This window comes from Musa acuminata, unplaced genomic scaffold, assembly GCF_036884655.1.
Source record: "Musa acuminata AAA Group cultivar baxijiao unplaced genomic scaffold, Cavendish_Baxijiao_AAA HiC_scaffold_1137, whole genome shotgun sequence".
Classification (NCBI taxonomy): Eukaryota; Viridiplantae; Streptophyta; class Magnoliopsida; order Zingiberales; family Musaceae; genus Musa; species Musa acuminata.
In genome coordinates this window covers 2473238-2617416 of record NW_027021349.1, presented here as the reverse complement: position 1 = coordinate 2617416, position 144179 = coordinate 2473238, and the positions used below count along the sequence as shown (strand labels likewise).

Sequence of the window (144179 nt, the reverse complement as noted above, 5' to 3'; positions counted from 1 at the left end):
TTATTACAACAAAGATCAATAAGGCACTTCCATTATAGTAAAAATCAATAATCCATAAATCGCAAGATTCATCATGTATAATTTTAAAATTTATTAAGCATGATCATTATGCATGACAATAAAACATGGTTTCAAAATGTTTAATATTTTCATTGCACAATTTAATCATTATGCATCATCATATTTTCAAATTCGAACATGCAAAATTTCAAAACTATATCTTCCATTTTTCATACATAACTCAATCATCATTATGAGCATATTGTACATGATATTCAAGTCATAAATTATCAAAATGTCAAGTAGAGTAGGTTAATTTGAATGTATCATTTTTAGTGAATGCCAAGAAGAATCACATCATGAAAGAATTTTGATTTATGGCAAAATTTCATGTATCGAATATCGAGAAATCAAGATGATAATATATATATAAAACTATTACAAGTTGTATTCAAGAGGAAAATCATCATTTGTTTTCAACTCATTCAATTTGTCAAATCAATATCATGATTTTGATATAACTCATTTCTAATTCAAATCATCAAACCAAAATCATTTTCAAGGGATTCATATAAATCAACAAGATAGAGAAAAATAATTTTCAAGAACAATTCTTTTCTCTTTTTAGTTATTTAAATTCATGTCATTTATGCTAGATAAAAATGTGCGTCAACATTTAGGATCGAAAAATGAATTTTGTCATAAAAACCATCAAGACCAATAAATCATAAAAATCATCATGTATAACTTTACAATCTCATGCATAAAATCATCAAATCATAGCATCAAAACTTTCAATAATTTCATTACAACATTAAGTAAGGTTTTATTGAACATAATTTTGAATGATTCTTATAGATATTTAAAAATTTCTTTAGTTTTACTTTATATGATTGACTTTATATTAGTATGCTTCAAATTTTTGTTCTTATGTCAAAACTATACATCATGTTTGAAAACCAAAGATAAGGTTCATAAAAAAAATCATCAAACCTTCCATTCAAAAGTCATACATCGTCATTGAAATTCAATATGGAAATCGTCAAAATACAAATTCTTACTTCTCAAGCACATATATAAGATTCATCTTACTAGGTGTATAAGCATTATATTTATATCTAACATTTTATTGTATTAACATAACACAAGCAATTTTCAAGAAAGATAATTATTCAAAAGAAAAGAGAAAATGCATCATGGAAAACATCAAGTAATTTCAAAATAATTAAAGAGAGTTGAGTTACTTACCTTGTAGTCGAAACCCGTCAAAGCCCAATTCGCCGTTTCACCTTTGGAAGTTCTTGATTCATCCTTGGGTGCCTTCCTTTTCTTTGGCCTCTTCATCCATTCAAGTTCATTGTTTATTTTAGATTTTTGTTTAATGAACTTATTAAGAGTTGGTGTTCGAAGTTCAAGTTCATCATTGTCCTCATCACTTGAGTCATCGCTCAAGTGGTATTCATTTGTCCAAGGTTCCAAATCCTTCCTGTTCTTTGGAAGGTGGTTCAAGTGTTCATTGTGTTCATCATGTGCATTGCACACCATTTCATATGTCATTAATGAGCCGATAAGTTCTTTAAGTGGAAAAGTATTTAAATCTTTTGTTTCTTGTATTGCCGTTACTTTTGATTCCCAAGCTTTAGAAAGTGATCGTAAAACTTTACTAACAAGTTCAAAATTCGAGAAACATTTGCCAAGAGCTTGTAAACCATTGACGACATCCGTGAAACGGGTGTACATGTCAACAATGGTTTCGCTCGGCTTCATTTGAAAAAGCTCGAAATTATGCATTAAAATGTTGATTTTCGAATCTTTAACTCTAGAAGTGCCTTCGTGTGTGATTTCAAGAGTGTGCCATATGTCGAAAGCCGTTTCGCACAAAGAAACCCGATTGAACTCATTTTTGTCCAAAGCGCAAAATAAGGCATTCATAGCCTTTGCGTTTAAAGAAAACATCTTCTTCTCCAAATCATTCCAATGGTTCATTGGAAGAGAAGGCATTTCAAATCCATTTTCAACTATGTGCCATAAATTCAAATCCAAAGAAAGTAAGAAAACTCTCATTCGAGTTTTCCAATAAGTGTAGTCCGTCCCATTGAAAAAGGGAGGACGAATGAGAGAATGACCCTCTTGAAAGCCATAAAGAGCCATTTCTATTTGGGTGTTAAACCAAAGTAGAAAACCGTGGCTCTGATACCAATTGTTAGGATCGGAGCGGCACTAAGAGGGGGGGGTGAATTAGTGCAGCGGATTAAAACTTCGATTTTAATAAAATCTTTCGTACGTTAAGAACGAAACTTGAGAAATTTAATTTGAAGGTGTATTCTTAAAGTTGCGCAGCAAGAGTAATAAGGAACTAAAGCAGTAAGAAGATTTACAGTAATGTAAATGACAATAATAAAAAGCAAACCAGAGATTACGCCGATTTTTAGAGTGGTTCGGTCAAATGACCTACTCCACTTGCGAGGCCCCTCTTCGATGAGGCTCCCACCTTCCACTAGCAAGTCTCTTGAAATGGAAGGGTAAACACCCCTCTTACAACTCTTTACAAGCAGTTCACTCTCTTACAAATTTTTAGCAAGAATGAAGGAGGTGAACACTAGCAAATTGAAAACAAGACAAGCTAACACTTTTCTAAGGCCTTTCTCTCAAACACTTGCTGCTCCAAAAAGTTGTAACCTCAGCTGAGATTAGAGGGGTATTTATAGGCCTCAAGAGGATTCAAATTTTGGGCTCCAAAATTTGAATTTTCTTAGGGTTTCCGGTGCTGGAGGTGCCACCGCCCAACCAGGCGGTGCCACCGCCCAGCGCTCGGGTGCTGGGCGGTGCCACCGCCCAGCCAGGAGGTGTCACCGCCCAGCACTCGGGTGCTAGGCGGTGCCACCGCCCATCCAGGCGGTGCCACCGCCTACAGTGTTTTCAGCCTAACTACAGTGTTTTCAGCCACTAGTTGGGCTTCAATCTTGGCTCTCTAGTTCGCTGGTTTAGCTTAATTTTTAGCCTAAACCAACTCTGACTTTGGGCCCAGTTGGCCCCTAACCAGGATATAGGATTATCTCTTAATCCTAATCCTAATTACAAGTGGACTACATAACCAAAACACATCCTAAGCAAATTTTCAACCGCGAACGTCGAGTCTTGTTCCGGCGAGCTTTCCGACGAACTTCTTCCGACGGACTCCCTGCAAGCTCCCAATCTTTGTGATGACTTTTAACGAGTAGCCGAGCCTTCTCGGTGATCTCCGCGAGCCTCCGACGATTTCTTCGGCGAACTTCCGACACGTTCCCGATTTCTTCTCGGATGGTTCCGGCAGCATCTCCGATGATTCTTCGGTCTCTTAAACGTCCATCGAGCTCGACTCCGGTATTCTCGCTTTGTGTTTTCTGGTTATCATAGTTAATCCTGCACACACAAGCAAACACTCTACTCCGATCTAGACAATTATTATAACGCAAATTGACATTCTGTTGCCCGGCACGTCATTGGTTGGCGCTTCGTCCGATTCTTCGGTGCATCGTCCTCACTTGCGGCTTGTTGCCCAATCGGCGGTTGACCTCCGCAACCCCGATATCCTTGGCGCAATTTCGCTCTCCTTGGCCCGATGCCCGACGCCCGAAGCCTTCTGCCATCCAATATCCTGACGTGATCTCCTCCGACGCAACGTCAATTCCTCCTGCGTTAATTGTCTAATCCTGATCGAGTAGACCTGCATCACTCAAAATACAGTTAAACATCTAAACACAATCAATTAGTTTTCATCATCAAAATCTGAGATTCAACAGATTTATGCTTAGTAATAATTGTCTAGATCGAAGTGTGTTTTTGTGTGTGTAGGATTAACTACGATAGCAAGGCATAAAGCAAAATGAAGTCCCGGAGTCAAGAACGTGATTTCATTGGGAGTTTGAGAGTTCGTCAGAAGTTCGGACGTTCATCGGAAGTTTTACCGGAACCAATCGAGAAGTCCAAGAGCTTGCCAAAGAAGCTCATCAAAACTTGCCAAGAAGATCGTCGTGAAGTCCAAGAGCTTGCTGGGAGTCCGCCGGAACATTACCGAGAGATCATCGGAAGTTCGTCGGAAGAAACCAGACTTATCTTACTTAGATTATGTCTTAGGAATTGTAGTTAGCACATAATTAGAGTTGGGATTATGAGATAATCCCATCAACTCTATTAGGGGCCAACTGGGCCCAAAGTTAGGCTAGTTTGGGCCAGACTCAAAGCCAAATCAGGGTGCTAAAAGCCTGGCCGACGGTGGCACCGCTTGGGGAACATCACCCCAGGAAATCTGGGCAGTGGTACCACCGGCAACAATGCTGCCAGCGGTGGTACCACCCAATAGCAGATCCTGCGACGGTAGTATCGCCCAGGAACAGCGGTGGTACCACCAGTACCCAGGAAACCTGGGATGAGACTATTTTAGGCTCCAAGTTTGAATCAACTTGAAGCCTATAAATACCCCTCTCATCCCTGGTTAACTTGCACAAGTGTTGAGAGTAAAAAGGAAAGAAACTTTGTTGTAATCTTATGTGAAACTCCTCTCAAAGTTCTAAGTGTTAGAATAGTTTGAGAGAGGAGTGAGTGGGGGTGTAAGGGTTATCTCCTAAACCTAGTAAAAGGAGAAAGAGCTATAAGAAGGAGGTTGATCTTCATCTATAAAGAAAGATCGATAGTGGATGCCGGTGGCCTCGACGAAAGAGGAATCGGTGGAGTGGATGTAGGTCACGATGACCGAACCACTATAAAATCGGCGTGTTCTTCTCTGGTTTACATTTCTATATTTGAGCAATTTACTTTACTACAAATCTGTTAACTTTCTTTACATCCACTATGCATCTTTCATACGCTTTCAAGCTATCTTTATGAAAATACTTTCAAGTTAACCTCTCTCCGAAATGATTTTCGTCAAAATCGATTTTTATCGTACGAAGGTTTTTTGAACCGACGTAATTTTACCGCTACACTAATTCACCCTCCCCTTTTAGTGCCAACTCTTTTCCTAACATATATTGTGCCTCCTCCACTCGCAGAGAGTAACCAATTTCTCACTCATCATGTTCATTGCCAGGATCCTCCAAAGCAGCTCCAACGACATGAGAGCGAGTTTGCACTTGTAGCCCACCTACGGTTGCTTGGGGCAAAGGTTCGGCTTGCCCCACCTTGCTTGATTCGCCATGATGCTTTCTTATAGCAAAATTATGAAGTTCTTTTACTGCTTGCTCAAATTTCTTGCCCGCTCTGAGACCACAATGTCACGGACTTAGCTAGAATTGTCTAAGTCATGAGACATCCTTACGGCCAAGACGCAAACTTAGCTTGAGTTGTCTAAGTCGCGAAGCACCCTTGCGCCAACTTCTTAGACTTAGCTAGGATTGCCTAAGTCTTGACGCGCCCTTACGATATATATCCGCAAAGGTCAGCCAGTTTGCAACCTCACTCAGGTCTCGAAGGACCTGTAAAAGAGAAAGCTGATTAGTTCGAAGAACGAGCGACGAACAAGTCTCCACGTCTCGCGAAGAGGGAAGCTTTATAAGTAATTCAGTGAACACCTTGTGTGCATTAGAGAAAAGAGAGAAATGAGAAAAACAAGGACTTTAGAAGGTAGAACGAACAATTGCAAGTCCACAAACAACTGCTCACCGGGTGCTGGGCGCGAAGGCAAGTTCCCGTCAAGTCAATGTGCAAACTTGTGAAGATTTTTTAACGCCCGATAATATACCAAAGCCCCATCTAGCCCTGTGCCACTCAGGGGTTTCTAGAATGCTGAAATGGCTAACATTTCGTACGCTATAGCGGGCTATAGAAAACAGCCCGCAGCACACGAAAATAGAGCCATTTTAAGGCTTTTTAACCCGACGCGGTGAGCAGTCGCACTATGCACTGCAACTTGTTCAAACATATATTTTTACAAGTAAAAACACATAAAACCAAGGAAAAACAAGCTGCCATGTCTCTATTCAAGCATGCAAAAGCGACGAACAATTCGTTGAATAAAGTTGTTACGAGTGCGCAACGACCGTTCATGACAGTGCTGTGTGAAAGTGTATGCATATATTATGACTTACGGTGTGAGACGGTGTGAGAGTGCACTTATGTATTATAATGTGCGGTGTGATAATGTACATATATATTATGACGTACAATTTAGGAGTGCATATATATATTACGATGACGTATGGTGTAGGAGTGCACGTATGTTATGATATGTGGTATAGAAGTCTTTAAATTTGCTATGTTTCCTACATGTGCATATCCATTTGACTTACTTCGATATAATTTTTTTCTTTTCATTTTGCATATACTATATAGTATGATTATGCTTGCTAAAGAAGTCATAAGATGAGAGGTTTATTATTAAATATCTTATGTCAATGATTTTGAAACATTATATATATGACATGATGCATGCTCACCAGAATAAGGCTATAAATGCATATACTTACTAAATGATTACTCACTATAGACATTATTTTATAGGTAAGGATATTAGCATCATATCCAAGTGATTAGATAGGGAAGAGAGTCGATGCAAGCTTATACCAGCGCAAATATGAACGATGGCTAGTGGGCATTTTATATATATATATTTTGGACATGATATGTATGTGTGTGTGTGTGTTTTTAAGAGATTAAGGTTATGCATAGGTTTAAAAAAACAATATAAAGGGGAAATCCTATTATTTTGTTTAGTAAATTAGCATGTTTTAATTTTAAGATTATCTACTTTTCATTTTACTTCTATTAATAGTAGTAAGGAAAATTGAAATATAGTATTCTACTTTAGTCATGCATGTAGGGTGAGAATAGAACTATGAGTAGGGTATTGTAGTACTAAAGCTTAGAATATGAGTTTTGTAGACTATCTCTATACGCAAAAGTATAGGAAGCACTACTAACTATGCTATAAGTTTTAATTATTGAATTGTATTGATATTTTTATTATTATTTAATGCTCTTATATTTGATAGTTATGTTATGAATAGCTTAGGATTAATCAAGAACATATCATGATAACCAAAGGACAAGCAAGCTAGTAGTTCTAATAATATTCACGAGGAGACTCCCAATAGTAAGAGGTATTCACATAAAGATACCAAAGAGATGTGATAATTAATAGACTAATAGAGTTGGTGGAGAGATAATCTAGACAACTGAAGCATTTATTAGCCTGAGGACAAGAGGCCGTGTCAGTAACAACTTAAGGACATAATGTTGTAGAATGACAAGTGAGAGGTTTTAAAAGAATAATCCACTAATCTTTGAAGGTGATACAGAGCTGAGAAGTGGATGAGAAATATTAAGGGAATATTTGGGTATATAAGGATTCTAGATAAATATAAGGTTATTTGTGCAATCTATATATTGTGAAAAGATATTCGTCACTAGTGGGATGCAAGAAGGGAGACTATAAATGCTGAACAAATGACCTAAGAAAGATCCAAAGAGATTTTTTTACCAAAAGTATTTCAATGTGACCCATCGATAAGTCAAAATAATAAAATTTATTAACTTCAAACAAGAAGACCAATCGATGATGAATTACATTAGAAAGTTTGAAGGGATATCCTGATTTATATCCCATATGATTATCACTAATACTTTTGAGTATGGATCAATTTCTTTAAGGATTTAGATTAAAATTTTATTGAGATATAAAGATGATAATAAATGCCCTAGATATTACATATTCCTTAGTTGCAGAAAAGACCTTCGAGGTAGAGGAGGCTGAGTAAAGAATTTTTGAAGCTCAACATATGTATCATAGCCATAATATACTAAGGAAGAATATTATTTTAAGCAATATACCCCCATAAGTAACAAAAGAAAATTCTCACATCCCGAATTTATAAAAAGAATAATAAATCAGTAATTTATTATCCATAATTTACATAATAAACTCTCTCATTTTCTTTTTATTCGTCTTTGAATGCAAATCATTGTCTTTATAGTAGTAAATATTCTATTAGCTAGAAAAATGACATCTTCTTCATAGGGTCACAAGTCTCTTCCACCCAAGTTTCAGATCTATTATACAATAGTAGATTACTCTGAAAATAAATATAAAATAAAAATATATTAGCAACCACACATGCTGGTAGGAACCTTAGAAAAATCATAAAAACAATCTTCAATATTCATGAAATATAAATAAATATCAATAATTCAATATGAAAATATATCTATTCATCATAAAACTTATGCATCAGAAAAATGATGATAATTTCTTACATAATAAACAAAATCATGCATCAGTCACATGCAACACATACATAATAACAAAGGCGTACATCACCCAATGGTGCACTCTCCCAATAGCGGATGGAGAGGCATATTCCACGGGATGGATTCCTCCCAACAGCGGATGGAAGAACCGTCTAACCATTACGTCTGATGGCCCGCTAATCCCCGAAGGGAATCGCCATACCTGCCCTCGGTAGAGATACATAAACATCCATGATCATTTATTTACACTCATTCAATCACTCATGCATACATTAAGAAATCAATATGATTAAATATTATGAGAGACCATACTTGATGTAAATCTACTAGACTATGTTCATTGGTGGCTTCGTACTATGATGTGCCCGTAACTCCTTTCACAAGTTGCACTCCCAATGTGAACTACTAGTCTAGTCACATCTACTATATGATACTTATCATATCAATATCATAAACATAGAAAACCAATAATTATTTTTAAACGATGCCTTCAAATAAAACCTTTAAATTCATCAAATCATAAAAGAATTAAATATCAATATCTTAATAGTTCTCAATCAATCAAAACCCTAATTGGAATAGCTCAATTGACGTAAACCAAACTCAATTCGATTATGATCTAATAGAACCAACATCAAATCTTTATAGAACCAGTCTAGAATCACCCTAGACTAGTCTAATTTAGATTTGATTGATCTCGATTAGGTCAAATAGGTTTGAACAAGTCGAGTTAGTCTAGAATCACCCTAAACCGGTTTTAACTGATCAAACCTGTTTGATTTAGTCAATTAATGAGCTCAAACCAATTGAGAGGGAGGAAATTGGACTATGTCATACAATGCTAACCCAAACCTAACCAACCCACCTGAGTCTTGGATGGGTCATATACACTGCATATACCTATTCCAAATACTAGGTTGAGTTGAGGTACGACGGCCTATATAAAAGGAGCGACGATATGTCTAATGCCAATCGCGTAGCTGGGCAGGCTTAACTTCATGGACTAGGCTAAGCCTCACTTATAAGTTGGGCTGGACCTTACCATTGAACTAGGCCATGCTTGGCTTACGAATTGATTCTAGACACATAAGTTGGGGTCGTATCTGACCACCTAGACTAAGTTGTACCTAGCCGCATAAGCTGGTCCATGCTTAGCCATATAGTTGGGTCGTACCTTACCATATGAGTTGGGTTATACATGACCACATGGACTAGATTGTACCTAATCACATGAGCTGGCCCATGCCTAACCACATGATTGGGTCGTACCTTACCGCATGGCCTAGGTCATACATGGCCATATGAATTAGATCGTACCTAGCCACATGGGTTGGGTCATACTTGACCACATGGGCTAGGTTGTACTTAGTCACATAAGCTAGGTTGTACATGACCACATGGTCTGAGTCGATTCGATCTGATCGATCAACTTGACTCAAGTCAGACCCCAATTAGACTCCTCTTATCGAATTAGATTTCAATATTTAAAATTATTAAAAAATTACTCAAATATATTAATTAAAATTTTAAATTCATGATCTAAAATTTAAAACTAATTACATTACAGAAATTTACACATAATTCTTGAAACATAGATATAACTAATTAAATAAATTAGAACTATTATACTAAATAAGAATTTTAATAATTAAATCAATATTAAAATTTACTTAAGCTTAAAAGATCAATACAAATCAAATAATCAGTCTAACATCACAAATCAATTATTATTATTTATAAATCATGAAATTTCAAAATTAAAACATCATCTTTCATTATAAAATTATCCCTTCCTTGATATCATCTCCCTTGAAAGTCATTTCCTCAATCCTCCTATTGTTAGGCTTAGTAGAGAATGAGGGATGAGTAGTCCCTTTATATAGGAGAAGATGAGATCTCCCCAAAAGGTAAGTAATAATTTAATTTTTATTTTTAATTTATTTTACATTTACTTTCACACACAAAAAGGTAATATAATATTATTTTTTTATAGTTCATACACAAAAATGGAATTTAAACTATTTACTTCCTAAATATCAAATCACTTATTAGGAAATAAATCAATTAATAATTTAATTGATTAGTAGAATTCCTAACTTATTCATGTGATTAAGGAAACCAAATTTAATTATTTCCTTAATTATAATACACAAATATAGAAGTTAATAATAAAGTAATATATCATTTATAGTAATTAATTTATGTTAATAGAGAAATTATCGGTGATTATAAAAATTGTGCCCAGGTTAAGGACAATCACCTCAAGCGAAATGATCCACTTGCCTCGAATGTGAAAAATATTATATATGTGAATATTTTAAAGCAAATAGTTATGTTTTCGGTATAAAAAATTATGACATTTGGCAAGGAACTACATAACAATCGTGGTCAAACTTTGCCTTGAGGTCTAGGACTCAATCTCATTATGTCTCATTTCAAGCTTTTTTGTCTAAACTCATCTTTTAAGCTTAATTATATATCTCAATACTTAATATAACACTTCATCCGAGCCTAAGTAGCTTATGATCCTTCACATACATAATGTTTAAAACTTAAACTTTCTTATGTTAATCGTGGTCAAACTCATTCAAGCCTTGAGATTCACTTAAGGCTGATTAAAATTCAACTATCACTTCTAGTTATTATATATATGCTTATTATTATAACTTTATCTCATATTCAAGTTTGCTAACATACTTTAGCTTTTTATACTATATTTAAAGTAAATATTAATGCTTATACATACTCAATAAATATTTCTTATAACACTAAGAATAATATTTTTGAAACTAATTTCCATTTGAAAATTACATTGTGTGATTAGGATTTTGTTTAACACATAATTCATCATTATCTTTTACCAAAATAAAATAATTTAAATAAAAATTTAAATTACCATAAATTTATACATAAACACCACTCAACAAGATTCATAAGTATCGAACACCACCCAATGAGATTGGTAAGTATCAAATGAAAGAAGATATTCTAATGATTAAGATATTTAGATTAAAATTACTAAAGTTGTAATAGCTAATATCTTAAAATTTATTTTATGATGAGCTAATAATTTAAAATGCCTAAATGTAATTAAACATTCAATTATTATGACTAAAAAATATTTTTTAGGAAGAGAATATCATAAGGTTAGAGGTGCTTAAACTAATTCAAATTGAACTATAATTCAAAATGAACTATAATATGCCAATAGAAGGATAAATAATATGTATATATTACCCTCACTTAGTAATATGATTTATGATGTCTTTACTTCATAAATATGATAATGACATACTCATATTTTTTGTCTTTAAAGTTGAAGTATGAACTTTCAAAAATATTATTCTCAATATTCTATGACATATTTGTTGAGCATGCATAAGAATCAATATTTATTTTAAGTATATTTTATTATGAAAAAAGTTTTATCTTTCAACGCAACAAGCTTAAGCATAATAGTGGATGTGAGTGAGGTTAAGTTATAATAATAAGTATGTATATAGTGACTAGAATTAACAAATGAATTGCAATCGATCTTAAGTGAATCTCAAGGCTTAAATGAGTTTGAACATGATTAAAGTAAGGAAGTTTAAATTTTATACATTATATATATAGAGGATAATAAGCAACTTAGGCATAGATGGAGTAATAAAAAATTAAATAGAAATACAAATCAAAGATGAGTGTTATACTAAAAATATTAAGATATTAAACCAAATTAGATTTAAATAAAATTATTAAAATCTTATAATTATATTAGTAAAAAAAATTGAAATAAGGTCTAATGGGATTGGACCTTAGACCTTGGGGGTTGCTTCATAAGGACTTCTATTTTATTTTAGCCTCATCTTCTTGACAAACCTGATAATTCATGATTATTTCTCTTCTTCAATTATTCTCTTAGTTTTTCTCATGGGAGATTGGAAACCCTAACTCTAACAAAATTGAGGTAAGGAAAACCTAATTTTTGTGTACATAAAGTTAATTTGAGATTGATGCATAACATTATGAGTGTCCCAATATGAGATATTTAGAATCTCTTATTTTCTTATAAGGGATTCTATTCAAGATAAATTGACCTAGGATTCGGTTCTATTCTTTTGATATACTTTAAAAAATTCTCTGAAGATTATGTAAAATTTAAAATTGAACGAATATAACTTTTGTGTACAGATTTATAAGTTTAGATAGTCTTAACTCTATTTTAGCATAATAAAAATTATATTTGTAATTGAATTATGAGGATAGTATAGCCTCTTAATGATTCCTAAAAATTAGTGTATATTTAGTTTTATATGTCTCTTAGTTTTCTATAAAATTTCATGATAATTCAAGATCATTTAGTTAGCTAAAATAATGAAGTAAATTTTTTTCATAAAATTGTGTAATGGTTTGAGTGATATGAACTAGTTTATTTGATTATAGAGTGAATTGTTAAAAAAAGTGATGACAGAATTTTGATGAATTTTTAGGTTGAGTATAGTCTATTTTATTAAAAATAATAATATTTTTTTATAAATTTTATTATAAATTATTATAAATCAATAATTCAAGAGGTAAATTTTTAATCAAGGCATCTCATCACTTTATACTCTCAATTTGATAGATATACCACTCTTTAACACACTTGATCATTAAATAATATAATTTTTCATTGATATATTTATTTTTTAGTTAAATTAATAAGTATAAGTTTAACTCGTTACAAAGTAGGAACATTTAAATTATCATATACATAATGCATCTTGTAAAGTATGTTTCAAATGATATGATTATCAAGAGCTAGGCATGAGCTAAATATGAATGTATATATTTTGTAAGCAGAAAAATATATGAATCATGATAAAGATGTCTTGTATGCATACATATATGATGACGTACAATGTGGGAGTACATGAATATGTTACAACATACAATGCATATATATGTTATGACGTGCGATGTGAGAGTGCATAAATATGTTACAACATGCAATGTATATATATGCTATAATGTACGATATGGAAATGCATATATATTACAATGATGTCTTATGTGGAATGCACGTATATGTTATGATATGGGGTATAGAAGTCTATGAATTTATTATATTTTCTACATGTGCATATAAATATTTTAAATTATTTTGACATAAAATTTTATCTTTTTATTCTGCATATGCTATGTTTTAGGATTATGCTTGTTAAATAAGTTATAGAATGATGTATTTACCATTAAATAGCTTATACTAATGATTTTAAAATTTTATACATATGATATGATATATGCTTACTTAAATAAAACTATAAAGACTTATACTTACTAGTCAAATGATATGATATATGCTTACTTAAATAACTCTATTTTACATGTAAATATATTAGTACCCTACCCAAGTGATTGAATAGTGAGCACGTGCGAGCCCACGTTAGTCCAAATATAAATGATGACCTATGAGCATTTGTATATACTTATGGATATATTGAGTGTGATTATTTTTCTTTTGGTTAGAGGTTATAATTATGTACAAGTATCAAAATCACTATATATAAAGGGAACCTTATCATTTTGATTAATAAATTATTATATTTTACTTTTAAGATTATCTATTTTTTTTGGGTCGAATTAAATTGAACTATTTTTTTTTATTAAGTTTGAATAAAATAAGATATCCTAAATCCTAAACGATTTAGACCTACCTAATTGAACCAATTTAAAATGGATTAATCTAATTCAATTAATCGATTAATTGATTTATAATTTTAAAAATATATTTTTTTATGAATCATTTCAGTTCAATTTGAATCCAATCGGATCGAACTATAAGCTTATTCTGATTCGGTGATAGAAACTTCTTATTAGAAGAGAGAAATACTCTCTTTTCATTATAGAAGGTCAGGAAGAAAAGACGTCCGTTGATTTAAATGAGATGGGCACGCGTCTGGTACATAGGAAGCCGATCTTTCAATTGTTCATGCTCTCTTGCAGCAGATCAGCAAGGTAATGGTTCTTCCTCACACGGAATCACAACGCAGCACGCGCGTAATTTCCCGCCATCTCATTGGTGGAGATATGCCACGTCGTACCATTGGGGTCACTTTTCTGGGTCACAAATTCTTACCATAATTACTATCTTAACGTTATTTCTAATTTCATGATCAATAGTTGTATTTTGATTTGGGATTTCATTTCGTTGCGGAAAAGGTCGCAAAGATATGGCGACTCGCAATGAGTCGCCCAATCCCAACTCCACCGAAGCGTGGACCGTCGTCTCCCGCCGCCGTCGCCGCTCTCTCAAGCAGCAGCAACCGAAGCGCTCCGTTCTCCCCGGACCCGAAACCCTAATCGCGCCTCCGTCCCCATGGATTCCGATCGATTCCTTCGTCGACCTTGAGCGTCGATCCAAGCTGCTCCAAAGGATGGAATCCGCGATCCGGAGGCTCGAGTGTTCCTCGTTCTACCGGAGGTTCCTCCTCCGTCTGCGCGGCCATCTGGTCCAGCACGGTCTGGCCAGGGCGTTGTCCTCCGCCTTGGAGATTCGTATGGTGGTCTACGGCGTCGGGAGCATTGAATCCTACGACCCCTCCCGCCTCCAGCTTGCCCTCGCCATCCTCCTCCGTCGGGACCTCGGCCTCGCAGTGCCGTATCTTGAAGTGTTTGACCCAATCCTTTCCGCCACGGAGTGTGCCGTAATGACGGCGTTCGATTGCGCCTTGGTGCCAGTGGATGAGAGGGGGCGGAGAGAGGTGAGAGCCCCGACGCTGTTCTACATGCCGCACTGTGAGGCGGCACTTTACGACGGGCTATTGGAGGCCAATTGGAGGCCGTCGAGCCTGAACCGGATGGTGGTGCTTGGAAATAGCTTTTCGGCGTATGAGCAGTTCGTGGAGTTAGGGAGTTGCTCTGGGTCCGCATCCGTGGAGGCGGCCGTGAAGCATCTTCTATTGGTGAGAAGGCATGTGACGGAAGTGGAGATGGAGGAGGAGGAGGCTGGAGCAGGATCGCAGGGGAAGCAGGACGACGAAGATGGGATTTTCAAGGCCTTTCATGATACAAGTTGGCATTTTTTCGACTTGGACGATGATAAGCCGATGGATCTCGTGAAGAGATGAGTTTATGGTTAGCTTTTCTCTTCTCCCAAATTCTAACTTTGATTCAATCACATGAGAGAAATGAGAATTAGATTCTCATACTATTGCCTGAATGGACTATTTGCTTCTCTATATCATTTTAGTAGCTGAAGTTCTTTCATCAAACTACTTAAAAGAAAAGGATCTCTAGAGCCTTTACTGTTATTAAGGGTAATTATGTATTGTATTGGATGGATACCCTTCTACAAAGAAGAATAGTTCAAGTAAATAGACCTTAATCCCATTTCTTCCTAATGGACCTTAATCTGGTGTCTGAGGAACTCTTTTTACTTGATTTTATTTCAGGTTTAAACTATTTCCCATGACTACCAAAGAGTACTGTCATTGTTACATACACCACAATCTCATACTATTTTCTCAGACAGTCAATATCACGTTAAACTCTTCAATTCTTTCTCCTTCTTGCTTACTACTTTCATATTCCCCATAAATTCCATGAAAAATGTGTAGTTCTTTATCAAGTCAAGCCCACACTGTGGACAATTCGAATTCTAGATGGTCAACACGCTCTATGGGTGAAATTACAAACATGATGCCTTTGTTAAGTGTACCACCATATGACTTTGGGAGATTGGGTGTTACTAATTTATTGCTTGAAAGATGGTATATTTATCAATAGTGTAAAATTGGGTGTGGAATGGCTATACATCTAGTGTGTTTCCTTTAATGATCTTTAAAAAATATAAGAAAACTAGATGCATAAAATTATAAAGGCTTAATGATCTTTAAAGTTATATAAAGGCTTTAAAAGATATGGAAGGGCATAGAGAAAGAATAAGCAGTGAGTGCACACAAAAACTAGCCGCATAAAATTAAGCTCTGGAAGAAATGAAATCTGAATTCATTGTGTAATTTGCTAGTTTATTTAAAATCCCAAAATGAAGGGTTCTACAAATCCCTGAAACTAAGAAAACAGCATCCCAAATGCCACCTGAGTTGCCATCGAAGCAAGGGGTTTACATTTAGACTATGGTTGGTTTTAGAAACAGATGACATAGTTCTCTTTAGTTGCAGCAGGTTACTATGAAGCCCTAAATATGCTGTTCTTCGTTAACAACAAGATCTGACAGCCCATAAAGGATTTTTTTTCATTTAAACCTCTAAAATGCTACTTCTTGTTGTAATGTTGTGTTATACAAATTTTATTGTTGTCTCCAATGATACAAAACTCCTCACTATATGCAGAAATTCTTCTTTCCCTTCTTATTCAACTGCAAAGTTTTTCAAAACGTAGTGGCTGTTGAACCGCAGGAAAGGGTTGATTGGCTGTTCAATACCTGATATCCAGCCAAGTGTCAGGCCAAGCAGCATAGTGAGGTCTCTCTTTTTCTTGGTCTCACACTTTCCTGATGGTCTACTTTTCTGTTTCACATACAGTTACTTTTGCCCCTTCAACCTTTTGCTACCATGTTGTGCTTTGTCACACCATTGCTTGAAAATCCAGCCAATGGGAGATGTTTCACTCAAAGCATAAGCCATTTCTTGCCATGAGGGCAGCATATATCCTTCGAAAACTATACTGTTCAAGGGGAATTCTACATTATGTCCGCTATTCTCTGTTATTTCAAGGTGTGAGTTCTCTTATAGGAGTTGAGTTGCCTTTTATTTGCTTATTGATTTCTGTTTTGTTTCTTACCCAAGATTAGTCACTTTCTTTTCTTTATATTTGCAATTCCTGGTAGTAAGGTTTTCCTTGAAACTTGATTAAGATGTTTCTTTGATCCTTATTTTGAATTTATAATGGGAAGAATGTGCTGGAGAAGAACAATTAATGATTTAATGATTGGTTTTGGACTGGGAGGTCAGAGCTGTTTTGAGTCGACTAGAGTGAGCTCCATGTGTATTTAGTGTATGCAGTTTACTAATCAAGCCAATTTTGGTCCCATTTTTAGTTTGGACTGTTCTATTTAACTTGGACTTTTCCTTCTTGCACTCATGTAGCTCATTGTCTGAACTAAATTTTGAAGTTTCACTCCAAGCCAGATTGCTTGTGGCATTCGGTGAAAATCAACCACAGCTTCAACATCCGAGTGTTTTTAAGGATTCTAGTCTCTATTTTATCCAGAACTCAGTTGAGTTCTATATTTAACAATCTGTTAGATGTAAACGTCGTCATTGTCATTATTGTCATTATCATCATCAAAACTCACAGTAGATAAGGTTCTACACTTTTGCTAAATTAAAAAAAGAAATTCTAAAATTGGTGGTTAGCATGATATTGATCCTTTCACATTACCATCAAAGCTAAATATAACTGCTGGACCACTTGTCTGCTTTTCCCAAAAAAAACATGATAAATTGTGCTAATGAAGACATCTTTTCTGGTTACTGATTAAGCAAGATCATTCATCGAGAAAGAGCCTGAGAACCCTTAAACTTGAAAAAATGGAAAGTATGCTCAATTAGCCAATGAGAAAACGAGTGACATTCATTGAAAATGCTCAATTAGCCAAAGATCCAATCATCATGACCCAAAATATCTGGTGGGCCTTTGAAGCTTCTAATTTCACTTTCAACTTTTTTCTGTAGCATGTAGTCCTTATTTCATTCAAGAGTATCCTTTGCATTTGTTTGAATTTAGCAAATACAGTAATCATTGTATTTGAAACATTCTTCTTTCTCATTTGAGATGCTATTGTTGATTAATTATCAACAGTTAGAACTATAGGTTTTGGTTCATTTGCTAATTAAGAACAGCTTGGGTGCAATTTGCAAAGCACATTGTTGAATGTATAATATATTACAGCTATTAAACCCTTTAGCTCAAGCTGTTCTATTTAAACAATAAATGTCTCCTTTAGTTTTAATTAATGCTTAATGCAATACATATCAATTGAATTTCTCCAACACAGGTGGTTGATCAAGTTGCTTTTACAATTAATTGTAGTTAGAAACTAGCTAAGAGTCATCCTGTGCACTGTAATTTTGGGTGTCATAGTTGGATGATTTGCTTTCCAAAAAATTGGAACCTGAATTTGTGTATGTTAAGTCCTCCATTACCTGCATGTGTTTTAAAAAATAATAGTTGTCTAATTTTACGTACATTTTCTGTTAATTATGACAATCTTTGTCCTTCTTAGTTGCATTATCTTTCACATCCATCAATGATGTGTTCAAAATATTCAAGAGCTCTGAGAATAGACTGTTAATATTTGTTGCAGATGCATTTTGAAAACTTCTAAAGAAAGTGACAACTTGTGAAGCTATTATGCTAGCAAGATAATTTGTATTTCCCCTTTATATACATTTCTTGTTCTTGTGGATTTTTGTTTTGAGTGACAATATCAATTGGGACAGTCTTGCAACTCACAAGCTCTCTTAGGATCTTACAAATATGTTATTATTTCTAGAGATGAACTGTCCTTTTATAGTGTAAACATTTCAGGTAAAGTTGGAAATCATTGTACTTTTTTTTCACTTTATGAATATTCTTTTCTAGTTTAAGTGCTTGACATTAACAGATGGAATTTATTTTTGCAGGTTAAATTGATGCATGATGACTAAAACCTGGATTCCATAATACTTAGATGCTCTCTGCAGGAAAGAGACATGCAATTTGAATCTTTTTTTTATTATTGGTCAATTTGATGGGGATAAGAATTCACCATTTAGCATCTCAATTAGGATTACTTCAATACCTTCTTTATGCTTAATTATAATACTCATTACTTTCAAAATCATATTCATTTCAAAAGATTTTAGCTTTTATTTTGTTGTTCTAGACATTGATGTGGGTTCTTTTGTTCTCATAGGCTACAACCATTTGATCATGTCAATCAAATTCATATTTGATTGAGGTATAAGTAAATGCATAAAAATCATAATAATTAAACTTATTTTTTAATGAGTAAATTCTCAAAAAAGACTATAGTTTTATTTATTTTTCTAGTAGAGCACACTTTTAGTTTTTCACAAGCATCCAATTTTTAAAATGTATAAAAATAAATATTTTTAATAATTTTTTTATAAGGTTTTAGGTAATATTAGATGTATTAAAGACGAAAGTCAAAAAATATTTATTAATGATAATGAGATTAAGGTAAAATAAAAATATTTTTATAAATTATTTAATGAATATTTTATATAGAATTTAGATTTAATGATAAATAATGATGATAGATTAATATCTATAAAATTAGAATAACAAAATAAAAGATGTATTAAAAAAGATAAAAATAATTAAAAATGTGAGAGCTAGTGGTATTCTTATTAAGGCCTGAAAAAGTTTAGGAGACAAGGGAGTATCTTGATTAATTAACTTAATAAAATTTTGAGATTCAAAAGAATGTCTAATAAATGAAGAGAGTTTTTTAGTGTTAATTTTTAAGAATAAGGGTGACATACAATTTTTTTAAATTATAAAAAAAATAAAATCATGAGTCATATTATGAAATCTTAGAAAAAAATTATCAAAAGTAGGATACACCTTAAAATAAGGATTTTTCAAAACCAATTTGGTTTTATGTTTGGAAAATCAATCATAGAAACTAATGATTTATTAAAATAATTAATAAAAAAATATAGGGAGAAAAAAAAAAGATTTGCATATGATTTTTATTTACTTATATAAAACCCATGATAAGATTTCTAGAGATTTATTATGGTAAGTTTTAGATGAAAAAAGTGTTGATTAATTATATTGATGTTATTAAAGATATATATGGGTAATACAACTATTAATATTAGACCAAAGGAGTGTATCTGTGTAGTTTTCTATTAGCATATGATTATATTGATGATTCATATTAAGTCTCTATCTTTTCACATTGATAATGAATGAACTTACTAATTACCTATATGATATGATAGACATCCATAATATATGTTATTTGCTGATAATGTTATATGAGAGTTTGAGAAAAATTAGTTTTAAACTTGAGTTATAAAGATAAGCTTTAGAAATTAAAAGTTTTAGATTAAGTAGGACTAAAGACTCAATATATAAAATATAATCTTAGTGATTCTAGTAATAGACAAGAGAATATAGATAAGTTGAATGGACAAGAAGTCCTTTTAAGTAAAAACTTTAGATATTTTAGAATAATATTTTAATTAAATAGAAAGATCGATAAATATATTATTTATAAAATAAAAATAAGATGATTAAAATGATAAGAGACATGAGCTATGTGTGATCATCAATTATCTTTATGGATTCACAATTCTTTATGGATCTAAGTGTTAGACAGTTAAGAAAAAAAATATACAATAAGTTTATGTTATTGAGATGAGATTGTTGAAATAGATGTGTGAAATTATTAAGAAATATTAACAAAATATTTTTATTCGTAAATAACTACTTATCGTTTGGATGGAGGATAAGATAAGATAAAATTATTTAGATATAGGATAAGATAAGATAAAATTATTTAAGATAGTATGAGTATATATTGAGGAAATTTTTGGATATGATAGTTAGAAAATATAAAATAATTAATGTTAGTGATACGAGAAGAGAAAAAGGAAAACATAAAAAACTTTAATAGAAACTATAAATAAAAATTAAAGTACTCTAAACTTAACTAAATATATGATTCTTTACCAATCATATATTTAAACACTCAACATTAAACATTCATATAGCTGAATAAACATTCATATAGCTGAATAAAAATAATTAAAATTTATAATCTTATTATTATTGTTATTATAATAACTCTTTATAATTTTTTTTCTCCTTGACATGTTTTAGCAATGTGTAGATGCATGGCTCAACACTCAACATGTACGGAAGTAAGGGCCCACTGATTCTCTTTCCTAATAGCCAACAAAGTATCACTGAAAATTTAAAGGTAAAATACAAGTTACACTATTTTTAAATTAATTATAATATTTTTTTAATAGGACTCAATAATAGTATAATTTTCTCATATCCCATTTTAAAATAGTGCAACTCAAGTCTTTAAGTAATTTATTATTTTCTCAAACTTTAAAAATATTTTATAATAATATTCAAGTGGCATTTGTCCCAAATGGTATAACACTTTTTGCATGATGAAAGTTTGGATGTTACATTTTAATTTTTATTATTACTATTGACAGGAGTGCAACGTAAAGTAGATAATCTTTAAATTAAAACATGCTAACTAACTAAAGAAAATAACATAATATTTTTTATACATAGTATTTTGAACACCTATACATAATTATAACATCTAACCAAAAGAAAACATAAATATAATAAATCTAAAATTTATATACATAAAATGCTCACAAGTCATCGTCTATATCTGCAACTCGCACATGCTCACATTGCCCAATTACTTGGGTACGGTATTGATATATTTAATTACAAAATAAGTATTATGTCATGTTATAATATTTTAAAATTATTGACAAAAGATATTTAACGATAAACTCCTCGTTATATGACTTCTTCAGCATCCTACAATATAGTATATACAAAATAAAAAGATAAAATTATACATTAAAATAATTTAAAATACTTATATGCACTCTTACATCATAATATTTATGTGCACTCTCATATCTCATTGTCATGAATGGTCATTGCATACTTGCAATATATTTGCTTAACAAATTATTCGTCATTTTTGCATGCTTGTACAGATGCTTGGCAGTATATTTTATTTTAGTTTTGTATGTTTTTGCTTGAAAAATATAAGTAAGAACAGTTCATAACACTATAGTGCGATCACTTACCATATCGAACAAAACTATCACAAAATGGTTTTATTTTCGCGTATCATGACCTGTTTTCTGTATACCACAATGCGGTATGAAATGTTAGCCAACTAACACAGGGATGAATGGGATTTCGGGATAGTGTCAAATGTTGATCGTTTTACACAAGTTCACACGTTAAGTTGACAAGAACTTGCCATCGTGCATGACACATGGTGAGCAGTTGTTTGTGAATAGGAAACACCTATATTAAAGGCTTAAAAATAAGAAAATGATTATTTAGATTTGTTATTTATAAAATTTTCTAAAAACTTAAGATTTTTTAAAATTAATAATTAAACATTTTGATTTATTTAATGGCTTTAGTTGTATTCATCTAAAGTATACATATAATATCACCATATTATGTTTTTCTTAATTTTAATAATATAATATAATTTCATTTTTTTTCATAATTTTATGATTTTATAAAACTTCATTTTAAATTTTAAGATTATTATTTAATGTTTATTAATATAAAATAAAAACATTTTAATATAGTTTGATTTTGTTGACTATTATTCATTTATAACCAGTCTAATGTTGAATTAAACTGGTTCAATGAGAATAAAATATGGGCTCTCTTTATGAAAAAAATAAAATAAGGACACTGCAAAAAATAAAAATAAGGATTTTTGTAGGAAATTTGCCCTTTCTTATTCTCAATTGAATGTGGAAAACCATGTACAATCATGTTAATAGAACCTAAATTCAAATAATTCTAGCAAAAAAATAAAATCCTATGTTATATATACACACATCAAAATTGATTAAACCTTAAAAAAATTAGGAAATAATAAATGACAATGTTCAATTGTTGATTTCTTCCAAACAATACAAACTCAGAAAAATTCGGTTTACTCCCCAGTCAATTGAGATGACATGGCGTCCGGTAAGTGACTACTCGACCGAGACCCACCAATCCAGAAGTTGGCCCCACATAATCCAATTTGGGCCCACCAAAGCTCAGTAGTGTCCCTCATATTTGTCCTACTCCGACCTCACTTAGGCCTCCCGGCCGTTACGTTCGTTAAGTCTTTCCGGATCGTAGGAATCGACGGTCAAGATACATTTATCACCAGTCTCCAACGGGCTATCTCTCGATCCAACGTATGGAGTTACACTCCCTTATACCGGTACGAAAAGATACGAGATTATATCCGTTTCCGTGTCCTTCTCCGTATCCCTGTCCGTGTCCCTGTTCGTGTCCGTGTCCGTATCCCTGTCCGTGACGATGTTCGTGTCCGTGTCCATATACGTATCCGGTCTCACGGCACAACACGGCGCCACACTTCCCCACTTCTCCCCTTCTCTTCCTCGATACAACCACCATCGCCTTCCCACCTCCTTATTGTAACCGCCCCACACCTCTCTCTCTCTCTCTCTCTTTCTCTCTCTCTCCGCTCTCGCTTTCTTTCTTTCTAGGGTTTCCTCTCTCCCAAGAAAGAAGGATCCAAGGTGTTCGAGCGCGGAATTCAATCACTCGTCTCGCTTCTTCTCTCCTGGTACGACGGTCTCTTCTCTTCTCCCCGCTTTTCGCCCTCTCTCGTGGGCGCTGAACTGGCTCCATTGTTTTCTTCTCATCTGTTCCGGTCATGATTCGTATTTTTTGGTGGTTTCTTGGTTTTCTTTGAATCTTTCGTGGGTTTAGGTGGTGTTGCGGGAAGGTTCAAGACTGAATCTTGGGAGGGGGATCACCATGGCGATATTGGATGATGGAGTTAGGGTTTCCAGGATGGACGACGCTTCTTCTCCTGGGAGCCGGAGGGGCGCCTCGAGTCAGGAGGACGAGGAGGTGCCCTGTGCGAAGAGTGCCAAGGTGGAGTCCGATGCTTCGCTGGCTTCGGGTGTGGACTCTGGCACAGGATCAGACGAGTTCGATTCTTCGGAGCTCGGCGAGCCTGGGACTCTGTTGTGCCAGGTGGGGAACCAGAGATGTGGCATTTCCCTCGAGCTCTTTCATCTTCCCGACTTGGGGTCGGTCTTGTCGTTGGAGACATGGAACGACTGCCTCTCTGAGCAGGAGCGTTTCATGCTGGCAGAGTACCTTCCGGACATGGACCAGGAGACGTTTTGGCGCACCCTAAAAGAGTTGTTTTCAGCTCATAATTTCCATTTTGGGAGCCCACTTGAAACTCTTTTCAGTCAGTTGAAAGGTGGGCTACTCGATCCCGATATTGTGCTTTATCGGCATGGCTTGATTTTCTTGAACCGGCGGGAGCACTACCATTGCCTGTGCAAATATCACAATTCTATGGTGAGGAATCTTGCCGGCATAAAGGATGCGTGGCAGAATTATGCAGTATATGGTATAGAAGAAAGGCTGCAGCTTTTGAATGTTATGAGGAACCAGAGGCCTTTGAGATACGAGAGGAATGGTAATTTTGGGTCTGACACAGATATAGAGAGCGCAGAAACCTGGAAATTAAATAAACAGTTTAAGATGGGTCAGCAGTTTGCTAAGCCTTCATTTGATGGCATGCCTCGTGGGATTGACATGGGTCAGGATATGGTGAAGTTTGGTAAAGAATACTCGAAGGGGGTTTTGAAGGGTGCTGCCTCTAAGGTTTTGGCACAGGAGAATGGTGGAGCATCCAGTCGGTATTCTTCAGCCTCAAAGTATGGAACGGACTCAAAAGCTAGTGTAGCAATGCAACACTTAGCTCTTCCTCATCAGAGTGAATTTGCAGGTTATGATGTGAGAGCTGCCAAAAGGAGTAGACATAATGTTAGTGGTGACAATGACAATCTGGATGAATGGTATGTGGGTTCACAAGGTTGGGTTGCAGGACACAGAAGTGCAGGTGGCATGAATAGTTTGTTGAAGTTAGGTAAGAAACAGAAGCTTAAAAAAAGATATGATATAGGCTTGTATAGTGATGAAGATGTCAAAGTCTACAGTGGTTTCACTCGCGCTCATGGGAAAATTACGAATGCAGATCAGGTGGTAACTATAGCTTCTAATGGCCGTGAATCTTCTGGACACATAAAAAAGGCTAAATATTTTGAGAGAGACTGGGTGTATCCTACAGCAGGCCAAGCTCAAGATAGCATGCTGACTCAATCCATGCAGCAAAGTAAGATGCATGAGGAAGCCATTTCCTCTGGCCATCTGGTTAAACCAGATGATTGGACCAGCAGGGCCAAGAGATCGAAAGTCAGTATCATGTATAAAGCTGGTAAAAGTGGTGCTGCTTATGATTTGGAAAATAAATATTATCAACCTGTTTCGACACAGATGGGTGACACGTCTCTGCACAATGAACCTAGAGCCAGAATATTACAAGGGCAGAGGAAAAATAATTTGACTCGGTATGAGGGATTGGGTGTGGAACACTCAAGAGGCACTACTAAGATTTCTCAGAACGATGAGACAGAATCTGATTCATCTGATCAGGCTGAAGATGATGGAGATTGCAGTCCATCCAGGAATTGGAGGCATCAAAGCGATGGTGTTGGAGGTAAATATTCTGGAGTTGTTAGATCAAGATATGATTCTAAGGAACCAAACAAGCTCATGAAAGTAGATATAGAAGGTTGTTCTGATTTTTCGGATGTCGGTAGAAGCAGACATTCTCCAGATGTTGAATCATACTCTGCCACAGAGAAGCATGGCCGATTGGTAAAGAAGGGTCTGGTACCTCACCAAGGTGTGAAGTTGGTGTGTACAGAGAAGAAACATAAACGGATGGTTGACCATTCACCACAGCACTCATTTTATTCTCATGATTATGGCTGTGGCTTGATGGGTGAATACATGGAGAATTTAGATGGCAATTCCAGGTTAAGGGGCAGCAAACATCTCACCAACAGACCAGGGAATATGATGGAAGACTCTAATGTACAGACTGTTGGTTCCACTCATGAAAAATCAAGTATGCCCCTACTAGAATGCAATTCTGCTGCGAAGAAACCTAAACGGAAGATCAATAGTCATTACCCAAATGTGGCAGATGAATTCCCCCATCTAGAGTCTAGACCAAATCAGCAGATGGATGACGCCAATGCAATAAGTAAACATAAAAAGAAAGAAGACGATGAAATTGATACTTCAACTGTAATAGCTCTGGATATGGTAATATCAGAACAGGATATAAGAGATGTAGAGCCCAAGGAAAAGCCACAGAGAAAACCATCTGTGCTTATCACTCCTGCCATCCACACTGGCTTTTCATTTTCCATCATACATCTCCTTTCAGCTGTCCGAAAGGCGATGATCACTCCTCATATGGAAGATGTTACAATGATCGTCAATAATCTTGAGAAGGATGAAAGTAGGCCTCAACAAATGCCAAAAGAGCAGAACAAATTGCATCAAGCAGCCAATGGCACACATGTTTCACATTCACTTGAGCATTTAGACAAGCATACATCGAAGTTTGCAGGACATAAGGATCTGCCTTCTCTCACTGTTCAACAGATTGTCAATCGAGTTAGATTGAACCCAGGAGATCCATGCATTCTTGAAACTCGGGAACCACTTCAGGATCTAGTCCGGGGAGTTTTGAAGATTTTTTCATCTAAGACAGCACCTTTAGGGGCAAAGAGTTGGAAGCCCCTAGTTTTATATGAGAAGTCAGATAGAAGTTGGTACTGGGTTGGTCCTGTTGCTCCTAGTTCATTTGACAACAATAATGCAGAAGAGGAAAGTTCTTCAGAAGCATGGGGAATTCCTCACAAGATGCTTGTGAAGTTGGTAGATGCTTTTGTTAATTGGCTTATAATTGGTCAAGAGACCCTCCAGCAGATTGGAAACCTGCCTCCACCTCCTACATCATTCCATTTGAACTTGGATGAGAAGGACAGGTTTAAAGGCCTAAGAGCCCAGAAGAGTCTAAACACTATCAGCCCTAGCTCAGTTGAAGTGAGAGAATACTTCCGTAGAGAGGAATTTTTAAGGTACTCAGTTCCAGATAGGGCTTTTTTCTACACAGCAGCCGATGGGAAAAAATCTATTGTTGCTCCACTAAGAAGGGGTGGTGGAAAGCCAACATCAAAAGCTCGGGACCATTTTATGCTTAAACATAATCGACCACCGCATATTACTATTCTTTGTCTTGTTCGAGATGCAGCTGCTAGGTTGCCTGGCAGTATTGGAACTAGATCAGATGTTTGTACTTTGTTAAGGGACTCACAATACATTGTTGATCAAGTCTCTCATGTACAAATGAACCAAGTAGTGAGTGGGGCTCTTGATCGGTTGCACTATGAGCGTGATCCTTGTGTACAGTTTGATACTGAAAGAAAATTGTGGGTTTATCTGCATAGAGACAGGGAAGAAGAAGATTTTGAGGATGATGGTACCTCATCCACTAAAAAGTGGAAAAGGCAGAAGAAAGATTCTATAGATCAGTCTGGTACTGGAACAGTGAATGATGTTGACACTGGAGCATCGGCTGTTGGTGGTTCTTCTGCACTCCCATATCATGATTATGACCTGAATGTTGACATATCATCCATGAAAACAGGGGGAAACGCTGAACTTGTTAACTATCGGCATGGGGGGAAACATGGAGAATATCCATTCTCATATGGCCTCGGTCACTGCTAGCGAGCACCAAGGTAACTGGGGGCTTCTGAGGTTGAATCAATCTAGGGAAAACAGATTATTATGTCAAGAGAACTCTACAGATGATGTTTTTGATGGTGAAACATTTAATCACTTAATGCCAGTTCAGCTTCAATACGACCTTGTTATGCGGGATGGATTATGCTAGACCCTTATCGACATGATTATGTTGCAGGACCACAGAGGTAACGTTTGTCAGATTTAAGCAAATTCTTAAATGATTTTTTATTTTCATAGATTAGTTAATTTTTGTTTCTATCAGTTATTGTACGTGTTATAGGTTGAATCTTCTGGTTATTGTTTTGCTGCATCTTGATTTTTGTTTCATTTAAAGAAATATATTTTGTCCAATTGTAGTTTCTGTTGGTCACATTCTTATGAGTGGGAGTTCTGAAAGTTGATGCTTATCCTGGTATAGCTTTTCTACAACTTTTTTTGTCTCGCTTTTATCATTGTCTCTTGTTTTGTCTTGAGATTGGCCTTTTGGTTCTCAACAAAATAGTGAACTCATATTTGATTTTGAAGAATAATTAACCACTTGGAGTCTGATTAATAGTTTTTCTAGGAATCTGAAAATTGTTGTCATTTTCCTTGAGATTTGGATCCATTTTAAGTTTTAGGCATAATACTGAATTCTTCTCAAATTTCGAGCTGAGTGCAGCAGCATTTAATAATCACCATTGATGGGTTAATTCTAACAGATTTCTAGATGGTTCAAAGTTCAAACAGTTCTAGACAGCTTAGCGTGATTACTGTTTGAGAGTCTTCTTGTTAGATTTAAAACATTTGCCAGTGTCTTTTACTTGAGGAATGCCACCATATCTGGATCAACAAGCAATATGCATGCTTGCAATATAGACAAATGTTATCTTTTCCGAGGATCGCTGGACTCTGTTTTTTCCCTCTTTGACCAGCACAGTACATCACTATGTTGGAAAATTACCCATCTTTGAGCTCTCAAAGTTAGCGATGTATCTTCAGACTTATTGCTAGGTTTCTTGCTTGATCCGATGATCTTCTTGTGTACAACTGTATGCAGCATTTGGGCTTCTCTTTTCTTTAATGACTAATTTGATCCTTAACAAAGTTTTGTTCTTCTGTATACTTGACCATTCGCATAGTTCTTGAATTAGTTAGTCCTGTGCCTTTACAACTTTTATTATATTTGCTTCATTAGGTTTCAAATTTCTCGTCTAATTTATCCACTCTGAAGAACATTGCCTTCCTTCAGGATTTGCTTAATTTGTTTCTCTTCTTCTTTCCCATATAAGCTTTCCCACTTCCTCTGTCAATTGAGGCATTGTTCCAGTTAATCATCATATTATACCTGAGTGAAACTTTGGAAGTTTAATGAAACTTTGGAGAAGGGATCCTGAGTGAAACTTTGGAGAAGGAATCCTGTTATTGGTCCACTTTTATTTAGACCTTGTTGTCAAGAGGTTCATGAACAGGTGAGTTCTGATCCCAATCAATATTTTTAAAGTCTGGAAAAAAGACGTCAAATGGATGACCTGCTAGTTAATCATTCTTAAAACAGCAACGATGAAAGAGAAAGGAAGGGCAGATGAAAGGGCAAGGGTCTGCAACCAAGGAAAACTTTGTTTAATCACAAAGTTTCATTTTATATTCTTTTTTAGAATTACCTTGTGTATTAGTTTAAACTGTAGTGGGTTTACAATAAAAAAATCCATACATTACTCTCCTTATCCGATCTATCTATGATTCTTAGTCACTTGATGAGTAAAATAATAGTGGAATGCAACTCTTATCCAACCTTCTCAGACAAGTGTATTGTCGATAAAAATTTTGAGTTCTAAAGTTCTTTCGGATCTACGGAGGTTGTGTTGTTACTTGTGTGTATGCAGTAGAGGATGGTCTTTGGACTTCAGACAATTGGAGTTTGATGGACTGGTTCTGAAGTTGATACCACTTTTCTAGTGTGTGGAAGAGACTGACAACATATTTACGTTTAAGGAAATTAGAGATGATAATTGAACATGTACAAGATACTTGGGATGAATTTTCATGGTGATGGCTCTAGCAGCCAAGACCATCTTTGATGGTTAAGGTTGGTTGTCCAAGAGGGGACAACACTATGTTCAGATTTTTCTAATATCTAATTTTGGACAAGTAATTTGAGGATAATTAATTAACATTAATTAGAGCTTATGGAAGTAAGAGACTAAATCAGTACTGGTGATGGTTTAGCCTCCATGGAAGTTTATCACTGATCTGTTCCATTTTTTAACTCTCTTGGGCTGAGGTTTCCTGGTCAAGTCATCTGATGCTGTGGTATTTCTTTCTTGTTTGCACAATTTGGGGTGGGTGATAGTTTATATCTTATACATTTGAATTTTTGTTTGTCCGTCTTACCTTAAGTTACAGATTAGTAGTTCACATTGATGGACTGTGACCTTGCTTGTTTGCAAAGATCTGACACATTAGTTGTCCTACAACAACAACAACAACAACAAAGTCGCAAGTCCCAAGTATTTGGGGTCGGCTACATGAATCTTTTACTGCCATTGAGATTTAAAAAAAGGCATATGTTTAGTTAAGTATAGAATACTTAAATATTTATTTATAATTTTTATTAAAAGTTTTTTAGGTCTTCCTCTATCTCTCCTCGTACCATAGCATTAATCGTTTAATCTCTTCTCATACTATAGCATTAAATCTTTCAATGCTGACCATTCATTTGTTTTTATTCGGTAAGACAACTAATGTGTGACAACTGATGACACATTTGTTGTCCTACCGAATAAAAATACATGAATGGTCAGCATTGAAAAAGTTTGTGCCACACATAAGGCAATTCTCACAAGAACAATAAGTTCATTTCTTTTTTACTGAAATCATATTTCAGCTAGTTTGAATGTACCAGTTGCAATGGTCCCGTGATGACCGAACTTTCTCAAAGTAGTGAAAATGCAGATCTCACTTGTGATCCCCTCGATTTGTTTGCCAATGTTATTCTGGTGCATGTTACAAGTTCTGTTAGATTCCTAACATTCTGGTCATTATTTTTTTCAGGGTACAAATAACATTATCAGTGAGTCATAAGTTCTGGTTGAAGTGTCAAAGGCACCTTTTGGATGCATTCCGACTCCAGTTGTGGTCTTGTACCAGTAGAGTTTCTCTTGCAGCTGTGATTAGTTAGTTCATTTGGTGAGTCGGGTAATTACTTGATACGCCATCTTGTAAATCTCTCAACAGTTTTCGATGCTTCAAAAGCATGTGTAGTGAACAGATAAGATATATATAGTTTCCATAATAATATAATCGTTATTTCATTCTTTTCATTAAGAGGAATCACTCTGTTAAATCTTGCTTGTGTGCTCCTCTTGTTGCTTTCTTTATAGTTTAGCCCACAAAATGATACAGAACATTGGAATTCTCATTTCTTCCAAGTTCATGTTGGAAGTGGATTGGATTGTATTCATTCATTATCTGCCTTTTAACCGTCTCTTCTGAGTTCTCTCTGGTGAAGCTTCATATTTACACAATGTTAAAATCTTTATTTTGGTATACTTATCCTAAATAAATGTTTATTCCATTACTTTCATTTGGAGAGGAATCACACTGTTACTGCTGCTTGTGTGCTCCTTCGGTTAGCTTAAAGAGTTTAGCTCACAAATTGATACAGAACTTTGGGATTTATTCTGCTACCGGTTTCTTGTAGGAAGTCGATTATATTCATTATATGCTTCTAATATGTTACTACAATTAAATAATATGATTGCCATCATCCTTCAATTTGATCCGTAAACATTTGGTATTAGATTCATTTATATTCATTTATCACTTTACATAATATTAGATTCGCGTTGGTAACATTTGGTATAATCTGGTCTGATTGGATGATTCGATTCATTAATTTGAGAGGCTTTTTTTTTTTATTAGACATTCGATGGATTAACTAGAGAAGTAACAATTTGTAGTTTGGATTCTCTCTGGTGAAGCTTTTCATAATTCACAACCGGGGAATTTTAGACCTTTTTTCTTTTGCAGGGTATTCAATTAATTATTGGTTTGATGTTCTCTGAAGTAGTCGATATCTTTCTTTGTCTGAATAGTATATATAGTGTTTCATATCATTTGTGTTAAAGCAAATATTAGGGTATATAGATTTCAATTAAGAAAAGTAATAAATTATTAGAATAGCATATTAAATGATAAATTTTAAGAAATAATTGTAGTAATCGTTATTTTTTTAAAAAAACACTTATATTATTATTATTATTATTATTATTATTATGCCTGGGATTTATCGAGATTTTCACATAAGATTCAATCGGTATTATCTCTTCGATGATTATGGAGAGATTTAAATTAGACACTTTCAGTAGAATGAAGAAATAAAATAAAATAAAAAAATATAATTGAAAAAAAAAAGACACAAGAATTATTATTGTTTTTATTCATAAGGGTCATTTAGGACTCTATTTATTATTGTACTTCAAAAATATCACAAGGTTGCGCAATTTCCCATAAGTTCTTCCCTCATATAATTATTACATCTGCCCGATTAATTAAATAAAAATAATAAGTTTCTTACAAAATAATTCCCAATAGTATGTTTATCATCAGCATGGCATCACTCACTAAAGATTAGGGCTCGTTAAAGATCGAGAATGTAATTAAGTTTTTTTTTTTTTCATATTAACCAAACGAATTTAGCAACTTCAATTTTGTGAGAACAGATGACATTATGCAGAATCAAAACGAATCCATAAAAAAGAGAACATTCTGTGTCAACAAATTCATTTGCCTCCGTAGTTGCTCGGAATAGCTTTCCAAATTCTATTTTGAGAAATGTCAACCTTCGAAATTGGATTCTTTTCTTTGGTTTAGACAAACGAGCTTTGACATCAAATATTTGCAACACCGATATTAATATTGTCATTGTCATCAATAAACTCAAATATGTATAAATATATATATATATATATATATATATTTGAGTTTCTTAGATTTTATGTCTAAATTGTTGCAAATATCGGGAGTGGTCGTAAGTCGTGATGATCGAACCATTATAAATTCGATGTACGTTTCTTTTTATGCTCTTTATTGCTATTCCTTTTATGATGTGTGGTGTGGGAGTGTATATATTTTCTATAACGCACGATGTAGAAGTGCATGAATATATTACTATTAGGATCGTAATGTTATTGGGGTGAATTAGCACTTTTGAAAAGTTACGATTTAAAAATTCGTTCGATGAAAATCAATATCGAAAGTGTGCTTGACTTAAAGTACGAGTAAGTGTAATAAACAATTAAATCAGAAAGCAACAACAATGAAGAGCATAAAAGGAAACGTACATCGAATTTATAGTGGTTCGATCATCGAATTTGTATATTTGAGTTTCTTAGATTTTATGTCTAAATCATTGCAAATATCGGGAGTGGTCGGAGGTCACGATGATCGAACCACTATAAAGCTCTTCATTGCTATTGCTTTCTGATTTAATTACTTATTACACTTACTCATACTTTAAGTCAAGCACACTTTCGATATCGATTTTCATCAAACGAATTTTTAAATCGTAAATTTTTGAAAGTACTAATTCATCAGCAGTGTCGTTACGATCCTAATAGTAACATATCCATGCACTTCTACAACGTGAGTTATAGAAAATATGTATACTCCCACACCACACACCATCATATATATATGTATAAAATATATTATTATCATAATTCTTAGATTTTATGTATAATATATATATATATATATATATATATATATATATATATATATATATATATATATATATATATATATATATTCATATTTAGCTCATACTTAGCTCGTGACAATCATCTCATTCAATGCATTTTTTCTAAACTATATTATGCATATGATAATTTATTCAACTACTATTTTATAAAACTTATCCTTACCTGATTGAACTAAAAAATGAATATGTCAAAGAAATATCATATTCCTTAAATCGAGTACCGTTAGTAAGCGATACACCTATCAAATTAGGAAATTAGGAATATAAAGTCATGAGATGCATTAATTAAGAACCATACCTCTTAAATTATCGATTTATAATAATTTATTACAATAATCTATAGAAAAAATCTCTCATAAAATAAACTATAATTAACTTGAAGGTTTATCTAGATTCCACCATCAAATATTTTAATAATTTACTCTATAAGCAAATGACTAACTAGCATAAATCAAACCATCATACAAAATTCTATGAAAAAAATTTACTTCATTATTCTGACCAAACGATCTTAAATTATCATAAAATTTTATAATAACTAAAAAACATTTAAAACTAAGTACACACCAAAATTCAGCTTAAGATTGAATCATTTGGAGACTAAACTATTCTCCTAATTCAACTATAAACACCTATTCTCTTTTGTTGAAATTGGGTTGGGATTGTCTGAACATATGAACCTCATATCTTGGAGGACAAATGTAGTATTCACTCAATTCAAAATCTCACAAAACCTTAAGAAATTTTTTTAAAACATATCAAAAGGCTAGAGCCTAATTATATCACTAAGTGGGTCAATTCAGCTCAAATAGACCCCCTTCTCAAAAATAGAGGATTTTGAGTATCTTAGATTAAGACAATCACAACTCTATACACCGATCTCATATTAAGATAATAATAAATGTCTTAGAACCATAAGAGAATTATACAAAACATATCCAAAAATAAAAAATAAATCCGAAGTCTAGGTTACTCTAAGGTAGCTAAAAAGATCAACCTATAATCTATAAAATTGAAACCCTAGGTATAAGGTTTTTCTTATCTCAATATTCCTTAAGAGTTGGGGTTTCCTAGCCCCCATAAGAAAAGCTCAGAAAATGATCGAAGAAGAAGAGAAAAGATTGATTTATTAGGTTGATAAAAAGGATGAGACCAAAATAATATAAAGATTCTTAAGAGGTTGCCTTGAGGTATATAAGGTTCAATTACATTAGACCTCATTTCAAGTTTTTTTTTTTTTTTACTAATATAATTCTAATATCACAGTAACTTTCATTAAGTTTAATTTTGTTTAATAAAATTGATATCTTTATATAAACTCAAAATTAAATCTCACTTACGTACCTCAACATTTAGTATAATACTACTCTTTTATTTGCATCTCTATTTAATTTTTAATTACTCTATCCAAACTTAGGTAACTTACTATCCTCTATATACATAAGGTTTAAAACTTAATTTTTTTTTTAGTCATGTTTAAACTTATTCAAACCTTGAGATTTACTTAAGGTCAATTAAAATTCAATTGTTACTTCTAGTCGCTATATGCATGTTTATTATCATAACCCAACCTTATATTCAAATATGTTAACACATTTTGGCTTATTGTACTATGCTTAAAATAAACATTAATGCTTATGTATGCTCAACTAACATTTCGTAGATAATTAAGAATGATATTTTTGAAAAATATATATTTTAATCTTAAAAATTAAAAATAATGATATTTTTGAAAAATATATATTTTAATCTTAAAAATTAAAAATATAAGCATATCATTTATTATATTTATGGAACATGGACATCCAGATTATATCACTAAGTGAGGGTAACATATACATATTATTTGTGCTTTTATTGGTATGCTAGTTATAGTTCAAAATGTGTGAGGCTCAGGCATTGTAATCCTTTCCTCCTAATAAAAATTTCAATCTCAAAATTCCTTACCTGAATAGCTCCGGAGATTTTTCTCGCATCTCTTGTTCTTTTTCCCAAGATGCTTCTTTTATTGCCTGATTCCTCTATAGCACTTTAACTAAAACAATCTTCTTATTAGGAAATTCTTTTTCCTTTCTATTAAGAATCTATATAGCCCGTTCGTCATACATCAAAATTTTATCCAATTTTATTAGTTGTTCTTCTAGGACATGCGAAGGATATGAAATGTACTTCTTCAATATTGATACATAGAATCCATTATACACCTTTTCTAATGTATAAGGTAAGGTTAGTTTTAAGCCACATCACCAATTTGATCAAGAATTTCATATAGTCCTATATATCAAGGGTTTAGCTTGCTTGTCTTCCCAAACCTCATAACGTCTTTCATTGGTATCACATTTAAGAATACTTTATTGTCTATTTTAAATTTTAAAGGTCTTTTCCTGTTATCGGCATAATATTTTTGCTTGCTTTGTGTTACATTCGAATCTTTTCTACTACTTCTATCATTTCTCTTATCAAATCTGGCTCCAAATATTTTCTTTCACTCATCTCATCCCAATGAACAGGTAATTTGCACTTTTTACTATATAGTACATCAAATGATGTCATTCTAATGATTGTCTGGTAACTATCATTGTAAGCAAATTCTATCGAAAGTAAATATTTACTCCATGACCCCTTAAAGTCTATGACACAAGCTTTTAGCATATCCTATAATATCTGAATGATTATTTCTAATTGACCATCTATTTAAGGATGAAAAGAAATACTAAAAACTAACTTTGTCCCTAGTGCCTTATGTAGACTCATTCAAAATCCTAATATGAATCTAGAGTCTCTAACATAATAGACACCAACATGCCATGAAGTCTAATTATCTCTTGGGCGTATAATTGAGCATATTGATTAATGAAATATTTAACACGAATAGATAGGAAGTGAGCTATCTTAGTCAATCTATCCACGATGGCTCAAATTTCATCATATCCTTTGTTGGTCTTAGGCAAACCTATAAGAAAATTCATTATGACCTCTTCTCATTTTCATTGGGGTATTTGCAATAGTCTCAAGGTATCTATTGGCCTCTTATGTTTGATTTTGATTTGTTGACATGTGAGACACTTCTTCAAATTAGAACATATCTCTCTTTATTCCTAGCTACAAGTAGTGCTTTTCATATCCTTATACATCTATGTTGTTCCAAGATAAATTGAGTATAGAGATGAGCATGCTTATGTTAAAATTTCTTACTTTATGCTAGGCTCCTCTAGTACACAATCTACCCCAAAATCTGATTACCCCTTCATCAATATAAAAATTATTTCTTTTTTATACCTCCTTCAATTGGATCAAATAAGGGTCGTTAACTTATAACTCTTTAATTTTTTCTAAAAGGATTAGTTGTAGTGAGAGTATTGTCAATCTCACAATTAAATTTTTAAGGATCATCTCATATTCAAATTGGTTGACTTTTTACTTAATGCATCAACAACTATATTTGCTTTCCAAGATGGTAATTGATCATATAATCATAATCTTTTTGTTGAATCTCAGATTTTGACGATGAAATTAATTGATGAATTTATGATCCAATCCATGTTTTGAGAAAAGTGATGTAGGACTAACTACAATCATGAAAAGAAAAAACAATTAAAGTAGAAGAATCGAACATTGGCCAGAGTCAAAGATCGAACATCTAGTTGAAAGAATCGAACGTTACACCAAGATTGGATGTTGCGGGAGTCAACATGTCGATAGATCGGGCGAAACGCCGAAGGTTCGGACGATGTGCTAGAAGTTCATTGGGAGTTCGGATGAATAAATGACATGCTAGACAATTGAGATTGCTTGTATTGTAATTGTTTAAGTCTTAATTATTATAGTTAGGTCTTAATTTGAGTTAGTTTTAGAAGTAATCCTACTAACTCAAATAGAGGCCAATTGGGCTTGAATCGGGGCTGAATTGGGCCTATTAGTTGGCCCATTCAGTGACCTAGAGCCAGATCAAGTAGTGGCACCACTAGCGTTGGTGGCGGAATCGCTTAAGGCTCGATCTCCTAGGTAGTGTTTGGGTGGTGGTACCACCAGACTAGCGATAGTATCGCCTAGCGCCGGGCGGTGGTACTACCCAGACACAATCTTCTAAGCTATGTCATGCGATCGTACTACTCAGGCTAGCGAAAGTGCTGCCAGAGCAAGGTTGTCAAGCGATAGTACCACCCAATATAGGCGGTGGTAACGCCAGTACCCCAAAAACACGGGATGAGACCATTTTTAGCTCTAATTTTGAAACCATTTGGGGCCTATAAATATCTCACTCATCCTTGCTCAGTTAACATAAGAACTGAGAACGAAAAATTATGAAAATGTTATTGTAATCTTATGAGAGTTCCACTCCTCTTCTCCTAAGTTAGATTTTTGTTTAAGGGAGGGGTGAGTGATTTGTAAAGATTATCTCCTAAACCTGTAAAAAGGAGAAATGGGTTGTAAGAGAGTAGCTGATCTTCGCTCGTTGAAAGAAGATCAATAGTGGAAGTTGGTGGCCTTGACGGAAAAGGAATCGAGAATGAACGTAGTGACACGGACTTAGCTGGTTTTGCCTAAGTCGTGCGGCACCCTTGCGTGTCCGTCCGCAAGGGTCAGCCTCCCCGAAGACTCCCATTGTCCCTTAGGACCAACAAAAGAGAGAACAGGCAAAAGAGAACGCCTCAATTGGGATCCACAAGCAAACATGTCCGAAAAACACTTCATAGACAATGCAAATTACAAACAGACTTTACAAGCTCTGAACAGTGGCACAACAAAGGGTAAAATGGTCCATTACAGATCGAAAAGCTCTCGCACGTGTCCACATGACACAACCTTTATTTACAAGCCTAAAGAGGCCACCAACCCAACTAAAATGGGACTTATAAGCCTTCGGCCGCCCCTTTACATTCTGTACAGGGCATGAACATGCCAAAAGACACGGACACACATAAGCATTACATCCAACGTCTTGTTGAGAAGTTTGTTCGTGACATTCTCCCCCACTTATCCCTTCGACGTCCTCGTCGAAGCCTTTGTGAACACTGCAACTCTTCGCCTTTGCTGAGTCTTCAATATTCTGCTCCAGCTGCAATGCGCCTCCTGACTCCCAGCTGCTCTCCGCTGCTGTTTTTGAGTAGTTGAACCTTTGATCCGCCATGCTGCTTCAACTCACCAATGACTCTGACTCTGGTGTGGGGTTGGCTGAGTTGTGTTGATCCTCGTTGATTCCTGCGGATCCACCAAATGAAGGAAAAGACCAATTCTTACTGCGCCAGTTTCTCAAAATTTCCACATGCTGCTTGAACTGGGTGGATGCTTGTTGGAGCTTTAACGAGCATCGCCTCGCAAACTTCTAAAGTTTTGGGTCCTTCCTCCACAAAATCTGCTCATTGACTCTTCTTTCAGTTAGTTGTCGCATCCAAGTAGGTTCGCATCACTTCCGCTTTCGATTGGCATTTCGTTGGGAAATGAAGCGGACAATCTACTCTCAGTAGCACTGATCACCGTTGGTGAGGATTTGACAACTATTGTCTTCCATTATCTTCAAAGGGTCTTTGAACTTATGCAGAGCTCCTCTGCTGGATAGATAAGAGAATTGGGGTACTCGGTTTCGCCCATTCTCTTAAGAGTTGAGAAGGCAAAGGTTACTTAACTTCGCCCGCCTCCTCGAGGTTGTACTTCATGCATCGAGCTGGTTATTGGTCTTCGCCCGCTCTTTGCTCACACTTCTGAAGCACTTGAAGTGTTTGCACTCCTTGCATTGAGTTAGTTACTGTGATTTCACCTTCTCAATGCCATCGAACTTCTGGAATGCGGGAAGTTTTCACCCCAACTTGGAGTAATTCTCTGATAGATGAGGTCGCCTCTGGGATTGTACCGTCTTCTCCATCAACCCTGCCGCCTACTCCACTGAGTAGCAAAGGTACAGCACCGCGTACTGCCTGCTTCGTTCCTTGGTCATGCACTCTTGCATGACCCGAAGTCCTTCACTTACGGCTATCTTGATGAGAAACTGTTGACACCGGTCTTACGAAGTTTCTTGGCCTCTGCCCTTCAGCCTTGTCTCGGTACTTGGAGATTGCCTTTGCATGCTCCACCTCCTCGGCCCCTTTCATGACCAAACGCTCTCCCTCCGTGAGAGCAAGGGATCAATGACTTTCACGGAAGTCCCGCCTCTGCGGTACCATGGCGCTGCAATGCCCATGGCCCTACTATCCGTCGCCTCGCATCTGCATCCCTTTTCTTCACGATCAGTAGACATGTCTCCGTGGCACTCCTCTGAGTCCACCTCCATTCTAACTGATGCTTGATTTTGGGTAGCTAAGTCCCTCTGGACTCGTCGTCGCTTCCTCGCCCCTTTCGACCCCCTGCTTCAACACCTCTGTGTTCTCCAAGCAGCTCCTTCTGGTCGATGGAAAGACAGACTGCACTCCCATGCATGGCCTCTGCCATCGCATTGTAGGGTTTGCACCGATTATGTTCTCCATAGCTTCCTTGGTAGCAACGTTCGCTTACTCGGCCTTGTCCTCTGACTTGCCGGGCTCCCTTAAGCGAATATGAGCTCTGGAGCAGTCCAACTCTTCAGCTGCTTCGATCATACCTCTGCATGATCAAGTCCCTCCCATGGAACTCACTGGTACTTGCATTCGAACTTTTTCCTTGGTGGAACCCAGCCCCCATATGCCGATGACCAAGGTTTTCATCCGATGCAAAATTCGATGCACGCCCGGAAGACCCGCCTCTGCGGTACCATGGCCTTCACTCCTTGAATCCATAGCCCTTCTTGCCGTCGTGTTGTTCACCGAAGTGGAGCTCCCAGTAGCTCCCGATCATACCTCCATATGATCTCATCCCTCACGGGACGAGTTGTGTGTATCGCATTGCCACGAACTGTTCCACCACGATCCGCTGCACCATGTCGCCTCCTGGTGACATCTCCATTGCATTCTGATCCTTGGGGAATAAACTCGAATTGTGAACCCTCCATGTGTGGCCTCTGCCAATACATCGCCGGGTCTCTTCCACCTTCGATTTTGTTCGCTCCTTCGGCAATCGATCTTCATCCACCCACTCTTGGGTCACACCTAGATGAAGCACCGCTCTAGGACAGTCCGTCGCCTAGTAGCTCCCGAAGTCCGCCGACTTCGCTATAATTTGTGCACCATTGCCTGGATCCTGGGCCTCTGCCCCTACCAGCACAATCTCTGCTGCGCACCGCTTCCTTCCTAGCAACTCGAATGGCAACACTGTGGCATATTCTTCAAGAGTACCCGCCTCTGCGTCCTCTTGCCCCGTGCTAAGGCCTTCTGAACTCAACTTCGCCTCCGCAAATTGAGTCGCCTTAGTTCCTTCATCAAATGCTCCACCGAGATAAGGTGCATGTGTCCCGAAGCTCCCTTCGTCTTTGGCACCATGCAAGATGAGTCCGCTCCGTCAGAATGAAAGACCCATGGAACAACATGATCCCACTCTTGCCTCTGCAAGAGTTCATGTCCTTGACCTCTGTCTAAGGAAAGCACTGTGCCTCTGCTCCATGTTCCAACTTCTATGCTGGCTTCCTCCATGCGGCTTGGGTACTTCGCCAAGTTACACCCAAGTTGCTCCGCTCCTCGTTTCTACATTGAGTCGATGGTGGCCCTCGCGCCCACCATTCCACGGGTCAGCCCTCCCTTGAGTCCGATCTCCACATCGACTCCAAGTGTGCCTTCATTTAAGTTGCTTAAGGTCGCTCCCCCACTTGATCTCGCAATGCATCCACCAATGCATTCTCTCGAGCGAGATCATGCGACAACTCCTTGCCGCTTGCTCAGTCCATCGAGCTTCGTGGAGTTGTTGTTTGTTGAGGTACTCCTCCTCAACTTGTGAGGTCCGTCTCACAGGATTCTCCCTCTGGAGAGCCGGAACTTATCCCTCCTGGATAACTGTCCCATTGGAGAAACATCTCTCTTCGTTTCGGAGACCCCCATCCCCTTGGACTACTCCGATCTGCTGAACAAACTGTGCATTGTTCTGCCTCCTGCAAACGCACTTGCTAGATTGCGACTCCCCGTCAATACAGCCCCCACTGCACCCCTCAAGGTCTAGCAACATGCTGAACTCGTTGCACACTTCAGCCTCCTCCGGACGTATCCTTCGCATGCCGAAGAGAAAGTTTCAATGCTCCATGGCGCCGAGTCTCGGCCGCCTTGGGATGGCCACGGACATTCCATCGTCCGCATACAAGCCCATGCATGAGTACCAAATTCTTCGAGTTAGCAATTCCCCTCCCCTCTGTGAGCTTTGCATAACTCTTTTGGTCGTTGAGCAACTCATTCCACCTTGGATGGTCTCATTCTTGCCAAGCGCCTCGCTTGCCTAGAGCACCATCAAGTATAGTTGTCAACGTTGAGCCGTAGCTCAAACTCAGCCACCCCAACCTTTGTGTGCTCCAAATTCTTCCAAGCTTGCCTGTTCTCGTGGTGCCTCTTGCGCGAAGGGTTGGCCATTCCTCTGAATGCCAATGTCAGATGCCCGCTCCTTTGAGCGACTCTTTTCCCTACATCTCCATGCCCGTTTTCCCCCAAACGGTCGCGCGTGTGCTGACTGCCCTCAACGCAGCCCCGCTAGGTCCCCCACGTTTGCATGCTAAGTGTTTCTATGAGTGCTTGTCCCGCTCTGATACCATATGACACGGACTTAGCTGGTTTTGCCTAAGTCGTGCGGCACCCTTGCGTGTCCGTCCGCAAGGGTCAGCCTCCCCGAAGACTCCCATTGTCCCTTAGGACCAACAAAAGAGAGAACAGGCAAAAGAGAACGCCTCAATTGGGATCCACAAGCAAACATGTCCGAAAAACACTTCATAGACAATACAAATTACAAACAGACTTTACAAGCTCTGAACAGTGGCACAACAAAGGGTAAAATGGTCCATTACAGACCGAAAAGCTCTCGCACGTGTCCACATGACACAACCTTTATTTACAAGCCTAAAGAGGCCACCAACCCAACTAAAATGGGACTTATAAGCCTTCGGCCGCCCCTTTACATTCTGTACAGGGCATGAACATGCCAAAAGACACGGACACACATAAGCATTACATCCAACGTCTTGTTGAGAAGTTTGTCCGTGACAGTAGGTCACGATGATCGAACAACTATAAATCCGGTGTGCTCTCTTCTTTGCTGTTTATCTTTATTGCTTACTAATTTTGTTACTCACTCCACCTTGCACTTACTTTAAGTCAAGCACACTCGATATTGGTTTTCACCGAACAAGATTTTGAATCAATGAAAGTTTCCCAAAAGCACTAATTCACCCCCTCCTCTTAGTATCGATTTTAATCCTAATAGTTGGTATCAGAGCTACGTTACTCTCGGTTGATTTAATACCCAAGAGAATGGCCTTTACTAGTAATCTAGAGGGTCACTCTATTACTCGTCCTCCTATGCTCAATGGGACGTACTACACGTATTGGAAAACTCGTATGAGGATTTTTCTGATTTCTATGAACCTTGATTAATGGAATATTATCAAATATGATTTTCAAACACCCTATAAATCTATGAATGAATGGAATGACTTTGAGAAAAAATCATTTTCCTTAAATGCTAAAGCTTTGAATGCTTTATTTTACGCTTTAGATAAAAATAAGTTTAATCGTGTTTCTATATGCAAAACTGCATATGTCATTTAGCATACACTTGATATTACACATAAAGGCACAAGTAGGGTTAAAGAGTCTAAAATCAATCTTTTGATATATAGTTTTAAATTTTTTCGAATGAAACCAAGTGAAACCATTGGAGACATATACACCCGTTTTACGGATGTCGTGAATGGTTTGAAAGCTCTTGGCAAATGTTTTTCTAATCTTGAACTTGTAAATAAGATTCTAAGATTTCTTCCAAAAAGTTGGGATCCGAAAATAACTGCAATACAAGAGGCAAAGGACTTAAATGATTTTCCACTAGAAGAACTCATCGGTTCATTGATGACATATGAAATGACTTATTTGACATATAACAAACATGAGGACAACCTTCCAAAGAACAAGAAGGTTATTGCACTTAGAACCAAAAAGATCATTCGAGCAAGAGCTCAAGATGACATAAAACTTCTTACAAAAAAAAAAATTCAAAAAGTTCATAAAAAAGAACAAGATTAAATTAAAACAAGAATCTAAAAATGAACCAAAAAAGGACACAACCACTTGCTATTAATACAAGAAGCCGGGGCACTCCAAGGATGGGTATACAAAACTAAAGAAGAAGTTTCCAAATAAGAAGAAAACATTCAAGGTGACATAGGATGAATTAAGTGCATCCAAAGACGAGGAGTAAACTAATGAAGGAGAGGTAGCGAATTATGCTATAATGGCCCTCGACAACGAGATAAGCAACTCAATCGAAATCCATTTACCTTATAATGAATTACTTAATACTTTTTATGATTTGTTTGATAATTTTAAATTATTTAGTAAGAAATATAAAATGATAAAAAAGGATCATGCTTCTCTTTGTAGTGAATTTAAAAAATTAGAAAATGAGCATGACAATTGCATGTTAACTCTTTGCACTAAGTGTGGAGAGTTAGATTCACTTAAGAAGGAAAATATATTACTATAACAAAAATTTTAAAAAATTAAAATTGGTAACAAATCCTTAAGAAAATTTAAAATTGGTAACAAATCCTTAATATATTTTAAAAAAATTAAAATTGGTAACAAATCCTTAATATATTTAAAAAAAATTTCCTTGCTAACAATGGTCATGTTCATAGAAAAGTCAAAATCAATTTGGTGAATAGCAACACTCAAGAAAAACTAACTATATTTGTTAAAAGACCAATATTACATGTTTTTTCTAAAAATAAATGTAATTTTTAAGTAGAAGTAGACATTATGCTTACAAATATTTATTTAAAAAATATAATTCGTATAAATTAGTTTGAGTTCCTAAAGGAATCATAAATAACTCAATGCCAATAATCAAGATAGGTAGATCTATTCATGAGGGACCCAAAATTAAATGGGTACCTAAAAGCAAATCACCTTTCATGTAAAAATAACTACAATCGAAAGCTAAGCAAAAATGATATCTTGATAATGGATGCTCAAGGCATATGACCGGAGATCCAAAACATTTCACAAATCTCACTAGCCAAAATAATAAAAGAAAGATCATTGGAATTAAAATGATTATTAACAAATAAAATCTTTTGATGAAGATGTTTTATTTTTTAATGTGTTATTGATCTTTGTCATGACAAAACTTGTTTTTCGATTTTAAACAATGACGCATGGATTTGACATAAAAGAAAGGCATGCTTGTATAAAATCAATCATATAAAATTAAACAAAAAAGGGGAATGCATTTTTATTGAAAATTTCTCTATCTCTAAAGCTTTTTAATTTTTCAACAAGAAATCCTTAGTGATTGATGAATCTATTTATGATATTTTTAAATCTCTTGAACTGAGAAAGTGATTTTAATAATTTGACAAAATAAATTTAAATGAGTTTTATTCAAATCATGATTTTGATTTCTCGATATTTATAACTTGAGATTGTATGAATCAAGATCTCTTACTATTAATTCTCATATGATTCTTTTTATCAAGAATATTTATCCAAATGAATCATGACTTTTCTATTGATTTCTTGGTATTCATGATTTTTTTGGAATCAATATCTCTTATTATTTGATCTCTTATGTTTCTTTTTTTACTAAAGAGGAAATTTATCCAAATAAACCATGATATGTCACTTAACTTCTTGATGATTACAACTTGATTTTTATTATGTACAATTCATTTGTATCTATGGTTGTATACCTTATGTTATGATTAGAGCATTGATGTAAAAAAAAAAAAATTGTATCAATGTATTCTTCCCTTCTTTTTGACAATAGCAAAGGTGGAGAAAGTCTTGCACATCTCAAGAAAACCAAGAGTGCTAGCTTATCCATATCAAGAAAACAAAAAGTGTTAGCTTGTACATCTAAAAAAGAAAAAATTACTATCTTGTACATCTCAATAGAAACAAAAAATTTGCTAAACTTCACATCTCAAAAACTTACTAGCTTGCATGTTTTAAAGTGATGTAAAACTTGCATGTTTCTCAAACTTGCTAGTTGCACTTTTCTCACTATTGTTGATGACAAAGGGGGAGAACTAATGATGAATGATTTGAAAATTTTAATGTTTTGACATCATGCATGTTATAACCAAAGTGATGATGACTTGTTTTGGTATTATGGATGTTATGCCTAAAGTGATAATGGTATCATGAATGTTATGCCTAAAGTGATGATGATTTGTAATGTTTTGAAATTGTGCATGTTATACCTTGATGATTTGAAACTATGATGATGCACAATGTATGAAATTTTGATATGACATGATCACTATGATCAAAGTTGTTTCACCTGAATTCAAATGTTATTATTCTTTTTGAATTTAAGTTTGCTTTATTTAGATATGACATATAAATAAGGGGAGTTAAGGTTAACTCCATTATCAATTTGTTGTCATCATAAAAAATGGAGAGATTGTTGAATGTCGGATTTTGATAATGAAACCAATTGATGAATTTATGATATAATCCATATTTTGAGAAAAGTGATGCAAGACTAACTACGATCATGAAAAGACAAAACAATTAAAGCAGAAGAATTAGAAGTTAGGTCGGAGTCAACGATCGAGCATCGGGTCAAAAGAATCGAACATTGCGCTAAGATCGAATGTTGCGGGAGTCAACATGCCGATAGATCGAGCGATACACCGAAGATTCGGATGATGTACCAAAATTTGATTGAAAGTTCATCAGGAGTTCAGATAAACAAATGACATACTAGACAACTGAGTTGCTTTAATTGTTTAAGCCTTAATTATTGTAGTTAGATCTTAATTTGAGTTAGTTTTGGGAATAATCCTACTAACTCAAATAGGGGCTGGCGGTGGCACTGCCATGGCTAGCGGTGGAACCGCTTGAGGCTCGGCCTCCTAGGTAGTGTTTGGGTAGTGGTACTATCCAAACTAGTGATAGTACCGCCCAGTTCTGAGCGATGGTACCACCCAGATAGGCAATGGTACCGCTCAGACACAGTCTTCTAGGCTGTGTTAGACAGTCATACCACTTAGACTAGCGAAAGTATCACCGGAGCAGGGTTGTCAAGAAGTAGTACCGCCCAGTATTAGTGATGGTAGCAACCAATATTCCGAAAACCCAAGATGAGACCGTTTTTTGCTCCAATTTTGAAATCATTTAGGGCCTATAAATGCCCCACTCATCCTTGCTTAGTTAACACAAGAACTGAGAATAAAAACTTGTGAAAACACTATTGTAATTTTATGAGAGTTCCCCACCTCTTCTCCTAGGTTAGATTTTTGTTTAAAGGAGGGGTGAGTAAGTAAATAAGTAAGTAAATATGAATAAGGATAGTGAGTAAGTGAATCAATAAATAATGACAATGAAAAGCAAGAAAAGTATACAAACTGATTTATAGTGATTCAGTCATCCCGACCTACGTCTACTCTTGATTCCTCTTCCCTCGAGGCCATTGGCTTTCACTATCGATCTTCTTTTCAACAAATGAAGATCAACTACCCTTTTTATAACTCTTTCTTCTTTTCAAGGGCTTAGGAGAGAACCTTCACATCTCTCTTTTACAAAAGACCTCACACCTCCTTAGTATAACCTATAAACTCAATGAGAAAGAAACTCAATAATTTTCAAAAGAGTTTACATACTTCAAATCATAAGTTTTCGTTCATGCACCAAACAAGTATGAGTGGGGTATTTATAGACCCCAAATGGCTTCAAAAATAGAGCCAAAAATTCAAATCCTCGAGTTTTCGAGGTATTAGCAATAGTACAACGTAGGGCGACATTACTATCGAACAAAGCCCAAGAATCTAGGCTTTGGCGGTACCACCGTCAGCCTAGGAGGTACTATTGCTACCCTAGGTGATCCCACTGCCAGCACTGATGGTACTATCGTTGAAACTCCCGGAAAAGCACAACCCATGCTTTCCGGCTCTCAAGTGATACCATTGCTTGGGCCAACCTTAGGTCACCGAATTGGCCTTCCAACAAGCCCAATTTAGCCATGGTTCAAGTCTAATGAGCTTCTAATTAAGTTGGAATGATTATGACCCAAAATCAACTCAATTAGACTCCAAACGACTTCGATCAAGACTTAACAACTCTAATTACAATCATGAAGCCTTCAACATATTGTCCGACATATCATTTGCTTATCCGGCACTTCGTATGAACCTCCGACGCATTGCCCTTTCCTTTGGCATATTGCTTGATCTATCGGCATGTTGACCTCCCATAACATTCAATCTTCTTGGCGCAATACACGATCCTTCCGGCCTGATACTTGAACTCATGACACGAAGTCCATCTTTCGACACGTCAACCAATCCTTTGACTCAATGTCCAGTCTCTAACATGATGCTTTCTGGCCCAATGTCTAATTGTTTTGTTTCGACAATTTGCCCTTCGATAGTTCGAGTCCATGATTGAAGTTTTTCTGCATTACTTATCTTAAAAACATATTAGTTATAAATTTATTAATTAATTTTATCATCAAAATCCGGAATTAAGCAATAATTATTTTTCCTTCAAGAAACTCAATGTTTTTCTTAAATGTTATATATGTTCTTCTTTAGAGTGTGAGTATATTAAAATATCATTAATAAAAGTTATCACATATCCTTGAGTGTGAGTATTTGTTTTTAGTAATCACAATATTAAACTCTATTAACCCTAAAGATTAAAATCCTACCCTCTTCTTATTATGGTCAATAAAAATATGGTGTTTAGACAACTAGTTCATGCCTAGTATAACATTAAAATCTTATACGTTCAATATTATTATATCTATAATTAATTCTTTGTCGATAATTTAAATTTGACAAGATCTCAATCCTTGACCTAGATACATTATATCCCTTAATGGAACAACTATGCAATACATTACATTTAGTGCTTTAGATGGGTTGCCTAGTTCTTCCACGCAAGCTAGTAATGCAAAAGAATACATGATGTTAGAATCAATTAATGCATACAAGGAAATATCATAAATAAATATATAACCTAAAATTACTGATGGGCTAGGCTATAATTCTTTCTTAATCATCACAAAGACTTTGGTACTATTCTCTATTCGAATGAGATTATTATGTATTTGCTTGCTAAATGTCTTGACTTTTCACATTGAAAACAAAACATTTTACCTTTAAGATATTCTCCTATATAATTCTTTCCATATTCAGGACAAGTGGGTCTTTGCACCTAAGCTAACTAAGAAGACTAGGATGTCTAACCCACTCTTCCTTTTGTGGACGTTTGGGTTGCCCCTATTACTATCCTTGACCTATGTGCTAGTTTCTTTTATTGCCCAGAATATGTTATGGGCCTTATTGTCAAAAATAATATTCTTCCTTGGCATATCATGGCTGCGGCACTTTTGTTGGACTTAAAAAATTGACCTACTCTACCTCCAAGATCTTTTCTACTACTAGGGAATAGGAAATATCTTGGATATTCATTGTCATCTTTACATCTTGATAATTTTTTACTTTAAGTCATTATAAAAATTAATCAACATTCAAGATATTAGTGCTCACCATATAGGTGCAAATTGGAATAACTTCTCAAACCTTATGATGTAATCCATCATAGATTGGCCTTCTTATTTGAGATTAATAAATTCTGTCATTTTAATTGATCGATAGATTATACTAAAATACTTTTGGTAAAAGATCACCTTAAATTTTTCTTAGGTCATTTGTTTAGCATATGTAGTCCCCTTTCTTGCATCCCACCAAATTCAATCTTCCTATCTGGTGGCAATCTAGGAAGGTCATTTGGAAATACTTGAAGGAATTCGCTCATAACCTGCACATCCCTTGATTTGACTTTCGGTTCTACTCTAATATCAATCATATTTGTCAAATATCCTATGCATCTACCATTGAAAAGTCTTCTTCCTTTTATCGTTGAGATATAAGAGATTACCGTCTTTTTTTAAAACTCTACTAACCTTGGAGGTTAAAATACTACCCTCTTTGTATTGTAATCAATGAAAGCATGATATTTAAACAACCAATCCATACCCAATATAACATCAAAATCTTATATATTCAATATTATTATATCTGTAATTAATTTTTTATCAACAATCTGAATTGGATAAGATCTCATGATGGAACAACTATATAATACATCACATCCAGTGCTTAAGATGATTTGCTTAGTTTTTCTACATAAGCTAGTGATGTAAAAGAATATGTGATATTGAAATCAATTAATGTACGCAAGGAAATATCACAAATAAATCTCACTTGAGATTATTGATGAGCGAGCCTCTACTGCTTTCTTAGTCATCACAGAAACTCTATTTAGTACTATTCTCTATTCTAATGAGATTTTTATGCAGTTCCTTACTAAGTGTCCTGGCTTTCTATACCAAAAACACAACCCTTTACCTTTAATATATTTCCACGTATGATTCTTTCCACATTTAGGGCAAATGGGTCTTTGCGCTTGAGCTAACCGAGAAAACTAGGATGTCTAACTCACTTTTCCCTGTGTAGGGCATTTGGGTTGTTCCTATTGTTGTCCTTGACGTAGGTATCATTTTATTTTGTTGCTTAGAATATGTTGTGGGAGCCTATTGCCAAAAATAACACCCTTCCTTGGCAAATCATGGTTGCGACACATCTGTTGAGCTTGAAAAATTAATTGTTTGGCCTCCTCTACGTCCAACGCCTTTTTCACTACCAAGAAATATAGAATATCTAGGGCATTCATTGTTCTCTTCATAATTTTTTTCTCTTGAGTCCTTATATAAATTGATCAACCCTCAAAGCATTAGTGCTAAGCATGTGAGGTGCAAATCGAGATGACTCCTCAAACTTTCTGATGTAATCCATCATCAATTGGCCTTCTTGTTTGATATTAACAAATTCTACTATTTTGGCTGATCAGTAGGCTGTACTGAAATACTTTTGGTAAAAAATTTCTTTGAACCTTTCTCATATTATTTGTTTAGCATCTACGGTCCCCCTTTTTACATATAAGTTATTTGTTGTTTGAATCTTGTTATTTGTTTACAGTCCCCCCTTTTATATATAAACTTGTTTGAATCTTTCTCGTATTATTTGTTTTGCATCTACAGTCCCCCTTGTTTGGCTCCTCAAACTTTTTGTAGCATATAAGTTACACAAATAACTTTATATTCATTTGAAATTCTTACGTACATAAAGATTCTCTTAATATTTTTTATCCACTCCTTAGCCATTAGTGGATTTGCATCACATTCTAAGATTCGTAGATCATTCTTTCTAAATCGCTCACTTACTAATTCTACAATATCATATCCTCAAGTTGCTGCTAGCACCATCTGTTGTCCGCAGGCCAATAATTGTTTCAATCATTTATAGATTGTCTCTCCATCAACTCTATTAGCTTATTAATCACAATATACCTTTGATCTCCCTATATGAATGCCTCTCTATCATTAGGAATCTCCTTCCGAACATTACCGAAACTATTAGCTTGCTCTTTGGTTCACATGATATCTTCCTAATTAATCCCAAGCTATTCACACACTAGTTGCCAAGTATAAGAACATCAAATAATACTGAAAAATTATTATAACTTAATTATTAAAACTTATAAGATATTTAAGTATGATGTTCCATGCAATTTGCAAATATAGAGTCTATAAGACTCATGACCTACTTTTAGTTCCACTCATACTCTATATGCATTATTAAAATAGAATGTCATATTTCAATTTTCATTACTGATAGAAATATAGTAAAAATTAGATAATTTTAAAATTAAAACATGCTAACTTACTAAATAAAATTGATTAAGTTTTCTCATATACATAGTATTTTTGACACCTATACATAATTACAACATCTAACCAAAAGAAAACACAAATATAACATGTCTAAAATTTATATACACAAAATGCTCAGAGGTCATTGTCCATATCTGCACTGTGGTATAGACTTGCACATGCTCACTTCCCTACCCAATCAATTGGGTGGGTTACTAGTATCCTTACTTGTAAAATATGGTATATAGTGAGTAGTCACTCAATAAGTAAAATTTTTTATAACTTTATTCAGATGAGCATGGATCATATCATGTATATCATATTTTAAAATTATTGTCATAAGATAATTTGTTAGGATCAAGAGCACTAAGAGGGGGGGATGAATTAGTGCAGCGAAAATTTTTCAGCGATTAAAACGAAAGCTGCGTTCGTTCGATAAAAACGATTTCGATGTGAAAGCCGATTCTAAGATTACTTTAACTTGAGATTAAGCGAGATGACGTTAAAATAGATCTACGAAGGCAGTTTACAGTTTATGATGGAAAGCAGAATACAAGCGCAAAGTGAAATGCGAAGTTCGTACTATAAAAGCCGATTTACGTCTAAACGCAGATTTAGAAAGTTCTGAACTTAGAAACTTATTCGTAAGATCGCAGAAGGCAGTAAACAGTTATGATTGAAATCAAAACGTAAACGTAAACTGAAATATGATGATCGTACGAGAAAAGCCGATTTACGTCTAAACGCAGATTCGGAAAGTTCTGAACTTAGAAACTCGTTCGTAAAATCGCAGAAGGCAGTAAGCTATTGAGAAGTTTGCAGTGAAGGTAAAATGCTCAAAGAAAATGCAAACCGAGATTTAGAGTGGTTCGGTCAATCTAGACCTACTCCACTTTTGGCTTCCTCCACCGACGAGGTCACCGACGTCAACTAGAGGCCTTCCTTCAATAGGCGAAGGCCAACCACCCTTTTACAGATTCACTCCTTTTGACGGGCTTAGGAGACAACCCTTACAGAAGTTTTCTCTCCTCTCTTTACAACTCAACCTTTGAAGAACAGAAGGAGAACTTTTAGCCTTTACAACAGTTTTGAGCTCTAAGAATCACAGAAAGATATCAAGATTTCGAGTGTAAGTTGATGCCCTTTCAGTGTTGAATGGGTGGGGTATCATTATAAAATTATTAAACATGCAATTTTCAAGAAAATTAAATAAAAAAGAAAAATGCTTTATGAAAAGCATCATGTAATTTCAAAGTAAATTAAAGGCATTTTGATTACCTCAGCGTCGAAAGGCGTAAAGGCGTAGTTTGCCACCTCGCCTTTGTTGATTTTCTCCTCGTCTTCGGAGGAGCTCGATTCATCTCAATTTTTGTTCTTCTTCTTGCGTTCAAAGCAAGTAGTTCCGTTCTTTTTACTTTTTAATTTTTGTTTTATTTGTAGTTTAAGTTCACCATCACTTGAGCTTATGCTCGAGTGGTCTTCAAATGTTCTATGTCCCAAATCCTTCCTATTCTTTGGAAGGTGGTTCTCAAGTTCTTCACGTGTATTGCACGTCATTTTATATGTGATCAATGAATCAATTAGTTCTTCAAGTGGAAAAATATTTAAATCTTTTGTTTCTTGTAAAGCCGTTACTTTTGAATCCCACTTCTTAGAAAGAGAACGCAAAATCTTGTTCACAAGTTCAGAATTCAAAAAACATTTGCCAAGAGCTCTTAAACCATTGACGACATCCGTAAAACGGGTGTACATGTCACTAATGGTTTCGCTTGGCTTCATTTGAAAAAACTCGAAATCATGTAGTAAAATATTAACTTTCGAGTCTTTGACTCTACTAGTTCCCTCGTGCATGATTTCAAGAGTGCGCCAAATATCGAAAGCCGTTTCGCACAAAGAAACCTGATTGAACTCATTTTTGTCCAAAGCGCAAAATAAGACATTCATAGCCTTTGCGTTTAAAGAAAAATGCTTCTTCTCTAAATCCGACCATTCGATCATTGGAAGAGAAGACTTCGAAAAACCATTTTCGACAAGATTCCAAAGTTCAACATCCATAGAAATAAGAAAGATCCTCATTCGGGTCTTCCAATAGGTGTAGTCCAATCCGTTAAACAACGGTGGACGAAAAACCGAAAAGCCCTCTTGAAAGCCATGAAGAGCCATTTCTCTCGGGTGTAAGTCCGAAATGAGAAATACCGGGCTCTAATACCAATTGTTAGGATCAAGAGCACTAAGAGGGGAGGGTGAATTAGTGCAGCGGAAATTTTTCAGCGATTAAAACGAAAGCTGCGTTCGTTCGATAAAAACGATTTCGATGTGAAAGCCGATTCTAAGATTACTTTAACTTGAGATTAAGCGAGATGACGTTAAAGTAGATCTACGAAGGCAGTTTGCAGTTTATGATAGAAAGCAGAATACAAGCGCAAACTGAAATGCGACGTTCGTACGATAAAAGTCGATTTACGTCTAAACGCATATTTAGAAAGTTCTGAACTTAGAAACTTATTCGTAAGATCGCAGAAGGCAGTAAACAGTTATGATTGAAATCAAAACGTAAACGTAAACTGAAATATGATGATCGTACGAGAAAAGTCGATTTACGTCTAAACGCAGATTCGGAAAGTTCTGAACTTAGAAACTCGTTCGTAAAATCGCAGAAGGCAGTAAGCTATTGAGAAGTTTGCAGTGAAGGTAAAATGCTCAAAGGAAATGCAAACCGAGATTTAGAGTGGTTCGGTCAATCTAGACCTACTCCACTTTTGGCTTCCTCCACCGACGAGGTCACCGACGTCAACTAGAGGCCTTCCTTCAATAGGCGAAGGCCAACCACCCTTTTACAGATTCACTCCTTTTGACGGGCTTAGGAGACAACCCTTATAGAAGTTTTCTCTCCTCTCTTTACAACTCAACCTTTGAAGAACAGAAGGAGGAGAACTTTTGGCCTTTACAACAGTTTTGAGCTCTAAGAATCACAAAAAGATATCAAGATTTCGAGTGTAAGTTGATGCCCTTTCAGTACTGAATGGGTGGGGTATTTATAGGCCCCAACCCAGTTCAAATTTGGAGCTCAAAACTGTCAATTCCCGGAATTTCGGGATCAGGCGGTTGCACCTCCTGACTGGAGCGGTTGCACCGCCTGGCAGAGCTCGAAGACTGAGCCTCTAGGCGGTGCCACCTCCTATCTGGGGCGGTTGCACCTCCTGCCAGAGCTCGAAGACTGAGCTCAAGCGGTTGCACCTCCTGACTAGGGCGGTTGCACCGCTTGCCAGAGCTCGAAGACCGAGCTCAGGCAGTGCTACCTCCTGTCAGGAGAGGTTGCACCGCCCAGTCTCGCTTAGAGACTGAGCCCAGGCGGTTGCACCTCCTGGCTGGGGCGGTTGCACCGCCCAGTCTCCCTGGGAGACTTAGCCCAGGCGGTGCTACCTCCTGGCTTGGGCGGTTGCACCTCCCACAGCAACCAGGGTCCGAATGGGTTGATCCATTCGGCCCAATTTGGGTTTTTCAGGGGCCCAATTGCCCCAAGATTAAGCTAATGGGATCACCTCCCATTTTCAACTTAATCATTAGTGCTAACTACGATAAATCCTAAGACAATTTCTGCAGCTTGCTCCGGTGCGTCAATCGCTTCTTCCGGCGAGTTTCCGGCGAACTTCCGTCGATCATCCGATGAACCCTCGGTGATGCTCCTGCGGACTTCCGGCAAACTCCTGGACTTGCGACAATCCACTTGGCGAGTTCCGACGAGCTTCTTTGGCAAGCTTCTGGACTTCTCGGATTTGTTCCCGCAGAACCTTCGACGACTGTCCGAACTTCCGTCGAGCTCTCGGACTCCCAACGTGATCATTGTCATGACTCTGGCGTAACTCCTGCTGCATGTCTTTCTTCCATCGTAGTTAATCCTGCACACTGAAAACAAACACTTCGATCGAGACAATTAATCCTAAGCAATTAACCAAGTTGTCCGGCATGTCATTAGTCCCTCGACGCTTCGTCCGATTCTTCGGCGCATCGTCCTCTCCTGCAGCCTATTGCCCAATCGGCTAGTTGACTCCACAACTCCGATATCCTTGGCACAATACCCGCTCTTCTTGGTACGATGCCCGAGTCCACGGCCCGAAGCCTTCTGTCGATACGTCGACCGATCCACCGGATCGACGTCCAATCTTCTAACATGTTCCTCCGGCCCAACATGATTTTCCTGCTTTAATTGTCTCATCCTGATCGAAGTATCCTGCGTCACTTAAAACGCAGATTAAATCACAAACATACATCAAGTGGTTTCATCATCAAAATATGAGATTCAACATAATTAACAATAAACACTTCATCCTATGACTTCATTAGTAAGCATAATCCTATTATATATCATATACAAAATAAAAAGATAAAATTCTACATTGAAATAATTCAGAAAGCTTATATGCACATGTAGGAAACAGATTAAATTCATTGACTTTCACACCCCATATCATAAGATATACGTGTACTCCCACACTGTACGTCATCATAATATGTACATACAATTCTACACATGTCATAATATATAGGTACACTCCCATATTGCACGTTATAATATATGCATGCACTCACATATCGGATATCATAATATATACGTACACTCTCCTATCGCACATTATAAAATATACATATACTCTCACACTGCACATCATAGCATATACATGCATTGCACATCGTAACATATCTATGCACTCTCACACCGTATGTCATCGAAAACACGTGCACTCTTATACCGCTCGTCATCATATATGCACACGTACAATACATTTTCATCACAATTCATAGATTTTTATTCTTACAATATATATATATATATATATATATATATAGCTCATGCCTAGTTGATTATATCATTCAAAACATGCTTTCTAAAATATATTATACATATAATAATTTATATGATCACTATTTTGTAATATATTAAATTTATACTTATCTAATTGAACTCAAAAATGAATATACCAAGAAAAGATCATATCCCTTAATGATTGAGTGTGTTAGAGAGTGATATACCTATCAAATTGGGAGCATAGAGTCATGAGATGTCTTAATTAAAAACCCTATCTCTTAAATTATCAATTTATAATAATTCATTACAATAATCCTTATAAAAAAATTGATAAAATCCCACATAAAATAAATTATACTTAACTTAAAAAATTTATCTAGAATCCACTGTCAAATTTTCTAACAATTCACTCTATAATCAACTAACTATCACCAATCAAACCATCGTACAATTTTACAAAGAAATTGTACTTCAATATTCTAAATGACCAAATGATCCTAAATTATTATAAAATTTTGTAGAAAACTAGAAAACATATAAAACTAAGTATAGATCAAAATTCAACTTAAGATCGAATCATTTGGAGGCTAAACTACCCTTCTAATTCAACTACCAATATCTATTCTATTCTGCCGAAACTGGGTTGGGACTATCTGAACTTAAAACCTCATATCTTGGTGGATAAAGATAGTATTTACTCAATTCAAAATCTCACCGAATCCTAATAAAACCTTTTAAAATGTATCAAAAGACTAGAACATAATTATATCCCTAAATGGATTAATTCAGCTTAAATAAAACCCCTTCTTAAAAAATAGAGGATTTTGAGTACCTTAGATTAGGACAATCATAACTCTATGCACCGATCTCACATAAAGATAATACTAGAGGCCTTAGAATTATAAGAGAATCATACAAAACATATCCAAAAATCAAAGATAAATTCAAAGCTTAGTTTACGCAAAAGCAGCTAAAGAGATCATATTATACTCTATAAAATTAAAACACCAAGTATAGCAAGGGAATAATTGAGTTTCCCTTACCTTAATCTCCCTGGAAACGAGGTTTCCTAATCTCCATAAGAAAAGCTCAAAGAATGGCTAAAGAGGAAGTGAAATGATCAGGTTAGGAAAGAGGATGAGATCAAAATAATAGAGGTACTTAAAAGGTTGCCTTGAGGCCTAAGGTTCAATTTAATTAGACCTCATTTCAAAATTTTCATTTCATTTCTTTTATTTTTTTTCTTTTATTAATATAATTCTAATGTTCCAACAACTTCTATTGAGTTTAATTTGGTTTGATAAGATTGACATTTTTTATCTAAACTCATTTTTAATCTCACTTACGTATCTCAACATTTAGTATAATTTTTTTTTATTTATATCTCTATTTAATTTTTAATTACTCCATCCATGCCTAAGTAGTTTATTATCCTCCATATACATAAGGTTTAAAACTTAAATTTCCTTACTTTAATCATGTTCATACTAATTCAAACCTTGAGATTCACTTAAGGTCACTTGTAGTTGATATATACATATTTATTACCATAATCTAACCTCATATTTAAATTCACTAGCATATTTTAGCTTATTATGTTATGATTAACTTAAACATGAACGCTTATGCATGCTCATTTGAAATTTCGTAAAACACTAAGAATGATATTTTTGAAAAACATATACTTCAATCTAAAAGCAGAAAATGATCATATCATTTATCATATTTATGGAACATAAACATCATAAATCATATCACTAAGTGAGAATAACGTATATATATTATTTATACTTCTATTGGTGTGTTAGTTTTAGTTGGTGAAACTCGGATACTATATATTTTACTAGTGAATCACATTCCCAAAGGACATCAAAGCTAAGATTATTCCATCTTGAAAGCTCCCAGATAAAATCCATGCTATTTATGGACAATAATTATGACCTTTAATATCAAGGAGTCATTTGGCTTTGGGGGGAAGAACGACAGAAACGCAAGAAAGGAAGGCAAGTAGACATGCAAAGCATTGCAAGAAACTTAAAACGGTTCCATGTCTCTAATTAATAGGAGAAAGATATGTTTTACTTCCACATTACATATCTCATTGCATTAATCTTATTATAGATGAAGAAAATGTAGGCCAACGGTTCCTCTTTTTTTTCCCTCAAAATGTGCACGAAGAAGATGAAACAAGTGATATCAGAACCTGAAGAACAGAAGCATGAAGGTTTCTTCACGCAATCTGAAAACAAACAGAAAAAGACGTGTAAATATCATATAGCTTTTGAACTGAACTACGACATATGAATCTGAATTCATAGTGAGAAACCATAATAATATTTTACCCCAAAGCGCTTCTTAGTCCTCATCAGCAGCTCCTGAGGATCACGTCTAGTATGTGTGTAGGCATCAATCTTATTCAATTCCTAAAACAACAAATAAATTGTTCAGTATATCTATAAGGAGGTGGTATAAAAGAGTTGGATTATGCATACTTGTTTACATCCTAGTATGGGAGTACCAAATATGTTACAAAGCAAGAAGTCATATTCTCATGGGTCTTTTCATATTTCATGGAGCGTTAGACCTTCCTTTATCAAGAAAACCTTATTATCATAGGAGAGGAGACATATACCATCTAGTAGCTCTAATGTTATGATTCTGCATACACTTTTTTTTCTTTCGATGTAAAGATATAGTACATACATAGCAAGACTAGGTCAAATGGTAAAATTAATTCATCCAGGAGCACCAAAGACTACAAGTAGAGTTGGTATAAACTAAGAAAAGGCTTAACAGGGTACACAGTTTAAGGAAGATAGATCTCAAGTGACAAGCTTACCAGACAAGGGTAAGATAGGAATGAGAGGTTATACAAATGAAGAAAAACAAACTTAACTATGTAAAAGGAAACAGAAACCTGAGAATAATTGCTTGCAGATGTAGAATTTTACTGAAGATGGCTATAAATTTAATATTTACAGTTATACAATTCAGTAAAGCATAGTATTAGTTTCTCTTTTGTACACCAACTAAATAAAAACTCTCAAATGAACATTGCAAACAGATAGTCTTCTAGTTTCATGTTAATTAAATCAGAAGTTTGATTTATTGCATGTAAAAGAATCTTCTTGTTACAGAATTGCAAAATGAACCAAGTAGTTGACCATAGGGAATTGTCACACCACCTCGAACAAATTGGTATGATGAGAAAGATCACACATTATAGAGCATTCAAAGATCAATATGAGCATGGAACTACCTCAATCCACAATGTCAGCTTAGGCCTTCCTTTGGTGATATCATAGTTCTTCACCTCCTCAAAGAAGGTCTGGAATCTTTCAATAAATGGAGCATAAGCAATATCAACCTAAATTACACATTAGGAAAAATATAAGATTAGAATAACAACAAGATCACCATATAAAAATGACAGAACTTAGTCATGACACACTACAAGTCTTGATGCAGAAATATCACCTATACAATCTCAGAAAAGAAGCAAGCAAATAATGAAAATTTGCTCCCCAAATAAAGTATCACATATTACCAAACATAACAGTTAAAGCACCATGAAATGAATAACATGTCACACATGCCAATTACCGAAACTTGATATTATCACAAGTCTAATTCTCTCCATATGTTTATGTAGAACAATGTTTTGTATTTTTTAAAGACATCAATCATGAACAGTTTTAGATTCTTAGTAACTAACTTAAAATTTAGCAAGCTGACGAAGTGCCTGAATTTTAGCACTAGTAAGTCAAGGAACCACATAAGAACATGTTTTGGAACTTAATTCTGTGACAATGTCAAGCATGCACACTACAAATTGGAGTTCTCAAAGTATAAAAAAATTATCGCTTTACATATATTTATTAAGATTTCCAGAAAGATAAATCAAACTTAAGTTTTATATGGATTCTTTTGGAACAATGAAATTACTAAACCAAAATTATGGAGGAAGTGAAAATAAAAATCAACAATACTCAAGTACAGATTTCCAAACTCTAGAAAGGTGGAAAATCAACCAAACAAGTAATGAGTTATGGAAAGTATCAACAAAGATAATAATTGACACTGATATTTAAATAGGCAGATTAGGGATTAAGACAGAACAATATGGTAATCAGATAATATTCTTTTACTACTACAATTTTTAGATGTTAGCAACAAATCAAATTGTACATTGTCAGTTATTCACCAAACATGTAGTTCAAAGCACACGACTGAAAAACTTCAAGCTATGACGTAGCCCATAATTGTAAATGGTAAAAGATATCAGCTGAGATATAAAACTCATTTACAGATTTAGCAACATGTAAAACATGCAAATCAGTAAAGATTAATATGTAGTCTGAGATTTTTCTTAACTTTCTTCCATTCTGATGATAAATAAACAACAGCAAGGCAATATAATACATAAAAAAATCGACTACATGCAGTTACTCACCAAACTAAATTGGCCAAGGAAAAATGGCCCATCGTCAAATTTTGATAGGGCATCTTCTAACTTGTCGAGGGCAGCACCTGATACAAAACAGGTCTTGTATAGATCAGTGCTTAAGCATTTAATTTTCTTTGCCCAAGTAGATGATAGAAGTTAGGGGATAGTTTTTATCTAACCAGCATCATCATCAACATCCGCATTAGAAGGCATTGCACTGTACATAGCTTTGTTAAAGGAATCATTGTAAGACAACAGCTCCTCTGCAAACTGCTGTTTCGCAGGGTCCTGTAATTTTCATGATGGAATGTAAACAAGCTTGTAACATGATGTGGCATTCCTCTCATGACAAATATCAAGGAATCACTTACATCGGGCAGCAACGCTGGCCCTTCAAAATATTTGTCGATATACTTCACCAGATCAAGACTCTCTCCTTTCACCTTGTTATTATGCTCCAACGATGGCACCTTTTAAGCGACGATTCACCACCTTAATACTACTTCCACAAAACATATCACCAAATAACACCATAAAGTAATCAAACCTTATTTGCGGGATAAACCTTCTCCTTGTACCAAGCGGGCTTATTTTCCAGATCAATAGGAACCAATTTAATCTTTTCCTGCACTCCCTGCTCTTCAAGAACAAAAAAATTGTCATGTATTTGGTATAACATCTTCCCAAAAATCTAATATTTATATATAATTAACTGAAAAGAGAGGGTCAAATTGACACTCCTAAGCTTCTCGCATCTATCCAAACAGTGAAAGAAACAGAAGATTACCTTATAATTCCTAGCAATCCAGGTGCGTTGCGCATATGGGCATACATAAGATATATACAACCTTCAAGAACAAATACGAAAAGAAAGCAAATCAAAAGCTTTGATCCGAACAACAACATTTGCCTCAAATCGAATGCTGGATTGATCGATTGGCTACCTGGTGGTGCCGTCGAAGATCGCAGGTGGCTTCGAGGTCGAGTCGAGACTCGGAGGCAGTACCTCCTTCGCGAAACTGCATCAACATGACTCCATTGTTCAACAAAAACTTAATCGAATCAAGGGCATGAAGGAAATGCATAGGATTTCGATGCTCACCCAGCTGCAGCTGCCGCCATCGGCAAAGGCTCTGAAGTATCAAGAACTTTGTTGGTAAAGCTCAACCTCGACCTCCCTCGATACGAGGACAGAGTGAGGTAAGTAGAGACTGGTAGGGATTAAGATCGAATGGTGAGGGTAATTTAGACTTTCTATCTCCTGTAATTGGAATTAATCGTAAAAATTATTAATATCTTGATTTGTTGATAGAGGAGTAAATAATTTTATTTATCTGTTTGGGAGATGATTTTACGATTTTATTCTCCGAAGCTTATGGAATCGTTAAGAGAGAGCGAAGCAGTGACCAGAGAGATGTGGTGGAATTACCGGATCGGGTTTCTGTGGTGTGCTGCGCTTCCGTCGGCAACGTTTCGGATGAGATCCGCGACTCCCAGCGGCGTAACGGAGGCGAGGAATCTGCCCTATATGTCGTCCTGATTCATTCATAAATTCAAATATTTCAATAGAATCTTGGGCCGGATCCGAGTTTACTTCCGTCAGGAAACAGGCCGGCCTTATCAGAAAAAGGTCAAACTCAACTTATGTAAAACGGGTTAATTATAGATTAACTCTTTTCTACTTATTAGATAATTTAATGAGTTTTCGAATATCATTCTAGTTAATCAATTTTAATTTTTCTTTCATTGTATCGTATCACTTTTTAGGATTACTATTTTTCATGACTTATGAAAATGATAAGAAATATCTTCTAATTTTTATGTTTTAAATATACCATATAATCATAAAAAATCATAAGTTTTCTTTTCCTTTGAGATCTAAAAATTACCGATTGTTGTTATTCTAGGAGATCATTAATAACAACATCAATATCATGTGAAGTTCATCAATATTATTTTATTATTTATCATCATCAATTCTTTCAATAATTTGAGGACCAACAATCTCTCAAATTGGAAATGATAAAGAAGTATTAACATGTATATTCTTGATATCAAAATTAATTTTTTAAGATTTTTTACTCCCATTAATTTCATCATTTTTAGAAATCTTACATTATCATATTCGACTATTTTCGTACTATAATTAAGATAATAAAATTTTTATCTCTTGAATTTTTTGGATAATTAATAAAATATTTAAAAATAATTCTTAGATCTATTTTTTTTTTCATATGAATTGAAGACTCTTATCTCTACAAGACAAACCCAAATATTCCTATTAGTCCATAGCTCAAATAGAGTTGATTGAATCGAAACATGTTCAAGATATATGTATAGTTATCCTAATAGCTTCACCTCACATGAATTCAAGTAGGGAGGAATAGTTCATCATGCTTCTAAGATATTCATAAGAGTATGATTTTACTTTTAGTAACAATATTCTACTATGATACACCTGGTAAGATAAATTGAGTACAAATACCTCGCCTTTTTAAAAATCTAATAAAATGATCAACATTCTGATTGAAATTATCATATATATCATAAAATTTATCACCCCTATTCGATCTAATAATTTTAATTTTTTATCTAATTATTTGTTGATCTCATTTATGCACACCTCAAGAGGACTAATAACTTGATACTTTTCATATATTAGATATATATAATCATATATGGATAAGTCATATATAAATATAATAAAATATCTTTCTCCATAGAAATATGAAATTTAAAGTGGTCAACATATATCAGTATGAATAATCTCAAGGAAATCTTCACATTTTATGGTATTTTATTTTGTATGTTTAGTCTATTTTCTCTTAATACAATCTATGTAAACATCAAAATCAACAAAGTCTAAATTTTCTAAAATATTATCATTTACTAATCTTTCAATTCTTTCATTGGAGATATGTCATAAACATCTATGTCATAATATAAAAGATTTTTCGTTATTGAAATAATATTTTAATATAATATTTGATTGTAAGGTCACTAATGATTTTGTAAACTCAAAATTCAAATTAATTCTATACAAATCATCACATAGAATTCCAGAACTAACTTTTATTAAATCATAAAATATATTAAGTTTACTATCAAAGATAATATCCTAACTCATATAGAGAATCATCTCTAAGTACAGGCTATAAGTTCTCATTGCTATCCCTTTTGTTTTAAGATAATTTTTTATAATAAAAAATCTTTTTATATCATTAGTAAAATGAGTTAAAGCAGTAGATTTAATCTATCAAGTATTAGAAGGAACCTCTATAATATTTGATTTAAAATATATAAAAGTCAAGTTTATACTTTTCTTTTTAAGTTAAGTCTTGCGATTAATGCAATATCTTTTCACATATCCTTTCTTGTTTCAAAACAAGTACTCTACAATGAAGTTTTTCTTTTTATAAGTTTATATAGTAATAAAAAAATTAGTAATTTATACTTCAACTTTATTTTATTATTACTCATTGAGTATTATCCAAAATATTATGAGTCTTTCCTATTTTAATTTTAATTCTTAAAAACATATACTAGTTAGCTCATTTAAGTTTTATTTATCTTTAATTTTATTATAGTGAATTTTAAATGAGCTAAACTAAGAAGAAATAAAACTAAGAATTAAATATATGAGAAAGGACTCAATTACATTTATGTCTAATGTTTGAGTTTATAACTTTATTAGTCATATATATAATCCTGAATTCCTCAAATACTATCATACTAAATTTTAGTCAGTTCTTTCATTAATATATCAGATAATGACTTATTAATAAAATAAGATTAATCATTAAATATTCTACTACGCTAGTTATAAACCGTAATGAAGTCTAAATATTATTAATAATTATATAATATTGAGTATTTTAGACCTTTTCAATCATTTATATCAATTATTTATTCCATAGAACTTTTAGTAGTTATGTCTACGATCCTTTTAACTAGTTTGATCAAACTTTAACACATCCAATATAAATTATATATGCTCAGGCTATTTATAATAATTTAATTCAAAAAATATAGAAATATTTATAAGAATACAATGAAGTATCATTTTAATAAAATAATATTAATACTTTGAGTATTTTAGTAAATATTAAATTATTGATACCATCTTTATTTCACCTTTTATTTTATTTCTAGTGTTCATATAAAATTATTTATATAGGACAAGTATCATTTTTATAGAATAGTATTGCTATCTTTGAGTATACAATCCTAAACTATAAGTGTATCTAAAACTGTATCATTCTATCCCTATCACACAATTATTGGAAATAGATTCTTCTTAAGTATCCTAATTATATATGTCATTATGAATATTATTTTCTTAATATTGTTAAGAACTAATTCTTTAGTATAGTTTCATAAGTTATCGATCTATGTCACTTTAATGATTGCAAGACATACAATAATATAAAATAAATTTTAAAATATTATACAAATAATAAAAATATTTATTATAATTTAAATCTCATAAATCTACCATCGTATGCCACTTTCACAACTACCAATTAGATAAAACTTAGAAATATAAGTTACAAATAATATTAACTAAGTACCATTTAATCTAAATTATGTTGAAGTAATTGAATAATAATAAAATAATAATCATAATAATTATTGAATATTAATTAGCATAAAGAAAAATGCATATGATAATTATAATTATGATAAAAATAAATAATATCTTTATATAAAAAATAAATAATATTTCATAATTATAAACATATTTTTATGAATAACCAAACAAATATCTAAGAATAATAATTATATTTTTAATGATCACATACAAAATTTTATTATTATATCATATTAGAAAACTGTAAAAAAGATATGATTTATATTTTTAAAAAATTTTGTATGGAATCCTAAATTAGACCAATCAATCATATTTAATTGGGCAAGTCTAGAATTAGGCTACCCAAATTAGGTTTATAAATTTAGCCCAACCATCCACCTAATTATGGTCATCAAAATTAAAGTTGATTAAAGTAAAAAAATTAATCAAAAATTAACTTTTTTGAATTTGATTAAAACTTGATTAATCAAATATAAATCTAGCCAAGCAATTAAAATATAATCATGATCAAGTCTATTCAAAATATTTGATTAAAATAAATCAAATTAGTTAATTTTATAATTGAGGATACAAGTTAAAAAATTTTAATATCTAAGGAGCAAAACTATAATTTTTCTTAGGATATATAATGAAAATATATAGTTTCTAAAGGGTGGCATAAATTGAAATTAAAAGGATTTATAAGGGTAATACTATAATTTTAAAAATAAAACCATAATTCTTTTCTTCCTTTTCCATGGTCATTGCGCAAGGCCATCACAGTGTGCGATTGTTGATTATGGCCACCACTTGTGCGCTACTTGTGACTATTACTTTAAGTGATAACTATTCTTACACTGTCTATCGGTGGCCTCACCATCCTTGTGATACAATGCCCACATGTACACATCACTCGATGACTCCCCATAGTCATCGCAGCATGTAGTTATGCCTACGCCTCTGCTTACACAACTGTTAGCCTTTGGTGTCCAGCACAATGGTCGTAGGCGGTTTGCAAGCGACGATTGTCCTTACACTATCGATTGATGACCACACCAGTTCTCGTGCTATACTAACCATTGTGCCCATGCACGATTGTGCACACACGCCACCCATCGAACCCTCACGATCATTGTGGCATGCAATTGTGCCCACGCTTTTACTTGCATAGTCATAGCCAGCAAATGCCACTATAGTGACATTATTATAGTCACCATAGGCAGTGACACTATTGCAGCTACCTATGACCAATCGTGCATATGGTTACTACTAACCTTTGCACCCCAAGGCACTTCCACTACATACCATTGTTTGTGATTAGGCTAGTGACCATCGAAGGTTATTGCCCTCAATAATACTATCGCTAATAGCAAGCTGTCGATAGTGGTCCATCAAAACCTTATATCCAAGCAACAAAATAGTCAACATAGGAAAGCAGATCGACAAGATAGATGAATTGTTCAAGCATCATAAATTAAATTGGATAATACTTTTTCACAAGCAAAGGATGCTAACAAACATATCTAAATACAAAATAGATATGATATATTTTTATGATCTAAAGTATTTGATTTCAAAATATGACTATAATACCAATTATAAGTATACAAATCATGATTATGCTATTGTTATATGAAAAATTTTAATACCAAAAATTAAAATTAAATAATGATAGATCAAATTTATAATGCATATTTTTTGATGTAATTCATATAATCTTTATTTGATCTATACATGTATTGTTTTTGGATCTAAAAACTATAGGGGTGCTGTTCTATAAAGAGAACTAGACTCTTTTCTCTTCGTATTTTTCATATGAACGCTATGAGCGATGAATTAGGAACTAAGGGAGATTAAAAATAGATATATAATTTTAATAACTAGTTAGCTTATCTCTAGGAGATGGAGATTAAAAAGAGATATGTAATTTTAATAACTAGTTGACTTATCTCTAGGAGGTCTTATCTTTTTATACGTAAGAGTAGAGAGGGTCTATGATGGTAATTAAAAGATTCTCTCTCATTAAAGTCATTTTTTACATAATCCTACCATAATTGAACATCTTTTCTATTGATTTAAAAATTATAATCAAAATTTAATCAAATTTATAATATATTTTATTTAATTAAATAGAACCGTATGCATATTTTTAGTTATCATGCCTCTTTGGTCATCATATATTTAGCTGAGAATTAACTTTCCAATTATTAACCTTCTTTTAGTGCATAAATTATTTGAGGACCAGAAAAGAAAGGCCCGGACAGAGAGGTACTTGCTTTTGGTTGACACGTTGGATATTTGTTAGCCTTTCCCTGAGATTAGAAGTCTGTAATTTCTCTTATTTCTTTGTCATTTATTAGGTTTGGACTTAGGGTGCACAATGGAACTGATGAGGAAGCAAAGAAGAAGCAGGCTCGGTTGGAACGATTCGTACTGAGCTCAAAGCTGGATACTGCAGACATGGAGAAGAAAATTGCAAGAGCAATCAGGTGACTGATCATTTTCTTTTGGTGGTGATATAAGAAAAGCATATCTTTTTAGTGTAATTTATTTTAAAACGAAAAGTTTAGTGGCCACATCTTCGTTTTAATGATGCCCAAGAACTTGAGGTTTATCCTTTGAGGAAGCAATCTGAAGATCTGGAGCTGGATGTTGCGTCTCTCTGGTTTTTGTTCCGGAAACCAATGAAAAATGAAAAGTTCATTTCCAGAAACAATCTTATGTTTTCATGAACCAAACACACACACACACAACACCATCAAATGTGATCCATTGCTTGGTTTCCAAGATCAAATGTATTATCTGGGATCAGTGGTAGCTAATGTGATTAGGTGTCTTAATGTATTATCTGGATCAATGGTAGCTAATGAGATTAGGAAATTCTACTGGAAGACATGCTACTTAATTTATTCCTAATCTCATTATTATTCCAGAGACAGCCTTGGGATGCATGTTTCTTTTGTGCTCTCCACAAAGCTTTAAACAAGTTTTAGTGTTAATGATCTGTGTCTTTAGGGTTGAAATAATTGTTATTCCTAGCAGAAACACAAGTGTTTTGCTAAAATAGAATTTTATACCTGAAAAAAAAATATAGGATCTTGGGTTGGATGAGCAGTCCAAGATAGATTGCCTCTTTTTACATAATTTCTATTGATGGGATATAAAGCGGAATAACCTTTGTATATGAATAAATACTAGCAGACCATGATATGCAGTGGAATTAAACGAAATCACAATCAAATAGAATACCAAGATATATGTGGAAAACCCCTCCAATGTGAAGGGTAAAAATCACAGGATAAACTAGAGATAATCCATTATGAGAATAATGAATATACAAATCTCAATCTCTTGCCCTAAACCCTAGCAACAATTACAAGAGAATAATTGGGATACGAGGATCATGTTATTGTCCACGATATCTAAAACCTCCCCAAGTAATCACAGCAAGAGTCTACTATAGATTTGACCTAACTTGATATGAGAACATTGCTAGATGATTGAGAACAGTCTCTCTACGTTGTCCTTGTTTTCTTCCATTTCTTTCTCTTATTTTTCTGTCTGTTTCTTCTCCTCTTTGCTACTGCGAAGATCACCACGTTGCTGCCCTTTTCTACCCAAAAAATGCAGCCACCTCCTTGCCAAAACACAGCCACCACACCCCCCTTATATTGATCTAGGGTTAGGTTAAGAGGGGGTATGGGCTGTGGGCTGATAAAGCCCATATGGGCTGAATATGGGCTGTCAGCCCAACAATCTCTCCCTTCAGCCCATAAGGGAGACTGTCTCATGACTCCTCAATGTGAAGCCATGCCGACCAACTGTCGGCATATCTCCTGTCTTTCTTTTGGTAAAGTCTTTGTCAACATATCTACTCCGTTGTCATCTGTGTGAATTTTCTGAAGCTACAACTGCTTCTCTTCAAATACATTTCGAATCTAGTGGTATCTGACATCTATATGGTTTGACTTGGAATGAAACATTGGGTTCTTACACAAATGGATGACACTTTGGCTGTCACAATGCACCACATAATTTTCCTATTTCAGCCCCAATTCTTGTAAGAATTCTTTCATCAATAACATTTCTTTGCATACCTCTATAGCAGTAATATATTCTGCTTCTGTGGTGGAGATAGCAATACACCTTTGCAACCTAGATTGCCATGATATAGCTCCCCCTGTAAAAGTAAGTACATAACCTGAAGTAGACTTCCTCGTATCTATATCTCTTGCCATATTTGCATCTATGTAACTTGTTAACACATGCGGTCCACCTCCAAAGCTTAAACAAACCTTAGAGCTCCCTCTAAGATATCTAAAAATCCACTTCACTGCTGCCCAGTGCTCTTTGCTTGGATTTGCAAGAAATCTGCTAGTGACATCAACTGCATATGCGATGTCTGGCCTCGTACATACCATTGCATACATTAAACTTCTAACTACTGAAGCATAAGGAACCTTTTGCATTTTCTCCTTCTCCTCATCACTTGACGGACTTTGTTCTAAGCACAACTTAAAGTGACCTGCAAGAGGAGAACCAACTGGTTTTGCATTGCTCATACTGAATCTTTCCAATACCTTCTCAATGTATTTCTCCTATGACAACCAAATCTTCTTATTTTTCCTATCATGGGAAATCTGCATACTCAGTATTTGCTTTGCTAGCCCCATGTCCTTCATTGCAAAAGACTTACTCAGCTCCTTCATCAATTTGTCAATTTTAGATATATCTTTCCCAAGAATAAGCATGTCATCAATATAAAGTAAAAGAATAATAAAATCCTCACTAAACCATTTGATGTATACACAATGATCTGAAGCCGTTCTTTTGTATCCATTTTCTGTCATAAATGAATCAAACTTTCTATACCACTGTCTTGGAGTTTGCTTTAGCCCATACGAGCTCTTCTTCAATTTGTAGACAAAGTTCTTTTTACCTTTGATTTTGAAGCCTTCTAGTTGCTCCATATAAATTTCCTCCTCCAAATCCCCATGAAGGAAAGCTGTCTTCATATCTAACTGCTCAACCTCCAAGTCCTGGCTAGCATCAATACCAAGAGCAACACGAATAGAAGATATTTTAACAACAGGAGAAAAAATTTCTTCAAAGTCAATACCTTTCTTTTGACCAAAGTTTTTCACAACCAATCTAGCTTTGTACTTTGGTTGAGAACAATATTCTTGAGTCTTCAACCTGAAAACCCACTTGTTCTTCAAGGCTTTCATTCCATTTGGTAATAGCACCAAATCATAAGTGTGGTTCTTCTGAAAAGCATCCATCTCTTCCTGCATAACAATTAACCACTTCTCTTTCTGCTCACTTTCAACTGCTTCCTGATAATTCTCTGATTCACCTGCATCAGTAAGCATCACATACTCATTTGTAGAATACCTTTTGGAAGGTTGACGTTATCTGGAAGATCTTCTTAACTGAGGTTCTACGGGAAGTTGCTCTCCAACTTCTTCTTGCTCAATATGTCATGTAGGTAGATCAACATCAGGCTTTACACTATCTTCTTGCACATCTCCCCCATCACCCTGATATACTAGAGGAGTAATTGGATCACAATATGCTAATCTTTCTGCAGAAGTATTGGCTGGTGGCTTCTTCTTCAAATCTTCAAAAGTTTGATCCTCAAAGAAGACTACATCTCTACTTCTAAACACCTTTTGCTTTTCTGGATCCCAAAGCCTGTAACTAAAATAATCATGTGAGTAGCCAAGAAAAATACATTCTTTAGACTTACTATCTAGCTTGGACCTCTCATTGTCTGGAATATATGCAAATGCATGACAACCAAACACTCTCAAATGCTTGTAGGAAACATCTTTCCCTGATAATACATGCTCTGTAACATCACCATATAGGGTTGTACATGGTGATAAGTTGATCACATCAACTGCAGTCCTTAAAGCCTCATCTTAAAACCTTTTAGGTAGCTTAGCTTGTGAAAGCATATATATGATATTTTCCATGATGGTGCGGTTCATCCTTTCTGCAATTGCATTATGCTGAGGTGTTCTAGGAACTGTCATCTCATGTTGGATTTCATATGACCTGCAATAATTATTAAATAATCCTGTATACTCACCATCATTATCTGATCTTATGCATTTCAATTGCCTTTCTATCTCCCTTTCAACCCTTGCATGAAACTCTTTGAAGACATTAATAACCTGATCTTTAGTCTTCAAAGCATAGGCCCAAACTTTTCTGGAAAAGTCATCTATAAAAGTGACAAAATAAAATGCACCACTTATACCAAGAACATCAACAAATCCACCAGGAGTTTTTATCCTCAAAGGACCATATACATCTGTATAAATATGGTCTAAGGCATGCATTTTTCTAGACAAAGCAGGATTAGTAAATGAAACTCTATGTTATTTACCTACCAAATAATCAATACAAGGGTTCAGATTTATACCTCTGAGGTCTGGTAATGCCTCTCTCTTGGAAAGAGTTTGCAGCCCCTTCTCGCTCATGTGTCCCAGTCGCCTATGCCACAACTCCATGCTGAAGTCTTTTTCTGTAGCATTTAACTGCTCACCATAAGCTTTAGCCTGCAACCTGTACAAAGTATGACATTTCTTTCTATTAGCTATAATAAGAGAACCCTTACTGAGCTTCCATTGCCCTTTATGAAATCTGCTATCATAGTCTTCATCATCTAGCCTTCCAACTGAAATTAAATTCAGCTTCAAGTCAACCACATGTCTCACATCCTTAAGCACCAACTTGCAGCCAAGGTTGGTCTTTAAATGGATATCACCCATGCTTATGATGTCTACTGTGCCATAGTTGGCCATTTTGACAACACCAAAAATTTCATACCTGTACGTAGTAAAAAACTCCCTCCGTGGTGTAGCATGATAAGAAGCACCTATGTCAATCACCCACTCAAGATCCTGACATACACAAGAAAAAATATCATCAGAAGGAGACAAAATCAAATAATCACCACCCTACACTATAGTTGTGATATTATCTTTTGACTTTATAGACTCCACTTCTTTTCCCTTTTTCTTGCTTTTCTTAGGTTGCTTACATTGGTTCTTGTAATGTTCTTTCTCACCACAATTATAGCAAACAATATCTTTTCTTGATCTTGACTTGCTCCTACTCATGCGTGAACTGCTTCTAGACTTTGACCTGCCTCTGTTCTCTGAGATAAGTGCCTGTGAATCATTCTGAGATGTTGCTGAACTCTTTCTTCTCAACTCCTCATTCAACAAACTGCTTGTTACTTGACTCATAGTAATAACACCATCTGGCGCAGAATTACTAAGGGAAACCACTAGTGTCTCCTAACTTTCTGATAATGAACTGAGAAGTAATAATGCCTGTAACTCATCAAGAGATATTTTCATAGAGGATAACTGGTTAGTAATACTTTGCATTTCATTCAAATGCTCAGTAATAGAAGCACCCTCTCTATATTTTAGGTTCACAAGTTTTTTGATAAAAAAAACTTTGTTGCCAACTATTTTTCTTTCATAGAGACTTTTCAACTTTTTCCAAAAGGAATATGTAGAAATTTCAGTAGAAACATGGTGAAAGACACTATCATCAAGCCACTGTCGAATAAACCCAATTGTTTTTCGATCTAACCTCTTCCACTCATCATCTGTCATAGTTGTGGGTTTTGCACTATCCCCTTGCAAAGGTCCATACAAATCTTTGCAATACAAGAGATCTTCCATTCTTGGTTTCCATATCATCCAATTGTTTCCATTTAAACTAATCATGCGAGAAACATTACTGGCCTCCATATTCAAATATAAAAATTAAATCACCAAAACCTTTGCTCTGATACCAGTTGATAGGGATATAAAGCGGAATAACCTTTGTATATGAACAAATACTAGCAGACCATGATATGCAGCGAAATTAAATGAAATCACAATCAAATAGAACACCAAAATATACGTGGAAAATCCCTCCAATGTGAAAGGTAAAAACCACGGGGCAAACTAAAGATAATCCACTATGAGAATAATGAATATACAAATCTCAATCTTTTACCCTAAACCTTAGCAACAATCACAAGAGAACAACTGGGATACAAGGATCACGTCACTGTCCACGATATCTAAAACCTCCCCAAGTAATCACAGCAAGAGTCTACTGTAGATTTGACCTAACCTGAAATGAGAACATTGCTAGATGATTGAGAACAGTTTCTCTACGTTATCCTTGTTTTCTTCCCTTTCTTTCTCTTGTTTTTTTGTCTTTTTCTTCTCCTCTTTGCTGCTGTGAAGATCACCACGTTGCTGCCCTTTTCTGCCCAAAAAACGCAGCCACCTCCTTGCCAAAATGCAGCCACCACACCCCCTTATATTGATCTAGGGTTAGGTTAAGAGGGGGGTGTGGGCTGATAAAGTCCACATGGGCTGAATATGGGCTGTCAGCCCAACATCTACAACAAAAACAATGCTAACCCAACATTGCCAATAAATAAAGAGTTGAGATCAAGCAGACAATAATTGAGGGAAATACTAGTCATATTAAAGAATAGCAAGAAAAAAAATACAAACACTTCATTCTACAAGATTTAAAAGAATACAAACAGTGTAACTTTCTACATTTTAATACCATGTAAACAAAAGAACGGCAAAAAAGTGCATGCTGTTTGCAGGTTTACTTGGATACAATGAACCATGATCATATATCCATAAAAAAGAGAATACATTTTAGTAATCGGACAACAATAAGCCAACCAAAAGAGACGCCGATGATAAGCTCTAATCTGTGACAAAGCATATCTACTTCCATCTACTCTTTCAAAGGATGGTACATACAACCTTTAGCTCATGAAAGGGTATCAACTGATTTCACTTCAACCTCCTCAACTGATCACTTTCAGATCCCCACCTCAGTTTCTTTTCGCCATCTCTTCTCGCTCGATGAGGAGTGCTGGTTGCTGTAAGCCTATAGGTGTTTGGTCTCTGTTGGTTCTCGGGTTTGTTAGGTTGTGAAGCCAGGTAAGAAAGAGCTGTAACAACATCAGCCATCAGAGGCCTCATTGAAGGCTGCTCTTGAACACACATTGCAGCAACAGCAAGTGCCTGGTATAAGCCCCTTGGAGGATACTGGCCCTGAAAAACTGGATCAGCAATCTGTCGAAATTTCATCCTGTCGTTGAGCATTGGTCGCGCCTGTAACCAAACAGCATATTAACTAGCATTACTACATCAAATAATCCAAGCAAAAAAATAACTAGATCAGAAGGAAGAGTTGAGCATTTTTCCCTTGAATAACAACAAGGCTTTTTTTTCCCTTCATCTCTTAAGCCTCAAGCAAAGAACCTAGAAAACAGAAGTTAAAGGAAAAGGCAACACTCAATGATCAGAAATGAGAGTAAACAGAAGACTGACTTCTATTTCAGGAACAAATTTGGTCCGAACTAGATATCTCAAGTCAGCTGTGATCTAGATACCTGACTGGCTCAATATTGCCTAGATCAAGTATGTTTAGAAGCAAACTTCAATCTGTCTCAAAAAGTACTGACAGAAGTTGTGCCTATAGGAATGCTAGTTGGTGTTGGGAGTCTAGTCGAGTCTACATAGGGGAGAATTGGTACCGAAACAGGAAAGAATGATAGAAATTGAACTGAACTCCCACGATGTTTTCCTCTTCATGGAAACATCAAGGTTGACATGCTCGTACTCTGTTTATGAACTTAAAAATTGAATGACTCTAATTGAACTATTTTTCATATGATGATATATATGCAATATTAACGCTAACCAGACAAATGATAGATTGGCACCATTTAAAGAAGCACAAGTAAAGGTGTAAAACAGTTCTAGGGGAGACAAATGGAAAGATATATCCATTAAAGGACAGGATCCTTACCCATGCAACAAGATTGTGCTCTTCTGCTCCTCTAGAATTGTCAATTGCCCTTCTTCCAGTTATGAGCTCTAAAAGAACAACACCAAAGCTATAAACATCTGATTTTACTGTCAGCTGCCCCGTCATCGCATATTCAGGAGCACAATACCCATATGTACCCATCACCCTGGTGGAGACATGAGTGTTATCACCTACTGGACCAAGCTTTGCCAAGCCAAAATCAGATAACTTGGGATGATATCCTTCATCTAGCAAAATGTTAGAACATTTTAAATCACGGTATATAACAGGAGGGCTGGCCATATCATGCAAATATTCCAATCCTTTCGCTGCCCCAGCAGCTATTTTCATTCTCGTGTTCCAGTCGAGCCTCCTCTTATTTGGAGAAAGGTCTGTCGTAACCACACGAACACATAAATATCATTTTGAACAAATAAGTGTCTACTAATTTAAAGGAGTATGATACTCAGGCTGCATGAAAGTAGTATACCATGAAGATGGTCCTCCAGTGATCCCAATGGCATGTATTCATAAACCAATAGTCTTTGATCTCCATCAGCACAATAACCAATCAAATTAACAAGGTTGGGATGGTGCAGTAGGCTCAGCATCAGAACTTCGACAAGAAATTCCCTGTTTCCTTGCAGGCCATTGGGATTGAGCTGCTTTATAGCAACAATCTAGCCCAAAAAACAGCAAAGTGTGTGTCACCAACTTGATACTTATGTACGTTGAGTAAAATCTTCTTCTCAACTTTAAATGGTACCTAAAACCTAGTCCTCCATTTATCATATAGGAGATGCGATGAAATTCTCAAACCAACAGACCAAAAAGAAACCACAACTGTTACTATTAAAGACATCCTTAGGTAAAATCATCAGATTGCCAAATAGAACTATAGGTGGAGAAATACTCTATGGTTTATTCAAAAAGTAGTTACCCAGAGATCAACACACCTTAAAATTCAAGAAAAACATGCACATTTCTAATTTATAAACTTAGATTTGCAACTTGCTAATGTTTGATGAACACAAAATAAGATAAGCAAAAAAGAAATGCTGTCACAAAACATTCGCTGACCTGATTGCCACTTTCCAGCATGCCTTTATATACTCGACCAAATCCTCCCTCCCCTAGAAGGAAATCAGCCCTGAAGAACTTGGTTGCCGCAGCCAGTTCACGATATGAAAATGTATGAGCAGCGATTGGTCGTGATCCACTACTGGATGTCTCCCCCTCATTCCATGGGCTATGGTTCTTAACATCCCATGACGCAGTGCATTTCAGTGTATCTGCTAGAAGAAGAACATGAAGTAAAATAGGACAGAATACAAAGAATTCTTATGACTCACTTGTAACTGGATGTTTCCGAAAGGCAATGGATTTAGCCTATAAATTTTGGTAAAACTTTTCATATTTCTTAGCCAATTGACAAATGCTGTGCACAAAATTAGACATGAAAAATCAAATTAACTAAACAAAATCTTCTTTTGCAAAGTGTGGCTTCAAGTTCTGAAGCACACCGATGCGGATTCATCTGTAAATTAGAGAAAAGAGTGCTCTTTTGCTTTTCCAATCCATTAACCCACCGCGAGAGTAGATGGATTTAGACGCAGATTTTGTTCCATGTGAAGTCTAAACAATTCGAAAGGAGGAGCATAATCAATTCGTTTCACGCATTAACAAGTAAACAAGCTCATCGACGAACGAGCCGATCATCTTGAAGACACACAACCAAAGGAGTCTAAAGCTGCCATCTTTTTCGATGGATTCACGTTCCAATACCTATGGCTTGCTGGATCCGATCCTTCTCGTCCACCTTCGGTCCGGTGCAGGCGAAACAGCCGCTCCCCATCTCTTTCTTCCCCACCAATTTCTCCCAACTCTTCCTCTCGCTGTCTCTGCTTTCTTAGTTATTCGCTTAGCTGGGACGAAGCGAACAAGAAAGGACGTCGTTAACTATTTACGGACACCAAACGGAAAGCTTTTTGAGGGAGTATATATTTACAGCGAGCGGAAAACGACCGTCTGCGAGAAGTACCAAATTTAATCGGAGGAAACATGAGATCTCCACCGTTCAATCAGTGGATCCAATGGTTTTGATTTCAGCGAATACGTTTCCGTACGCGTCTCCATTTTAGTCCCTCAAACACGGGTTCCCATTGGCTGACGCTACCCGCCGCCGTACCCGCTTGTAGTTGCAGGCTTTAACGGGTCCCGCAATTGATGGGAATTCAACTCTAAAAGAGATTTCAACCGGTTATTACCGAAGGAATGAATGCCCGAATCCGTGTCGAATCCGATACCCGTTAAATTATGCATACTCGTTTCACATCGGATAGATGGAGATTCGAATCCAATTTAAGTGGATCGAATAGGGTCTGATACCAAAAAAACCCGACCCGTTCCCCTTACCGTATCGGACAGGTATGCGAGGTGCGTATAGTCTGTGGAGAACCGCTTCTTGAACCAATAGAAAGCAGCGCAACGAAGAGGCGATCGCGTCCGGGAAAGCGAGGCGAGGCGAGGCGAGATGAACCCTTCTCCTCCTCCTCCACGCGATCCCGATCTCCTCGAAGAGGCGTTGGGGCTCGGCCGCGGTGGCTCCCCCCCGTGGCGCCTCGCCTTCGTCGAGGACTGCGTCGAGACGAGCGGCGCCTTCGTCCTCCACCACTTCTTGAAGCGCGCTCTCTCCACCGAAGGCGATGGGACCGTTGTCTTCCTCGGTCTCGCGCAGCCTTTCTCACATTACGACCGTGTCCTTCGGAAGATGGTAAGCCGAGTTCTCGGATCCTCAATGTGTCGCTCCTTTATGGTATTTTATCGAACACTTGTCTCCCTGTTTTTCCCGCCCGCGATGATGTCGAGAAGTGATTGGCTGGATTTCTGCTGTTTTCGTCTACAATAGTACTAAGAAGTGATCGGTTGGGTTTCTGCTTATTTGTTTCGCATGATTGCACTCGTAGAAATTTGATGGACATCTCTCAACCTTGCTGTTGTTGCCCACGATGTTGTCAAGAAGTGTGGTTGAGTTTCTGCCTATGTATTTTTCATGCCTTGCCCTCGTGGCATTTTGTCGAACACCTCTCCCCTGCTGTTGTCACTCACGACGGTATCAAGAAGTGATTGGTTGAGTTTCTGCTTATTTATTTCTCATAACTGCACTTGCGAGATTTTGTCGATCGCCTTCCGCACTGCTGTTTGTTTCAGCTTCATGAACGCATCTTCATTTTATTCGTCAAAATTATATGGAGAGAATTATGGGAATGATTTAGGTAAAAGATTGTGTCTGTTTAATCCTCTTCTCGTGCCAGTCCAAAGTGAAAGAACGATGAGTTTCATGAACAATATCTGATACACTCGAGGCCTCTCACGTGATATATTGCTTTCGTGCCTTTACGTTTTAGTTTTCCCTGTTTCTGTTTTCCTTGAAGACTTGGAAACCTAGAATTTGGTGATTGAGTTTTTTTTTTTCTTTCTTTTTTTCTCTAAAACATAAACTAAATGTCGATTTTTGGCACAGATAAGAGAGGGAAATATGAGAGAGAAAAAAAAAAGAGGAAGTTGGAATAAAAAAAGCATTCGTTTTATCTAGCTGCCCATTTGTTAACATTTCATATTAACATGAAGCTAGATCTACTATGCATTGTATCTTGTTCTAAGATTTCTTTAATTATAGTTATAAAAAGACACTTGATCTCTTGTGGCTTTTTTACTTATGTGGCGTATCTTCTGCATGTTGAATCTTAGAAATTATTTTTGAGAAAATTTACCCTAAAATCAATTTAGGTCTAAGGTTGAACTTTACATTATTTGACCAACTAAACTAAATGCAGTTATTCCCAGCTTATGCAATTATAATTCCCTTGACTGTATTTGTGCAACAAAACACACTTGGCTTTGAAATTATCTTGGAAAGTTCTAGTTTAGAGTTCTTATTTACTCTATTTTCATCAACCAAAACAGTATGATGTTTCCTAATCATCATGTTACATGAAACTTAATCTCGGTTATGTATAGTAAAACCATCTTTATTTGTATAAATGGTGAGGATGTATGATCAATCTTGATGCAACACTATAATAAACAGAATTGACTTTCTCACCTCTTACTATTCTTGAATTTTTAATTGTATTATCATAGCTAATTGCAGGTGCCGATGTTTCTTTTCTTTTTTTTTCTTTTCTGGAATCTTTTTGTTTTTAAATTTGGTTGATGAGTAAATAACTTCTGCGGTTAAATTTTTTGGCACAAAATTAAGAGTATTTAATAATCATTGTTTTTTTAAAGTTTGTTTAATCACATTTTGAACTTTCATATCATGTCTTATAAATTTATTTTGGTATATTGTATATTATGTTATTTGGAATAGCTCATAAACTTTGTTTTTTTTTTTTTATATATTTAAATGTTTTCTTCCTTTCATTTGGTACTTTCTATTTTCTTGATATTAAGTGCTAATTGAAAATGCACCTCTACTGCTCAATAGGAATATCTTAATGTCATGCACCTCTAGCTTACTTGCATAAAGCTTGACCACATAACATAAGTTGATGGTGTTTTTTGTTATAGAAATTGTAAGAGAAAAAGAGAAGTAAAGTCGAAGAGTTATGGACTAACTAGAACTATTTGTGGAATTTAAAATGTGAAATATATACTATAATTCTGGAAATACTATATATTTCATGAAATAGCTTTCTCATGAAAATACAAACACAAAAGTATATGTTGTGTGATCAAGCTTTCTCATGAAATAGCTTCAAGGTTCTCTGGATGAAATTTTATCAAACACAAAATTAAGAGTTGTTTGTCAATCATTGCCTTTTATTTTAAAGGTTTGTTTAATCACATTTTGAACTTTCATATCATATCTTATAAATTTATTTTAATATATTGTATATTATGTTATTTGTAATAGCTTGTAAACTTTGTTTTATTTTTTGTTTAGACAATAAAATGTTTTCTTCCATTCATTTGGAATAGCTCATAACAGTAATTTAAAAAACGCTAGATGCCAAAATGCACCAAGGTCCCAAAACAACCGAGGCGCTAGGCGCTCGCTCGAGCGAAGTGAGGTGCTTTGAAATATTAAAATATAAAAAAATATAATATAATTAATAAATATTATTATTTAAATAAAAATATGATATTAAATTAAAAATCTACTATTAACAATATATTACTTACTGTTAACAATAGTTAGAGGGGGAGAAAAGAACTGTTAATAATAATAGAGGGGGATAACAGGGTCATTGAGAGTGAAAACCGATAGTGGAAAGTGGTAGCAACAGCGGTGAGAAGCTGGCAGCAGCATTGATGGAGGATTAGTTTAAGACAACCGCAGTAGTGTTGCAAACGGTAGCAACGACGGAAGCTGCGGATAGTAGTAGCAGCTGCAGCGGAAGCTCCAAAGGGCGTCCATCGGTGGCAAAGGAACCTGTGGTCCTCTCCCTCAACAATGGAAGGAACTGCACATGTAGTGACAATGGAAGGAAGCTACGGGCTCTTGCTAGGCCGTCGGACCCGTCCGTTGGCAACAGAGGAAGGCTCGATCCGTTGCGTCTTCGGTGGAGGCAGCAACAGAAAGCGTCAGCGGGGTCGTGCGAGTATGAAGGGTGGCTTTTGAGAGTAAGAAATTGTGTTACTAACTACTGTTGAACCAATCCAAACATAAAAGTCTGGTTCGGTTGCCTTATTTGAACTGGGTGCTCGCTCGAAGTGTCTGACACCTAGGTTCGGGCGAGTGCCCAAGCGGCGCCTCATTGAAGCACGTCGCCTCGTCCACACACGAGGCACTCGAGCCTTGCATCGCCTTGCCCGAGCACTTAGGCGAGCGCCTGAGCACCTATTTAAATCACTGGCTCATAATCATTTAATAGACCCCAGATACTTCTCGCACATGGTCTTCACCATGTAACAGTTAAAGCTTGCCTTATGAGATTAATATTTGTTATTTATTCAATACAAATTTCTTGAAAATGTTTCATACACCAGCTAGATTTTTTGAATAGCGCAAGTGCTTTTGACTAGAGCACAAGCACTTACATGATGAAGATTAAAAATTCATGGCTTTATACTTCTCTTATATGGAGAATTGTTTAAGTATTATTTTGTTAATAGTTAACTTTATCTTGACAATATTTTTTTGTGTTTAAACTTTTTTTTATTACTACATTTGTATGTATCCTTTTGTGGTCCAGATGCTGCACACTTTATTTTTTTGTTTTCTTAGATTTTTGTTCCTTATTTACTTTGTTTCCTGAAATATTTTGTTTTTATTTTGCTTCTTATTGTGATATCTACTGACTTTAATCCCTTCCATTAAAATGTTTCTGTAATTTTCATGTTAGTCTGATGCTATTGCAATGTTCTTGCCACTTAGCATTATTCTTGAAACTTCTGAGGATATTAGAGATGAAAGATGTCACAACTAGCTGGCATTCCCAGTGTACTCTCGATAGGATCTGCATTTGTATATGTTTAGAATCATATTTATATGCATTGGGAAAAATAGGACCAAGAATCCGAAAAGCTAAGCATATTTAATATACGCTTCTGTATAGTGTATAATATATTTAGAGTTGAATTGGAGATACTAGTAATGTTTATTCCATGGCATCATTTCTATAATGCTAAATAATAGAATTTCTTAATGCTCTTTGTGTTGATTAGTGTTTGGTTTTGAGTATATACGTTTCCTCTAGTTTGTGATGGTCTTGCCTGATCCATCACACTATTTATTGTCTTATCCTGTCACACAGCATATTATTATGATGTCAGCAACCTCATTAGCATTTCTTGTTTTATTCAGGGATGCAATCTATCAGTACAAAGGAACAAGAATAAACTTCATTTTATTGACTTGCTTAATTTAGAGTTTCTAGGCGAGCGGAGGCTTTCAAGTATGCTCCTGACTTTCAATCATTTTACCATTTTTTTCTTGCTCTGTCTGTTCACTATGATAGTATACTCCTGATTATTTGCTTGTTAGAATCTTTGTTGCATGATGCGCTGATCCGGTTTCATCTTTTATCCATTCCATTTATACTTCAATCGCAGATGAAAAGGGTGAAAATGACATAGAAATTGGATTTATGGATTTGTATAATAGAATTTTAAGGTCTATAGAAGCTATTAGGTCAAAGGATTACAATGGAGGCTGGACGACTATTATAATTGACGATCTCTCTCATTTGGAAATAGCTGCTCATGGCTCTGCCAAACACGTGTTGGACTTTCTACAGTACTGCAGAAGCCTTACCTCTGAAATGGTAAAAATAGATGATTTTTCTTTGTGTCCAATAATTGATTCTCACTATTGTTGCTAAGTTGCTTTGATTCAACAATTAGGACTGCTCTCTAGTGATTCTGAATCATGAAGATATTCACTCAAGTGATGAAGCTCTGCAGATGCTTTCACATCTTGACTACATCTCTGACATTCTGATAAAAGCAGAAACTTTATCTACTGGTATAGCTGCTGATGTCCATGGACAGGTAAATGCAATTCTTAGTAACATAGGTCTATATATTTGTTTCACCAGTAAATATCAATAGATTTTCTTACCCCTGATGCCTTGTCATTTACATTATTCTGGTGCTAATGTTTTCAATGAGGTACTTTGTGGTCAAAGTTGTAAACCCTTTAATTTTTTAGGAGATGATGTCTGTTTCTTAGTCATTGTGCCAAGCAATAAGTTGATTTGCCTTCTTACCATTTTTCCTACACATGATATGTATGTCAATGCTGAGAATCATTGATGGCTGTTGTTTCATGTGATTCTAGTGTGATAAGTAGGATGTTTGTACGGGAACAATTCATTCCATGTGAGTTGGGATAAAGATAGGATTTTTGGAAGCAATATATCTACCTTTTTCATGATAGTCATACCTTTTTATTATACTGTTTTGAGAAATGGTATTAGACATGGAACAGACTAGCTGGTTGAAGAAGAAATGAATGATATAAAAGTGAGTCGCTTAGTTTGGACATGTAATTTGAAAATCTGAACTAGAGATGCACTGTAAAAATGGCTGAACTAGAATATGAATTGGTGAAATGTTGTAGGAAACATATAGGAAGCTCCTCCAGGAAAACTCTCATAACCTATTGCCTTCAAGTTCTAGTAGTATCCCATTTTCTTTCAACATGAACATGTTGCTGAATCTTTTTTTTTTTTAATTTACATTTCTTTTAAGTAAAACATATTAATTTAGGGGGTCTTTTGCAAATGTCACAAATTGCCATATGACAATGTATCCTATGATCCTACATTGGTTTCATAGTGTTCCCTTTTTGATTTTTCAACGAAAAATTTAGAAGACAAGATGTTATTTTTTTCCTAAGAATCTGGAAAATAACTTTTAAGAATTCTATTGTTCCTAGCAAACAAACCTTGGAAAAGAAGTTTTCTAAGGAATACCATCTTTCTTTTACTTTTCCGTGGAACCAAAATGCACCCTACTCAGAATTTTATAGAAAACCTAGTGACTGAAAATGAAAACCTAGTGACTGAAAATTTTAGAGAACGATTCCAGTAGCATCTGGTCTGACATGGTAATGTAACTTAACTTTTACATGTGTCCATTTTAGTCTTTGTCACTATCATATTTTATCTTCTTAAGTTGACTTTAGTAAAATTCATATTTGTAAATTACCCTTGCATCATCTATATCTTATAATGCAGATGAGCATAAATGAGCCTTTGATTTTCAACCCACTTCTATCTCCATCAAATGCCTTGCAATTACCAGGAAAAGTAAAAAATTTCCATTGACTGTTAACGTTGCTTCAGTATGGTATATAATTTCTATAATTACATCGATATGTTCCTGTTGAAACTTATTAGTTGGGTTTGATAACGTCGCTCTTGAGTAACCTAGGTTTTTTTGGCATATTGTATAGACCATATGATTTCTATAATTACATCAATATGTTCCTGTTGAAATTTATTATCTGGGTTCGTTAATGTCGCCTTCCTCGAGTAACCTAGGTTTTTTTGGCTATACTGTATAGCCGAATCCTACTGCAACATGTTGTGTTTTGTTCTTAAAAAGTGTTTTATTCAAACACATGGTGAGAAATTGCACAGCATTTATCTTTTTTACCAAAACAGTTTCCATTTGGAGGAGCATAGTGCTAAATGAATAATCTTGATTTTTCTCATTTTAATTGATCTACCTGGTAGTAAATACTAAAGAATTCGTATCATTGTAACAGATGACTGTCATAATCAAGGATGCCCCAGGAGGGTTGATCAAGAAACTTCATAGTTTCCAATTCAAAGTGAAGGAGAATGGTGTCGAGTTCTTCTATCCCGGGAGTCGATTCTAAGCATGTTTGCAATAAGTTCCTACTAAAGGTACCTCTCTAGACATTTATCATTTTGGACATAAATGCCATAGTAATGTAGTATGCTTCTATGTTTGGAAACATACGTTTGAGCATCCATCGGTTTGAATAGTCTGGTCGACAGAGTGGTGACTAACTGTTATATCGGTGGCCATGGATGATGTTTTGGAGGATGCTTGTCAATCAAATCGCGGAACTTTCTCAGGTCAACATGACATGTGAAACCAGCATTGTAACCTAACGAAATCAATCAGGAAGCCCGAGAACGATCCGAAATAAGAAAAGAATGGTTTCATAAAGGATCAAATGCAAGGCAAAAAGGATTAACACTTATTTAAGGGTTTGGTGGCTGGGTCAATAAATAGGATAACCACAATATCAAACATTCGATATGCACTATCTAGTGGGGTTGACAATCTGAATGCGTGCTTGAGTGATTGACCTTCGTACGAAGGATTAAATGCTTTTACGCGAGAGATATCAGTAAATTATTGAGCTAAAAATATTAAGATACATGAAAGAAGAAGAGTGTTAATAGTAAAAATATTGAGATACATAAAAGTGAGAAAAATACTGAGATAACTTCTTAAGCAACATGATAACTCACCATCTTTAATCTCTTTCTTAAGCCATTCTATTAGCTTTTCACCACATCTTTATGAAGGCCAAGAAACTCTAGCTCAAGATTGAGGAAAAAAAAAATTCAATTCATCTTTTGTTATACCTAGGGGTTTAGTTTTGTTTTTATTTAGTTACTTTTGAGTACCTTAGACTTTAAATTTATTTTTAATTTTTGATTAAATTTTGTATGAATTTCTTATGATTCTAAAACCTCTAGTATTATTTTAATCTAAGATTGATACATAAAGTTATTATGGTCCCAATATGAGGAACTCATAATCTCTTATTTTTTTAGAAGAGATTCTATTCGAGCTAAATTGACCCACTTACCAATATGATTAGGTTATAACATTTTGATATATTTTCAAAAGTTTCCTTAGGGTTACGTGGGATTTGGAATTGAGTGAATATTACTTTTGTGCACCAAGATACGAGATTTATAAATTCACATAGTCCCAACCCAATTTTGACAAAACATAATATGTGTTGGTAGTTGAATTAGGACGGTAGTTTAGCCTCCAAATAATTATATTTTAAGTTAAAATTTGATGTGTATTTAGTTTTTATATCTCTTAGTTGTCTAAAAAATTTCATAATAATTCAATATCATTTGGGTAGATAAAACAGTAAAGTAAAATTTTTTAATAGAATTATGTGATGGTTTGATTGATACTAACTAGTTCATTTAGTTTTAAAGTGAATTATTCAAAAATTGATGACGGATTCAAGATGAATTTTCAGATTGAGTATAGTTTATTTTATGATAGATTTTATCAACTTTTTATAGATTATTGTAATGAATTATTATAAATCAATAATTCAATGGGTAGAGTTCTTAATTGAGATATCTTATGATCATATACTCTGAATTTGATAAATGAATTGCTTTCTATCCTACTCGATTATTAAGGAACATGGTCTTTCATTGATATTTTCATTTTTTATTTCAATCAGGTAAGTGTAAGTTTAATTCACTATAAATAGTTATTGTATAAATTATCTATATAATGTATTTTGGAAAACATATTTTGAATTACATAATCATCATGAGCTAATCATGAGCTAAATATGGATGTATATATTTTATAAACATAAAAATATATGAATTATGATCAAAATATATTATATGCATGCATATAAAAAAATATGACAAATTGGAAGGGGAAGTACTGGAAGTAGATCGGTTAAGGCTAGAGAAGGTCGATCTCCTGAAAGAAATACAAAGGTTTGGAAAAAGAAGAACTGAAGAAAGCGAAGAAGAAGAGAATGAAGAGGCCCTTGTTCTCTTGGAGGAAGAAACTCAGAAAATCCTCTCTATGGAAACAAAGGAAACGGGAGGATCAAGAAGATCTAAGAATATGCTCTTCAACTTAAAGGTACATATGGAAATTCTGAATATTCCCCCTTTTGAAGTTAATGCTATACTAGATACAGGTGCTACCACTTGTTGCATAGACGAGAAGGCTGTACCAAAAGCTGCAATAGAAGAAAACCCTTATGTGGTGCATTTCAGTGGGATCACCTCCAAAACGACAGCAAACAAAAAATTAAGGGGAGGCAAAATGACTATTGGGAACAACACTTTCAGGATTCCTTATACCTATGCGTTCTCAATGAAGCTTGGGGATGATATTCAAATGATAATAGGATGTAATTTTATAAGGGCAATGCAAGGAGGAGTTAGGATTGAAGGTAACACGGTTACGTTTTACAAAAACTTAACGACTATTAATACTTTGCCCTATATCTCAACAGCCGCAGCAATAGAAGAACTAGATTTGGAAGAAGATGACTATATCCAAATCTAGGAGGCAGTATTTTACTCTGCAGAAGCCCAGCAAAGCAATGAAGATATAAGGGCCAAGTTTGGAAGCCTACTAGACTAGTTAAAAGCCCAAGGTTATATTGGAGAAGATCCCCTCAAACATTGGAAAAAGAATAAGATAACCTGCAAGTTGGAAATTAAGAATCAAGACTTCGTGGTGGAAGACAAACCCCTTAGACATTTAACACCACAAGCAAAGGAAGCTTTCTCCAAGCATGTAAAAGCACTACTAGAAATAGGGGTTATTAGACCAAGCAAAAGTAAGCACCGTACTACTGCTATAATTGTTAATTCAGGAACCACGGTGGACCCCATAACAGGAGCTGAAAGAAAGGGGAAGGAAAGGATGATTTTTAATTACAAAAGGCTCAACGACATCACCGAAAAGGATCAATACAGCCTTCCTGGTATCAATACCATCCTTAAAAAGGTCAGCAATAGCAAAATCGCCAGCGGAAAGTACAATCCGATCAAGTCCACTATAGACGCTGAAATGCATGCAATCATGAAAACTCTGGAGGCATTGAAGATTTACTTTCTTGATAAAAGGGAAATTATCATCAGAACTGACTGTCAAGCAATAATAAGCTTCTTCAATAAATCCACTCAGAACAAACCATCTAGAGTTCGATGGATGTCCTTTGTAGACTACATCACTGGAAGTGGCGTGGAAGTCAAATTTGAGCACATCGAAGGAGATAGTAACATTCTAGCCGACTCTTTATCCCGACTAATAAATATTTTGGTTGCAGGATGGCCGAACGAATCATTACTCCTCCTAGAAGCCACTCAAGAAGTTCAAGCCAAACCAAACCCCAAGGCCGCTGCACGCCTGAATCAACTAATAAACCAGGTGACCTCCTCTTGCAATACCAACAAGAAATGGATAAGCTCAGAACCAAGACACGTGAAGGACTCTCATTTGACGAAATGGGACTATCTGAAAGAAGACTCGGAGCAATTCAAAAGGAAGCCTCCCGACAAGCATGTGAAGCATTACAACAATTCATAGACATCCACCTAATCAAGACTGAAGAGTATCAAAGAAGGAGCGGTGGAAAAGACAACTGGTACAGGGACTGGTTACCAGTTGTTCTCCAGCAGCAACAACAACTGGAGAAGGCTCTATCTCTAGCAAAAGATGTCTCACAAAGGACAACTAGCTTTAGCCTTTAGAGGTAAGACCTGCAACAACTGGAGCATCTACTTTTCTTAGCCGCCAAGTAAAAACAAGTTGCGTGGGGTAGAGCATATGCTTTTCTTAGCTGTCAAGAAAAACGAGTTGAGCCTCGGGGAGCCACTCGTAGTGTCATCAATAATTGTACCAAGGAATATGCTTTCCTTCAGCAGGAAGCTTAGTAGATATATCAGATGAAGGGATAAGAATGCGATGGGGCCCAATGAGTACCCGGTTCTATCCTCTTTTCTCTATATATCCTCTAGCTCAGACTCTTGCAAGACATCGGTCGAAAAACCAGAGTCTTACTTGAGAAGAAGTCTAAGTCCAATCCTTTGTAAGCATTTTAAGCTTTCTATAGTTCTTTGTATCTTGGTATCTTCACAACATACAATAACGAAGAACTTGGTATCTTCACAAGAATTTTTCAGCTTCCCCGAGCAAATTTTCAATAAACTCCATTTTTGCTAGAGGATCTGTAAATCCTTGTGAAGATACCAAGTTCTTCGTTATTGATTCCCACCTCATAAATACTTCATCAAACATTCCCAGTTGGGATGGGATTATAAATATTGCTCCCTACTGCTGAAAGGCTGAAGGGAGGTTCCAGGCTTCTGAAAAGTTCTTTGCCTTGAACCTTGGTTGTCTTGAATGCCCTTCATATTCTGGCCTTTGGCTTGTGGATTCTATATTCACAGCCGGAGGGTAATTTACTGGTCCCATGGTTGAGTCCGCCGGTGGCCTGTAATTTGACACAGCAGATGATGAATATACCTGATGAGATAATTTTGCTAACTGGGGGTATTCCATTACTAGTTCTTCTTCCAGTCCTGCTGCAATTAATTCCCTCTGAGGCTTTCGAGGATACGGTATCTCTACTTCTTTTTCTGAGATATGGGTATCTTGAAAATAGGAATTCAGGCCTTCGCGTAGTTCCTCTGCTTCATCTTCACTACTACTTGATAATTGAATATTGACAGCTATTGTGTGGCTTCGTATTTCTTCTTCATCGCTGAACGTTTCATCATCCACAGTGTTATAGTGGATTCTGCTGGATGTCGATGCTGCTTTATAATTATCAAAACTGATCGAAATCCTTCCGTCAATTAAGTTCCTGCTCCTGAGCTCAGCAGGTTGCATGGGGATTGAGACTTGCGTTGGTCTAATCATCCAGTCTCTTCCTCTGATTTCTGCCGTGGAATAACTTCTACCTGGTAGAGCCCTTATGCCATGGCTTGTTAGGTAATCCACCACCCCTGAGATTTCATAAGCAAAGGCGACATTCGGGGTATTTGAAAGCCGCCCTACCATTCCTCTGGTAATTAATAAATTTGCTTCTCCATTCTGCCATGTGTCATATCCACGGGTTAGTATAGAGAGTTGTATATTGCGGTAAAAATCTCCTACCGTCATCATAGTATCTGGTACAACATAGACCAGTTGACTTCCTCTGGTCAAGTTTACTTCCATGGTAGCAATGATGGACCTATCATCGGCCCATCTGTTGTCTCGGAACACTAATAGCGCTAGTGTCCCTTCTTCTTGCCCGTGGAGTGTCTGAATCCTTGTTTGTAGGATTCCAAGATGAATATATCTCATCCCGCTCCTAATTAGTTGGTCAAAGCTTTGTTCTTGTATGAAGGCCCTGTCTTCTTGGTTATTGGTGACCAACATAGCTTCTTCTGATCGATGCGTGTAAACCCTGTGGTGTGCATCGTCCCTCCTTGAGTGATACAGTATTTCAGCTGGTGCTATTGCAGCTCTTTCCCTCATGGATAATTGTAGCTGTGCCTGAGGGTCTATTTGTTGCTCCAGAACTTGTATGTTTGAGTCTGGGTTTCTGGAAATTAGTTGTCCCAGTCGTCTTCTAGCGTTGAATATTCTCCTCTGGTTTCTTCTGTAGTTTCTGATCTGATCTTCTATAAGAGGAGTTGATGTGGATACCTCTTGGGTTCGCGTTCTGGAAGTCATCCTTTTGCTTCCTGAAAGATCTTTATAGGATCCTTAAAAACCAGGATTTTTCCTTTCGTCTCTTTAGGCCTTTCTGAAGGACCCAGGTTAAGGTTTGCCAATTTGGTAATAAGTTCGTCTGGTACTACTTGGGATTGTATTATTTTTTATTGTTGCAATTCCCGTATTGTTTGTAGTTCTGTCCGTATTCCTTTTATGTCTTCAGCAATTTGTATCAGAAGTTGTATCTGTACGTTATGCTGCTTGATTACGGCGACCTGGTGGCTGAGAGTTCCAGGAAAATCACTTGTTTTGAGAAAACCAAGTGATGGAGGTTCAATGGATTCAGTAGCTTTGAGGGCCTCTTTGTAGGATTCGGTGCCCCTAGAGGATATATGGCTCATCCAAAGATCTGTTTCTCTATTTTGGATAATAGAATTTCGATCCTTTGGAGTTTTTGATCTAGGTTTTGTGATAATCGTAGGGCCTCCTCTTCAATAAGTTTGGGTTGCTTAGATATTTCTAACACTAATTTCTGAACCTCGGATTGGGTGAGGGGCTTATTTTCAATGAATAAAGAGGATAGCGTTTTTACTGAAGATTCGAGATTTCTAATCCTCTTTTCAAGGTTATGGTTTTCTTCAAGCAAGAGTTTGAAGTTTCTCAGGTTTACTCGGCTTGATAGACAGGTTCTGTCATAAATAACAGAGATGTTATGAGCTAGTTCTTTCTTAGTGGGTTTTGTGGTCTCTGCTAGATTCAGATAGTCAAGATGTGAGGTATGAGAATCTGTATACCACTTTTGAATAGCTTCCTCCCAAAGTTTAGACATATACTAAATATGCATTGTTTTGGATCTACTTACGTTCTTAACCCTGAGGGCTTGCGTCAAAGGTCTTACTGCAGTTCCCTGACCTGATTGCCTTCCTCGGGCTCCTCACAGGTTTAGATTGTAAGAGATATTATTATCAAGCACATTTTAGCATAAATGTCATGATAGTTTGGTTGGAAACTATATCAAAACAGCATACAAACTAGCTCTGATACCAAAAGAAAGCGGAAGCTACCAAAAGTTTGTAAGAAATGATAAGCACAAAGAACTATAGAAAGCTTAAAATGCTTACAAAGGATTGGACTTAGACTTCTTCTCAAGTAAGACTCTGGTTTTTCGACCGATGTCTTGCAAGAGTCTGAGCTAGAGGATATATAGAGAAAAGAGGATAGAACCGGGTACTCATTGGGCCCTATCGCATTCTTATCCCTTCATCTGATATATCTACTAAGCTTCTTGCTGAAGGAAAGCATATTCCTTGGTACAATTATTGATGACACTACGAGTGGCTCCCCGAGGCTCAACTCGTTTTTCTTGACAGCTAAGAAAAGCAGATGCTCTACCCCACGCAACTTGTTTTTACTTGGCGGCTAAGAAAAGTAGATGCTCCAATTGTTGCAGGTCCTACCTCTAAAGGCTAAAGCTAGTTGTCATTTGTGAGACATCTTTTGCTAGAGATAGAGCCTTCTCCAGTTGTTGTTGCTGCTGGAGAACAACTGGTAACCAGTCCCTGTACCAGTTGTCTTTTCCACCGCTCCTTCTTTGATACTCTTCAGTCTTGATTAGGTGGATGTCTATGAATTGTTGTAATGCTTCACATGCTTGTCGGGAGGCTTCCTTTTGAATTGCTCCGAGTCTTCTTTCAGATAGTCCCATTTCGTCAAATGAGAGTCCTTCACGTGTCTTGGTTCTGAGCTTATCCATTTCTTGTTGGTATTGCAAGAGGAGGTCACCTGGTTTATTAGTTGATTCAGGCGTGTAGCGGCCTTAGGGTTTGGTTTGGCTTGAACTTCTTGAGTGGCTTCTAGGAGAAGGAGTAATGATTCGTTCGGCCATCCTGCAACCAAAATATTTATTAGTCGGGATAAAGAGTCGGCTAGAATGTTACTATCTCCTTCGATGTGCTCAAATTTGACTTCCACGCCACTTCCAGTGATGTAGTCTACAAAGGACATCCATCGGACTCTAGATGGTTTGTTCTGAGTGGATTTGTTGAAGAAGCTTATTATTGCTTGACAGTCAGTTCTGATGATAATTTCCCTTTTATCAAGAAAGTAAATCTTCAATGCCTCCAGAGTTTTCATGACTGCATGCATTTCAGCGTCTATAGTGGACTTGATCGGATTGTACTTTTCGCTGGCGTAGGCACATACCTTTTCAGTGTTTCTGGGGTCGTGTTTTTGTTTTTTCCATTTACAAATACCTCCCCATCCTTCCATGCATCCGTCCGTTTCAAGTATTATAAAACAGTCTTCAGGAGGTACCTCTAGATCAGGGAGATTTTGTACCAGGCTCTTAATCTTCCTGATTAGTTTCCAATCTTGCTCATTCAGCCTTTTCTCGCCAGTGGGGCTTGTTTTTGAATATAACGGGCCTAGAAGCCTGCCCAGGTTGGCTACATAGCTTCTTGCATAGTTTAGAATTCCCAGCCATGATCTGAGGCCTTTCTTGGTAGTAAGGTCTTCTTCCTGATACTCTGTGATTCTTTTAATAATATGGGGTTGTAACTTGATTTTGGAGTTCCCCAAGACTGCTCCAAGAAATTCAATTTCTCTTACTGCAATTTTCATCTTCGTTGGGCTTAAGACAAGGCCGTTTTCTTGGCATATTTCTAACATTTTAGTGAGGTGTTGCCCATGCTCCTTTTCGTTCTCTGAGAAGACAAGGATATCATCAATGTATACTGCAATGAATTGTTCAGTACCTTTGAAGCAGCTATCCATTTTTCTTTGGAATACAGCAGGGGCATTTTTGAGACCAAATGGCATTGTAAGCCATTCATACAGTCCTTCAGGAACCCAGAATGCAGTCCATTCAATGGAATCAGGGTGCATGGCGACTTGGTGAAAGCCCGATTTTAGATCAAACTTTGAGTAAATTTTGCTATTGCTGACCTTTTTAAGGATGGTATTGATACCAGGAAGGCTGTATTGATCCTTTTCGGTGATGTCGTTGAGCCTTTTGTAATTAAAAACCATCCTTTCCTTCCCCTTTCTTTCAGCTCCTGTTATGGGGTCCATCGTGGTTCCTGAATTAACAATTATAGCAGTAGTACGGTGCTTACTTTTGCTTGGTCTGATAACCCCTATTTCTAGTAGTGCTTTTACATGCTTGGAGAAAGCTTCCTTTGCTTGTGGTGTTAAATGTCTAAGGGGTTTGTCTTCCACCACGAAGTCTTGATTCTTAATTTCCAACTTGCAGGTTATCTTATTCTTTTTCCAATGTTTGAGGGGATCTTCTCCAATATAACCTTGGGCTTTTAACTGGTCTAGTAGGCTTCCAAACTTGGCCCTTATATCTTCATTGCTTTGCTGGGCTTCTGCAGAGTAAAATACTGCCTCCTGGATTTGGATATAGTCATCTTCTTCCAAATCTAGTTCTTCTATTGCTGCGGCTGTTGAGATATAGGGCAAAGTATTAATAGTCGTTAAGTTTTTGTAAAACGTAACCGTGTTACCTTCAATCCTAACTCCTCCTTGCATTGCCCTTATAAAATTACATCCTATTATCATTTGAATATCATCCCCAAGCTTTATTGAGAACGCATAGGTATAAGGAATCCTGAAAGTGTTGTTCCCAATAGTCATTTTGCCTCCCCTTAATTTTTTGTTTGCTGTCGTTTTGGAGGTGATCCCACTGAAATGCACCACATAAGGGTTTTCTTCTATTGCAGCTTTTGGTACAGCCTTCTCGTCTATGCAACAAGTGGTAGCACCTGTATCTAGTATAGCATTAACTTCAAAAGGGGGAATATTCAGAATTTCCATATGTACCTTTAAGTTGAAGAGCATATTCTTAGATCTTCTTGATCCTCCCGTTTCCTTTGTTTCCATAGAGAGGATTTTCTGAGTTTCTTCCTCCAAGAGAACAAGGGCCTCTTCATTCTCTTCTTCTTCGCTTTCTTCAGTTCTTCTTTTTCCAAGCCTTTGTATTTCTTTCAGGAGATCGGCCTTCTCTAGCCTTAACCGATCTACTTCCAGTACTTCCCCTTCCAATTTGTCATATTTTTTCTTCAGCTCTACCACCTCGTTTTGTAAACGGAGGTTTCCCTGAGCTATGGCTATAGATTGAATATGCATTTCTTCTAGCTCCTTGGCCTTTTGTCGTTCAAATTCAATCGCCATTTTGAGCCTCCTTATTTCTGCTTCACAATGATTAATAAAGTCTTGTTGTGTTTGAAGCAAGTTTCTAGGTTCATACCTTGGGGGTTCCTCCATCATGACGGGGGTTCTTTTGTCAAAGTAATATATGCTACACATTCCACACGAAGTGATCTTGCATAAGGGACAATGTCTCCTATGCCTTCTTTGCGACATTCTCTTGCAGCATTTGCACTCTTCCAATCCTGGCGATAGTTCTGTGTTGATTTCCCATATGTGTCTGCATTCAGCTTGTTCTTGGGAAACTTGTATTCTTGCTCTGTATCCTGTTTCAGGTCCTATCCACCAAGTTCTACTATATTCTATTAAAGCGAAAATTTTATGGGTAAAGGAGTGAATACCATGCTGTAGGTCTTCTATGTCCTCTCCTTCAGAAATTGAATAAATTGCGTCGCTTTGGTTTTCTCCTTCTTGTACAGATAGTATTTCGTATTCATCTGGAATATCCAACTGTTCAAATATAGCAACTCTTTTGATATTCTTTCGGTCATTGGGGCACTCTCTTGCAAAATGCCCTTCTTCTCCACAAAGGTAGCACTTACATTTCTTATTTCTTATCAAGTGCTTTCTCTTCTCAATCCTTGCGTGGGATGAGTGAGGTTTACCTTTATAGGTCGTTGATCTTCTTACCCCATATTTTCTTTCAGGTTTGTTGTAGTATCCTGGGATAGGAATTTCACTGCAAAAGGACAGGTCCTTTAATGCTCTTCTAAATGCAGCATCTTTGCATTCAGCTTCTAAGTATTTGTAGGAGAAGAGTATTCTCGGGATCACTCCTATAGTGTTTCCCCTATACTTTGCTTCAAATGCCTCTTTAATTCTTTTTCCTAGCTCCCCTGGCATTTTTGACCATAGCTTTTCAGATAATTCAGGGCCTAAGAACATCCTTCCTGTTTTGGATGCCAACCTCATATAATCATTTAAGAATTGAATAATATGTTTGAGGTTAGTACAGGATAACCTTTCAAGGTCTCTGTAGGCTCTTGCGCTGTTGTGGATCCCTGAAATGGATCTTCTAGTATGAAGATCGTCCTTAGTTGTGAGAGGATATTTTGTGTTCCTCCCGTTCCGTCTCCATTGGCTAGAAGTAATTGGTATTCTTCTGGATAAGCCATTCGCCATTGGATCCATGCCAATTTTTTAGCTTCCCCGAGAGTGCACAGATATGTTGTATGAGAGTGCACGTGTTTTTAATGACATGCGGTATGGGAGTACACAGATAGGTTTCGACTTATAGTACATATATATGCTATATGGGAGTGCATATATATATATATATATATTATGACATGCTGACACGGATTTAGCTGGTTTTGCCCAAGTCGTGCGGCACCCTTGCGTGTCCGTCCGCAAAGGTCAGCCTCCTCGAAGACTCCCATTGTCCCTTAGGACCAACAAAAGAGAGAACGTGCAAGAGAGAACGCCTCAATCGGGATCCACAAGCAAATATCTCCGAAAAACACTTCATAGACAATGCAAATTACAAACAGACTTTACAAGCTCTGAACAGTGGCACAACAAAGGGTAAAATGGTCCATTACAGACCGAAAAGCTCTCGCACGTGTCCACATGACACAACCTTTATTTACAAGCCTAAAGAGGCCACCAACCCAACTAAAGTGGGACTTATCAGCCTTCGGCTGCCCCTCTACACGCTGTACAAGGCATGAACATGCCAACAAACACGGACATATATAAGCATTACATCAAACACCCTGTTTCAAAGTTTGTCCGTGACATTCTCCCCCACTTATCCCTTCGACGTCCTCGTCGAAGCCTTTGTGAACACTGCAACTCTTCGCCCTTGCTGAGTCTTCAATCTTCTGTTCCAGCTGCAATGCGCCTCCTGGCTCCCAGCTGCTCTCCGCTGTTGTTTTTGGGTAGTCGAACCTTTGATCCGCCATGCTGCTTCAACTCGCCAATGACTCTGACTCTGGTGTGGGGTTGGCTGAGTTGTGTTGATCCTCGTTGATTCCTGCGGATCCACCAAATGAAGGAAAAGACCATCCTTACTGCGCCAGTTTCTCAAAATTTCCACATGTTGCTTGAACTGGGTGGATGCTTGTTGGAGCTTTAACGAGCATCGCCTCGCAAACTTCTGAAGTTTTGGGTCCTTCCTCCACAAAATATGCTCATTGACTCTTCTTTCAGTTAGTTGTCGCATCCAAGTAGGTTCGCATCACTTCCGCTTTCGATTGGCATTTCGTTGGGAAATGAAGCGGACAATCTACTCTCAGTAGCACTGATCACCGTTGGTGAGGATTTGACAACTATTGTCTTCCATTATCTTCGAAGGGTCTTTGAACTTATGCAGAGCTCCTCTGCTGTATAGATAAGAGAACTGGGGTACTCGGTTTCGCCCATTCTCTTAAGAGTTGAGAAGGCAAAGGTTACTTGACTTCGCCCGCCTCCTCGAGGTTGTACTTCATGCATCGAGCTGGTTACTGGCCTTCGCCTGCTCTTTGCTCACACTTCTGAAGCACTTGAAGTGTTTGCACTCCTTGCGTTGAGTTAGTTACTGTGATTCACCTTCTCAAAGCCATTGAACTTCTGGAATGCAGGAAGTTTCCACCCCAACTTGGAGTAATTCTCTGATAGATGAGGTCGCCTCTGGGATTGTACCGTCTTCTCCATCAACCCTGCCGCCTACTCCACTGAGTAGCAAAGGTACAACACCGCGTACTGCTTGCTTCGTTCCTTGGTCGTGCACTCTTGCATGACCCGAAGTCCTTCACTTACAGCTATCTTGATGAGAAACTTGTTGACACCGGTCTTACGAAGTTTCTTGGCCTCTGCCCTTCAGCCTTGTCTCGGTACTTGGAGATTGCCTCTGCATGCTCCACCTCCTCGGCCCCTTTCACGACCAAGCGCTCTCCCTCCGTGAGAGCAAGGGATCAATGACTTTGACGGAAGTCCCGCCTCTGCGGTACCATGGCGCTGCCATGCCCATGGCCCTACTATCCGTCGCCTCGCATCTGAATCCCTTTTCTTCACGATCAGTAGAGATGTCTCCGTGGCACTCCTCTGAGTCCACCTCCATTCTAACTGATTGCTTGACTTTGGGTAGCTAAGTCCCTCTGGACTCATCGTCGCTTCCTCGCCCCTTTCGACCCCCTGCTTCAACACCTCTGTGTTCTCCAAGCAGTCTGTTTGGTCGATGGAAAGACAGACTGCAACTCCCATGCATGGCCTCTGCCATCGCGTTGTAGGGTTTGCACCAATTCTGTTCTCCTTAGCTTCCTTGGTAGCAACGTTCGCTTACTCGACCTTGTCCTCTGACTTGTCGGGCTCCCTTAAGCGAATATGAGCTCTGGAGCAGTCCAACTCTCCAGTTGCTTCGATCATACCTCTGCATGATCAAGTCCCTCCCATGGGACTCCCTGGTACTTGCATACGAACTTTTCCCTTGGTGGAACCCAGCCCCCATATGCTGATGACCAAGGTTTTCATCCGATGCAAAATTCGGTGCACGCCCGGAAGACCCGCCTCTGCGGTACCATGGCCTTCACTCCTTGAATCCATAGCCCTTCTTGCCGTCGTGTTGTTCACCAAAGCGGAGCTCCCAGTAGCTCCCGATCATACCTCCATATGATCTCATCCCTCACGGGACACACCGGTGTGTATCGCATTGCCACGAACTGTTCCACCACGATCCGCTGCACCATGTCGCCTCCTGGTGACATCTCCATTGCATTCTGATCCTTGTGGAATAAACTCGAATTGTGAACCCTCCATGTGTGGCCTCTGCCAATACATCGCAGGGTCTCCTCCACCTTCGATTTTGTTCGCTCCTTTGGCAATCGACCTTCATCCACCCACTCTTGGGTCACACCTAGATGAAGCACCACTCTAGGACAGTCCATCGCCTAGTAGCTCCCGAAGTCCACCGACTTCACTGTAATTTGTGCACCATTGTCTGGATCCTGGGCCTCTGCCCCTACCAGCACAATCTCCGCTGTGCACCGCTTCCTTCATGGCAACTTTGAATGACAACACTGTGGCATATTCTTCAAGAGTACCCGCCTCTGCGTCCTCTTGCCCCGTGCTAAGGCCTTCTGAACTCAACTTCACCTCCGCAAATTGAGTCGCCTTAGTTCCTTCATCAAATGCTCCTCCGAGATAAGGTGCATGTGCCCCGAAGCTCCCTTCGTCTTTGGCACCATGCAAGATGAGTCCGCTCCGTCAGAATGAAAGACCCATGGAACAACATGATTCTACTCTTGCCTCTGCAAGAGTTCATGTCCTTGACCTCTGTCTAAGGAAAGCACTGTGCCTCTGCTCCATGTTCCAACTTCTATGCTGGCTCCCTTCATGCGGCTTGGGTACTTCGCCAAGTTACACCCAAGTTGCTCCGCTCCTCGTTTCTGCATTGAGTCGATGGTGGCCCTCGCGCCCACCATTCCACGGGTCAGCCCTCCCTTGAGTCCGATCTCCACATCGACTCCAAGTGTGCCTTCATTTAAGTTGCTTCAGGTCGCTCCCCTACTTGATCTCGCAATGCATCCACCAATGCATTCTCTCGAGCGAGATCATGCGACGACTCCTCGCCGCTTGCTCAGTCCATCGAGCTTCGTGGAGTTGTTGTTTGTTGAGGTACTCCTCCTCAACATGTGAAGTCCGTCTCACATGATTCTCCCTCTAGAGAGCTGAGACTTATCCCTCCTGGATAACTGTCCCATTGGAGCAACATCTCTCTTCGTTTCGGAGACCACCATCCCCTTGGACTACTCCGATCTGCTGAACAAACTGTGCATTGTTCTGCCTCCTGCAAACGCACTTGCTAGATTGCGACTCCCCGTCAATACAGCCCCCACTGCACCCCTCAAGGCCTAGCAACATGCTGAACTCGTTGCACACTTCAGCCTCCTACGGACGTATCCTTCACATGCCGAAGAGAAAGTTTCAATGCTCCATGGCGCCGAGTCTCGGCCGCCTTGGGATGGCCACGAACATTCCGTCGTCCGCATACAAGCCCATGCATGAGTACCAAATTCTTCGAGTTAGCAATTCCCCTCACCTCTGTGAGCTTTGCATAACTCTTTTGGTCGTTGAGCAACTCATTTCACCTTGGATGGTCTCATTCTTGCCAAGCGCCTCGCTTGCCTAGAGCACCATCAAGTATAGTTGTCAACGTTGAGCCGTAGCTCAAACTCAGCCATCCCAACCTTTGTGCGCTCCAAATTCTTCCAAGCTTGCCTGTTCTCGTGGTGCCTCTTGCGCGAAGGGTTGGCCATTCCTGTGAATGCCAATCTCAGATGCCCGCTCCTCTGAGCGACTCTTTTTCCTACATCTCCATGCCCGTTTTTCCCCCAAACGGTCGCGCGTGTGCTGACTGCCCTCAACGCAGCCCCGCTAGGTCCCCCACGTTTGCATGCTAAGTGTTTCTATGAGTGCTTGTCCCGCTCTGATACCATATGACACGGACTTAGCTGGTTTTGCCTAAGTCGTGCGGCACCCTTGCGTGTCCGTTCGCAAAGGTCAGCCTCCCAGAAGACTCCCATTGTCCCTTAGGACCAACAAAAGAGAGAACGGGCAAGAGAGAACGCCTCAATCGGGATCCACAAGCAAACATCTCCGAAAAACACTTCATAGACAATGCAAATTACAAACAGACTTTACAAGCTCTGAACAGTGGCACAACAAAGGGTAAAATGGTCCATTACAGACCGAAAAGCTCTCGCACGTGTCCACATGACACAACCTTTATTTACAAGCCTAAAGAGGCCACCAACCCAACTAAAGTGGGACTTATCAGCCTTCGGCTGCCCCTCTACACGCTGTACAAGGCATGAACATGCCAACAGACACGGACAGATATAAGCATTACATCAAACACCCTGTTTCAAAGTTTGTCCGTGACAATGCGGTGAAGGAGTGCATGTATATATTATAACGTGTAGTGTGAGAGTGTACGTATTATATATTATGACATGCGATATGGGAGTGCATATATATATATATATATTATGATATGGGGCATTAAAGTCGATGAATTTGCTATGCTTCATATATTATGTATATAAGCATCTTAATCATTTCGATGTAGAATTTTATCTTTTTATTTTGTGTATGCTATACTATCAAGTTATGCTTACTAAAAAAGTTATAAGATGAGAGATTTATTGTTAAATATCTTACACTAATAAATTTAAAATATGATATCCTACTTTAGTTATGTAAGGTATGGGTGGAAGTAGGACTAGGATATTACAAGTTGTGGTATTAGAGCCCAAGTTATAAGTCTGTACACTGTCTATCTGCAAATGTATGGGGTCTAATACTCAACTATAATATAAGTTTTAATAATTGAGTTGCATTGATTTTCTTATTATTATTTGATGCTCTTATACCTGGTAGCAAAGGTGTGAACAACTTGAAATTAATCAAGAAGATATCATGAGAAAAAAGGGTAAGCTAGAAGCTCTAGTAATATTTGAGAGGAGACTTTCGATAGTAGAGAAACATCTACATAGGGAGATCAAAGATATGATAATTAATAGGCTAGTAGAGTTAGTGGAGAAACAATCTCTACAATAAGAGGAGTTATTGGCTTGAGTACAGGAGGCGATGTTGGTAGTAACTCGAGGACATGATGTTGTATAATCAGTAAGTGAGAGATTTAGAAAGAATGATCCATCATAAAAAAATATTAAGAGAATCTTTGAGTATCCAAGGATTCCAAATTTAAATAAAATTATTTGTGCAACTTAAATGTTGATGCATGTCACTGGTGGGATATAAGAAGGGGGACTGTAGATGCTAAACAAATGACCTGGGAAAGATTCAATAAAATTTTTTATCAAAAATATTTTAATGGATCCCACGTATCAACTAAAATGGCAGAATTTGTTAACATCAAATAAAAAGGCCAATCGATTATGTATTACATTAGAAAGTTTGAGGAGTTATCCTAATCTGCACCCTATATGGTTAGAACTAATACCATGAGGGTGGATCAATTTCTATAGGGGCTCAGAGAAAAAAATTATCGGGGCATGAAGATGATAATGAATGCCTCAAATATTCCCTATTCCTTAGTAATGGAAAAAGCTTCGGAGGCAAAGGAGCCTGAGCAAAGAATTTTTCAAACCCAACAGATGCGTCGTAGCCATGATATGTCAAGAAAGAGTATTATTTTTGGTAATAGGCCTCCACAACATATTCTGAGTAGTAAAATAAAATGATATTTAGCAAGGAATTGCATAACAATCTCATTAGAACAGAAAAGAGTATCGGACAAAGTTTTTGTGATGACCAAGACAAAAGCAAAAGCTAGCCCATTAGTAATCTCAGGTTATATCCACTCCCTAAAATTGATAACTTGTTTGATCAATTACAAGGTGCATTAGTATTTTTTTAAATTGATTTATGTGTAGAGTATCACCAACTAAACATAAAGATATGAGGACATTCTTGAGACCATTTTCAGGACCAGATATGAAAATTTTAAATTTTTAATGATATCACTTGATCTAATAAATATAATAATCATCTTTATGGACTTAATGAATAAGATATTTAAGTAGTATTTAGATAAATTTGTGATAGTAATAATATTTTGATATACTCACACTCTAAGAAGAAACATGTAAAATATTTAAAATAACCTTGAGTATGTTAAAGGAAAAATAATTATATGTAAAATTTATGAAATATGAATTTTGGCTATAGAAGATAACATTCCTTGGGCATAATGTATCTAAGGAAGGGATCTCCATAGATCTAACTAAGGTGGAAGCTCTTAGTGACTAGCGCTGACTATTGTAATGGAGATAAGGAGTTTTTCTAGGATGACAGAAGGATTCTCCAAGATAACATCACCTCTCACCTAATTAAAATAAAATAATATTAAATTTGAATGGACTAATCATTCTGAAAATAGTTTCCTAGAATTGAAAAGGTGGTTGATTTCAGGTCTAAATCTTGTAATACCATTTAGGTCAAAAGGATTTGTAGTGTATAGTGATACATCCAAAAATGATTTATGATGTTCTTTGATATTGAATGATAGAGTTATAGCTTATGTCTCATAACAATTAAAACATTATGAGAAAAACTATCCAATCCATGATTTAGAATTGATAACACTGATGTTTACCCAAAAAATTTAGTGATATTATCTTATAGGGAGATGTGAAATATACATTGATCACAAGAATTTAAAATATTTTATTTACTAAACAAGAGTTAAATATAAGACAGAGAAGATGGCTGGAGTTAGTAAAATGTTATGATTGTATGATCAATTACTATTATGGGAAAGTGAATATAGTTGCTGATGCATTAAATTGAAAGTTACTTGATTTAGCTACTTTATCAATAATTCAAAGACCTCTTCATATAGAAATATAAAAATTTGAATATGAGATGATCCTTAAAGGTTTAATTGGGAGATTAGCAATAGTAGCCAACCCTTTTGAAAAAAATTAAAGAGTTATAGATTGATGACCCTTATTTGAACCGATTAAAGTCTAATATTGTGGTTCAAAAAATAAAAGATTTTCACATTAATGAAGAGGTAATCAGATTTCAGGATAGATTATATATACTAAAGGAGCTTGACATAAAGCAAGAAATTGTAACAAAGACACTCATTTTAACAAAGACACTCACCTCTATATTTAGTATAGGGATATGAAAAAGTACTATTGGTAGCTATAAATGAATAGATATATGATCCAATTTGTTGAGAAGTACCTCAAATGTTAACAAATTAAAATCGAACATAAGAGATCAATAGTACCTTAAGACCATTGCAAATACTTTAATGAAAATGAGAAGAGGTTATTGAATCTTGGATTTTGATTATGAAATTAATTAATTAGTTTACGATCTAATTTACATTGTGAGTGACGTAGAATTAACTTCGATCAGAAAATGTAAATTGATTAAAGTAAGAAGAATCAGACATTGGGTTGGAGTGGAACATGTCAAGAGTATTAAGACTGTATCTGCACTAAGAGGGTGGGGGTGAATTAGTACTTTCGTAAAACTTACGTTAATTCAAAAATTTTGTTCAATAAAGTCATATCGAAAAGATGTTTAACTTAAAAATGTACGAAAACGTAATTAACGTGGTGAGAGTAAGAAATATGTTCTCAATATAAATGAAAAGCATAAAATAAATGTAAACCAGATTTTATAATGGTTTGGTCATCCCAACCTATGTCTACTCTCGATTCCTCTTTACTCGAGGCCACCGGTTTTCATTATCGATTTTCTTTCCAACGGACGATGGTTATATTTTAAGTACCAAAATAAGATGGAAAGGTAATAACCAAAAATATTTTATATGACCTACGCCAAATGACTTATTATCAAATCATTCGAAAGTGAAGGACTCAGGGTTGATATAATAATGATCAGCCATAAATTGGAATAGGAAATAGTAGGTGTTGTTGTATCCTTTTTTATTTATAGGAATATGTGACAAAAATGATGAAGAAAGTAGCACAACCCTAAAGGGATAACTAGCAACTTGCTTTAGTCGAGGGAAAATTATGCTCTTTCAAGACAATAATTCGAGTGCTCTAAAAGTTTGAAGAGGCAACCAATTCCAACAACCAATTTCATACATGGAATATAATCTATTAATATTTCAAAAGGATAAGCAAAGAGTAAGCGAATACCAGTAGTCAACTTGATGTGTGAAGTATATTTATCTTCACCCACCTTCTTTTTAAGGATTAACCTTATTTCTTAAACCTTATCTCTTAAATGTTAGCGAGTTAAAGTAACATTGGCGGATCAATGTTTGACTAATCAATGGTAATATTGATAGACTATATTTGAGAGCTAGGTGTGTTGTGGCCAAGAAGAAATAAAGATGTAATAAAAAAGAGTTATACCATCATTATAAACTTAGAATGAGGATCTCGAAAGAATAAGTGGAGAGGATTATCACAAAGTAATGCAATCAAGTGCATGTCTATGACCTTTTGTTGGTATTGTTTTTCGGTATTTTCTTATAGACAACTTATAAGGGGTATGAAGTAATATTGTGAGCCCCATTTTGCTATTGCCAATGTTTTTTTTGTGTTTTGTGTTTTTTGCTATGCAATAACATAAGCATTATAGGTAGGTAGAGCTGCATTGCAAACATAAAAAAATACCAAAATAATCTTGCTTTTATGTGCCACGAGCTAATTTTTAACTATTGATTATGTTTGTAAAACATCGACTCTTCAGCACCTTTGATCTATTCAATTAATAATTTTTTATTAAATGTATCATTTAATACATTTGAATACATTTAATTAATACATTTAAATACCTTTTGCTATTCAATTAATACATTTGAATACATTTAAGTATTCAAATGTATCAACATAATAATTATTTGATCTATTCAATTAATAATTTTTATTAAAATTAACTCATCGGACATAACAATTAGGTTTGTCCTATTTGGAAATTTCATGCACCTGATGATTGCTTCACATCAACATGATCACTTGGTTAATATTGGATGATCAATCAAGTCTATCAACACCATCTCTTTAACCTGCACAAGAAGCAAGAAAGAAGTTTAGGTTGGGTAAATCCATTACTCATCAAGTAGTCAGCTTACACCTACAATAATATCTGCAAGGGTGAAAGAATCCATTGTTACCAAAACAAACCAACAAGTTACAGGAATTATAAGGCTGTGGGGATATGAACAAATCTTTTCATCTGCTTCTGATGAGGCATTAAGTCTCAAGTCCTACTTATTCTCAACTCACAAAACAAAAAACAACAATAAAAAAAGAGAAAAGGGATCAATCTCAAACTTCCAAGCATTCACCTCAATGCCAATTCCAAATCAAGACCCAAGAAGAGCCTAACACCTATATTAAATACATAGATGCAAAAGCTGCAACACGGCCGTTAGAAAGATCATCTTTAGCTTTTGGAGTAGCAACTAGATATGGCTGGTGGGTGGAAATGGAGATGGCCATGAGGAATGAGGCTTCAGGGGAGGAATGGCAGCTGTAGTGGTGCTGGCAATCGAGAATCCTGATGATGCTGCAGAAGAGAACAGCGGAAAAGGAGTTGGGCACTGCATCTGCCATGTCCAGCTTGGGAGAGCTTGCACTCCCATCATGGGCTTCTTTTCTCTGGCTCTTTCCTGCACTTGTATTTAGCAGTTATAAATCAGGCAAGTGTGGAATTGAGAACAGCATGTAAGAGAATCTCCAGGCAAACAAATTGAGCAATTATTTGCAAGTGGTGAGCCACAGCCTCTAATTTAACTAAGCTAAATGTTTGATGCTGTTCAACAATATATTATTAATAGGTGAAAATTTTCATAATTCCAACAGAAAAAGAAAACTAAGCTTCAAATATCTCTATAGAGTCTATGCATGTATGATAGCAAAAATAATTCGAACTTCAGAGAGTAAATGTGATTGCTTAGGATTTTTTTTTTCTTTTTGTTTTTAGGAGAAATCGAGGGAATCATCCACACTAATGGTATAGTCACTAGGAAGAGTAGTTGGGTGAAGTCTCTACAAGTTTCAGTACCTTAAACCTCATCAAGATGAAGAAGTAGAACCAACTATTCAATTGAGTTGAATCAATTGTAAGAGTTACATGAAATTATTCTATTGAGTTAAGCTAGATATACCTTTCAGACTATGTCTAATTAGATGGCTTAATTTTGATCATGCTCTCCATGTCCAGTATTTGGACTGCAGCGGTACATCAAGAATGGAACAAATGTATCCTACACGAGGGGGGCCCTTGCAAGCTTGACAATGGCATCATCATCAATCAAAAGTTTGTCCACTTTTGAGAGGAGTATTTCTGGTAACATCAGATGCAAAGCCTTTTCAGAGGTTGTCTGAAAGTAATTTCTGATGTACCGCAAGCAAAAATAGGCACATAGCTTAACAGGTTTACCCAAATCAATAATCTAGACACACTATAAGCAGCTACACAAATGCTCTACAAGACAGACCTTTGCATTCAGAATAAAATTTTAGCCCCCTAACAAATATATGAAATTAATGACTGGTTCAAAATTGACAGGTATTCTTGTGGTTCCTTCTGACATACATAATTACATATTATATGCAACTACATACATTATTGAGATATATATATATACAAAATATGTTTCTAGAATGCATTGGCAAGAGCCTCGTTCACTAGGTTCACCCATTCTTTCATATTCCATGTGACTAGATCTAGATGCATGTGCATGTCCCAAAATCCAAGAAAGAAATAAGAGAACCTGATACATTTTGAACCCTATGTCTCTGAGTTTTAAGCAGTAGCCAACTATACAGCAAGGTAACTACAATCTGGAAAGAAGAGAATCCACTTTTGCAACATTACCTCATTGGTGGAATAGTAAGACAGTCTTTGAGCAGTCCACGCATGAGAACTCTCATTGGGCATATCAATGTCATGACGAACAAGAATTGGTTGCGGAGGGGGGTTGTTAACCTGTAGCAAAAAAAGATCAACTGCTAATCAGCAATTCAAGCAACTATTTACTATTTTAAATGATCCATCAGCTCCTACAGTTCCAAAAAAATAAAAATAGTTGCAATTTTTCATCAGATAATACTAGTGAGGAGACAGAAAGAAAAGAAAAAGGATCGAGACATATTACAACTCAAGAATTCTCCAGGGGCATATCTATGTGATAAGGATTAGCAGAAGAAGATGGTTTACTATCAACAGTACAGACAACTATTTGATATAAGATCCCTTAGCACTTACAGTTAAACAAATATAAAATAGTTGCAATTTTTCATCAAATACCACTAGCGGTGGGGCAAGAACAGATACAGGATCAAGAATGTTTAAAATGACAAAATCACTAAAAATACCACTAGGCAGAGCATTTTCTTTGCAAAGAAAATTACCATAATGAAAAATGGTTAGTTGGCATCCCAAGAAAGCAAGAATTTTGTTAAGGGAATCATTACTGGAAGAGGAAGCAATCTATTAAAAAGTCTTGGGACTTGTATTCTTCAGACTATGACTGTTGTAACAGCGAAAGGTACTAGCAACTGCAGTGGAAAGAATTCACCCATCTGTACCTTTACTAGGGCAGAAGCTTCAAATGAGCCAAAGGGGAACAAGATGCCTGGCAGATTTTGATCCTTCTTTGGACTATGTACAACAGGTTGACAAATCCTCAAGTTCAAATCTACATTGTGACCTGAAAGAATGACAAAAATCGTTCAAGAAATAAAGAAAGCACACTGGGAATTTATAGAACTTCATATGGTCTTTTCTACACCTCTTATATCGTTGAGAGTGACAAGGAAACAAACTGCAATTCGAGAGTATACCTTCAGAATCAGTACCAGTAAATAGCTGTCTCTCGTAGGCACTCGGGTCAAAATTGGTGACAGCCTCCCTCCCATTGCATTTTATAGCTGCCTTGTCGTAAGCTCTGATGTCAAACAACAACAAAGATAGAAAACAAAATATTGGTATCAGAATGGGACTCTGACAAAATTCAGATTTTAAGAAAATTATCATGAGCAATGAGAAAATCCATGCTCAGGAGGACCTTGCAGCTTCTATTTCACTGTCGAATAGTCCAAGATATATGTACCTGCACATTCAAGCATTGCGTTCTCATAGCTAAAGAGTGGGTTTTCATGATCTTCTTTACTTCTCAAAATGCTAGGAATACGAATATCATAGATTTTGTCGTGGTTTGGCCAAAAAGATAGAACTGTGAACCTTAAGTGGCAAGATCCATGGTAGGAGACTAAAAACCCTTACTGATTCAAAGCAAGAATCCAAATAATAAGAAATGGGCACAATTTGCTTACTTCTTGCCAAGCAACTGCCCCATGCGAGCTTCCCAGCGACCACACTTGTGAAGGGTCACCCCTCTATATTTGGAGCTACCCCTTGAAAATCCAGTGCTTTGTCGGCGAAGTATGTGCACAAATTCTTCTTTCGTCAAATTGCTCATCTGACAAGAAGTGAGCTGATGAATTAATTCTACTTGTTCGTCAACCAGAACCACCGACCAATGTATTCCGGTGCATCATCCCATTACCTGTTTCAGATCTTCCTCGTAGTCGCTAAGATTGAAATTGATGTCAGCATCAACTCCCCTGAACTTTATTGCGGCTCGATCATATGCTCTGCGATTAGAATGAAAAACCAGTAAAGATTTCCCAAATCATGCAACGGAAAGAGGCAAGAAAAAGATGCATCTGAAAGAGGATGATTTAGACCTTGCGGCAGCATGAGCAGTGTCAAAGCCTCCTATTAGCGTCCGGCACAATCAGTAAAGATTAATTTTAGAGGATAACATATTATCTAATTACCAGCAAGCAAGAGGAATTCTTACCCAAATAGACCTGCTTCCCACAGTCCCTGTGGATACGAAAGTTATGGTCGATCGATTGGAGGGCTAAGTAAAAGAGCAAGTTTTTAAGGAGCAAGATGCGAACCAGATGTGGGATTCCCATCTTCCTGTCCTCCGGTAGAACGTGACTCCCCTGTACTGGGAGCTGCGGGATCGAGGCCCCCTTCTACTCTTCTTCGCCTGCTGTTGCTGTGGCTGCGGCTGTTGTTGCTGCTGCTGCTGCTGCTGTTGAGGATGGAGAACTCTCCCACTCGATGAAATATCGGCCTGGCGGAAGCTAAAATCCGTCCACTGTGATCTCGATGAGGACGGCAAAGAGGAAGCCGCCACGAATGGTTGTGGCACCGGCTGGGGCGGAAACAGCTGCCGGGTAATTAACCCGGACTCTTGCGAGACATCATTCCCGTCCTCCTCGATCTCTTCATCCACATCATTCTCGCCCTCGGCTGACGCAGATCTCTTCAATATGCCGAACTCGAAGGCGGGAGCGGTGACCGGCAGGGTGGAACACGAGTCCTCATCGGCCGCCGCACTCGTGGAGGTCTCCACGTTGAGGACAGACGACTCAGACGTCTCCGAGCCAACGACACCGGTGTACTCGCCAATGGCCTTCTCGGCGACAGCCGTCGACTCGCTCGAGGATGCCACGTTGAGGTCCAACATCCTTCCTCCTCTCCGATGGATACAGTAAAAGCCAAAGCTTTTTTTGTCCGATTTAATCGACGCTCGATCTCCAACGACTCTCCCACACTTGGGAATCGAGTTACTACTTATCTCCGGAAGAAGAGCCACAGCAAGTAGAGGTAGAAGCAGGACAAGGCGGAATCGTTGTCACGGAACATCTGTCTCCAGGCCTCGACGGTTGCAGCAACCGCGATGGATTTCCCGAAGCATTTACCTCGACAACTTCACTCTATCTAGCCCGATTCCTCCTTTATAAGATCGAAATCCGAAGAAACGGAAGACGATAAGATCCTCGATTATCAGATCCGATCGGGAGTTCAACAAGGGAGATCAAAAGAACGGAAACCCACGAAGACGAGAACAACAACAAGAAGCAACAAACCGAAAAGACCCGATCGGCCTGGAAGAGCGGCGGTGGCGTACGGATTTCCGGCTGTCGTCGGCGCCGGCGGCGAAGGGTGAGGAGATGAGACGTGGAGAGGGGGAGGGCGCAGCGAATAAGATATATAGAGGAGGCCGAAGCAAATAATACGGTCTGCCGGGGGGGCGACCGGGAGAAGCCGGTGTCCCGGTTTCCATGGGGGCGGGCGTTTTGCGGGAGGTCCAAAGGACAAGATATCCGCGGTGGACAGATCGTAACCGTCGGACGAGATCGGACGGATGGGATCGCGTCTGTTGACCACAGAGTGATTAAAGGTCGTCGCCTCGTAACCACTAAGGGATAAGAGCCGTACACGTACCGAAACAAGATTCTTAGTACGAGAATACTTTTCCTGCCCGGTTCGGATCTACGCGCTCGCTCACCTGCGTTGCAGTTCGACGAATTGCCGACTCCGGAAGTGGGTCCCAAAACCGCATGGAAGGTGGACGAGGCGGGTAGGAGGTGAATACGTCGATGTTGTTGGTAATGTGTCTTATGTTGATTAATTAGTGATAAGTCGGATGATTAGGTGGTATGCATTTCCTTTTTTGGAAGAGTATGGGAAAAGGACATGATGGGGGCTGACAATGATATTTTGTGTCGAAAGAAAGAGCATAGTGGAAGGTAAAACATGTACTTGATATAAATAAACTATCGGATATATAGATATCTTGTTATGTAAAAATAAAAAATAATAAAAAAAAGATTAAAATTTATAATGACCCGAGTCTGATGGACTAACTAGTCTATCAACTTCGTTTGATCTAAACCATTGACTCATCAGACTCTTATAAGTCAATCTTAATCTTACTCACTTTCGATGCGGGACTAATCAGGGTGTTACAAAATTCATGTTCATAAAATTCTATTTTACTTAGTACTGTTTGGATGAATTAATTATGCTTTGTCATTATTATTCAAGTACTACTAGATCCATATTGATCGTGGACTATGAGCATAGCTCGGATAGATTCAATGAATAGCGGATGTACACAGTGAATCCCAACAAGGTTAATAATAACATGACAAGCTTGAACTTTTGGAAGGTCAAAGTGCGACTTCACAACAAGAATTGATATGACAATTAAGTGTCGCCTCATCAACATGATGTATTTAGGTACCAAATCAGATTGAAGTAATTAAAAAGAAGATTAACTATATAACCCATTTTTTTAATTTGTTAAGTTACCAAGAGTATGATAAATTAAATTTGACAATTCCATACTTAAATGACAAATTTTCCAAATAAATATATACGGAAAATTGTGTCAATTTTCATGGTTCCAATTCCCATCACGATTGAATGATCGATGTCAATCGGTGACCTTCCAACCAACTTGAAAAGCCAATATGAATGATTTAATTGCTCCCCTTTTATCAATGGAGACTCCTTTTTTGTTTGACGGTTCGGTTCAAAAAATAATTATTTAATTAAAAAAATTAATATTTTAATAATATTAATATTTTATTAGATCAGTGCAATATGAAAATATCAAGTGGTTTAGTCTCACGTTCGTTCGTTCAAGGATTATATTATATAATTAATAATTCAAAATAGGTTAAAAGTTATTTTTCGCTAAGAGACTCTTTTAAGATCAACCCTAAAAGTATAACACCTTTTGAATCGAGAGATGTGATGGATCTCATCACATGATACCGATCGTGAGGGTTGAAAAGTCGTTGGCTCTCCATTTGTGTGAGACTGATGAGATAATATATTGGTTGGAGATTTGGAGAGTCGATGCATCATGAAGTCTATCCCAAAAAGTTGAACAATTACTCATGGATCTCAAATGACATCCATCATAGTGCCTAAGAACATTATAATTTAGAGTTCAATCCGAAATAATAAAATTATATAGCATATAATCAAAGTGGATAGTTAGTCCTCGCACCAAATAACAGTAAGAATTAATGATGGACTTAATAGTCGATATTAATAAAAAAAATAAATATTAGTATCATAACTAAATAAATAAATAATTAAAATAAAATAATAAATAATAAGAATTAATAAAAAAAAATTAGTATCAACCATGCGACGTCTATTAGGAAAGATATTATTGAAAAAAATAAATCATGATAAAATTATAATAACATATTATCATGATTCTATCAATAATGATGATCATCATCTGAATGTGATCTCTTACGTTATGAAATAATTTAAATGAGTATTTTTTATTTATTATTGATTGAGAAAATTATATAATTATTATTTTTTATAATCTCTTTGTGTATATAAACTCATACACACTATTAATAAAAATTCGAGCTAGTCATTTCTTTCATGGTATCAAAGAAATAGTTACTCCAACGAGTCTTTTTTTTTTTTCTTTGATCCTCTCTCTTACTATTGTTGATTTATACCTCCTTCTTTATTGTAGTTGAAGGTAGCTTTATAACTTCTATTAAGCTTTATGTTATAATAAGTCTATATTTCTTGCAAGCTGCTTTGGATCTTTTCTTTTCCACATTTTAACATGGCTAGTAATATCTTTTTAACAAGACACTCATCTTATATCATTCTCAACTCTTATACTCCTAAAAATACTTTTATCTCCATTAACGTTGTAGTTTAAGCTCCTCTCAAACTCACACCAACAAATTATACCTCTTGATATACTCAATTTTATTCTCTTTTAATTGGTTATGATATTATGGGTTATGGAGATGGCACTATCAAGAATAATCGTAAATATACTTTTTGGATCCATTAAAATCATCTTCTTAGAAGCATTATCATTATCTCTTTTTCTCCTCAAATCATTCCTTACGTAGTCTTTATAAAATCCTCTTATGAGATGTGGTCTAAGATTATAACAATGTATATGAATCAATCTTGTGATCATTTCATGCAACTCTCAAAAACTCTCTTTAAGCTTTCTAAAGGCACAAAATATATTTTTGACTATATGTTAGCTATTAAAACTCAAGCAAATGGACTTATTATGGTTGATGCACCTCTTGAAGATGAAGAGATTATTTTTATATATTAAATGATTTTGGTTTATATTACAAGGAGATCTTAGTTGTGATTCATACTCATGATAATCTTATATCTTTTAAAGAACTTCATAATAAGTTTTTTAACTATAAAACTTATCTTAAGTGAGAGTCACTATCTTTTAATATTACTTTTATTATCATCAATTTTAGTAATAAAACTAGTTTTAACAATAAAGGCAAGATCTATAACCAGTAAGGCAATTATTGAAACAATCATTTTAGAGGCAACATACAACAACGCCACAACAAAAGTATCACTAAATTTGAGCAATAATTTAACAATAAATTCACCTATCAAATTTATGATATGCAAGGCCATTCTACTAAGAAATATCGTCGCTTACTTTATCATGACAAGTGATAGTAAAGGTTTCAAAAGAACTCATATTATTCTATAATCCTTCCCTCTTCCTCAACATCCTTTTACTCTATGATATTCTTTATTCCTGATATAAAGAAGAACTTAATATCTATCTCTAAATTATATTCTTCTAATACTATTTTTATTAAATTCTTACCCTCTTCATTTGTTATGAAAGATCTCAATAGAGATGGAGTTTAAAAGTAGCTAACTGTTGCACTATCCAAATTCATCTATATTTTGGCCATCATGAATGCTCCATATCAAGAATAACATAATTGCTTAGAGTATCCTTATTTTAATATTCTAAATAATATTGTTCATTCTTACAATTTATTTTTATCATCATTATCTTGTCATCCCTTTTCATATAATTCATGTAAATACAATGAAATACACAAACTTTCATTTTCTACATCATCTTTCACAAGTAATTCATCTTTTGAACTTATATATATATATATATATATATATATATATATATATATATATATATATATATATATATATACACACACAATGTTTGGGATCCTTCACCAATATAATCTTATGATAGATTTAACTAATATTTTATTTTTATTGATTATTTCATAAAGTTTATATATAGTTATTGAAGCAAAAATTTGAAGTATTTATTATTTTTCCTAAGTTCAAACTTATTATTAAAAAATTCTTTCAATAATTCATTATTTCATTATACTTTTTGAAACCAATCAAATCTCTCATTTTATCACCCCTTCACATATTCCTGAACATAATAGAATCACGGAACATCATAATTAGTACATCATCCTAACTAGTCTGACACTCTTTACTCAAGCTTCTTTTTCTCTTTAGTTTTAATCTTACGCATTAGTTACATCAACTTATCTTATTAATTATATGCCCAATTCAGTTCTTAACATGATTTCACCATCTAAAAGACTATTTGGATCCACTCCTAATTATAAGAAATTACATATTTTTGGGTGTCTATGTTATCCATGATTAAAATCTTATACTCATAATAAATTGGAAGCTCGATCAAAATAATGTATTTTTCTTGAATATTCTATTGATTAAAATACCTTTAAATATTTTTATCCATTAACCAAAAGAATTTTTATTTTTCGTCATGTTGATTTTGTGAAATCTATTTTTCCTTATAAATCACTTGACTCTCTCTTACGTAGACTAACTTCCAATAAATTTATTAATTAGGTTTCTCAAATTCATGAGCCAACTCATATTATCATTTTCGTTCAAGTTGAAATATTAACCTCACTCATCAATCGAAACACTTTATTCACTCGGATCCTACTAGGTCCTTCCTTAAAGATGTATAATAAATAATGGGTACCTTATCCATCAAGCTGCCTCATGAGAGTGTCGCGCATCAAGAGAATTCATAGCAAAGTTTGGTTTCAATATCTTCTATTTTAAATTCTTTTATCCAACATGTTCTAGAGATGTCATTGACCCAATACCAATTTATTTGATGGTTACTAGTGCTAGTTAAAAGTGCACTGTAAGCCAATCATATGAGTGATGACACGTGTAATCTACTACACAATCTCTTTTAGTTAATATTAATAATGATATTTTCGCACTTTAAATTATGATAATAAGATCAATTCACATTTAAACATAAATTTTAAATATTCTTGGTTATATGTTACTCGAGGACATCGAGGTAACTAGACAAACTAGTGTACTATATACTTGTCCATATGATGGAGGTAACTGGTCTCATAGCTACTAGTGTGGGGACACTATGAATATAGTGCAGGTGCTCATTGGAGAATGAGTTTATTGAATGATCTGCTTACCGAATGCTAAATGGTTAATGATATCTTATCGTTAGATAGTAATTCTGTAGTCTTAGTTATGCATATGGTCCTTAGACTTAAGACACCAAAGATGTCTTATTTGAGTATTTCATGCTTTGATACTGAACTTATGCGACTGAAAGTTCTAAATCTAGTACAAACGGTCATTAGGAATGATAACCAACCTTACGAAGGTAATTGAGTGTCAATAAAGGATTATCCACTCTCAGTATCATGAGAAGAATATCCCATGTATTCTTTCTCAAATAAATCCCTAGCTAGGTCACTCGAATTGAGAGAGAATGAGTTCTCCGAGAAAATTTGATAAGAGTAAGACTCAAATAGATTCTATATGGGCCTGATAGCACTATGACCGATATATGGTCTTTAATATATTTGATGGATGATGGATGATGGATTATATATACATAATAATTGAGAGCTAATATGTCCAATAGATTAGATCCTATTGTACCGTTTGAGAATTATGGCGTAATTACCTAGTACATCCATAGTCAATGAATTGAGTGAATTATTATGAGAATAATAATTCACTAAATCAGAAAGGGTTCTAACGAATGCAACTCACGACCAACTCGGTATTGAGCCTAGAGGGTCACGCATATATGATGGACGACTCGACGAATAGAGGATTGTATACGGAATATCTAATAAACCTCATTTACCCTTGTTTTAATAGATCTATTAGGTGAGACCCAATAGAGCATGGAACTTAGAGTTGTTATTGGATGGGAATCCAATATCTATTAAGCCAACGGTTATTGGATAGAGATCCAATACCCATTAAGAAGGATCCATTAGGGTTTTCATAAAGGGGTTTTCTATAAATAGGAGTGGGGCTTAAAGGATTCTAGGCTAGACCCCTAGAGTTGCCAGCCTCCTTATCTCTTCCTCCCATCTCTCCCTTGTCGTAAGCCCCCTCCATAGTGTGAGAGGATAGCAAGAGGGCCAGCTCTTTCTTACTTACTACTGTTGCATAGTGGTGCACTATCACGAGGAGAGAACCCGCAGTAAGGAGGAGGTGCGTCGCCGATGTCGCCCACCATATGGATCACTGCTAAAGAGGATTTTGCGAGAGCTCCTTCATCTGATGGACCAAGATCTGAATTCTCTCCCCTAGGTGAGAACATCTCACTCCTTCATGTGGTTTTGTTATTTTAAGTTTTATACTTCCGATCATCTCTTGATGATCCGATACTTTTGTTTGGGAAACAGTTTTTGTTTTAATTTTTTTGCTACACATGTGATGCTCCTCATTTTCCTAACAACTAAATCTAAAAATTAAATCTTTAAACAAAATAATTATTTTTTTATTTTTATAAAATAATCTCAATAATTTATTTTTGAGCCTTGTACTATCAACTAAGTATTAAAAATTCTCAAGCAGCAATGGCTAAAGAATATAATGCTTTATTATAGAATGCTATATAGGACTTAGTCCTATCTCATCTAAGTTATAACCTTATAGGGTGTAAATGAGTTTTTCATACCAAATGAAATCCTGATGGGTCCATTAATAAGTATAAAGCAAGACTTAGTTATAAAGAGATTTTATCGACGTCCAAGCCATGAGTACCATGACACCTTTAGCCTAGTTATAAAGCTAATAATAATTCATATCATTTTATGTCTTGCCTTGTCTAACTAGGACTTCAACAATTAGACATGAATAATGCATTTCTTCATGATTGTACTTTCGATGATGCATTTATGAGATAACCTCTAAGTTTTATTGATAAAATCTTCCTCAATATGTATGTAAGTTGTGCAAGATTCTTTATAGCCTCGAGCCTCTCATACTTGGTATCATGAACTTCGAACACATCTAGTCTTAGTTGGATTTCATAATTCACAATTTGATAATTTATTATTCATTTATTCTCATGAGGTCATAATCATATTTTTACTAGTTTATGTGGATGATTTAATTATTACTAGTAATAAATCAATAATAATTTATTTATTTATTTAGCAGTTGTGAAATAAATTTTCTATCAAAGATCTTGGGTCCCTCACTTATTTCCTTGGTGTTCAAGTCATTCACACGATAAATAGTATATTTCTTTCTCAACAAAAGTATATTCATGATTGTCTTGATCGTATCAAATTACTTGAAGCAAACATTATTACTATGTCAATCTCGATAAGTGTTCCTCTTGCTAATCTCATTGATGTCATTGAGTATTATCAAGTTGTTGGTAGTTTGCAATATTTGGTATCCACTTCTTCGGACATTGCATATGCAGAAATAATCATAACTTATTTCTATGAAAGGATTCCCTTCTATTGCTTCATGCATTTTTAGATGCCAATTAGATAGGTATTAAGGATGATAGGATATCTACTAGTGCTTATGTTGTATTCCTTTATCATAATCCAATCTCTTAGAAATAACTCTCTATTGCAGGATCGGAGATTGAATATCAAGAGATTGCTTATATAAATGTTGAACTTTATTAGATTCAATAATTATCATTTAAAACTATTTATCATATTTTATAATCCTCTATCTATATATTGTGATAATACTGGGAACATATGAATGTGCTAATCCTATATTTCACTCTAGAAGCACTTAACTAATGATTTTTTACTTTATTTGTGATAAAGTTCAAAATGATAAATTATATGTCTCTCATGTGTTATCTTCTGACGAAATTAAAAATGCTCTTAACAAGTATTTATCTTGCCAACAATTTTTTCTACTTCAGTTTAAGATCAATATCTTTGATGAGAGTACCATATTGTGAGAGCATATTAGGAAGGATATTATAAAAGAAAATAAATCATGATCCTCTCAATATTTTATAATGATTCTAGATAATAAAAATTATGATAATATATTATCATGATTCTATCAATAATAAGGATCATGATCTCAACATGATGTCCTGCATTATGAAATAATTTAAATGAATATTTTTATGTTTATTACTGATTAAAAATTATATAATTATCATATTTTATATTCTCTCGTTATGTATATAAGCTCATACATACTATCAATTAAAAATTAAGCTAATTATTTCTTTCAACGTCGTGTGTAAAAACTGACGCCTCATCCTCACTCTTAAACTTTTAAACTGATGCCTCCACAAGAAGATATTTTTCTATCATCATTTTTATTTTTATTTTCAGTAATGAATTTTGTGGTGTGAGTCTCATGATTTTTTTTTTGTTACGTGATATTTTTTTTAATGCACCAAGGTTTGTCTGAATTAAATAACATATTACATATTTGATAAGGTATATTTCGGATCTCGATCATGTTATGATCTATGCCACGATCCACCTCTAACATCAACACAAACGCGGGCCCTCGGGACATGGACCAAGCGCCACGTCGGATACACCCCTACAGATTCAACACAAGAGTCGCCTTCCTCTCACGTCGAGCTGAATCCCGTATAGGGAGGCGTCATCTTGGCAAGTCCCGTTCCGGAAAGCTTGGGATGGCACTGCATGGCACTATTCCGTGCATACTAGGCGATGACCGCACGAAGGTACGAACTCGCTACTCGGGCACCAATATAAAAGTCCCTTATCGGTAACTGGCCAAGGGATGAGAAAAACAAGTGATAAACCACTGACTTAATCTACGAGGAGCCCAAGTTGAGAATCCCTCGATAGGGGTCTATGTACAGGGACGTGGCCACTCCCAAGCTAGCTTGATCTCGCGTTGGAGACGCGACCACCTCGACCTCTGATCCAGCCCAACCTCGGTATCGTCTTTGATCGACCGAGAGATACGCTCCTGAACGTCGACGACTCTGGACATCGACCTGTGGACCAAGCCGTGTTGACTCCTCGATCACGTCGTGTGAGTTCACCAATAATATTGTAGTGGTGAATAAAAACATTATATTTCCAAATAGAGCAAGGAATATATCTTTCCAAAGAATCTTTGATAATTATATATATTATATTATATTATATTATATTATATTATATTATATTATATTATATTATATTGTATTGTATTGTATTATTGAAATGTACACATGAACCCTCGTTTACACATTCGAAGAACGATCAAAAGAGTTAAAAATAATCGATCACATAAACAAATCATGAGAACAAATAATTTATAGTACAGGGGATATCGAATCCCTCTTATGTAGAAAGTCTAACGTCTTTGACATTGTACATACACTAATAAATAAATACGAGTGAGTTCATGACAAATGAGGAGAGATTATGGACAGCTTTCGTGGACTTTTTCTTTTTGTGATTTTATTTTAATTTGCTGGTTAAAATTGGCAATCCGATTCGACAACAATTCGAGGAGCTAAATGATTCTGCTTGGAGGATCGTTAGGTGCGTGACTCACACCACAGGAAAGCGAAAGGAAAACTCCTTCCTGTGCTTCGTGGAGCCCATCGTGGGCGGAGGCCGACCGGTGACCGCTCCGCCTTTGGTCGTATAGTCTCTCACCCAAATTGCCACCAAATCCATTCCCAATAAATAAATATATAAATGAGTCGTGTCCCGATCAGATGCTTAGTTTTCATGGGACCCAGCCTTGCTGGCAAACCAGAGATCGACAACCCATCGGCACATGATCAAGGTTAAGCTGACTCGGCGGCAATAACATATTACGTCTCGAGTCAGAGGGGAAGAGAAGGTCGCCTAACGATCGGTAAACAATGGAAGGAGGTTTTTATAGTGTTAATGTGTGGTAAGAAAGGGAGAGTCTCATGTCATGTGTATTAAATAAAGAAGAGTTGGGATTTGAAGTCGTAGGCAAAACCTCGGAAAGCCGGTGGATTTATATGGCCGAGTTGAGTGAGTCACTTTGGAGTAGCTTTTACCCTTTCTGTGCTCCTAAGGGCAAGAACTTGGTCTACAACGCCTGCACCAAGAAATCACAGGGTGGTGGTGGTGGTGGTGGTGGAGCCACCACCATCGGTGTCATCGACACCATATCCCATTGTCACGTGGGTTTTGACCGCTGTATTCGTCACGGAATTTGTCAAAGATTTGATCGGATCAAAATTGAGATAAAAGAGAATATCAATTTTCCCCATCAATTTTAGTCCATGATGTTAGATTTTGTGATCTTTTATAATCGATAAGATATATATAATATAACTAATTATATTTTGATGAAATATATTATTCAATAACAAAAAAGTCTACTTAAAGTAGGATTTCTTACGAGATAAAAGATGAACTCTCTTAGTTATTTATCTTAGACTCGCTGTTTTCGTTTGTAAATAGACATGACCTCTAGGAACTAAAAATTAACATCTCACAAGGCTATAGTTGAGGGATTACAAAGGTTATAAGGACGCTAAATGTTACGAATTTAAATATTAAATATGTGTCAAGAATAAAAAAAATATTTTTTTAAAAAATTATGACAAAGATGATATCTACGATCCAATTTTGTATAATATAATAATGATATAGGAGTAAAGTCTCAACTAATAAACTATACATGATTTTGTTGTTGTAAATGTCACATCCTTAGTTATATTATAAATAATTCAATTTTGTATAATATAATAATGACATAGGAGTAAAGTCTCAACTAATAAACTATACATGATTTTGTTGTTGTAAATGTCACATCCTTAGTTATGTTATAAATAATTAAATTATTATTTATGGTTTATAATAAAATCTTTTAAGGTATCTTTATATCTATCTCTTCTCAAACGACTATATGTCGATATTATGTTTAAAAAAAATTAATTTTATCATCCATCAAATATATGCATTTTGTCAGCTTGAGCTATTAAGCTATTATGATTTCGGCACTGTTGGTGGATGAAGCACCAAAAGATGTCAAAGAACAAATAAATGGATGGCCCTAAGATGGGTACGAGGTTTGGGTAGACAGCATCGGTGCTACATGTCCGTCCATTCATGGAGAGAAGAAGATATCACCGACGACATACCACTTCGTTTCCCTATTTACTAAATCTCATCATTGCTTATTATATTTTCGAAAGAAAGCTAACCAAATCCTCATATGTCCTAAAGATCTTAATCGAAATGTTATTCTAAGAACTGGTCCCTTAGAAAAGGATTCCATATATTTTTAAGTCTTAATGAAAACAAAACAACAAAGAATTTGATTATGTGATCAACAAAGTATGTGGTAAGACATCACAAGACAAACCTCATATTCTAAGTAAGTGATTGTTCTTCTCTTTTACAGAGTTCTAATGTAAATCAATAAATCAGGTTTAAGTTTTGCAGATACTGATTTATATTTTTAACAGCTCTAAACTCACATTGTTTGAAAACTAACACATGAAACTTAAATGGAGAGAAATATTGCACAAAGATTTATTAAACATGTAGAGAAATAGAAAAAGGACAGATATTGAATTCAAACTCATAATCTACACCATTACCATAAGCTCTAACAACTATGAAGGTGTTATTATATTTCCTCCTTTTGTAGCCAAGAAATAAGAAATTTAAGGTTGACTTATCGAATGGCTACGCAGATTAACATACAGCAACTCAGGTGAAACAACTTCCTTCCTAAGCCTTATTTTAGTTATCATAAAAGTCATTGTGGACAGCCCTTAACCCTCTAAACAAAACACTATGTCCTATCTAATGGTTGCTGCTCTCCAACCGAAACCCTATTTTATTGCCTAAGAAAAAGAAGTACAGTGACAGACTGCTGCTATAGGGGTGATGACAAATCTTTTTTTGGGTCCAAGCTACAACTCTATATGTTATTTTATGTGATTTGAGGTGCTAAAGCCCAGCATGACAGCTAACGGATGAGGATGCTTCGAACGTTCCTCCCCACATTGATTATTCTGACCATGAACGATCTAATCCACCATGGGAAGCCTTTGCCTTATCCTCAACTTCTCAATCAGATACCATTAATAAACCAACACATGAATCATTACGGAATAAAGAATTCTTTATCTAAGAGGAGGTAAGCGAGTAACCTGGAGTTGCGGTATAGTAGAATGAATAGCTGATGAAGTTTCAAGACATAAAAGCTTGCCAATTGAGCAAAGCAAGGCCATGTATTTATTATGTTCACGTTGAGCAAAGTTCAGCAAAAATTAAATGTATTTACATTATTATTATTATTATTATGCTCTTAGGAGTCTTTCCGAATAGTTTAACAATGATAACTAGATAATATAACTCAAAATATATGTATATTTTTAGATTTTTTCAATGTTATCGTCAGTAAATATTTTAAGATTCTTGAAGGATAAGGAATCCTAATTGAAAAAAAAAAATATGAATGAAGAAAACTTTGGTAATTAAGGTTTGATTATTCTATAAATATTTCATGTATATTTAGATTTTGATAGGGAGAGACTAAGATATGAAGAATACTTTTTATGCTTTTGAATTTCTCTCTATATAGGATACTTTCTAGAGTTTTAGAGATGATGAGAAAAAAAAGAGTATAAATTCTTTGAAATTTATATGAGAGGGTTTGCAAGAAAGTTATGCTTTCAAAGTCTTGTAGTGAAGAATTTAATTTTCTTCGTGGATGCATACGAGATTCATCAAGCCATGTTGATCTTGCATTAACTTTCTAGTATGCTTTCGATTGTTAATCTTTATTTTTTAAAATTCTTTTCTCCCTCTACAATAAGTGGTATTAGAGTTTAAAAGATTCAACGATCAGAGATTCAACAAGGATGAGCAACAAAGATTAAAATGAGCATGAAGTAAAAGTATTTTATCTTTAAAATATATAAAAATAAATAAATACTTATTAAGAGAGTGATTATTATGATTGATAAATATTTTGAGATTCTTAAAGCTAATATCTCAATGAGATAAGAAATTCTAATACAAGGAGTTCTCATGAAAAAGAAATCATGATAATCAGGGTTTGGTTCTTCTATAAATATCTTATGTATCTTTAAGTTTTAATGGAAAAGAAAGCAAGACGTGAAAAAATAACTTTTATGTGAAAAATATCTTTAAGTTTGGTGCTTCTAAGTTCTCTCTATGGTGTCTAGAGAGAGTACCTTTTATAGTTTTAGAGAGGATAAGAGAAAATAATATAATTCTTTTAAAATTTATGTGAAAGAATCTACAATGAAGTATGCTTGAGTGGGGATAACTTAAGATCTTTTAATTAAACTTATATTATGAAAATTTTGATCTTCTCCATAGACATATGTGAGATTTGTAAGTATTTTATCCTAATGAGATAAGGAATCCTAAGATATATGTGAGATTTGTAAGTATTTTATCTTAATGGGATAAGGAATCCTAATACAAGAAATTCTCGTCAAGGAAAAAAATCATAACAATTAGAGTTTTGTTTATCTATAAATATCACAATCATTTTTAGGTTTTGATGGGAGGAGATTAAGAGGAATACTTTTTATGCTCCTAGGTTTCTCTAGAGTGTTTAGAGAGGATAGTCCCTAAGATTTCTAGAGAAAGTAAAAGAAAATAATATAAATTCTTAAAAATTTATATAAGAGGGTCTACAAGCAAATCATTTTTGAGTGGAGATAACTTAGAGTCTTTTTAATTGATCTTAAATAGTAAAGAATTTAATTTTCTCTGTGAATGTAGATGAAATTTATTGAACTATGTTAGTTTTATATTAACTTTTAATATATATTTAATTATTAATTTAAAATATTTTTTAATTTTAAAAATTTTCTCTCTCTTCCCACACTCAAGAAATTTTCAAATGGAAATTATTGCTTTCCCCTCCTCTCACATGGAGTAACTTCTTTGGGAACTGTAATATATCTTATTTTTTAATTTTTATAATGACTTATTTATAATGTAAGAATCTATTTTGAATTGTTTATAAGACATAGTAATAATCTGATGATCTATTTGTAAACTGACCTAATCATAAATATGAATAATATAAGAATTAAATTATAAAATATATAAAAATACAAATTCCACCACCTCAACACCTCTGCCTTCGTTCTTAAGGAATTTGAGAAGGCAACATCACTAGAGAAGAAAGGAAAAAAGGAAGAAGAGAAAAAAAGAAGGAAGAGGAGAAGAAAATTTGGGGCTTAGGGTTTATACCACCTCAGTCATACCCCCTGAATTATCACATTTGAGAGGTATGAACTTATCTTAAATTAATAATATTATAATTCATCAATAATTCATAATTCAGGATCTAAATTAACATTTGAGGACATTGAAAAATATTCAAACATAATTCCCATCTATAAAGCCTATACAGTTTATAATTATACACCACCACACTCGATAATTCACGAAACCAAAAGCCAACTTAACAAAATATTAACCACACTTACAAATCCATAAGTGTGAAAATTTATGAGTTCACAAAATCAATCATTTATCATAAGTTCATATCATCATAAAACTAAACATTCTAAAATCCCAAACCTAAGAGGTCTTTTAAGGCTTTTACATGATACATCAATCCAAATTTATCAATAACATTTCATTACATATATACTTATATCATAACCACATATCAACCAACAAGATTTACCTACAATCTGAATAATTTTTCACTACCTCAGCCCAAGTCTAACTTTTCAGTGAGTAACAAGCTAACTTTAAAAATTTATATAGCAATGGAGTGAGCATACATAGCTCAGTAAGCGACTAACATATTAATAGTAAAAGAAGATAATTTTAAATAAATTTGATATCAAAATGCAAGGTAGGATATAAGAATTTATAGATATCCACTCATTGAATATAGAATCACAAATGTCATTTCATTTGAAATATATTTGGTTCATAATAAATTGAATAAAGAGTAATTGGAGTATATCAATGATATAAGAAGTATTTCGGAATATATCAATGACATATAAAATATTTTAGAGTATATCAAAAGAGAAAATATGAAATAGAAACTTAAATATCATATTTGACGTTGTATTCATTTCATTCTTATCGAAAGTGTATATAGAAACACATAACCAAATTTTTTAATATTATATCAAACATATAGGAGGTGAAGTAGGATCTCAAATATAATATCTCATGTTTAGGAGCGCCATCCATCCACGCTTACATGAAGCCAAAGGGGGCCGGCAAAACATCGTGGGCTCTAGGCATAACACCCTTTATCATTTCTGGCAAATGTTCAAATAATTCCTTTATTATTTCTGACAAAGGTCCAAATAATTTTACAAACACTAGAGTACAAAAGGACATTATGAATAATAAAATTGGCACATATCGGAAGCACATACAGAACAACGAAACGTATATGTGCCTATATGAGTCAATACGATGCAAACATAATCTTTCACATAATGCATTCAAATATGAAAGAAATTAAAGGCAAGAGCATCCAAGTACTCTAAGCAATCACATATAGCTCAATTGAAGAAAGAATGCTAGATGAATTCAATGTCTAAAGATATGAAACAAGAATAGACACAATTGACAAAAGTTCTATTTTGGCAAATTCTGTGAGGGACATTATACAAATAATTTGAATGATAAATTATACTCTAATTTACTCAAAAATGATATCATTGGAAATATATATCAATGCACTTTCAGATAAAATAATTTTATATGAATTGAAGTTTCCAACAAAGAGTTATAAATAATTTGGTAACTAAAGGTCAAAGAACAAAATCTCTATTTTGTAGAATCTATAGGGTCAATATTAATAGATAACTAGGTCAGGAATTATAAGTAGTTTAATATCGAAAGGTCAGAAATTATGATCCATATTTTATAAAATTCATAGAGTTAATTAAAACAAAAGTTTGGGTAGGTATTTGAACTCCAAATCTTTTAATCCAGATATCAAAAGAAATATCTATGAGTTTATTTTCAGATAAAGTAGGTTTTGCTCAACTTAGAATTCAATACAAATAGTTATAATAAGAACAAGGCACATAGGCCATAAATCTAAAAATATTTTAGATTCAAAGTTTTATATCTAAATAGGATTGATATCAGATGCAAGGCCAAAACTCTTCAAATTTTTCATAATCAAGGCAAAAGCATAGATTAGAGTTATAATAAAAAGGGGTTAGAATACTTACCTTTGAAAATTTTTGATTCGAAATGAGAGGATTTGAACAAGAAAACCCTAAGCCCCAAATTTTCTTATCTTCTTCTTTTTTTTACTATTTTTCTTTCTGTTTTCCTTTCTTCTCCATCGATGCTGCCTTAGATTCCTTAAGAACGACATAAGAGGTGTAAAGGCAATGAAATATATTGTTTTATATATTTTATAGTTTAGTCCTTGTATTATTCATATTTATGATTAGGTAATCAAGGTTTACAAATAGGTCCTCAGATCATCACTCGATAATTTAGAAACCCAAAGCCAACTTAACAAAATATTAATCACACTTATAAATCCACCAATGTGAGAATCTATGCAACCGTAAAACTAAACATTTACTATAAGTTCATATTATCGTAAACTAAATATAACATTCCAAAATTCCAAACATGAGAGGTCTTTTAAAACTTTTACACAATATATCAATCCAAATTTGTCAGTAACATTTCATTACACAAAAAATTATACTTATACAACAATATAATCAACCCATAAAGACTTTCTCACTATCTGAATAGTATTTCACTACCTCAGCCTAATTCAAACATTTTAGCGAGCGACAAACTATCTTGAAAAGTTTATATAGCAACAGAGTGAGCTACAAAGCTCAGCAAGTGATAAACATATCCATGATAAAAGAGGATAGTTTCAAACAAATTTGGCATCAAAATACAAGCTAGAATACAAAAATTTATAGATATCCACTCATTGAATACAAAATTGCAAATGTCATTTCATTCAAAACACATTTGGTTTATAACAAATGGAGTAAAGAGTAGTTAAAGCATATCAATGACATATGAAATATTTCAGAGTATATCAATGGTATATTAAATATTTTGAAGCATATCAATAACCCCCTTAAAAGAAAATTTTGTCATTTAAATTGGTTATACCTCAATCGATGAAAAGATGAGAATAAGCTTTTTTTTATTTCCTCCTCTAGCTCCCAGATCATTTCATCAATAGAAGAATGCTTCCAAATCACTTTAACTAAAGGAATGTTCCTATTTCTTAGGATCTTTTCTTTCTTCTCGATGATTTGAGTGTGTGCTTCCACGTAAGATAAATATTTATCAATCACAATCGATTCATACTTAATGATATGAGAGTGATCTGATATATATACTTTCTAAGTATTAAAACATCATGGATATATAAATCCATAAGTCTATTAGAAGAATAAGTCATATTGATAGGTAAGAAATATACAAATTTGGTTAACCTATCAACGATGACCCAAATAACATCATGCTTTCTAGAGGTTATAGGTAGACCTGAAATAAAGTCCATGGTAGCTCATTCTCATTTTCATTTAGGAATATCTAAAGGTTGCAATAAACCTCTAGGTCTCTAGTATTCTACTTTAATTTCTTGACAAGTTAAACACTTTAAAACATATATTGCAATCTCTTTTGAAACAAAAAAATTTGCCTTCAATCTCTTTTCTACTTCTTTCCTCAAGTAAACTAAATATGGATCTTATAGCTGTCCTTCTTTATTTGTTGAATGAGATCATATTGAATCTGGATGGAGGCCATTAATATCATTGAGTCTTGTATTTTTCTTGTAACATTCAAATCATAATTTTCTTCCAATAACTTTCATCGCTTCATAACCATACTAGCCATAAAACTTGTAGATTTTCTACTAAGTGCATCGGCTATAAAATTAGCTTTACCTAGGATGGTAACGAATGATGTAATTATAATCCTTTAAATATTCTATCTATCTCCACTATCTCATATTTAATTCTTTCTGGGTAAAATTATACTTTAAACTCTTGTGATGGATAAAGATTTCAAATATTTATCCATATAAATAATGTCTCCAAATCTTTAGAGCAAAAATAATTATTACTAATTCCAAATCATGAGTTAGATAATTTTATTCATAGTTTTTCAATTGTTTATAATCATAAGCAATCACTTGCCTATCTTGTTAGTCTCTTGCTGAGCTTTGTATGCTCACTTCGTTAATATATAAAATTTTCATATTAGTTTGTCACTAACTAAAAAGTTAGAATTAGGCTGAGGCAGTGGAAAGCTATTCAGATTATGGGCAAGTCTTGTTGGTTGATTTGTGATTGTGGTATAAGTATATTTTGTATATAATGAAATGTTATCGATAAATTTGGATTGATGTATCTGTATAAGCCTAAAAAAACCTCTCAGGTTTGAGATTTTTAAATGTTATGTTAGTTTTATGATGATATAAATTTATGATATCGTTAACTTCTTCCCAATATATAGGCGTTCTACAATTTCACCTTATAAAGCTTCATAAGGAGCTATCTAAATACTCAAATGATAATTATTATTGTAAATGAACTCAATAAGAGAAATATCTTTATTCCATTCACCTTTCAAATCCATAACATACGCTCTAAGCAAATCCTCAAGTGTTTGAATTATTTTTTCTGACTGACCATCGGTTTGAGGGTGATAAACAGTGTTAAACTTGACTTTAAAGCTAATAGATTCCTTTAATCTTCTTCGTAATCTAGAAAGAAATATGAAGTCCTCTCATATAATTAAGTATGAGCCGATTATGATTGATAAAGACTTGTCTTATATAGAAGAGCTCATTCGGATCATTGATAAGAAAGAGAAGATATTAAGAAATAGAATTATTTCTTTAGTTAAAATGATTTAGAAGTATCATTCTATGACGAAACAACTTGGGAGCTACAGAAGGAAATGAAAAAAGCTTATCCTCATCTTTTTGTCGATGGAGGTATGATAAATTTATAGGACTAAAATTTTCTTTTAAGGGGGGAGAGTATAATATCCTTCATTTTTAAATTTTCAAAAAAACTTATTTGTAATGTAAGAAACTGTTTTGAATTGTTTATAAGACTTAGTAGTAAAAATCTGATGACCTATTTGTAAACCCTAAGGACCTAATTATAAATATGAATAATACAAGGACTAAAGTGTAAAACAAATTCCACCACCTCTACACCTTTGCCTTCATTCTTATGGAATCAGAGAAGGCAGAATCCATGGAGAAGAAAGGAAAAGAGGAAGAAGAAGAGAAAAAAAAGAAGGAAGAGGAGAAGAAAATTTGGGGCTTAGGGTTTTCTTCCTCAAATCCTCTCATTTAGGATCAAAAATTTTCAAAGGTAAATTTCTAACCTCATTCTATAGTAATTTTAATCTCTGTTTTCATCTTAATTTTAGATAATTTGAAAGATTTTGCCTTAGCACCAGACATTTCTCTCGTTTAGATGCAAAACCATGAATCTAATATTTTTTGATAATTTGACCTCTATGCATTGTTTTAGCCCTAACTTTTAGCACTAAATCTGATTTATACAAAACCTAATTTATGTTAAAGTAGATTCATAGATATTTCTTTTGGTATCTAGACTAAAATATTTGGAGTTCAAATATCTGCCGAAACTTCTATTTTAATTAACCATATAGATTTTACAAAATAGAGACTGAAATTTCTGACTTTTCGATACTAGACTACTTATAACTCTCTATTAGAAATTCTGATTTGTATAAAATATACTTTATTAGGAACTAGATCTATAATCTTTCTATGCATATCTGATTTAACAGATTTGGAACATAAATGCCTACTAAAATATCTATTTAATCGATTTTATGGATTCAATAAAATAGAGATGATGTTTTCTGACTATTTGTCACTAAATTATTCGTAACTCTATGTTGCAAACTATAATTCATATAAAAATTAATTAATTTAAAAGTTGATTGATATATCTTTTAAATGCAACTATTTTGGATAATTTATAGTATAATTGGTTATCTAAGAAATTTATATAACATGCCCCTCACCGTCTGAACGAAACTTTTATCAATTTTGCCTATTTTTGTTTTCTCTATTTGAAATTGAATTCATCTAGAATTCTTTATTTTAATTAAGCCTTGGTGACTATTTTAAACTCTTATATGCTCTTGTCCTTAATTCCTTTCATATTTGAATGCATTATGTGAAAGATTATGTTTGCATCGCATTGACTCATATAGGCATATGTATGTTTCATCATTCTACATAAGCTTCCGATATATGTCAATTTTATTATTCACAATATCCTTTTGTACTATGGTGTTTATAGAATTATTTAGACTTTTTCTAGAAATGGTAAAGGGGTTATTTAGACTTTTGTTAGAAATGGTAAAGGGTGTTATACTTAGAGCCTGCGAGGCTTTGCCAGCCCCCTTTAGCTTCATCCAAACATGGATGAATGGCGCTCCTAGACGTGGGAGATTATATTTGGGATCCCACTTTACATTCTATATATTTGATATGATATCCAAAGCTTCAGTTATATATTTCTATGTGCGTTTTGGATAAGAATGAAATGAATGCAATATCAAATATGACATTTGAGCTTCTGTCTCATATTTGCTCTTTTGATATGTTTTGAAATATTCCATATGTCATTGATATGTTCTGAAATATTTTTTATACCATTGATATATTTTAATTACTCTTTACTCCATTATTATAAATAAAATATACTTTGAATGAAATGACATTACGATTCTATATTCAACGAGTTGATATCTATAAATTCTTGTATTCTACCTTGTATTTTGATATCAAATTTGTTTGAAACTGTCATATTTTACCATGGATATGTTAGTCATTTGCTAAGCTTTATATGCTCACTCCATTATTATATAAATTTTTCAAGATAGCTTGTCGCTCACTAAAATGTTAGAATTGGACCGAGGTAATGGAAAACTATTCAGATTTTGGGTAAATCTTTACTAGTTGATAGGTTGTTGTTATATATGTACATTTTGTGTGTAATGAAATATTAACGAAAAATCTGGATTGATGTATTTTATAAATATTTAAAAATACCTCTGATGGGATGTTGGAATATTAAGTTTAGTTTTACGATGGTGGTATATGGTTGGTTTTGTGATGCTCATAAATTCTCAGACTTGTGTAGTTAAAGTTTTGTTAAGTCAGTTTTAGGTTTTGTAAATTATCTAGTGATATGATGTATAATTATATTATTGATATTTGAATATTTGAGTGTTTTCTTTTAGTATCCTGATGTTAGTTTGAATCTTGAATTAGATTATTGATAAAATTTAATATTATTAATTTAAAATAAATTTATATTTAGGGGGTGTGACAGGAACCTTGTCATAGCTCGTATAATAATGATTCCACACCATATTTATTAAACAACGATAGCATAAAGCTCCATCAGAAAAGTTCATTTGTCTCAAATGACTAATTAATTATGGCTTCTGTCAGAACCCCGAAATGACGGACCAGTAATGTCAAGATCAAGGCATTATATGTAGACATGCCCATGAATCAGCACTCTGTACAATAAAATTGACAGAAACACCTCTCTCGACACTGAGAACTGAGCTCTTCATAATCCTAAAAGTCAAGTCATCCGGTGACGAACAGTTTGGTTGATCATATCTTATCCATGACTAATCAAAACATTCCCTAGTTTTGCCATAAAATTCATGCTTGCAATGCAACTCCAAGAAATCTGAATGCTAGCACCTGAAGAAACATTTTTTTGGATCCAAGACTTACGACTTAAGGTTAGATTCCTAGATATTATTTCTTAGTTTGTCTCTGCTCAAGTTCAACAAAAAATAGCATGTAAAAATATCCATATATATATGCAGTACACTCTAACCCTCCTGGTTATCTTCAAGAATTAATGTGCCCACTGAAAATGATATGCCCAATTTAGATCACAATGAAAAGCCATATTATGAATTAAGGTTAAAGAAGAATACATTTTGTTCAACATAACTGCAATAAGGGTTCTGTGACTGATGAATGATATTAATCTCTACAACCGGATGACAGCATAATCCAATATAATCTGATAAGACCCTAAAGTCTTATCGTAGGCTCTGATACCAAATGATAAGACTCTAAAGTCTTATCGTAAAAAAGAAGAAGAAAAAGAGAATGATAATGATAGACAATCATCATTTTCAAGTATAGTAAGTATTTCAAATATGAAACATAGCAAGATGACAAAGATAGCAATCCATCATTCCATGGCAAGATATCAATTGTAAAATAGCAAGCTAAGCTCAAGATATCTTATCATAATGAAAGGCATTTATACATTTTGATATGTTTCAAGCATCTGCGATGTGTTGCAATGTATATGACGATTCCAATTATATTTCAAGCATACCATAAAGTATACAAGTATTTATAATAAGCATTTACGATAAGATACATTGCATATATCTATAATGTCAATTTGACATCAATTTACTATATTTTGGTATTATTTCTCCCCCTTTGTCATTATAAAAAAAGAGAATAATTTAATAATACAAGTGTGGTAAAATAAAATTCAAGTATCAAACTCCCCAGCAAAGTCGCCATCCAATCGATATTGCATCGTTGCATGGTAACATTCACAAATTCATAACATCAAAATTTATCAACATTAAAGTGATAGATTCCATCAACTTCTCTCCCTTTGTCATCAAGACATTTGCATGAAGGAAAGGAAGAAAAGTAAGGAGGAAATCCATTAAGAACCAAATTTGTGAAGTCAAAAATACTAAATAAGTTTTCGTTAAAACATGCTTTAATCAAAGAGAAAGGATTCATGAAAAGGATCATACGAAATCAAATCCCTATTCTTGTAAGTGATTATCACATACTAAAATTTATCTTTAAAGGATCAAGATATCCAATGGAATTTATAAAATTCATATTTCATTAGAAGAATAAGGAGAGGAGCGTCATATGAAAAAGAAATTCATAAGCCAAATCCATTTCTCATTAAAAATTCACAAGAGATAAACTCATGAGAAATGTATTTGTCAATGAAATCCATGAAGTGATCAAGTGTATCAAAAATCATTAAGTGATGGAGCAAGAGTATGAAGTAAACTTGATACCAAGGAAAATAAAAATGAAATAGATTTATGAAAGCCCCATTCATGAAATGCATTAAGAGAAGGATAATCCAGAAAAGAAATACAACTAACTCATGCATTTGAACAATTTAGCATTTCTAACTCCCTTCTAATAAAATTAAATTGTTCTTCACTAAAAGGTTTTATAAAGATGTCGGCGAATTGATGTTTCGTATCAATAAACTCTAGGATTATATCATGATTATTAACATGATCTCATATAAAGTGATGCCTAATGTCAATGTGTTTAGTTCTAGAGTGTTGAATTAGATTTTTTGTTAAACATATTATACTTGTATTATCACATTTTATAGAAATATTCTTAAGGTAAATTTTATAATCTTCTAATGTATTTTTCATCTATACAACTTGTGCACAACATGCACTAGTTGCAATGTATTCGGCTTCGATTGTGGATAATGCAACCGAGTTTTATTTCTCAGAAGACCAAGAGACAAGTGTGTGTCCTAAAAATTGACATATTCCGGATGTGCTTTTTCTATCTAATCTATATCCAGCAAAATCCACATCAGCATAAGAAATTAATTTAAAGTTTTTGGATTTTGGATATCATAGTCCTAGATTAATGGTTCCTTTAAGATATCTAAGAATTCTTTTAAACTGCTTTAAGATGAGATATCTTAGGATTAGATTGAAACATAGCATAAATTCCTATGCTAGATATGATGTCCAATCTAGTTACGATGTGGTATAGTAAACTATCTATCATGCCCCTATAAGCTTTTTGATCAAAGCTTTCTCCACTTTCATCATTGTCTAATTTAGTGGAGGTACTCATAGGAGTATTGATAGCTTTTGAATTATCCATATCAAACTGTTTTAATAAGTCTAATGCATACTTTGTTTGACTAAGAAAAGTACTATCATTAAGTTATTTGATTTTTAACCTAAAAAAAAGGTTAGTTCCCCCATCAAACTCATTTCAAATTCTAGACTCATACTCTTTACAAACGATTCGTATAAAGATTTATTAGTAGACCCAAAAATAATATCATCAACATAAATTTGAATAATAAAAAATTTATTTTTAATTTTTTTAATAAATAATATGGTATCAACCTTGCCTTTAGAAAAATTATTTTGTATAAGAAATGAGCTAAGTCTCTTATACCAAGCCCTTGGGGCTTATTTCAATTCATAGAAAGCTTTAGTCAATTTAAACACATGATTAGGAAAATTATCATTCTCAAATCTGGGAGATTGTTCAATATAAACTTCTTCGGAAATAAAGCCATTAAGAAAAGAACTTTTAATATCTATTTGAAATAACTTAAAATTATTACTACTAGAATAGGTAAGGAGCATCCTTATGGCTTCTAATCGTGCCACAGGAACGAAGGTTTCTTCATAATTGATACCTTCTTTTTGGTTGAAACACTTGGCCACTAATCTAGCCTTGTTTCTTACCACGATACCAAATTCATCTTGCTTATTTTTAAAGACTCATTTAGTACCAATAACTAAATGGTCATTTGGCCTTGAACAAACTTTCACACCTCATTTTTCTCAAATTGATTCAACTCTTCTTGCATTGTGATAACCCATGAATCATCTTTCAAGGCCTCGTCAATGCATTAAGGTTCAATTTAGGAGAGAAAAGCGACGTTGGCACAAAAATTCTTAAGAGAAGAATGAGTTTGAACCTCTTTTGATGTGTCTCCTATGATTAGCTCTTTAGGATGAGCATCTAAATACTTCCATTCCTTGGGTAAAGAAGGTTCGGAAGAAGATATATCCAAGTTGCTAGATAGAGAAGGGGTTTCATTTAAATTTAAAACATCAAAGTTAAGATCATCATTAAAATCATTTTTCTTAGTTTTAGAAACTTTATTAAAAACCACATGAATAGACTCTTCTATAACCAAAGTTCTTTTGTTGAAGATACGTAAAGCCTTAGAAATAGAAGAATAATCAAGAAAAATTCCTTCATCAGATTTTACATCAAACTTTCCTAAGATATCTTTTTCATTCAAAATAAAACATTTACACCTGAAGACTATAAAATATGAAATGTAGGGTTTTTTGTTGTTCCACAACTCATAAGAAGTTTTCGAAAGTAATGGTCTTACTAGAACCCTATTCATGACATAGCATATCGTATTTATGGCTTCGGCTCAAAAATATTTGGGTAGGCTATGTTCATTTAACATGGTTCTTGTCATTTCTTGTAAGTTTCTAATTTTTCTTTCTACTACTCCATTTTGTTAAGGATTTCTTAGAGTAGAGAAATTATGGTTGTATCCATTAGATTCACAAAAATCTTGGAAATCAAGGCTTTGAAATTCACCACCGTGATCACTTCGAATTGATGAAATCATAAAACCTTTTTCATTTTGAACAAGTTTACAAAACTTAGAGAAATACCTAAAGCAATCACTTTTGTGTGCCAAAAAATAAGTCCATGTATATCTACTATAATCATCCACGATGACAAACACGTATTTGTTACCTCCTAGGCTTGATGTAGCAATTGGTCTAAACAAGTCCATATGGATCAATTGCAATGGTCTAGAGGTGCTTATTTGGTTCTTTGGTTTGAAACTATCTTTTATTTGTTTTCCTAGTTGACATGCATCACACACATTGTCTTTAATGAACTTTATGTGAGGAATTCCTCTTATAAGTTCTTTATATGAGATTTAAAAGATTAGTTTCATGCTAAAATGACCTAATCTCCTATGCTAAAGCCAAACATCGTCATTCAAAACCGAAAAACATATTTCATTACAAAGATCATCAATGTCGATAGTGTATACATTATTTTATTTTAGGACAATCATAGATGTGTTTTTGTGTGGTTTTTCAATAATGCAAGCATTGGATTCAAATCTAATGATGTATTCTTTATCACACAATTGACTAATGCTCAAAAGATTATGTTTTAAGCCATCAACCAACAATACATTTTTAATAAAGAAGTTGGATTTGTTACCTATGGTTCCTTTACCAATGATTTTACCCTTGTTGTTATCTCTGAAGGTGACATATCCTTCGTCTAGGCTAGTGAGCTTAGAGAATTGAGATGGATCTATGGTCATTTGTCTTGAGCATCCACTATTAAGGTATAATCTTTTGCTCCTAGTTTGTGATGGTACATTTTTCTACAAAAAATGATGATTTTTATGTACCCATTTGACCTTGGGTGTCTCAAAAATCGATCTACATAGCTTATCATATTGCATTGAGTCATTTGAAGTTCTTTTAGGAACCCAAATCAATTTATATAGACTATATCTCTTAAGTGGACATTTATAGGCAACATGTTCGAGTTTGCAACAAAAGTTGCATTTGGTGTGAGATGATACATGCAAGGTAGGGCCTTTAATAAAGGTAGTTGGATTTTGGTGAGAGTTGCTCACAAATTCGATTCCACATCTCCTATGGATGTTACCCTTATTGGTAAGGATCATGTTCAAGGACTTGCTACCAACCTCAAATTTTTCTAAGGTTTCTTTTGAGTAGCAAGTTTTCCTTTTGAAGTATTTCTATTTCATCACATTTCGTACATAGAGCTAAACTATTATTGTGCTCAACTTTTAATCTATATAAATCACTAACTAGAGAAGCATGCTCCTTTTTCAACAATTTATATTTATTTCTAATTAACTTACATTCATCAAATAAATCATTAAAGCACTTAATAATTCATCAAAGGATAAATTTGCATCTAATGAACTATTTACCTCATCTCCAATCGCCATTAACATATAGTGAGCAACTTGCTCGGTGTTGGTTGGCTCCTCTTCTTCGGATGCACTTGAGTCATCCCAAGTTACTTTAAAGGCATTCTTCTTCTATGGTTGCTTCATCTTTTGGGGACATTCACTTTTAAAGTTTCCCGGCTTTTTGCACTCGTAGCATATTACTTGTTCTTTCGTTCAACTTTATTTTTAGTATCATTTTTAAATTTATTTCTTTTTATGAATTTTTTAAACTTTCTTGTTAAGAATGTCAAGTTATCATCAATGTTCTCATCACTTGAATTTTCTTTCAAATGGTCTTCTTGAGTTCTTAATGTCATATCCTTCCTTTTCTTTGGAAGGTTGTTCTCAAGCTCTTCATGAGCATTACAAGTCATCTCATAGGTCATTAGTGACCCGATTAGTTCTTCAAGAAGAAAGTTATTTAAATCCTTGGCCTATTGAATGACAATTACTTTAGGGTCCCAACTCTTTGAAAGAGATATTAAGATTTTATTAACAAGTTTAAAATCCGAGAAACCTTTACCAAGTCCTTTTAGACCATTGACGACATCCATAAATCGAGTGTACATGTCTCCAATGGTCTCACTCGGTTTCATTCAAAACAACTCATAAGTATGGACTGAAAGATTAATTTTTGATTCCTTTACTCTACTAGTGTCTTCGTGTATAACTTCGAGTGTGTGCCAAATATCAAAAGTCATTTCATAAATCGACACTCGATTGAACTCGTTTTTATCCAAAGCACAAAACAAGGCATTCATAGCCTTGGCATTTAGAGTGAAAATCTTCTTCTCCAACTCATTCCAATCATTCATTGGAAGAGAAGACTTTTGAAAGTCATTTTCTACAATGTTCCATAATTCGAAATCCATAGAAATAAGAAAATTCCTTATTCGAGTCTTCCAATAAGTGTAATTTATTCCATTGAATATGGGCGGACATGTGATTGAGGGACCCTCTTGGTTGCCGGTAAATGCCATCTCTCTTGGGTTTCAAACCAAATGAGAGTGACCTTGCTCTGATACCAATTGTTAGGATCAAGAGCGGCACTAAGAGGGGTGGGGGGGGGGGGGGGGGGTGAATCAGTACAGTGAAAAATCATCAATTTCGTAAAATATTTGTTTCGATTCAAACCGTTTTGGAAGAATGTTGAACTTGAGAGCTTTCATGAAAATGTAAAGAGAAACTTAAAGAGGTTTGCAGTAATGTAAATTGCACAAAAAGATAAGCAAACCAGAATTTAGAGTTGTTCGGTCGATGTGACCTACATCCACTTCAGATTCCTCCTCCATCTAGGTCACCAGCGTCCACTAAAGGCCTTCCTTCAATAGGCAAAGACCAACTACCTTTTACAGCTCTTTCTCTTTTTCCTAGATTTAGGAGATAACCCTTACAAACCTCACTCCTCTTTTTTGGATGTTTACAAAGCTAAGAGAGGGAGGGGAGGACTCTTTCTCATTTTTACAACACTTAACACCCCAGAGATTCAAGAATATGTTAAACACTTTCATGTCATTTCATGCAGAAAATGGTATGATTTTTATAGGCCCTAATGGCTTTAAAATTGGAGCCAAAAAGTATCACATCCCTGAATTTTGGGGTACTGATAGTACCACCGCTATTATTGGGTGGTACTATCGCCTTCACTCTGACACTGGATGGTACCACCGCTTAATAGAGCTCGGAGACTGAGCTCTGGCGGTACCACCGCCTCACAGGGCCAGTACCATCGTTGGCAGCATTAATTGCTAGCGGTACCACTACCCAGACCACTTTGTCACGGCCTTAGCTGGTTTTGCCTAAGTCGTGCGGCACTCTTGCGTGTCCGTCCGCAAAGGTCAGCTTCCCTAAAGCCTCCCATGTCCCTTAGGACCCACAAAAGAGAGAACGGGTTAGAGAAAATGCCTCATTCAGGATCCACAAGCAAACATCTTCGAAAACACTTCATAGACAATGCAAATTACAAACAGACTTTACAAGCTCTGAACAGTTGCACAACAAAGGGTCAAAATGGTCCATTACAGACCGAGAATCTCTCACACATGCCCACATTACACAACATTTATTTACAAGCCTAAAGCGGCCACCAACCTAACTAAAATGGGACTATTAAGCCTTCGGTCATCCCTCTACATGCTGTACAAAGCATGAACAGACCAAAAGACACGAACATATATAAGCATTACATCAAACATCCTGTTTAGAAGTTTGTCTGTGACAACTTGGGAGAGTGGGTCTCCCAAGCAGTGCCACCTTTGACCTTGATTTCAGTGGCTGAATAGACTATTCAATCTGGCCCAATTCAGCCTTATTAAAGGCCCAATTGGCCCCTAATTAAATTAGTGAGATTACCTCTCAATCCTAACTCAGTTTTTGGTCTAACTACAATAAATAAGACATAATTAAAGCATTCTTGTCCCGGTACGTCAATTGCTCTTCCGACGAACTTTTGATGAACTCCCGACAATGTTCCGGTAGACTCCCGGCAAGCTCCTGGACTTTACGACGATCTTCTTGGCAAGTTCCGACGAGCTTCTTTGGCAAGCTCCTGGACTTCTCGGTTGGTTCCGATAGAACTTCCGATGACCGTCCGGACTTCCTACGAACTCTTGAACTCCCAACGAGATCTTGATCTTGACTCTGGCACAACACCTGCTTTATGTCTTACTACTATCGTAGTTAATCCTACACACTTTTCTCAATATATAGATTAGATCAAACAATTTAAAATTGATTTCATCATAAAAATTCGAGATTCAATCGTTAATTCTTGGGTGCCATTATTCAAAAAGTCAATACGACTTAGTCCACACCCAAAAGCATTGACCCATCCCAAAAACCAAAGTGAATTACTTGGGATGGATTTTGATGTGTGGCTAAGATAATGAGTAGGCTCCTAAGGCTCCACTAGCACATAGCAACCGACCCATGGCCTCTTTTAAAGTGTAGTTTGCCTACTAAATGGTGTTCATAGCTGCCTTAGATACACTTGGGTCTTGCATAATTGGTTAGCATCGAGGGGTTTTTTGACTCGACCTTTCCGATGCTTAAGTCAGTAAAAGAAACTGGAGAAGGTTTAATAGAGCTTCCTTAAGTTCCTTCCCCTATATCTAGAATTGGGGTTATCTTTTATACCTGATTTGTGGGAGAAAGATGGTTGACTACTCATCCTTTGCTTTAGATTCTCAAATCGTTAAGGGTTCATTTATGTCGACTACTAGTGAACATGTCTTCTTATTGATTATATCATAGGTAGACGGTTGGGGGTGTGTCGTCTGCTAGGGTAGGGATATGCTTGAAATGGATAGGAGATTGAGATCAGTGCTAGGTGCTCAAAGAGTTGGGCTACATCATCTAAGATTAATACTCTTTGGGGTTAAGCATGCAACCCCCCCTGAAATCATGGTTAGGGGTGATGGATCATTGTTAAACGATGGTGCCATCGAAGGGAAGTGGAGAGGTTTGGCAGTGAGGTCGAGGGGAAGCTGAGAAGTTAGGACTGATTATTGTATGCCATTGTCTTGTATGACTTTTCATGTGTGCGTGTTAGTTCCAAGTGGTGGCCTACAAACGGTCGAATTAGTAAAGTAGGGCATATGTCATTGCTTTTCCTACCATTTGTCCTCTCGGAAGGTGTGCCTTGTGGCTCTGGTAGAGGGTTTGAGGCACATCGCTCGGTCGTTTGACTCTACTGGAGTTGAGTTTTGTGATAACATTTTGTTCATCGTAACAGGTTTCTACTCATTCACTGTTGCAGGAATATGAGTATGTTGTTTGTGGATTTTTCCTTGACCGCCTTAGCAGAAGTATAAATCCATCGTGGCAGCTACTACCATAGCGGTTTTTGTTTGACTACCATAGCGGGAGTATGAATCCACCATAGTGGGTCTTGTTTCACTGTCATAGCGAGAGTATGAATCCATCGTGGTGGCTTTCGCTATAGCGGGTCTTGTTTTGACCACGATAGCAGGAGTATGAATTCGTCGTCATGGATTTCATCATAGTGAGTTTTATTTCAACCACCGTAGCTGAAGTATAAATCAACTATGGTGGCTTCTGTGTAGAGGGTCTTGTTTCGACTATCATAACGGGAATATGAATTTGTCAGGCAGCTTCCGGTTGTCTCCTGGTTAAGCCATGAGGGGTACTTGGTCTTTATGATGTGTGTTAATTATGGTAGGGTTTATACCTAATGGCCTTGATCGCGTTATCCCTCTTGCCTGGTGAAGGGCTATATGGGCCTCGGGACTCGTATGTCCTCTTGGGCTTTGGAGACTTCAATTTGCTATAGATAGGCTCGAATCCCAATGTCGTGGGTGTAGTTGATGTGGTGGAGATCTTGTGCCATCTCGAAGTGGGTTTTGGGTGAGGATAGCTGTCTTGTCGTAGGAGGTGAGGGATCGTTTCTTTGGTTGTTGGGAGGGCTTTATCTATGACGTAACTTTTTCCCTGGCTCCTACTTCCTTATGGTTTTTCTTTTTTGTTTAATCCCCTACTGTTGCCTTAAGGACTTGTTTTGCTGCTCTCTACTTCCCTTCGATCTCCCATTGCCTAGGTCAAGATGTCTTCTTTTTCCTCCTCGGACTCTGGTTCATGTCGTCACTCCATCGAAGCTTTCGGTCCCCCTCGGAGAGTGGTGCAAGTTAGTTCTACTAGTCATAAGTGCCCTGTAAGCTAATCACATGAGTGATGTCACGTGTAACATGATATGTACTTTTTCTGCTTATTATTATTATGATAATTTTTTATTTTATATTTCTTATTGCATAAATATATTGTGATGTCTACGGACCTAAAGAAAGGGCAAACATGGATAGAATACCCTATGCCTCAGCGATAGGGTCTATCATGTATATTATGCTATGTATCAAGCCTGATCTAGCATATGCTCTGAGTGTCACAAGTAGATATCAGGTGGATCCAAGCTTGGAGCATTAGAAAACAGTAAAGTATATCCTTAAGTACTTGAGAAGGATTAAGGATATTTTACTGATATATGGAGGAAGTAGCCTCACAGTTAAGGGCTACACGGTGTCACGAACAAAATTATAAATAGGATGTTTGATATAATACTTATGTATGTCCGTGTCTTTTGGTTTGTTCATGCTTTGCACAGCATGTAGAGAGACGGTTGAAGGCTTGATAGCCCCATTTTAGTTGGGTTTGGTGGCTATTTTAGGCTTGTAAATAAATGTTGTGTCATGTGGACACTTGTGAGAGATACTCGGTCTGTAGTCGATCATTTTGACCCTTTGTTGTGTAACCGTTCAGAGCTTGTAAAGTTCGTTTGTAATTTGCATTGGCTATGAAGTGTTTTCTAAAATGTTTGCTTGTGGATCCCGAGTGAGGTGCTTCTCTAACCCGTTTTATCATTTGTAGGTCCTAAGAGACCATGGGAGGTTTCGGAGAAGCAGACCTTTGCGGACAGACATGCAAGGGTGCCGTACGACTTAGGTAAAGCCAGCTAAGTCCGTGATAGATAGTATCAGAGTAGGACAAGCACTCATAGAAATACTTGACATGCAAATGTGGGAGACCTAGCGGGGTTGTATTGAGGGCAGTTAGCACGCGTGACCATTTGGGAGAAAACGGGCATGGAGATATAGGGAAAAGGAGTCGCTCGGAGGAGCGGGCATCTGAGATTGGCATTTAGAGGAATGGCCAACCCTTCGCGCAAGAGGCACCATGAAATAAGCAATCTTGGAAGAATGCGTAGCGCACAAAGGTTGGGATGGCTGAGTTCGAGCTACGGCTCGACATTGACAACAATACTTGATGGTGCTTAAGGCAAGCGAGGCGCTTGGTAAAGGATGAGACTATGCAAGGTGGAATGTGTTGCTTAGTGACATAAAGAGTTGTGCAAAGCTCACAGAGGTGAGACGAATTGCTAACGTGAAGAATTCGGTACTCATGCAAGGGCTTATATGCGGACGATAGAATATTCGCGACCATCCCAAGGCGACCGAAACTCGGTGCCATGGAGCATTAGAACTTTCTCTTCGGCATGAGAAGGATACGTCTGGAAGAGGTTAAGTGTGCAGCGAGTTCAACATGTTGCTAGTGATGAAAAGAATAGAAGATAAGAACAATTACTATAGAAGCTTTATTGAAGAAATGAAAAATGCTTCAATACATTAACATGTTCCCTCTCCTATTTATACATATTAGGAGAAAGGATTTCCCTCAACAGAATAGAGGATTTTCCTCAATAGAATAAAGAGATTTCCTCATATAGTTGGGGAAATCTTATCTTCTATCATACCCCCGCAAGATGGTACTCCTGATAAGAATACCAATCTTGGATCGATGCAAAGAATGGTTTACAAGAGAGAGACTTCGTGAGTAGGGCAAGAGCAGATCGTTGCTATAGTTGTGATTGTTGTTGCTGTGAGGGCACAGGCGTTTCCTTCGTTCTCCTTAAGTTCGCCCTTCGTTCTCCTTAAGTCCACCGACTGTTGGCAGATCAGCAAAGGCAACGAAGGCTATCACGGTGAGGAAGATGAGGATTAGCCGTGGAGCCTCATAGGAATGTGGCTGCAGCGGCGTTGGTCGCTGGCCGAAGACAAGGGCGAAGCTTCGCTTTTCTCAACGACGTTGGTCGTTGGCCAAAGGCAAGAGTAAAACTTCACTTTTCTCACTACTCTGATACCATGATGAAAAGAATAGAAGATAAGAACAATTACTGTAGAAGCTTTATTGAAGAAGTGAAGAAGCTTTATTGAAGAAATGAAAAATGCTTCAATACATTAACATGTTCCCTCTCCTATTTATACAGATTAGGAGAAAGGATTTCCATCAACAGAATGGAGGATTTTCCTTAACAGAATAAAGAGATTTCCTCATATAGTTGGGGAAATCTTATCTTCTATCAGCTAGGCCTTGAGTGGTGTAGCGGGGGCTATATTGACATGGAGTCACAATCTAGCAAGTGCATTTACAGGAGGCAGAACAATGCATAGTTTGTTTAGCAAGGTGGAGTAGTCCGAGGGGATGGTGGTCTCTGAAACTTTCAAAGTGAAGGAAGCGAAGAGAGAAGTTGCTCCAATGAGACAGATATTCAAGAGGGGTAAGTCTCGGCTCTCTAGAGAGAGAACCATGTGCAACAAACCACACATGTTGAGGAGGAGTACCTCAAAAACAACTTCACAATGTTCAATAGACCGAGCGAGTGAGTACCTCAAAAACAACTTCACAAAGCTCAACGGACCGAGCGAGCGACGAGGAGTCGTCGCATGATCTCGCTTGAGATAATGCATTGGGGGAATGCATTACGAGATCAAGTGGAGAAGCGACCCAAGGCAACACAAATAAAGGCACACTTGGAGTCGATATGGAGGTCGAAATTAATGGAGGGCTGACCCGTGGAATGGTGGGCATGAGAGCCACCATTAACTCAATGCAAAACGAGAAGCGGAGCAACTTGGGTGTGACTTGGCGAAGTACCCAAGTCGCATAAAGGGAACTAGCATAGAAGATAGAATATGGAGAAGAGACATAGAGCTTTCTTTAGACAGAGGTCAAGGACAAACTCTTGCAGAGGCAAGAGTGGGATCATGTCATTCCATGGGTTTCTCATTCTGATGGAGCAGGCTCATCTTGCATGGTGCCCAAGATGAAGGGAGCTTTGAGGCACATGCACCTTACCTTAGAGAAGCATTTGATAGAGGAACTAAGGTGACTCAACTTGCGGAGGTGAAGTTGTTTAGAAGGCCTTGGCACGATGCAAGAGGACGCGGAGGCGGGTACTCTTAAAGAATATGCTATAGTGCTACCATTCAAGTTGTCATGAAGGATGTGATGTGCAACGAAGATTGTGCTGGTAGGGGCAGAGGCCTAGGATCCAGATGATGGTACACCAATTTCAGTGAAGTCAGTGGACTTCGAAAGCTACTAAGCGACGGACTGTCCTAGAGCGGTGATTTG

At 35.6% G+C, this 144179-nt stretch overlaps 5 protein-coding genes and 1 pseudogene across 15 annotated transcripts; 3 read left to right on the top strand and 3 right to left on the bottom strand.

Moving 5' to 3' along the window:
• Positions 1 to 14378: 14378 nt before the first annotated feature.
• LOC135581078 (protein SENSITIVITY TO RED LIGHT REDUCED 1-like) lies at positions 14379 to 19061 on the top strand. 4 transcript variants are annotated; one of them, XR_010512598.1, is made up of 3 exons: positions 14379 to 15321; positions 16731 to 16922; positions 18834 to 19061. XR_010512598.1 is itself a non-coding variant. In XM_065178808.1 (2 exons), exon 1 carries the CDS (start codon positions 14418 to 14420, stop codon positions 15312 to 15314), a length of 897 nt encoding a protein of 298 aa, XP_065034880.1. In that variant the 5' UTR covers positions 14379 to 14417; the 3' UTR covers positions 15315 to 15321; positions 18834 to 19061. The 4 variants fall into 4 exon arrangements, 3 of the variants coding, with proteins under 3 accessions (XP_065034880.1, XP_065034882.1, XP_065034881.1); XM_065178808.1 differs by lacking the exon at positions 16731 to 16922; XM_065178810.1 differs by lacking the exon at positions 18834 to 19061 and having other exon boundaries at positions 16605 to 16733.
• Positions 19062 to 23337: 4276 nt separating this feature from the next.
• Positions 23338 to 30944, top strand: LOC103999871 (uncharacterized; annotated as a pseudogene).
• Positions 30945 to 57996: 27052 nt separating this feature from the next.
• On the bottom strand, positions 57997 to 61675 carry LOC135671075 (protein IN2-1 homolog B-like). The gene is made up of 10 exons (XM_065178980.1): positions 61523 to 61675; positions 61365 to 61439; positions 61208 to 61268; positions 60968 to 61054; positions 60792 to 60890; positions 60600 to 60708; positions 60427 to 60503; positions 59233 to 59340; positions 58316 to 58396; positions 57997 to 58212 (listed from the first exon to the last, which is right to left on the bottom strand). The coding sequence occupies exons 1-10, from the start codon at positions 61540 to 61542 to the stop codon at positions 58204 to 58206; spliced, it is 726 nt and encodes a 241-aa protein (XP_065035052.1). The 5' UTR covers positions 61543 to 61675; the 3' UTR covers positions 57997 to 58203.
• Positions 61676 to 73743: 12068 nt separating this feature from the next.
• Positions 73744 to 76807, bottom strand: LOC135671026 (probable serine/threonine-protein kinase PBL7). 3 transcript variants are annotated; one of them, XM_065178893.1, is made up of 5 exons: positions 76637 to 76807; positions 75932 to 76146; positions 75342 to 75531; positions 74852 to 75243; positions 73744 to 74151 (listed from the first exon to the last, which is right to left on the bottom strand). In XM_065178893.1, the coding sequence occupies exons 1-5, from the start codon at positions 76704 to 76706 to the stop codon at positions 73828 to 73830; spliced, it is 1191 nt and encodes a 396-aa protein (XP_065034965.1). In that variant the 5' UTR covers positions 76707 to 76807; the 3' UTR covers positions 73744 to 73827. The 3 variants fall into 3 exon arrangements, with proteins under 3 accessions (XP_065034965.1, XP_065034966.1, XP_065034967.1); XM_065178894.1 differs by having other exon boundaries at positions 75932 to 76143; XM_065178895.1 differs by having other exon boundaries at positions 74122 to 74301.
• A 501-nt stretch (positions 76808 to 77308) lies between these two features.
• On the top strand, positions 77309 to 105791 carry LOC135581146 (elongator complex protein 6-like). Of its 3 annotated transcripts, none has more exons than XM_065178956.1 (6): positions 77309 to 77624; positions 81663 to 81753; positions 82055 to 82122; positions 82202 to 82348; positions 84072 to 84213; positions 105653 to 105791. In XM_065178956.1, exons 1-5 carry the CDS (start codon positions 77385 to 77387, stop codon positions 84183 to 84185), a joined length of 660 nt encoding a protein of 219 aa, XP_065035028.1. In that variant the 5' UTR covers positions 77309 to 77384; the 3' UTR covers positions 84186 to 84213; positions 105653 to 105791. The 3 variants fall into 3 exon arrangements, with proteins under 3 accessions (XP_065035028.1, XP_065035026.1, XP_065035027.1); XM_065178954.1 differs by having other exon boundaries at positions 81911 to 82122; XM_065178955.1 differs by lacking the exon at positions 105653 to 105791 and having other exon boundaries at positions 81911 to 82122; positions 84072 to 84314.
• Positions 104507 to 109493, bottom strand: LOC103999866 (APETALA2-like protein 1). 4 transcript variants are annotated; one of them, XM_009421757.3, is made up of 11 exons: positions 109384 to 109493; positions 108403 to 109249; positions 108300 to 108325; positions 108184 to 108214; positions 108003 to 108090; positions 107770 to 107915; positions 107502 to 107546; positions 107278 to 107381; positions 107023 to 107144; positions 106310 to 106420; positions 104507 to 105098 (listed from the first exon to the last, which is right to left on the bottom strand). In XM_009421757.3, exons 2-11 carry the CDS (start codon positions 108978 to 108980, stop codon positions 104892 to 104894), a joined length of 1458 nt encoding a protein of 485 aa, XP_009420032.2. In that variant the 5' UTR covers positions 108981 to 109249; positions 109384 to 109493; the 3' UTR covers positions 104507 to 104891. The 4 variants fall into 4 exon arrangements, with proteins under 4 accessions (XP_009420032.2, XP_065035024.1, XP_009420033.2 ...); XM_065178952.1 differs by having other exon boundaries at positions 108403 to 109482; XM_065178953.1 differs by lacking the exons at positions 104507 to 105098; positions 109384 to 109493 and adding an exon at positions 105622 to 105775 and having other exon boundaries at positions 108403 to 109130.
• Between the last annotated feature and the right edge of the window lie 34686 nt (positions 109494 to 144179).

Excerpts from the sequence above, each read along its gene's own strand:
- LOC135581078 (XM_065178808.1), top strand. The coding sequence starts at position 14,418 with ATGGCGACTCGCAATGAGTCGCCCAATCCCAACTCCACCGAAGCGTGG.
- LOC103999866 (XM_009421757.3), bottom strand. The coding sequence starts at position 108,980 with ATGTTGGACCTCAACGTGGCATCCTCGAGCGAGTCGACGGCTGTCGCC. Across the intron at positions 108,326-108,402 it reads AGATGGGAATCCCACATCTG|GGACTGTGGGAAGCAGGTCT; the intron begins GTTCGCATCTTG and ends TCGTATCCACAG. Across the intron at positions 107,547-107,769 it reads GGGCAGTTGCTTGGCAAGAA|GTACATATATCTTGGACTAT; the intron begins GTAAGCAAATTG and ends TTGAATGTGCAG.
- LOC135671026 (XM_065178893.1), bottom strand. The coding sequence starts at position 76,706 with ATGGGGAGCGGCTGTTTCGCCTGCACCGGACCGAAGGTGGACGAGAAG. Across the intron at positions 75,532-75,931 it reads TGCTGGAAAGTGGCAATCAG|ATTGTTGCTATAAAGCAGCT; the intron begins GTCAGCGAATGT and ends TTTTTGGGCTAG. Across the intron at positions 75,244-75,341 it reads ACTGGAGGACCATCTTCATG|ACCTTTCTCCAAATAAGAGG; the intron begins GTATACTACTTT and ends TGGTTACGACAG.
- LOC135581146 (XM_065178954.1), top strand. The coding sequence starts at position 77,385 with ATGAACCCTTCTCCTCCTCCTCCACGCGATCCCGATCTCCTCGAAGAG. Across the intron at positions 77,625-81,662 it reads ACCGTGTCCTTCGGAAGATG|GGATGCAATCTATCAGTACA; the intron begins GTAAGCCGAGTT and ends TGTTTTATTCAG. Across the intron at positions 82,349-84,071 it reads CTGCTGATGTCCATGGACAG|ATGACTGTCATAATCAAGGA; the intron begins GTAAATGCAATT and ends TCATTGTAACAG.
- LOC135671075 (XM_065178980.1), bottom strand. The coding sequence starts at position 61,542 with ATGGCGGCAGCTGCAGCTGG. Across the intron at positions 60,891-60,967 it reads AGGTTTATCCCGCAAATAAG|GTGCCATCGTTGGAGCATAA; the intron begins GTTTGATTACTT and ends GTCGCTTAAAAG. Across the intron at positions 59,341-60,426 it reads TCCTTGGCCAATTTAGTTTG|GTTGATATTGCTTATGCTCC; the intron begins GTGAGTAACTGC and ends TGTGTAATTTAG.